Source organism: Pelecanus crispus, chromosome 3 (assembly GCF_030463565.1).
Source record: "Pelecanus crispus isolate bPelCri1 chromosome 3, bPelCri1.pri, whole genome shotgun sequence".
In the NCBI taxonomy this organism is placed as follows: Eukaryota; Metazoa; Chordata; class Aves; order Pelecaniformes; family Pelecanidae; genus Pelecanus; species Pelecanus crispus.
Genome location: NC_134645.1, coordinates 61582312 through 61726490, shown reverse-complemented (window position 1 = coordinate 61726490; position 144179 = coordinate 61582312). Strand labels below are relative to the sequence as shown.

General features: G+C 39.4%; 1 protein-coding gene across 5 annotated transcripts; it reads right to left on the bottom strand.

Annotated features, from left to right (window-relative positions):
• Positions 1-25254: 25254 nt before the first annotated feature.
• SCAF8 (SR-related CTD associated factor 8) lies at positions 25255-129438 on the bottom strand. Of its 5 annotated transcripts, none has more exons than XM_075706729.1 (21): positions 129393-129438; positions 105411-105494; positions 103880-103924; positions 99597-99758; positions 95789-95945; positions 93877-94007; positions 90226-90402; positions 82003-82082; positions 81457-81574; positions 78560-78691; positions 78293-78405; positions 77600-77793; positions 74959-75059; positions 73197-73310; positions 72364-72520; positions 71089-71219; positions 69321-69465; positions 68649-68729; positions 67819-68040; positions 65475-67188; positions 25255-25291 (listed from the first exon to the last, which is right to left on the bottom strand). In XM_075706729.1, the coding sequence occupies exons 1-20, from the start codon at positions 129420-129422 to the stop codon at positions 65489-65491; spliced, it is 4074 nt and encodes a 1357-aa protein (XP_075562844.1). In that variant the 5' UTR covers positions 129423-129438; the 3' UTR covers positions 25255-25291; positions 65475-65488. The 5 variants fall into 5 exon arrangements, 4 of the variants coding, with proteins under 4 accessions (XP_075562844.1, XP_075562843.1, XP_075562845.1 ...); XR_012830900.1 differs by having other exon boundaries at positions 25277-25291; positions 62491-67188; XM_075706728.1 differs by lacking the exon at positions 25255-25291 and having other exon boundaries at positions 62158-67188.
• Between the last annotated feature and the right edge of the window lie 14741 nt (positions 129439-144179).

The window sequence follows — 144179 nt, the reverse complement described above, 5'->3', positions numbered from 1 at the left end:
ACCTACATCTTATCTCTTGGCACTAACCCTCTTTGGTACTATTATATTATGAATTACACAATAACAATGAACCCATAGCAACGACAGCATAAAAACCAGTTCTGTTAACCACAAAGCACAAACGAGAAGGGTTTTTTTTTTAGCATTTTTAATTTGCTTTCAGTCTGGTTCCTAAGGAAACAAGACTTATGTGAACTGCTGTCTATCAGCCTGTCCATCAGTTTTCCTCGTCATCAGTCCTGCTACCTGCAGTACCTTTTGCACTTTAATCAGTTTCATACAAATGTAGAGAAAGAGATGTCAAAGCTGCCCACATTTAGTGTAAATCTGTTAAGGAGATGATAGAGAAGTGGCCACATTAATACTGCTAGTGATGGAAAGGCAGTCATCGCCATTTGGCTTGTTTGCTCTGAAGCAATTTAGGAGAAACAATTGGCCAATTAACACTAATGTAGGTGGCTGCTTACACAGCAATTTCTGCATGCCTTCTGAAAAAGCCACAAAACACACTGCTTTCTGCTCAGCTGCTGGGATAAGTAAAGATAGAAGACCTGTGAAGGAGCTGGAGGTAGTGGAGAATTGGCCTAAGGGAACTGTTAGCGATACAGGGAAGTGGAGGTGATGGGGACACAAAAAGGAGGTGCTCATACTGTTTTGGGAAGAGGGAATGAATGTAGGAAAATATGACACAAATTTATAGGGAGAATACAGCAGAGATCCAGAAAATAACCCATTAGGACAGATGATTGCTCTTCTCCAGCTGCTTCTGATTCATTCCCTTGCAGAATTCCAGCAAAATCCTCCTTGCTATGGACCACAGGCCCATCACTGTAGCTAGTAACTGCATTTGTTGAAAAAACCTGTCAAGATTTGACTGCATATTTCATTTTCCATCTTGTATGCGCTTTGGAAGCTCTTGAAAAGCACCAGCCTTAAATATTATATGTTGGCTTGAGTTCAAAACCCAGGAGCAGTTTAGGCCCCTCAGGGTTTTTGCTTTTTTTCCCTCTGCTCTCTCAGACTCACATAGTGAAAATAAACTATCTGTCACATGAGTGTATGTTACTCACTTCATTATAAAAGTTAGGCTTTCCTTCTGTTCAGTTCCCAAGAGGATTGTTAATAATTACATATACATATAAATATATAAATATTAAGATATATAAATACTAAGATATATATAAAAATATTAAGATATGTTGGGTGTTGGGTTTTTTTTTCAAGAACCCCCCTCCACGTGACTCTGAATGGTTTCAGGAGGAGCTAACTGGTTTGAACACATTTTCCACACATGAGCGAAGTTTGGTTTGACAGGGGGCAGCCTGAAGCAACGCCTAAAATGCCAAGTGTGTCAGTGCTGGCCTCCTCAAGGGTACAGTCTCTGAACTGAGACCAGCACAGGCTGGTGAGTTTTGTCTCCAGAAGACTCCAGCCACAGCCCCTGAGTATTTCTGGAGATAAAACACAAATGGTAGGAGATGCCAAGGAGTGGGAAACAAATACATGACACCCTTACCTATTTCTGCCTACTGAGAGCCTTTGCTTTTTCTCACTGGCGGGGGGACCACGTGTTTTCGATGCAGTTCTAAACACCACAGAGTCTAATTGTGCTTTCTGGGCATTCATTTTACAGGTGTGCATTACATCTGGGGGAACAGTCCCTGGAGATAGGCAGCCTTTTAATTCTGTATTAAGATAATCTAATGCTTTATGCACAGGACACAAGCAGCCTGGACCATATTGCATTATCAGATCCTTTTGCAAACATTGAACAGCCAGTTGTCACAACACCCTTGAAGCTACTAGGTGAATACAATCGACTTTCTTTACAAATGCAGTTACTGAGACTAAGTGATTGGGATTTTTCCAAGCCTCAAGAAGGTGTTGTGAAGTGTTATCTAAGCTCCAGACTACCTACAAGTAAAGACCTCCAAGATTTGTGTGCAATTTGTGATCACACAGCAGATTTCTGAGAAAGGGGTTTGGCACATCAGTAACAGGGAAGGTCCCTCCCAAATGTATAATTTAGCCCCCCATAAGTGGTATAAAAAAATTCATGCTAATATGTGATTGGACAGAGATGGAGCTAACTCAGAAATGGTGTGAGGAGAAACTGATTTCTATATTACTGACCTTGCAGGGGTTGAAATGAGTTCCTTCCTTTGTTTGAGCAATATACTGTATAGCCCACTAGAAGGATGTAGAAAAACTGACTTTAATGAAAATCTAATGAAAAATTTTTCTTTGCCTAGATAGGATTTTTTCTATTGCCCTGGTATGCACATGCTAGTTCAGTAACAGCATTATTCCTGGTCATTTCTTATTACTCACAGACGCTATGAGGGTACCAACAAGAAAAAAAATTATCTGTGGTTTTCCAACAAATTATTGCATCGTGGTAGAGAAATGTGTATATGTGATTGTGTGTGTATCAGATACCTTGCTCACTCTCTCGCTTTGTAAAACTGCATAGGGAGTGTCCAAAGTCTTCCCCCCACCTCATAATTCTGACATGAAATGGCTGCTGGAAGTTCAAAGTCTCCCTTGCCTACTGAGGATCCTCTGTGCCAACTTGCAATATTGCTGCCCTTCCCTCGGCTCAGTGCATGCTAAATATATGCTCTTTCTTCAGTACAAGGAAGTCGCATGCACAAATGCCTTTAGCACAAAAGGGTAGGGTGTAAGTATGTGAAATGCGTACATGTGAGGATGCAACTCCGCCTTTCAGAGCTTTGCTGAAGGTACTGATTTAATGCACTCTATGGTTATTCTGCAACAGCTTAATGGGCCGTACAAAAGAGTCCCACCTGCTAGGAAGCCTTCTTCACAATTGTTTTGCTATCCAATATCCCATATCCAAAATTAACTGGAAAATAAACAGTACTGTACACAGATAAGGCCCCTTTGACTAGCCAACTTCCCCTGCAATCAAAATATTTCCCTAGTTCTGTTTCCTTACAGTCTATCCCTTCTTCCTCTTTTCCATATGTTTTGTTGTCTCTCCTGAAATGTCATGACAGCAAACAGCCCATGAAAAGTCTTCTGAAAGCACTCAGAAAACTTCTCTTGCCATGATAATTAGGTTGAATTGGATGACTAACGATAGGAAGTTCTGCCTGGAGGAGTAGCACTGTAAAAGGGCTATATAGAAATGCCAGTGTAAGTGAAATGTGACTCACAGTCACACTTAGACTTTTCCTGCAAATGTGCCAACACAATGCCCTTTTTATACATTAGTGATGGTGAACTTAGCTGCTTAAGTACATGAAAAATCTAACTTAGAGCTAAAGCCACATACATACATCTTGTTAGGTTATGTGGCACCATAGTTAGGCTCACTATCTTTTCCAAAGGTCTGCTTCCCTGCCTCCAAGTAGACATCAAGATCTGCAGTGTACAGCAAAGATGTCCTAAAATCTACACTGGACGTGAAGTCTCAGGCCATGGAAAGAAGAACTGGGATTCGGGAGCTGTGCTCTGTGTCATGGCACAAGCTCTCTTTGGCTGTATCTATTTGGCTAAGTTGAATGCTGGCAGGGAACACTCAGCTACGATTGATTGCTGGGACTTGAGCTTCATTTTGTTAAACTGTTTGAGCCATGCCCAGCACAGTTTTGCCTCCCAAACTATCTCTGAGCACAGCTGGGCTATGCCATACTCCCTGTAGGCAGTTTGGGTGCAGCCATCCTGTTTTGGAGGGCAGGAGAGTTTAAGAATAGGGATATGGTTGGCTTCAGTCCAGAGAGTGGTCCTGGGCATTAATTTACTAGCATAGATGTAGCTTATGCCTCCCTGAATCAGTGAGCACACAGCAGATGAAGAGTAAAAAGGTGGTGAGATTCATGTTGCTTATCTACCTTACAGTGGATTTGGGAACATAATGTATTTAAGTGCTCTGAAATTTTCTATCTGGAACTAAATAGCAACTATTTGTCCTCAAATCTATTTCATATACATATATTATAGAATATAATATCCACTCCTAAGGAAAAGCCTTAAGGGGACTGACACATGCTGCTGCTTAACTAAAGTTTCTGAGAATGCTTATTTCCCTGATAAAAATCAAGCCATTTCCAAGCAGCCATGCCCAGTTACTCTCTTATCTTACATTTGGGTGAGTTCTATATTTTTTCTGCTGTGCAAGAACTGTGCACAACAAAGGCAACAGATAATTCATAAAATCAAAGGAAATCACACTAAGTTACACATACCATCAGTCTCCAGCTCCCAGCAAAGGAAAAAATGGGTTTTGGAAGCACTGAATAGTAACTGAAGTGAATTGTGCAGATCGCTGTTATCTAGGGAGATGGGAAGTGGAGAGGAAGGATGTTCTTGGGTCAGATGTTACGCTGCACCCAGGAAACTGCAGATAATAGTAGTGCTCCTGATGTTTGTAAGGGCTCTGCAGCCCTGAGATAGGGCCAGGACAAAGCAGAGAGAGGAAGGGAAAAAAAAATTGAGTGGAGTAAACAGATATTACAGGAGTAACCTGAAAGCACTCCAGTTTTTGTTCAGTGTATTTTTTTTAAACAGCTGAGATAAATTTAGTGATTTATATTTTGTCTTTGCTTCACATGGCATCTGCAATTCCCCACTTCTGCATGTGTTGCTCAGTTACTCCTGTTGTCAAACTGTCACAGAAGACTTTATGGGTGATCTGGGGCTCATTGTAGGTGTTGAAAGGCTTAGAGCTCACATGCATTTGTACTTAAAAATAATTCAGTTAAAAGCTGGAATATAAACACAGACTTTTTTTCCCAGAGAGAGGAAAAGGGAACATACATAATTTGTCTGATTTATTTGGATTCATGTATGGCTTCACTCCCTCCCCCCCCCCCCCCATTTCAATTTGATTTTATATCCAAATCAACCTGGATGGGGAGACAGCACACTGGAAGGAGATGAGCACAGCAACTACATAAGTCAGGCAGGCGGGAAATGGTCTGACCATTTCCTCCTCCTTTTTCAAGCTCACTGGCTGCATGGGGCCACCCTGGAGTAACTTAGGAAACCAGGACAAACTTCTGGACCAGCTTTGCGAATCCAGACATTCCTCATCCTCAGGTGCTTCTGAGGACCCTAATAAAAAAACAACTAGTAGTAGTTTGCAAGAGTCTTTGCTCTTACAAAGCACCACGGGGCATCTGCTTTGCATTCCCTTGCTTCCCCTCCTCCTCACTCTGAGCAGCTGTTTCTTTACAAGGAAACCACAGAACAGATACTGCGGAAACACGTTCTTCCAAACACTTTGTGAAATGCTTTTTTCCAAGACTGAGAGGTAAATGGATGGAGAGCTAAGAGGGGGACATAGCTCTAAATTGCCATCAGCTCAGTACAGTCATCAGTTCCTCTTGTAACCTGCACCACCCAAGGTGACGCCATAGAAGCCTGAAAGATTCAAACCAGGACCTGCTATAACACAACTACTGCACAAATACCATGACCACATCTTTCTGTTCCTTGTCGTAGAAATGACCTAGCTTCAAAGTGCGGTATGTGGCTCTACTTTTCGTTGAGGCTATACTTAGGAGCACTGCTCTTAATGCAGCAGGGCCTTGGAGCTTTATCTTCCATCCTCTGGAAGATGAAGGCCCTGCATCTTCATGCTGTCATGCTGGTTTTAGTCTGGTGGAGCTCATCAGTGCTCAGTGGAATTGCACCAGCGTAAAACTGGCATAATGGAGCAGAGAATCAGGCCTGCAGGCTGCAATTTGTTCTGACATAATAGGATAAAACTATTTGTCTTATATGTATTATCAAGTGACAGTGCTGATGAAATGTGTCAGAATAAAGCCCTGGAAAGTAAAGTCCTTTTTCTGTCCATTAATCAGGCACAGAATGGATGGAAAAGCAAAAGCTTCATCAGCAAGGCTACGTGCTGCTCTCCCAGTATGCCTGCCCCGAGACCCCGGTGTGCCCTCTCCCATGTGACAGGATAGTTTTGTTTCCTTGTCCATTTATTTCATGGCATCTCTGTGGAGATTGCCAGGGGGGACACCAGTCAATGTCAATGTCAGTTGTGATGCTATTTTCTTGTGCTTTGGAAACGTACCCGAGAAGTGGATCGGCACCCCTCACCCCACATAACAATTGGATAACCTACTTCCACTCCTTACTGACCTACTTATATGCACACTGATGACCTAGATATGAAAGGCCCCGTATCCCGCGTAGGTCTCCGGGTCCTACCACCATGAATGAGCTCAGGATGTTATGTGTATGCACATTTTACCAGCGTAAATTTGGTGCTACAGAACCACCCACTGGGAGAGAAAAAACACATTCAGAAGCATAGCAATCAAATGAAGGAAAACATTAACTTTGCCTCTTATATTTTTAGACAGGGATCATTTGCAGCAACAGAAAGGACTAGGATGTAAAGAGTGGTCATGGATCAGCAAATGGTAGAGAAGAGTCAAGAGGATGTAGGAGAGAAATTGCTATGATTCTGCAATTTAGTGGTGCACAGTCTTTATCAAATACTATCATGTAAAGCCTGAAGACCATTTGTTGTTATGGACAACCCAAGGTTTCTACACATGTAAATTATGAGGAGGAGTCTATATGGTGCAGTAACAGATCAGACGTACAACTATTTTAGCCCATAGTTATCTGAAACAATTATCTGTTTCTATTATATATTGGACTGATAAAAATTCTGCAGTTACTGACATCCCTGTTGTTGGGTGGGCTGCGTCCTCAGGAAGTGCAAATTAATGCTCCTCCATCAATCTGGATCACTGGGACAGTCTGGCTCTCGATATAGGATATGTAAGAAAATTGACATATTCACGGACACTGGCCTTGTAGTATTTGATGTGAGAATAATGATCAGTTTTATACTCATTTTATGAGCAGCAGATCCATATTGGGGTTCACAATATCAGAAGCGCATATGCAAACTGGGGTCTCCACACCTCCCAAAGTCTCATGGCAAGAGAGCAAATAGAGGCTGTAAACTTTACACAGACACATTTTAGACACCATAAGAAACAGATGTTCACCCTCACCTATCTGCTTTCCAGGCCCTTGTGGTCAAGGAACAGTTTTTGTAGCTGATGACACATAAGAAACTGGCAGTGCCAAAGCATCATATCCAGCTACCCCTGCTGGCCCAGATACAGTGGCCCAGACACCCATATCTGGGCTTGCTGGGGGAAACCTTTCACACTTGGCTAGCAAGGCTCAAGTGGCTAGCTTTGGTTTTGTGGTGAGACAACTTCACTACTCACCGGACTTCTCACATTGCACTCGCAATTTTGTTACTGCTCGTCTCCCTTGGTTTTGGAACCTATTTTAAATCCATGTTCTCAGTAACGTCGTTTAAAACAAGAGCTGGAAGCAAGCAAACTTCAAGCTGGCCAGAATGACCTCGGGTTCTTCTGGCATTGTCTGTTCTCATTGACTTCACTGGTGTGATGTTCATATGCTGTTCCTCTGCCTTGGCTATTTATATGTGCTGAATGGGAGCTAAAGAGATCCCCTCGGGTTGGCTGCCCTGGGATGTACGGAGTTATCTGTGCTCCTCACCATCCTTTTGGGTTGAAGGTGGAAGAAGGCAAAAATGAACACTGCCTTTTCTCTCCCCATAAGGCTCTAGAGCCCGACACAAAGCCAAATCCTATCTTTTCCCCCAAACAGTAACATTTGCTGTTGACAAAATTTTGCTCTGACTTGCTTTTCCTGAGAGTTGTACAGTTGTATTCTTTTGAAAAAATTTTAGAAGCAACCAGGTTTTTACAGCTTTTTAGCATGCCACATCACGAACGGTGAATGGGAGAGGAAGAGATGGGGGGAGGTGTTTGTCTACTTGCTGCACTATAAACCATCACCCTGAATATGCTGTGCAGTACTTTTTCCAATTTTACACTGCTCCGCCCTATTTTCTTTATCTGTATTTTTTATCTACAGTGATCCATTCACAGAATTTGAATGTGTAGCCAGGGGAAAATGAGTTTTTCAGAAACCATTTTTCCAAAGGCACTCATGTGTGCCTGTAATTTGATGTATGACTTTGTGAAAGCTATCACACGGGTATCCCACATGCTCCATCACTGATGGATCAGCATACTGGCATGATGACACAAGTACAATCTTTCATCATTGGCAGCACCTTTTGACTCTGCATTTTGAACCTTGACGGTTAAAAGCTCTGGTTTTCCATTAGTCTCTCACACACCCTTTGCCTGTGCTAGAACAGACTTAGAGGTATGATGAATGTCATGCACCAAAAGTCCAAAATTTTGCAAGATTCAGAGAGTGAGTAATGGCGTGGCTCTGCATCACATAGTGACACACTTCAGGATTACATGCAAGGGAAGTACTCCTGCTTCTATATCAGTCCACAGTAAGGACGTAAGATTTTCTGAAATACTTTTTCCTGAGCAGCAGTGAGTTGTTGTGACAACTGGTCAGCCTATGGTGAAAGGAAAGCCCAGTGAGGTTTCTTCTGCAAGATGGAAAGCTCATCACTATGATGTCCTGTCTGGACTTTAACTCTGGTCACCACGTGTCACTCTGCTATAGTTACTCAGATGTCTGGTGTGAAATGAGGTTGTGTCCTTTGACAAAAAGTTGACCTTCTCTTAACCAAGGTGATGCACAGCCTGGAGACATCCCACAAGTGCTCCATTGCAACAGCATTCCCTCTGACCTGCTACCTGGCAGTCCTGGTCACTGCAAAGAAATTAATGTTCATGGAAAAAGAAGTGTCGCCTGAGCACCTGGGGTGAATGGCCAGTGCGATAGGCAGACCTGCTGTGGGTGTCGTCAGCTCCGGCTCCTGGTCCACAGGGAGAGAAGCCTCCTGGGAGAGGCAAATGGTGTATTTTTAAATCAGAAACAGGACAGAATACTGTCAGAGCAGCCAGTTGCAGATATCAGACACCAGACTGCTTTCAGGAAAAAAAGAAACCCCTTGCCAGAAAGTCTGTAGGCCGATAGCTCAAATTTGCACGAGGCTTCTTGATATCAAATGCTATTGTGTCTTTCCAGCAGAACTGGCACAGCAGTAAGGGGTTTGCTTCATCTCAGACAGGCTTTGTCATCTCACCCAACCAACCACAATTTCTCCCCACTTTTCTTGACGCACGCTTCTGCCTTTTTTTGTCCATTTATTTCAAACAGTACAGTAGGTGGGGGCAGCTTAAGGGAAATGAAAACCACCAGTCAAGATGTCAGGTAAAGCCAGAGCAAGGATACATGAATAAATTTGCTTTCCCAAAGACCTTTGCAGCAAAATAAACAAGAAACAAAAATCTGCTGGAACTTTTTACCAGGGGTAAACAGATATTAGCATGGAGTAAACCTACCCCTATTCAATGTCTGCAGTATGCCAGGGCCTGCATCCAGACCACAGCTCCACAGCTGGCTCCCCAAGGACTAAGCGCTTAAGAGCTCCTTGAAAATGCAACACTGCCTGCACTGTTTCTAAATCAACACATCTTCCCCTTCAATTAGGTTCAGCAGGTTGACATTGCTGTTACAGAGCTTAATCCCAGCAGGACCTGCAGCCACCGTCAGCCTTCCCAGGCCTGCCGCAGGAGTCGGCAGCATTGCAAGGCACGGCACCGGGCGGCTGCCGGCAAAAGCCAAGCTAATGTCGAAATCCTGACGAGTGCAGAATAGCACGAATGTCACCTCTCTTGGGGAAACAGAATAATCCCAAATCGGTGTTTGATAATTGCACTGCCTTGTAGGTGAAAAATACTACAACACACCTGGCATTTATAACACTGCCTAGCAGCCAATTTATGACAGCTGCAGTTGCAACACCAGTTTCCAGATCTGTACTGTTCCTGGGAAAGGAAGGGCAATGTTCTAGTGCTGCTACATGCAACAACAATTATAATAGTGTGACAAATAAAATGTGAAAGGAATAGGTTTTTTGCAATGCTACCAAGGACACTTTAGTGCTAAGGCAGCGCTGTGGGCTGACGCAGGGTCTGTGTTCATAGCACACGTGTTTTCTGAAGAGGATGGGCTCAGTGTCTCCTTTGCTACATGCATTTGGCCTTTGTTCTTGTTTAAAGGCAGACAGATCCACAGTTTTTTACATGGCTCCAGTAATAATGGCTCGCAAATCCTTCTACTGATGGGTTAATCCTGACCACCTAAAGGGGTTATCATTGGCTGAGAAGGGACTTTTGCATGACATACATGCCAGAGAGCCCTTATTCCTTTCTTTTGGGTCTAAAGCCAGTGGTGGGATCATTGCAAATGCTTTCTGGTCCTGCTGTCCTGGGGCAGAGTGGTTGAAAGTTTCTTTTTCTTTTTCTGTTACGCCATTTCTCTGTTAGGTGCAGAATTAGGTACTGGAGTCACTGTCTGGCATCACTGCTGGAACTGCTTTAAATTCAGCACAGGACTGGGGTGACACTATATTTGACCTGAGAGAGAGTCAGAAGGTATTTTTGGTTCTCCTGGCTCCTTCATGCTGTGATGACTCTGCTCAGTACTAACAGCAGAAGAACGAGACAACGATCATGTTACCTATGTCAACTGAGATGGGCTTGGACCCAGAGCTCAAAATTAATTTCTGGTCCATTCTGCCCACATACCTCATTACAGTTGTCGTGGCTTAATCCGGCAGGCAGCTAAACGCTACAGGGCTGTTTGCTCTCTCCCTGCAGTGGGATGGGGGAGAGAATTGGAAAAAAGGTAAAACTTGTGGGTTGAGATAAAGGCAATTTAAGAGGACAGAAAAAGAAGGGAAAATAATGATAATGATAAAAGAATATACAAAACAAGTGGGACACAATCTAATTGCTCACCACCCGCTGACCGATGCCCAGCCAGTTCCTGAGCTGCATCTGCGCCCCCCCGGCCAGCTCCCCCCCAGGTTTTTTTGTTCAGCATGACATCATATGGTATGGAATAGCCCTTTGGCCAGTTGGGGTCAGCTGTTCTGGCTGTGCCCCCTCCCAGCTTCTTGTGCACCCCCAGCCTCCTCACTGGCAGGGCAGTGTGAGAAGCTGAAAAGTCCTTGACTTAGTGTAAGCACTGCTCAGCAACCACTAAAGCATCAGTGTGTTATCAACATTATTCTTATGCTAAATCCAAAACACAGCACTATGCCAACTACTAGGAAGAAAATTAACTCTATCCCAGCTGACACCAGGACACAATGCAGTGCCAAAGCAATGTGATGGGTGTTCAAACATCACAATAGTGCCTGTGCAAAACACAGCCAAAAGCAGGAAAGGAAAAGAAATGAGTCAAGAGGATATACACCAGAGAGCTGAAAAATATCTGTGTGTAAAAAAAGTCTTAAATGGTAGTGATAAACACTGATTCAAAGAATGACAAAATTCAATAGCAATGTGTTTCAGACTGCTACCAGTTGTAAATGAAAAGGTTCATGAAGTTTCAGTAAGTTTAACCTGAGTAATTCTTAGTATGAATTCTCACCACAGAAATCCACAATTAGGATGGATTGAAATGATTTAATACTAACGTTTGTGGTTGCATTAATTAAAAATGCAACTAATTATTTCATTTAAATGATTAAAAACTTCAGTTACGGTTTTATCTGAAATTAAAAAAAAAAAAAGTTCACCTCTTTTTCCAAAGAGTTTTTTATTACTTTTCATCCATTAGAAAGGAAAACCGGTAGGAATATAGATAATATGCTAACTGGGGAAAAATAAAGAAAAACCTTCATCAAGAAATATATTTCACTTATTTCCTGCAAACTGTTTGTTAAAGAGAATGACAAATATAAGGATGTTTCTCTACATTTTTTCTTGCTATTGCAAGCCCAGTTTGTCATTAGAAAATCCCTGTTAATTAAAAAGTTTCAAGAAGTTTGGTTCATGAGCATCCTTTTCAAATGGAGGGTAGAGCCAATACCAGAGGGTTCAGGCCCTCAGTCTCACAACACCAATGTTGAATAGCCAGAGAGCGCAACTCTTAATAAGAGATGCATCGCCTGCAGCATTTGTACGGGTTACTTAGTAACTACCTGTGAATAATGAAGGTATCCAGAGTGAATAAAGGTCACTTTGCAAATGCTATTAACAAAAGGAGGCTAAAATTTCTCGTGAACGTATTTGGGAGTGACAGGCTGGAGAAGGGAAGCTCCCGGCAAGCAACAAAAATTTGTGTTAATTAGATAGAGTGCAGGATTTGCAAATGAACTGAAATAAAATACAATGAAATAGTTAATGGTAGATGAGTGGGATGTTTAAACAAAGACCTACTGTAGGGGACATTTAAAATGCAGTTCTAAAACATACAGAGCATTAAGAAATTTTTTAGATCTATAAAACAGCAGCTTATTATGTACAGATGAAAGTTAATGAACCAGTATACTCTGAAGTGTCTTCTTTTCTAGATATGGCTCTGTAACTTCCATTAGCATCCACAGACTCTTAAATACACAAATGCATTAGTCATGCATCAAATCACACCATACATTTTGTTAAGTATCCAAAGACTGAAATGGCTCATATGATCAAAATTTCTTTTCCCACGTGAATCACATGCAATGCTTGACAAATCTCCACTGGAAAAGAAGGATGTTGTCTTTTGAGTAGCATCTTTTACAGCATCTAATGGCTTTAGGACCCTGTCTGTAAATTAGTCACACTGATTTCAAAACTGGGTTTTCAAAACTGTGTGAAAAAACACACCAAAATGTTAGAAAGCACTTGTCAGTGACAGAAATAAGGTCCAGCTCAGCATTGTCCAGCCCACATGTAGCCAACTTGCGCCACTAAACACGAGCACCTGATGTTACCAAATGGGGACAGTCATGTTTTGCAATCACATTGCAGAGCATTAATGAATCACAGCATTAATGAATCAGCTCTCAAAGTCTAGAATTAAAACTGTCCTCGCTCTTTTGCAAGGAGGCTGCTTTATCCGACATTTTCCCTTCAAAACCTCCCTTTGGTCTCCAGGCTGGGAATGAGTCATGTCACGACTCCTGAGGAGTTAAACAAATCGACGCATTCCGCTGTGATTCACTGACAGCGGTTTTGCCGTCTTCTGCATATGTTGTAACCCCAAGCAGCGACAATTATCAGAGGGTTTGTGTTTGGCTTTTGTAATTCCTAATTCTGGTTTCTTTTTTTATTTTTCCCCCCGGCTTCTCAATCTGTTTTTAATTAAATTCAGACTCAGGGAAATGTTGAACAGTATGAAAAAATTCACCGTCCACATACTATGTAAGAGCTGCCAGCCTTCAAGTGTGTCACTGTGTTTTAAAAAAGGCAACTGGCCTCACTATGTGCATACATCACGTTCTTTGAAGAGTTTTGTTTTTTCTGTGTAAACACAGCCTGTTAATGATGCATGTAACCCTTTCCTTCTGCCTGGAAGGGGGCTGCGGGAACCTTCTGGCGACACAAAGCCTTCAAGGTCCATGTGGGGCTCAGTAAAACACAGCCGTGCTGGGGCCACCAGCTTCAGACCAGCAGTGGGCCTGCAAAAGTAGATGTGGACCAGGTAAAAGGAAACCCCTACCCCTCCTGCATTGCCAGGCTGAGCGCGAGGGGTTTCACCCACATGAAGAGAACTTGCTCTGTGGCTGTATTCAATCTTCCTGGGCCTGGGGGAGACTACTGATACATTTTTCACAGCTGAAAATCCATTGAACCTGCCTTCACAGCTATCTGCTTGCAGCCGTCCCCCCTCTATGACACACAATAAAAGCCACAGAGCTGGCCTGGAGGGCACAGGGGCTGTGTTTTCAGTGATGAAAGAGGTGGCTTTTTTTACACTGAGCGCAATACATGTGTATACTGAAAGCTATCTTGCACAAGAGCCACAGAAAGCAACCAAAGAGTTCATACTGGTGAGTCCTCCCTGGAGCTGACCAACAGGCCCACAAATGAGGGTACCGAGAAAAGCTGTTTCTGGAGAGAGGGCAAGGCCAATTTAAATTCAAAATGCTTTAAATGTGGGGATCGGCTATAAAGATGGAGAAGCAGGAGCATGGCAGAAGAAGATGGTACAATAGGCTGGAAAGAGAAGGAAAAGTGTGTTGAAGAGGGCAGAGAGGAAGGAACACAAGATGGGCAAGGTCTTGCTCTTGCTAAGACGTGAAGGAGACCACTGTATTTCTCACTCCTCGGCCTGTCTCTGGCTGCCTGGTGTGGAAAGTGAGTGCTACAGCAGCTGAGGAATATAAAGCAAAGCAGACAGAACCACTGATTAAATGGAAGAAAAGACAAATCTGTCCAAGTGAATGAGTATTACTACCCTGGCTGCCACCTCTGTTCCAGCTAGGCATTTCTGCTAACTGTTTAACCTGGGCTTAGCTGCTTTGGCTTCAGCAGCTTGATGTTTCTGGGTCTTTCAGGTTTAATGCCAAAGGTAGAGGCTTTTTATCTGGGACGAGAAACACCCCACCTGATGGAGGAGGTCTCAGTATTTCCTTCTACTCTGGCTGAGTTGTAATAGATCTCCTTGTCTGCTTTTCTGTGTCTCTCTCATCTCCTGCTACGATAAATTGGATGGTCTGTTATTTCAATCCATCTTTGGATTGAATCTTGCCTGAAAACACAGACAGTTGTTAACCAGTATGCCAGGGACCTACATTCCTGTCTCTGCCTGACTGCAGCACTTTCTTTCACTGCTCACATTACAGCCTGCCCAGTTTGAATATTCACACTGACTTCTACCTCTCCAAGCATGAAGGTCCTCAGGCTGTCTGAAGATGAGATGCAGTTTCTCTTTTGGGCAAGTTGCTTTTCCCTTTTCCAGTGTGAGCAGCTGTGTACAGTAACTCCCCTCCCAGTTCCCCACCTCTGACTCTTCACACAGACAACAAGGAGACAATAAAAGTTCTTCACACACATCCATAGCCCTTGCTTCAGGGAACATCTTTGCTTAGTCTCAAAAACTACAGAAGTGTTTGTATGCTCTGCAACCACTGCATAATTTTGTGGCATCTCAGAGAGCTGATGGATTCACATCCCTTCTCAGTCTTCCTTTACAAACTGCCCCAAAGGTTATTTCAACTCTTCATTGGCCAGCTACATTTCAGTTTCTTGCCATATGAAGATCTGGTCAAAATAGGATCTTCTGTCAAGCTACATCGGCACAGCACGATGCCAAGTCAGTTCTGACCATGCTGCTCAGCGGCCACAGAAATGGTAGCAGCTGAGTTCATACACAACTCTGCTTGGGCTGAGCTGTCCTGCTAGAAAGCACCTTCGTTGCTGGGGTCCCACCAGCAAGCTCCCATGTTGGGCTTGGCTGCTGAAGTGGAGACTGATTGAAGCCTACTGACAGGCGCACCCTAGGCATGGCTATGGAAAGCTGGGGGCTAGTTTACCTGCTTTTTGGCTCGGCTTATGCATTGAGCCATTCCTCCATGGCCAGCCACGCAGGTTGGTTCAGCAGCAAGCGCTGTGAATGCCCCAGTGCCCAGACATAAAAGCTAATCTCTTAGTTAGCTGCTAATCCCGGGCTCAGCTTCAATGTGCAGAGACATGTGCGGGTGTTTGCTTTCCACTGGGCAGCCTGCAGCTGGGCTCAACTGCAGCTGAAGCCTGAGGAATGTAGAAAATTTCTGTAATAAAACTGATAATGGTCATTGCAGGAGAATATGTCATTTCCCATGGAAGTAATGATAGAATGGGCTGTAAAATATAGGGCCAGACTCAAAATGACATTTTTCTGTTTATTTCTTCGGCTTTTTTTTTTTTCCCCCCCCCTCCCTGTTGCTGTGTGAAAGGCTTCCTCAAATCACGGGGGAAAGTGGTGACCGGACCAGAGCATGAAAGTGGTAAACCTGCCTGTGTCCACCCCAGCCCTCAGACCTGCAAAAGTGGATAGACCCCGCCGCCCACCCCCCGATTGTATTTATTTCTTATTTATTGTATCTTTTATTTGAAGTAGTTTCGAGTAGGAAACCGTAGCTCTGCGAGGACAGCCAACTGACCGAGAACAACCGCTTCGGCCCCCAAGCCCCCCGGGCATCCCCCCCGCAGTTACCCGGCCCCGGCCCCGGGCGGCGGCGGGCTGGCCAAGGGCTCCCTCCCGTGGGAGCTGCGGGGAGAAGCTGCCGGCAGCCTCCGGAGTCCTTCCCCATCCCCCGGTGCCCCGCCGGTGCGTGGGGCCGCGGCCAGGGGCCGGAGGAGTGCAGGAGCCCTGCCGCTGATCTGGGGAAATGACCCGCTTGCAAGGGGCGCTGGACACCCCGGGCCACTCCTGCAAATACGGGAAAGTGAGCTAGGAAAAAATAAAGGGAAAGCAAACAAGTCCGAAGTCACTTTGATTCTGAAGGGATGAAAAGGTTTAACAGCGCACGGGGAAAAAAAAAAAAAGAAATGCGCTAGGTTTACATGGGCCAGAAGGAAAATGTACTTGGGCAAACAGCCCTTGCTTTTGAGTAAGAGCTCTTTTGAGAGGTGTTTTTATTCAAGTCTCCCAAGGAATGCAATCAGTTACTCTGTCTTGTCTAAACTTCGACTGAATATATAATTTCATTTAGCTAGTAATTGGCTCCCTTCGCCTTCATGCGGAGACCCAGGAATGCTGCCAAAGATCCTTCCCGTCTGGAGTCTGCAGTCTGCAGTGGCAACAACCCACCCCTCGGGTTCTGCTTCAGCCCTTTAACTCTTGGCAAGCCCATCAGGATCTGTCGCCTGCTCCTGGGCCCGGCCGGGGGACCTGCCACCCCGGCCCGTGGGCCGCAGAGGAAAGGGTGGCAAGTGCTGTAGCTGGGAGATGAAGGCACCCTCCACCACCCTGCCCCTGGCCAGGGGGACACAAGCTGCCCTGGAAAGACCTCGTGGATACAAAGCACCAAACGTGGCAGAGTACTGCTCTTAAACCCACCTAAGCAACAGTCCTCGCTGGTAAGAACATAAAGCTGCCACTGAAGAGCATACTCAGAGCATGTGTGATTCTTAAAAAGATGTTCTGAAAAAAATATGAAACGGGTCCTAACAACCTGGACTTCTTAAGAAGACAGACAAAAAGACTTAGGCTGACTGGAATTATATCTAACTGGGCATGTGGTAGCAAAGGGAATGGCAAAGAATCTGTATTTTTTACATAGTTTAATAATCTGAAAAGCCTAAGACTGAAGTTAAGCTTTATTACAAGGCCCTATTCATCTGCGCTTTAAAGTTATGTGGCCCACACTTCCCATCTGCAGCAGGTCGGTAGCTGTCAGCATCAGATTGCTTTGCTGTGCTGCTGGAGCTCTGACCTCAGATGTTCCACCTTGATTTACCCTGGAACACGGCAGCTGTTTTGCTAGGAGTGTGCATCAAAAGATCAAAGGTGGCCACACACTCACACTGGCTCTGCTGCGGCCAGTCGCCCTGAAAGGACGTACACAGCTTTGCCACAAGGCAGTGACCAAAATTTCCAGGATCAGCAACAGTCATTATAGTTTTAATGAAGCAAAACTGGTCGTTGACTTCAACTTCATTGCGTGACCATGACTCAGAGCATGGTTTTACCTTCCCTGTGCACAAATAGAAACACAGCGAGGATGGATGGGAGGAAGGACCTACAGGAGACCAAGCCAGGTAGACATGTCACTGACTTTGAAGTTGCCTTTCCAAACCTGAATGGCAGCATTTATCATTTGAAGTGCTACCACTGCTGAAGAGGGTTCATCTTCCAACTCATCTTCGTGTGTTTCTATTACTTTTCATTGTTCTTGACTAAAGACCAGGAACCTTAGGGACAAGAGAGCTCTTGTTTGGTCTTGAAGCCTAGTGTGCCCCTGGAACCTCTGGAAACTTACTTAAGATGGTAACTGAATTTTACTTTTGGGTTTTTGAAAGATTAGAAATACAATTATTTTAGAAAAATGCATTGTGCCATCCTGTATTTCTATGCTTGCTACTTCTTTTGGGTTCAGTTGTTGCTAGCCTTGAATATTTAGGACTAATCAGTTCCCATTGACTTAACTGGGGAAAGAACCTGCTATGGTACTGAACAGACTCACGTGACGTGGATATCTTCATCATCCAGGACACTCTTTTCTCCCTTGAATTTCTATATCTACACTGGATCACAGCAAGTTCAGTTACACAGGGGTGTCATCATGGTGTACGCAAGAGTTTCCGTATGTGGCGAAGAACTGTGATTTTCTGTGCAGCAGTTTGTGTCTCTGCTGTGCGCGGATATATATTTACCATCCTGAACCAAGCCTTGGCCCCATGGAAGTTTGTGCAAGTTTTGCCATGGACTTCAAGAGGCAATTGAATTACAGGAATTCTGTCTGTAATTCTTAGTGCAAATATATCCTACAAAACAGTGTAGGCACATACTCTGTACTATTACGGGAAGAGATAACAAAATGATTACATACAAGAAGGGCCCAGGACCTGGAAAGCACTTTGTTACAGAACTAATTTGCTATGTATAGGTTCTCCTATTGATTGCCTATGCCATGGCACATGATGCTTTCCAAGACTGCTTTGATTCATCACCTAATATATGTTGCTTACTGCTCCTGGAGCTCCTGAATTTATGCCTATGAATAAAGAGAAAAAAACCATCACTGTCTCTGGGTTGGAAAATCTTAAAAACAAACACAGAAAAGAACACTGACAGCACAAAAAATGGAGCCTCGTCACTGACTATATTTTATAAACTGTGACATTTGCGAAATCTAATGTTCTGGCCTGGAGATGTGATGGGATGGACTGCCCTTAACGATGAATCACTGCTCCAGTATTCCCAGCAGAAGTTGATTGAAAAACTGCCTGAGAAGTGGAGTTAGGATAGGAATGAATATCCTTCTCTTTGGAGATTACCTTAACAGCTAAGTAAATTCCATGCTCTTCTTATTGTAACAGTACTTGAAATCAGTTATGTGAAGTTAAGCTGCAATACTGAGTGAAGAAATGATGAAAATTTCAAAGCTATGCTAACAAGTCTTTCTCTTACTCTGTCACTGTGGTAAACACAGGGAGGCTGTGAGAATACCCATGGAAAAAGCACTGGCTGACGTCCTGAATACGCACTCTAAAAACAGAAAAAACCCAAGATGTTTTATTTCCTTTGAGTGTCATCCAGATACAAATGACAATAATCGTTCAGACTCTGCAGGGATGGTTTTACTTATGCGAGAGGCCGTTCCTGCTTCCCCTGCTGCACAGAGGAGCTCTTTCCCCAAACATAAACGACAGGTCCCATCTCTGCCAACTTATGGCTTGACTTCTTCAGAGAGCTTATTCCTCCAGGTCTGCAAGTGCTTCAGTTCTTACCCAAGCTAAAGAAAGCCAAGCTGCCTAGTGCCTCACATCAGCCCTGTAGCACCAAGCATGATTTTGTGCAGGTCAGGGCTTTCGTCAGAGAAACTTCAGGACAGCACTGATCTTAATATAGCTTAATATACCCACGGCTGGGGAGTGGGGGGACATGTGGCATCAGACAGGGTCTCCCGGCTGGAAACCATGAAGGTCTCTGCCTTAGCTTACCTGGACTCACTTTTCAATTCTGACTTTTATTTTGCAGTTCTTTTGTTAACAAAGAATAGTGACAAAACCAAAATAAACCAAACAGCAGATCCTATTCTGGGCCTTGTGAGCGTTATGATTAGAAATCCACCTCATAAAAACTACTATATATGAGGGCATTGGGAGGATAACTCCTGAAACTGTCCAGATCTGTATCGCACAGGACACTTCAGTGTCGCAGCAAAAGCAAGACTAAGAGAAATGTTTTATAGTACTTATGTGATAAGAATCTGATCTGGATCTCACATATATTTTAGGCTATTTTTCAAATCAAAACAAACAAGTAAATACTCTTCTGGTTTTGGCTAGCTTCTGGAATTTTACTAAAGATGATAGGTGACAGTTTTGAATATTTAGTTTCTAATTTTCCAGTTTAACTGGATTTAATAGGAAGCTTTGTGCCTCAATAAGGGTTAGGGGCTTTATTTTGTTCAGTCTGAACTCACATATTTGGGGTTTTAAGGAAAACATCATTGTTTGGCTAACTACCACAGGTACAACTGAGAGTGCTATTTTTCTGACATCCACTGATGTCAGCTTCCCACAGAGGTGGAGCATGAACTCTCTAGTGCGTACACACTAAGTGAATACTGGAGTAAATTGAGGGTGGTAGCTGTGAAGGTGTCTGGGATTAGATGAACAGAGAGCTTGGGGTCATTCTGATCTGGCTTCCGTTCAGTTCCCATTCATTGCCTGCTATCACTACGATGGCTGTGCTGTCCCCAGGTGTAACGACCAGCTAGGAAAAGCTTTCCCTCTTTGCTGAAGCTCATCTGCCATGAAATGTGCGTTGTGGGGCCATGGCTGGGCAGTGCCTTCTGCCTCGCAGCAGCTCTGGCTGCAGCTCCCTGTGGGATGGTCAGGCAGGGCATGGCTCCCGCGGCCAGCAGCAACTGCTGACTCCTCCTCCTAAATTCAGGGACATTTAATTCAGCTGTTTGAGTTAATACTGAATCCACCTGTTTCCTTGTAAGCTGGAAAGTGGCAACTTTTTTTTACACTGGTTTTTCTTTTCAAGTTGATCAAACCATTTTCTGCTTATTTTTAGTGGTAGTAATAAAAAGGTAGAAAGTCTTTTAAAGCTCTGTGCTGGCAATAGGGAGCCTTGGTGAAAAGCAGAACTGGTATGAACAGCACATTCTCCATTTTCAGTGCTGCTTTGCAATTGTCTGACTTCACCACTTCATTGTTTAAGTTTGTTTATGAGAGAGTGCCTGGCTACCTTTCCTCTTTTAACCTAAGTAATTGCACAGGAAGTTCTTCTTCTGGATGGGGTTTTACCAGTCAGGTTCGCTATTGGCCTTTATGAGCGCTCTGTTAATTCTGCCCATCGCTTCAACTTCCAGCTCTGCCCTGGGGTTTAAGAAAACAGTGACAACATCTGGGAAATAAACTCATAACTGACGGCGAGTATTTCATTAACTCTGCATCTCATATCCGACACCCGCAGCGGCTGCACATGACCACCTATGGAGGGCCTTGTGCAGAGCCCAGCGACACCCCACAGAAACTCTCCTTCTTTATAATGTAGCCAGGAGCGTGCTCTCTCCCTCTGACTTCATCAGCAAAGACTAACTTCAAGCCAGACATGACCTCAAGAGCATCCTTTGTCGTTAGGAGGGAAAGGTGCCAGCCAAGCCAGAGAAGGCGGCAGACTTGAAATTGGCCAGGAACCAATCCAACACAAAGTATGAAGATGACCCTTCACAGCGATTCCCAGGAGGCAGTTAAGGATAACATACGGAGTAATACAACCTAGTTGCAAGATGGAGAGGGGACAGGTACAGAGCTCCTGCAGAAGCTGAGGTGAAGTGAAGCTGCTGAGGGAGGGGCTCTCTTTGCATAGAAGGAAAACACAACAGGGAGTGAGAAAAATCATGCTAATAATTTTTTAAGATGTTGGCGTCCTTACAAGGTTATCATTAGTTTTGTTCATTGTTGATTGCAGTGCAGCAACTTCTTGTGAAATATCAGTGAAGATACTTAGCTCTCCAGTGACTTGGCTTACCTACTTATACATTAGAATAAAATGTATGCTGCCTGGAAACTTCTGTGAGACTCCCTTATTTAGTATTTGACAAGTGTTTGGAGATTTCTAGATGAAGGTTGCAACAGAGAATTTAAAAATACAGATAACTGCTTATGAAATATGGTCAGTTTCTCAAAAACCTGGGCTTTTTTGAGTAATAACTAACAAATAAATGTCCAATTGAAAGTCAACTGTTGGGGTTTCCCTTGTATGAATAGTATGAATCAACAGCAGCACGTACACACACACACAGTTCAAAAACAAGGGAATGTAACTGTAAGGAACCTAAGGCAAGCTGATATTTGTAAAAGCCCGTGCTATCACAGCAATGCAGACTGGCAGTAGGAACAGAACTGCAGTCAAAGGTAAGATTTGGTGTGGTCAGCCATAGCAGAGACATGCTTATACTTTGTCACTAAAATCCCAGCTGTGATCTGAAGACTCAACTGTTTCTTAGATGTCTAATACCCAAACAACGCTGGACAAAAGACCTGTCTCTAAACCTACTATTTATTTCAGGTCTGGGCCCTGAACAGATGTTCTTATTCTTGGAATGGATTGTTGTCTGCTAAGGAAATGACTTAAGATCATCTTATTTGAATGTGAACTACATATTCACATCTTACATTCAGTCAGCAAAACCAACACTCTTGCCTGCTAAGCCACACAGTCCACATTAAGTATTTGTTCTAATTGTGCAAATATTGAATTGCTCCAAGTCATCAAAGTCAGCTAATGCTGTTTGTAAAGGCAGGACTACCCCGATTCAGATGTTTAAAGTTGCCAGAAAATAATGACTTTTGAAACTTTCCTTTGAAGCTGACTGAAGAGACGGGTGCACTGCAGGTCTCTCCATATTCATGTCCCTTCACAAAGAAGGGCTTGTCCAGATGCCAAGGGAAAGCACGGGGAAGCTTCTCAAAGGGGGATTCATCCAAAGAACAAAAAGCTCCAACCTCTGCCCTTACCAGCGTGCCAGGAGGTTTGCCTGTTTTGTTGTGTTTTGTGTTTTAATCACTCCTTCAACAGATGGGCAACAGTCACACATCTCATCAGAAAAGTTCACCCAACAGGATGGTCAAGCTTCCAGCAGCCTCCGGTACAGCACAGACAAAAAGCTGTTCCTCTAAAACAGGCCCTGCTCTGGGGCAAGTACTTTTGACAATCAAATTCAAATGGTGCCATGGTCAAGCTCAAGCATCTCCAGTTCTGGTGGGTCCAGCTGGCCACGTACTGAGCATGTACCTTGTTAATAGCTGAAGGTCTTCTAGCACAGGAGCCTTCCACTGCCCTGGTATTGCTATGGCACACAGGTTTCACTTCTGTTTTTCTGAAAAAGTTTTGATCTCCAGAGTAATTTGAATGGCAAGAATGTATTCCTTTCGAGGCAATGTATTTTTCTTGTACCCCAACTACTGCCACTGACAGGTAATTTTAAAGGTGTTAATTTTTTTTCCTATGGATTTAATTCATTTCCAGTGCTTTATTTTCTTTGCAGTGTCACTGAATCAAGGAATACTTCTTAGCCATAAGAAAGCAATGTGCTTCAACAGAAAGGTAGTAAGATTAGTTAATTGACAGCTAGAGGGACCTGAAAGCACGGTTCCTCCACCAGTGCAAGCTGACCTAAAACTAACTGCTGATAAAAAGGTGTTTGTTCCCACCCTCTTCCTGGTGTCAGAGCTGGAACAAGAGCTAAACTTTTACACGGGGACGTTTTCAGTCGGACCAGGAAGCCTCATAGGTGCGCAGCTCTTAGAGGGAGGTAGTGGGAAGGTGTGAGCGGGGCAGAAAGGGAAGACAGGACTTCCCCCCGTGAGCAGGAGCACAGCCTTAGGTTAGCTTAAATTGATCAGGAAACTGCCCTGAATGCTGTTGTCTGACCCCATTCATGCTTAAATGCACTGGTATGGACTTCACAGCAGTGAGCACTCTGCCATCCGTATGCAACTACATAAGATGCAGGATAACGGTGACACCCGACTAAGAGGTTTCAAGGGTCAGGGATGCTCTGTTGACATGAACTCAGATGTTTGCTATAAGCTAACCGTAGTACCAGCGGGACAAAACCCTGCCCATAATGCAGCATGGCTAGGGTAGCCTTGCCAGGACCACATTAATTTTTGAAATGCAATGCGCAGTCTTTGCTCACACAAACTTAACTGCTACATGAAGAACATTTTTAGGGTTCAAAATGTTGTCTTTGAAGAAGAAAATAAGAAGGAGGAAGGAAGAAGAGTCTAATTGGCTTTTAAACTCTGATGTACATATGTTCAGCACAGTATATCACACATACAGCAAATCAAAGACAGCTTAGCTCAGCTTTTCTGCAGCTTTTTCCTCCCATACCTTTCCAGGATTACTAATTAATAGAGACCAGATGTCAAATACTTTAGTATGGCCTTAAATCTGGCATGCGAAGAGCCTAATCTTATTGCCCTGGGGCCTCGTGTGCAAATTGAATTTAAGCGTCACTATTGATTTGCTAACATTTTGTATCCCTCTGCCCTTTAACCTGTTGTAAATAACGATACAAAGGAGAACAAGGTCCAACCATACAAATACCTTCCTCTCTAACATTTTTTGCCAAATCTTCCTCTAAACAGTGATCAGGATTCCACTCAAAGACTTGTAGATACAACATGAAAGTAGAGAAAATGATGAGAAACAAAATTTTGAATTTAGATCTTTATTTTACAGGCCCAAAGCTGTGGTCACCATGCAGTTACACCGTAATGGGAATGATCTTACTGAAAGGATCTCACTAGACAAATGTAAAGAGACCACAGACTACAGCATTCCAAATAACTGGCACTTTAATTTTTCAAAGAGCAAAAATAAATAAAGGAATGGCAAGTATGTCCTTTTCACATATGGTGGGGCATATACATATTCCTTCTTTTCTATAGCTATTCAAGAGACAAAATTAGCAAATACTGCCTGAAAATGCAGACCTTTCATGTGAGGACTCAGCTAACGTAGCTGTTTCTCTCCCCTTGGTTATTAGATCAAACACACATTCGGATAGGTGCATATGACAAAAAAGAAATGCAATGTATTCTTTTGTATTTCGTTTCTACTTTGTGCCCTTTCCTCCTCCTTTCAGGACACTAACAGGAAGTAATTGGAGATATCTAGTCAAATACAAGCCCTGGAAGTTTTCCCTTCTAGTTTTTCATGATACTCTCATAATTTAAGGATTCATCACAAATCTAAAAAGGTTCAGGTGTCTCACAAGGAATTCATCATTTCTGGAATATAGATAGCCACAGTGAAGAGCTGCACATAGACTGCACACACAGTGTTATGTAAAAGTGGTTATCTTTAAAAAAAACAAAATATTTTTTAAAAGTTGTAGATCAAAACAAAGCATGTCTTACTCCCTACAGGATTTTCTTGCAACCTGTTCTTCAATTATTTGCACTAGGAGATGCTACAAATGGTATTAGTTACAATATACAGTCCACTGTCATCTTCTGGTCCAGCAGAAGAACCTGTCTCTCCAATGGACGCAAAACTGTTCATCTGAGCAGATCATCCTCAACAGCACAAATATGGTCTAGAAACTCATAGAGTTCATGGTTTTAATTTATAAAATTAAACCTGCCCCAGACAGGTAATACTGGTATGTAAGTTTGCCATCCCTGGGTTCTGTCAGAAACGGGGTACTGAGGTGCTCAGAGCCGTCTCAGTCTGCAGCGCTGGGATCCTTCTGGCACTTCAGACCCAAGATGCGATGTGATGCACGCTAGAACATGGGCGCACTTCTCACTTAACTCTGCAGAGCCCGGGACATGGTAAGCTGCCAGAACCTCCTTCATCTTGCCTGTTGACAAAAGGAACAATAACTAGTCATCACTGGTTGCTGGAGCGTAATTCCAATTTTTAAAAAGCCCTATCAATGAGACTTCTTTTTTTTACCAGGCAATAGCAAATGTTTCATAAATAACATATTTGGGATAAAGTTTACAGTCTCTCTGTTAGCCACAGGATGGTTATGAGGGAGAAAGGCATGGTTCCTAAGATATTATCCAGGATTAAACATACCATTATTTTAAAAATATTATTAATTTTCCCTTCCAGTGTCCAGTAGCTTAGCACTTCAAAATCGTCATTCAATTATTATCTCTGTAAAGTGTAATTTTTTATAGCAGATTTTCTGGCTAAATGTGCTGTATTGTCTCTCACACACAGTGTACACAAGATGCAGTGTAAACAATTTAGAGGATTAATAAACAATTAACGAGTAAGAATCCAACAGATTAATAAGTGGCTTATGTAAGTTTGGTGTAGAACTGTCTCTGACACATATTGGTCATGTCCATTATGTATTGATAACAACTATTAACCATAACAACTATAAATCCTTCATAAATGACTCCTTGAATAAGCTTCACAGAACCGAGGGTCAGAAAAGACCACTGGATTATCTACTCTGATCTCCTGCCAATTATAATTTTTCCAGATGGTCCTCTATGAAGTCCAAGCACTTTGGTTCTCAGAAAACCAAACTTTTAGTGTCACAGACTGAGAAAAGGAAAGACCAAGAATACACCTCCAATACATATTTGCTGCAAAATAGGTAGAAGGAGAGGCAGAGGTACCTCTGGAGGGTGATTCACCCACTCATTAGGTAATCTCTAAAAGGTGTCCATCTTTTTTCCATGGACTATAAGTAGACTAAAGACCAAACTTTCTTATGGCTAGAATTGAGTGCTTTGTATCCTACCACAGGTATCTCATTACATTCACCTATTTATTTCACAAAGACCATTCAAAAAGCCATCAGACCTGAGTAATTTTCGATCAATACTGACACGGGCAAAATTAGAGAAAGTATAATTGCTTCAATCTAATGTAAATACGGAAGTAATGCAATGAATTCCAGAACTAGTATTAAGGTTTTTGTTACATACGCTGAAATTTTGTGGAGAAATCCAAAGTACTTTTGCATGTATAATTATTATCCTTATCATTGTCACATAGATAGAAATCACTAAAGGAATAGGGCTAGCAGGTAATTTGACAGATCGCTTCACCCATCCCTGGCCTATGCCATGCCTGCTGATGTTTGTCTAACCTATTTTTAAACATTTGCAAGGCTGAAGTTTCCATGAATTCCCCTTAAACAACCTATTCCAGGGCTCTGCTTTTCCTTGCCACTTACATTTTTTTCCTGATGTTTATACTAAATCATCCTTGTTGAGATCTAAGCCTATTATTGCTTTCCTGTACCGACAGCATACATGGCAGCTAAATCCCTTCCTCTTTAGAGTCATCCATTGCTATACGAAGGCTGCTATCATGTCTTCCTTTCCTCCTCTCATCTCCAGACTAAACAATCCTTCAACCTTTCCCTGAAGGCCCAAGTGTTTTAGATCTTTGAGCCCAGTTTGCTCTCTTGTTGGATCCTACCTGAGCTGCAGCTCCTGCAAGTGGGCAAAGCTTTTCCACTGAGGCCTTATCAGTGCCGACTGGAGCAAAATAATTACATTTTCTGCTTTATTACTCCCCTTCCTATAGCCCACAATAGTGCTGGCCTGGTTTGCAGTAGCACAACATCACTGCACTGGTGCATGTTCAGCTTGGGATCATTATGACAGCGGGTCTTTTCTGCAGAACTGCTGCTTGGCCAGTCATTTCCCATCTGTATTTATGTGCAGCTGATTATGTTGAGCTATCTGTACAGCTCTGCATTTGCTCTAATTTAACTGCCAGGAAGCTGATATTTTCTAGGCTACTCTGCTACTTTATCAAGGTCATTTTCAATTGCCTTGCTTCCAACACACTTGTTCTGCTCTGTGAATTTATTAAGCGTGCTTTCTAACCTTTCATCCAAGCTGTCAGTGAGAATACTGAATAGTACCAGAACAAGGAACTTGCAGAACTGCACTTAATGGTGTATCACTCAGATCCACTCGCTGCATATGGTTTCCAAATCATTTATGCACTCACATAATAATTTATTCTAGCCCAGTTTCCCTAGCACACATGAGAATAATAACAACTGAAATATTTTCCCATACAGTCTTGTTCAAATAAAGCAGATAATACTAGTAAATATCTTTTAAAATGAAGTACTGTATACACTTTGAAAATGAAAGCATTATGGAGAAAAGATTTCAAGTGAGAATACAGTCTTGTTGACAACTGATTTTACATCTATATAGCTACTTTTATGAAGTATGTGCTCTACTGGAATATTGTTCAATTTAGGCTTAATGGAAGTCTTTCATAGCCTCTTAAAACTGAGTTTTGTTCAGTGGAAACCTCCACTGAGAAAGCAACAAAGACATACCACTACAATACTTCCTTTGGAAATAAATCAGTCGCACAGCTTCACAAAACTCCAAGCTGCAAAATTACTGTTCACTATTTATCTTGCATAAGTTCTTGATCAGAAACATACTGAACAAGGACTGCTAACATCAACAGGACTGGTCATACTGAGTCTTTCAAAGAAAGGATTACCATTTACATCAATCTGTACGGAGATACAAGCCAATTCCACAAATACAGGAGGCACAGATCACTCTTCTTACCTAACTTGGGTTATTTGGCAGACCTTTTCTACTTCTCACTCTATGATATATTCTGTTTATGCTGTCTGAACTACTTAGGAAAGTGAAATAACTTGCTTCCTGAGGTGGAGACAGAGCCCGCAGTTCCTTCCCAGTGATGTACAACGTTGTATTTTCACTTCTGAACTAGAAGAACTGGAGGCCAGCAGAAATTGAAATACAAACTGATAGTAAGTACAACACAAACTCAAACTTTAACGTACAAGAAATTTCATCTGATTTGATATTTAGGGATATATCCCATTGGATTTCCAGTGAAAAGAAGAGAGAGAGACTTTCCTCTGAAAAATACGTGGTTACAGAGAGACAGCAGCATAAAGAGTACACACAGATACTTCCTACTTTCTCCAGTGGAAAAGAAGGAAATAGGAGAAGGAAGGATGGGCAAGCCAGCCTGGCCCAGGCCTGCTCGTGACGTACAGCCTTGTTATGGGAAGTCAAAAATCCTGAGGCTGAGATAAACCAGATGTCTGCGCCTCTCTGAGAACACCTCTAGGGATTTTAAATTATAAAGATTTAAGAGACTTCACTGAGAATCGCAGACATCCAGATACCAAAATTACCTTTGTCTTTTTGTCAGACAGGTCTAGGATTTCCGACCTTTCGTGGGATCAAGACTTTTGCTAACAGTGAAAGGCAAAGACAGACAAACTGCTCAGTCAGAAACACAGCTGAGAGAAAACCCAGGCAGCAGCTTGCTCAGGAGCAGAAGAGCTGATACCCTGTTGACATGGAAAGATGTACGTGTCATGGCGGTTTCTCTCTTAAAAGATCATCATCGTTCTCTTAGCGATCCAGAAACAAAATCTGCTCAGCATGTCTGCTTTGCAGGCAAGACAAGGTGAACTGCTAAGGGGTGAACCCTGCTTGCTGTGCACCGGCACGATGACACAGTCATCTCCTGGCCCAGTAATGGGGATGAGGGGGACTGAACTGTCCCCCTCAGTGGTTGAACTGTCCCCTCTCTGTGTGGATATGCAGATCTTGCCTATGATATGGGAATGGGCTGCATGTGCTTTGAAGAGCCCTGAGCCCTAACACGTGGATAGGATACTGCTTCGTTCCTCCAAGACCACTGAAACCTGCATATGAGGTCCCCTGAGTGAGTTTCCCAACCCAGAAACATGGATCTGATGATACCCCTCTGGGGAAAAGGGAGGAAGAGGAGACGCATTGGCCTGTTGGCAGCGGGTGTGTCTGCCACCACCACGGGATGCGTCTCACAGGCCCAAGGGCAGGCCCGGCTGAGTGCAGCCAAAGCCTGCAATGCATCAGGCAAAGCTGGACATATGGCATCAGAGGTGCACCCCATCCATGGGCAAAAGAGACAAAGTGGATGGGTTGGTATTACTGTGACCTGAAACCAGCTAGGCTGGAAATAAAGACAATACCTCTGCAGTAATTCTACAGTGATCCAAAACCCTTGTATAATACTGCTGCATTTTTTTGAAATATCCAGTGCATTTTTTTCCTGAGTGACCGCTGCTTTTCCGGAGTAGCTGAAGTTACACACAGAGATGCAGTTCCACCGCACCCAAAATCTCTTCTTACACCCCAAATGTGTAGGGGAGCCGCTCCAGTCATGTGGAACAGGGTAGGGGGCCACTCACCTCACCTGGGCTGGGTACCCACAGATGGGACTCAGTTGTCTATGCTTAGGTGTCTACTGCCTTTTCAGATCCCTAAAGGTTTCCTGCCTCATTAGCATGGGAACCATCAGGACATCTTTAATGGGACTAGATACTACTGTTTAGGCAAGCAAACACATGATAAATGTCACGTACCCAGCCAGAGTTATCTAGAGCCAGTCAACGGTGGGAGGAGAATTTGTCCCACGCTCGCCTAAGTGTCTGACACAAGTGGCAGGAGCAGCCATGAGAGGTGTGTGGGTGTCCCAGCCCCACTATTTAGCGCTCGCTCTGTACTACAGAGAGGAAACTGTCAGCTTTGCAGCGTAAATGTTTTGCAAGGGTAAAGTTAAGTGAGATGAGTCCCACGCATTTTTTTCAAACGCAGAAATAGGAGTCTGCATATAAAACAGTGTAATGTTAGTGTGTTGACTGACAGAGGGAAAATTAGTAACATGCAGTGTAATTAAGGCTGAAGTTACCAAATAGAGATTAATAGCAAATGCAAGACTTTTCCCGACGTTAGCAAGCAGCATAACACCTACATAATTTAACTGACTTTAAATTTCAGTGAAAATTTATGGGTGGAGAGTAGACTACTGATAATGAAATACCTCAATCTGTTTGTTCCTTGAAGTCAAATATCTTAGCCTTTACAGTAAGGAAATGCTGACGATTGTATACACTCGAATTAAATTATGAAGCCCCTGTCCCTGATGTTAGAGAAGACTCTATCAAGGTAATGATAATATTTGGAACATCATACGATGTTCTATGTTTTGATGTCATATCTAAACAGGCAGCAGGAAATTTGAAAATTATTATGGTGTTTTATATGATTCAATCCGAGGGTTTTTTTTGGAAAAAATGAGTAGTGATGTTCAACATCTGAATTGCTGTATTATTTCTGTACCTGTATTACAAAAAGATTCTCATAGCTGACTTTTTTTAACATATTAACAGGCAAACATCAAGCAGAAGTATGAGAATATATCTAAGTCTTGATATCATAAGGGGAAGCTACAATGTGCTAAATTCAAATTACACTTAATTACAATGGATAACAAAATCTCTAAGCTTTTAAAGAATTTATTTAGATATGTATTTTAAAACTAACAAGAATCTGCCAGTTTAACAATCTCATGAAACAGTTTAAAATAGAAAATTCTCACCTAGACAGAAATAGTAGTATATACCATTCTTAAAAACAATTTAAAATCATTAGAAAGAATCCTATATAACACATTAAAAAAATCTGTTTAATTTTAAAAGTTTTTCTGCATTGGATGTGGTGGTGGATGTGATATCAATTAGAAACAAACAGAATGTAGTGGCATACTGCATTCTGTAGTTCATATCTGATTAGGACACCAAGTGATAATCCAGTTGCCAGTCCTCTAAAATACAGCCTGGGACCCAGTAACTTTTCACAGGAGTGGGTGAGCTCTGCGCTGGAGGGGTAATTTCACAGCCTTGCAGCAGTTTCCCTGGTGTATGACTGAAAATGCATGTATTGCACTGCACAAGCCAACATCTGTAGCCACCTCTGACCTCTTCACTTTCTTCCCCTCCTTTCAGGTAATCTATGCCTGGTTTTTTTCACTCCATGCATATCTTCCTTCAGCAAGAATTCTGTAATTCAAACTATATCCTCATTGTAGCTGTGCAAACTTCAGCCAAACTCAGTCCTTGGCTTTATTAAATCCAGTGTTGTCAACTCTGGAGAGTTTCTCGTGAGCTCCATGACGTGATGTTTTTCTGTAAAGCTTCTCCTTCTGAAGAGAGCTGATCATGTCACAGTGTGAGTTTTCATCTTTTAGTTTATTTTTCTATGCTCATAGATGCAAAGAAAAGGTGCAAAATGTGATTTTAAGTGCTGATAGGCTCAGAAGAGGCTGAGAAAAACAGAAGGCAAAATAAAAGGGATTGCCAGAGCCTTAATTTTAAGATTTCAAGATTTTAGAGCCAGTGTTATAATTTTTGAAGCCACAATTTTTGAATGTTTGACATTTGCAAATCAAGAAACATCTAAATCTGCTGTCTGCCAGCTTTGCTGGTTTGCAGGCTAAAGCAGTTATCCTGCTCTGCATTGCCATGAGGGAGACAAAGATTTATGTTCATTTTGGGCTATGTCCACACAGTTACATGGCTGAACCTTGACCACGAGCCAACTCTTGACATATGCGCTAGAACACTCCATCTACCTTCAAGCCAAACAGTGCTCATCAGAGTAGCTACAGTATGGCAGAGGGTGTGAGCTGGAAACTGCAAACCACGCTTCAAGGTGTTAACAAAGAGCGGCCTTAATCTCTCCTTGGCTGGGCTTGACTGCAGGAATGCTTCTGGTTTGCTTCAAGGCAAAAGCATATCCTTAAACATGGCGGGGCAGTTCGAGTGAACCCTTTTGCGCCGTGCTGAAGCAGTGAGGATGGGCTCACAGAGTCGGGCGGCTCCAAGAGCCGGTACGCATGGCGAGAGCAACCCCACCACACAGCCACACGTCCCTGGGAGAGCCGGGAGCTGCCAGCATGACTGCCCCCGTGCTGCATCAGTCCTGCGGGATGAGCCTTAAACTAACCTGGACCTCTTTGCCTTGCAGGAGCCGAGGCAGATTACGAGTGGCTGTGACTGATTTAGGGAGCTGCTTGCTGCCAGGGTCCAGGTGAACATAATTTGTCCCAAACTGCTGCTTTCTCCTGGCGTGAGGCAGCGGGAGCGGGCAGCGCTCACCGCCGGCACCTCTCTTGCCCAACAGGCAGGTCGGGTGCCACTGCCTCCCAGTTGTGGGGCTGTTGCATTCCCGTAACTGGTCACACTGGGACAAAGTAGAAAAAAAGTCATTGCACGATCACTGAGTATCAGCTGGAGTCACATAACAAATTGTCTGCCAGCAGCACAGAGCAGCTCCCTGTACAATCTCAAAGCAGTAACTGATGGTTGGGCTTCCAACAACGTGGAGGAAGCAAGCTGAAATCCAAATCAGCATCCCTACCCTGAAATGGACTTGAAGCTCTTACACCTCTCTAGGCATTTGTCAGGGCTGTTTCACACCGATGGCTTGTGGAGATCCTGAGACAACCAAAAAACCTAGATTTTCCTTCTCTCTCACAGCTGAAGCGTCTTCTTGCTTTTTTACTATTGCATCCCACCTCACTGAATACCTACAAGCATCTGGTTCCCAAAGGCAATCTCAGGAGCGTACAAAACTGTCCGTAGTCCTTTGCTATGTGGAGTAAGAGGGGTACAAAGTAGGGGAACAGGAGACAGAAAGGTCTCAGCGTGCAGGCTCCTCCTATTCCTTTCCATTAACTGGCCAAGCGCTACCCTAAAAGTTGGGTTTTTTTTTTCTAACATCTTTTTGCTTACTGTTCCAGAAGTTCATTGCTCTGATGGCTAGAATCTTCTTTTCTAATTCGCAGCTTACATTCATTCATGACCAATTTATATCCCCGAGGTTTGTGTCTACAATAAACAGATTTTTCAGGTGTGCACTACTTGAAGGCAGTTAGAGAGACCATGATGACAGTCTCTTTCCCAGGCTTCCTTTTACTAGGTTAGGTCAACATCTGTTAGCATCCTCTTGCCTCTTAGTTTTCCTATTCTTTCCCTAGCTTGCCTCTGAGTCTCCTCCAGTTTGATTTAATCTTTCTTGAAATGGGTGATGAGACTTACATATTTTATACTACAAAGGCCTTCTATAAAGGCACTGGTTACTTCCCTATCTCTGCTGGAGATACCTTGCTTGATATGTCCTAAGATAGCATTTTACCTTTTTTTTTTTTTCCACACAGCTGTATTACACCAATGGCTCAGAGACATCTCGCAATCAATAAACATAGTTTGTTTTTCCCTCATTTTACTGTCTCCAAAAAGTAATTGTAGAAACTGTGTTTATTTTTTTAAATGCCTGACTTTATATTTATACTATTAAATGTCATCCCAGTCTTTCAGCATCACCTTTGGATGAAAGGTACCCATCTGCAGTTATCCGCTAGGGTTTTACCAGTCTGCAGAATGAATGCGTTTGCTGTGTCTGCATGCTCCTCTGCTGCCTAAGATTTGTGTCTTCTCCCTGGCTTTAGCCACGCAGTGGAGACCATCAGCTTCCTTCCCACGTGCCCTCTGCAGTTCTACTCTGCAGGGAAAATACCATTTCCAATAGCTGCAGTGCAGGAACTGTCTCCCTGGTGAATTAGAAAAGTATGAATAGCCATGAAAGGTGAACCTTGCAACCTAGAGTTTCTCTTAAAGATCCTGAAAACTCCTTGAAAATATCAGTCTACATCTAAATGTATTTATTTCTATTTAGCTTTAATTAATGCCTTAAATAACTTCATTTTAGGTACAAGTTACCTGTCATTACTTGCGGCTTCTCTGTGACCTTAGATGCTATTGATCAGAAAGTCAATAATTCCAGTGCTGATTCTGTCTTGTCGGGCCTAGCACTAAAAATATTTTGGCACCTTTAACTCAAATTTATGAATTATGTAAACAGAATGCCTCTTACTCCCATACTCTCTGTATTGATGGTAGATCCATCCAGCATTTAACAAGCAGAAGATACTTTTCCTGTAGATCATTTTTTTTCGGATCATTAACTCCATTTTCTAGTCAGCTGTCTCTCTGCAAATTCTAAAAAAATTGATTGAATCTACATTGGTGTTATCGTGCATCCATTTCAGTTATTCCAATCAAATACCAGAACATATAAAAAATGTCTCAGATGATCAGTATGGGATGACAGAGCTTCAGGGCACAGACAAGGCTGTTGCACTTGTTGAAGACTATTGGTTGCTATTATGCCAGCTATGGTCTCTCAGCAACTTACTATTAAATCCACACTAGAGGTTTAACTGGATGAACTGTTCAATAGATTTTGTTTCTACATTCACTCATACTACATTTTAGACATTTTAGAATGCCTAAATCCAGCTCTTTAAAAAAAAAAAAATCTTTAATATCCTTCTTAATAAAAAACAACTGAAATAGTTCTGTATAAATAATTATGATAATTAGCAAAATACTTAAGTAAGCAGTATTATTCACACTACTGCAAGAACCAAAAGAAGTCTTAATGGAGAAGACAAGAGAATTTATTATTTTACTAGCTACTAAGCCCCCCTTTCTCTTCTAAAATACAGACCCAGGCACTCATCATGTTAACACAGAAGCATCTCCATCACCACTATTCTTCTCCATTAGGTCTGACAAAGACTTCGATCTGTTTTTAAACAATGGTAGCTGCATTTGCTTGATACCACTACTTTTAAAATGACCCCTTTTGCACATGCCCACTTCTAAAATCTTGTGAAGTTTCAAAGTTGTCAGGCATTCAACATTAGGTGCTTAAAAATCTTAAGCTGTTTGAAACATACTATTGTCAGTAGAAACAATTTTTTTCAGAAATGGGAAAATTAAAGTCAAAGTCAACTCTAGTTGCACAGAGACAATAATTTTTTTCTAAAAAAATTAGCTCACTAGAGCTAGTCTTTGCTCCTCAGCTCCATCACAGACCACCCCATCTACAGAAAGTTATCCATCAGCTCCAATCAGTGGATGAACACAGCCTGCTCTGGATACCAAGGGTCTCCCGAGAACAACATAGCCAAATTCATATCATTCCTGTTCACCAAAGGACTTAAACCAGAAATATTCTTGCTAATTACTATAATCTTTTCTTACTTCAGCATTTCTGAAGAGATCTGACATTATGCAATGCATGAAAATATATTAAGAAGTTGTTTGAGGAAGAGAAAGGTAAAGAAACTTCAGAGGATAGCTGATTTCCAATCAGATTAAGCTGTCAAGAATATTAAATTCAAAAATAACCTGAAGACCCTTATTTAACCTTAAAGACATATTCTGTTTCTTCTTTTGAACAACAAATCAGCAAAAGGAAAATTCCTTTATTGTAAGCAAAGCTTTTAGTAAATAGAACAAGGCAGTGCAATAGAAGGTGTACTAAAAAGAAGATGTACTAAAAAGAACAATCTCTCTCAATGCAAAAATAGCATTTAAAAAAAAACCCCAGAAGTCAAAAAAAGGTAATTAACTTATTAACTGTTAGGTCGTGCTCTTTGGCTCATACCACTGATAGAAAAATCTTGCTGTCAGTATTTCATTAGTAATTCTGCTATTATAAAATAAACCAGTATATATTTTTTCTCTAATTGTAGAACATGCTTCTGCAGTGATACAAATAGTTTGAAAAACATATGCAGTGCGGAGAACAAACACATGTGACCAGAAGTAAATATGTACAATATAATGGAGAAAATTGAGTGAGAAGGCTTAATAAATCCAAAGAAAACTTCATCACCATAGCTAGTTTAATGATTGAATTCCTACATATGTGAAGGATATAAGACTAGTGAAATATAATATTCACCTAAAATACATGCTTATTATATTTCTTGAACAGCTTCAGCCTAGGAAAATTGAGTCTGGTGCCTTTAAATACAACTTTTTTGGAGATTCCTAAGAATGTAGAGGACTTTCCAAAAATGTCATTTGTAAAGGGTTTTTTTGCAAGTACAGTGCTGCCAAATATTTTTACCACTAAAGAAATGCTATTTCAGCTGCATTTGAGCAGAGTAATAGTGGTAGCTAATGGCCTATTCAGTTAATCATAGTTATTCACTCCCTGGAAATGCCTCAGAAAATAATAAATGTTTTGTTTTCTTTGTGGACTCTTAAATTATGGGCATTATATAATACACATGATATATAACGTATCAGTACGAATACAAACTGAATCCAAAACCACTCCCCTAAAATAATTCTAATATTTGGAGCCTCCAAAGAAAGAAAAATGCTGCTGTTACCCACAGAGCTACTGAAATAGCACTGATAGCAGGGTAAGAAATGGCTATAAAGAAAGTTCTGGTTTAACTAAAATGCAGCTATTTGTCATCCATTTACAGAGGCCTGAAATAACTATTACAGAACATTTTTTAAACAAGGAAAACAAGGAACATTCAAATAGCTGAACCACATACATCCTTTCCTAAAGGAAAAAAAGGCTGCAGATGTAGGGGTGCACTTTGGCCCATAAGAGACAGATCAACCACAAAGTTTTCACTCTGAGACCAATACTCTCATTGGGTGTTCTACCCATATAGGATTTATCTTGTTCACCTCTTTTTTTACATTCATATAGGTTGCAGAAGTCCCTGTTAGACTTAGCTCTGTTTTCTTCTCTGCTCAGGGAAGATTATATTTATTATGCTGTGTGTTGACTACCTGTCGCAAGGGTAAGGTCGTAGCTGGTTATACCTCATCTCTTTCTGGTTGCCATTATACTGATGAGGCACAGTACCCCTCGTAGTTTCTTCAGGAAGTTTCTTCCAGACATATTTTAAAAAGCTGCAGAATATGCTTTAAAACAATGTTAGGCTTCTGAGGTCAGAGCAGGCTGTGGTTTTTAGTTGCAATTGCTTCGCAGAAAGATTACTAGCTCATAAAAATATTCCCCTGGCTACTTCAAGGAGTGAAGACAACCTCCGAAACAGCCTTCTGTTGGCTTCCTGGATGGAAGAACTCCTCCATGAAAGCACACAAAAACTCAAAAGGCTTTCAAAATTAGAATAGGGACAAAGTTTGGTATTAAATGCTTCTCTTATTTCTCCTGGAGAAAAAGATATTCAGTTATTTGCTGAAGATGTAATCTGGCAGGCCATAAAGTGGTAAAAGACATCGCACAGGTGGTGGTGTTCTAGCTTTAACTTTGCTTTTGTAGAAGAACTGTTAAGAATTTAGTGACAAAAAGAAAATAAAATTAAAGTGATTATAAACCAAGAGATTTCATGATTCCTCTGAAAGCAAGAGCAGAAAAATGCTGGGGGAGTGCAGGGAATGCAGCCGCAGCCAGCTTCAGGGACTCATCCAGGATGACCCCAGGCAAAGGCAATCCAAGGGGGGAAGAGTTCAGATGAGAGGACAAGTTTACAGAAGGGCAGCACTAAAGGCACAGCAGCAAATTAACCCAGTGTAGAGTGAGCAAGCAGTACACTATACCAGGAGATATTTAATTACCTTAAAGTCCCAAAGGGGTAATTTAAAAGGTATTGGTAAGTACACGCGGCTTAGCACGTTGGGAGAACTGCAAAGAATCCACCATGCAAAGACACAGGGACAAGCAAGAATATGAAATATAAGAAAAAAGCCTGCAAATGTGTTAGAAAAAGAAATGCAGCATATAACAACCTTGCTAGTTCAAAATAAGCTCTACCTGAGAGAATACTGCCACCGTCACCTGAAGCTCCACACAGCCTAATTTAGCATATGGGTGTTGCCTTTGGTGGCTGAAACGTCAGTCACCTTGGGTCGCTGCATTTCAGCACAGTGGCGAGCAGAGTTTGACTACGTCTACAACCTAACTGCTGCTTGCTCACCAGAGAAGTGGGCACAACCAAAGATCTTTCATCAGGTTTCTCAAAACAAGCTAGTTGTGATTCTGATGCCTCATGTATTTAAGAATCTGGTACTTCAGTGTTAAAAGAAGAGATTTGTAAAATCTGATGTGATATAAAACTGGGTAAGGTTGCAAACAGTTTACAAGATTGGATTAGAATTCACCATGACCCCAGCAATTTGGATAAATGTTCTGAAATTAACACATTAGGTCCACAAAGAGAAGGGCAAATTACCATAGAAAGATAATTCAAGTGCACAAGTATAGAAAGGAGACTTGCTAGGCAACCGTACTGCAAAAAGGATCTGCAGGGGAGTTATAGCAGTCTATAAGCAAATTATAAATCAGGGTGATACCCAGTTGCAGAAAAAGGCAGCCTGGTATATATCCGTAGTAATACTGTAAACAAATCAAGTAATTATTCCTCCCCTTCCAGCAGTGGCAAGGCCCTGACTGCATTACTGTGTCCAGCTCTGCCTACTGGGCTGTCGGAGGAAGGAGACAGTTGGAGGGAGTCCAGGTAAAAGCCACAAAAAATGATAACAGATGTAGAAGAAGCGAAGGTTGAAAGAATTAGATTGTTTAGTCTAGAAAAAGCAAAGACTCAGAGAAGACATGATAACATATTTAAAATATGTAAAAGTTTGTTATGAGAAGAGGCTGGTGACTAATTGTTCTCCATGTCCATCGTGCGTAAGACAAGACTTATTATGCAGTTGCGGAGAAAAGCTTTCCAACACAAGGACGATCAGCCCGGCAGCAGGTTCTCTATAGGTATTACAGGTAACGCTGTCACAGGAAGCGATGGGAGCAGTTGAGACAAGCACCTGTCAAGACAAGGAGAGGTATGCTTGACCCTCCCCGAAAGCAGGTGAACAGCCCAGGTGATCCTGCGTGAGATCCCGTATGGCCTTAGGCCTCATGCTCGGCCACAGAAACAAGGCACAGATCAAAGCTTTTCATCAAAGAGGCTAAATACCACGACGTGCACGACTGTCATTTGTCTTGAGATGCTTGCCAGGAAGGACGGGGCCTGCAAGACAAGCGATGCATCTCACAAACCCATTTAGCTAATTAATTCAATTGGCTGGAAGTAGCAGAGAGCACCTGCTCAGTCCCCGCTGCGTGCTCTTTTACTTGTTTAACATGCTCGTGTTCAGTCGTACCCTTATTTACTCCACCTTTGCTGCCAACAGCCTTTTTCACTGGTTTATAGGGACCGATACAAAGTAGGTACGCACCGCTGTGCGGTCGTCGGAGAAATGAGTTGAACAGGCAGAGAAATGGGCATGGCCGAGGCTGTAGCGATGTCCGGCAGGGACCAGGCTGGTCACGAAGGCGGTAGCCTAGAGAAGGCAAATGGCGTGCAGAGGAAAAGGGGTGACGTGCCAAGAGCTTGTGCCATGGAGATTCCCGCTACGGGGGCGCAGGCGTCGGCCACCGGTGCCGAATCTCTGCCGGGGCAGGCGAGCCGCTCTGCTGAGCGAGGCCAGCGCACTGCAGGGGCCGGCCAGCCCAGCCGCCAGCGGGGCTGTCCTTCACGGCCGGTTGGGAAAACAGGATCAGAAACGCCAGTACGACAGGGAGAGGGAAGGACAGCCTTCATCAGGGGAGTGCAGGGGGGGAGGCCCTCGAGTTCTGCCCCCTTTAGAAGAGTCTGAGGAGTAAAGATCAGGGGAAAAGGGCGTGAAAGGTCCTATCCCCTCACAGAGGGGCGAGCCCAAGCGTGCAGACCCTGGGAGAGGATTCACAACAGGTCCTCTTACTACTAATATTATTTATTTTGTTGTTGTTAAGAGGCGTAGAATTGAAGTTAACAGGGATTTTCCAAAATAAATCCGCATGTAAGCTGGTGAGCTGGGCTCATCGAATGAGAGAGGAAGAGGCTGCACGGCCAGAAAGTGCTGTTGGGGTACGTGTGCCGGGGGTACTGCAAGGTGCTGCCAGGCTCCTCCACGGGTCTTTCCCTGTGTTACAGTCACACACCCTGTGCCTGACTACAGCGCACCTGGTGTAAAGCGCCCTGCCTTGATCTGAAGCCTTCCCAGCGGAGCAAATCCATTTTCCAAAGTACAGCGTGCGCAATCAGAGTGCAGAGCGAAACATTTCCACTTTTGTTGTCAGTGTTTTAACCTTAAACAAAATTATCTATAAAAACAAACTACTCTCCATTAAAAAAAGAAAAAATAAAATGGAGAGTAATGCAAATATATCAAAAGTCTGCTCTTACGCTTGATCACTTGTAAAGACTGGGTAACGTACTGCATACGCTGAAACTTCCTCCTTGCATGACAATGCAGATTATAGCTCTTGCCCTGGGAAAATCAAATTCAAGGATAAATAGGATTAAACTATCAATTACTCAGTTGTTCCTTCTACTTTCCTGTCAAGCCTAACAGCTTTCTGAAAAAATTCCTCAGGTTAGAATAAAAAAGTAAGTTCATACTTCAACCATTTCTAATGATGATTTACATGATTTTCCTGGTACGATGTCAAAATTACTGTAATTACATTAGTTTTTACTTACAAATGTAGACAACTAAGGAGACCATACACTTTACAGAAATTCAGATTTGAATTTTTTAATGGTCCCTGCAGCGAAAAAAAACAATATAAAAGAAATAGTACAATACTGATACAGAAATGTTTGTAACGCAACATCCTGATTACCCTCTATTCCTTTTCAAATGTACTGAGGTAACATTAACATTTGATGGCCTAATGCCCTTTAAAATTCATTTAAATTTAACAGTTGTTTTCACCTCTAACCAGTTCTGGGGGGTGGACCTGTCATTCTAGAAATGACCAACAAAGCAACATACTCATAAGAATTATTTCCTCCTTTGATTCCTCAGTCACTCTAGAGCCTCTGCAGACCACATTTGCCTGGGTAGTGATGACTCATGAAGAAGAGTAATTCTGAAGGTGCATCCTCTATAAAATGATGTAGCTAAGTGGGACACCATCAATTTCCAGAAAATGACTGCTTTTCTTCATTTTGTAAGATTGCCCTATTGGGCACCTACTTTAGACCCTCCACTGAATGCCGGCACCAGCTATATGCTATGAATGTAGTAAATATTCCTCTTTCTGCTATGTGTCATGTCATCTTTAGATTGCTACGAGTTGAACAATTATTACAGACATTTATGGTGGCATAAACACTGAAGAAACTACACTAACTGGGGACGGAGGACACAGAAAAGAAACATGATCTTCCAAGGACAGAAAAGTTGCCTGTAACTTCCCAAATTACATGAAAGCATCCTTGTCTGTCTTAAACAGTTCAGTCAAAATCTCCCTGAAAGCATGCAGGATGTTAAATGAGAAGGCATCACAAAAATTCCCATTGCCAGTAGTGGCAGCAAGGCCCAAGTCTGTTCCTAGCACTTCTGTTATGAAACCTAACACACACATGCAAAAAAAAGTTCCTCAGCTAAAAGATCACACTCAAAACAGATAAGAGAAAGAATTGAAAAAAGGAAATACTGCCATCATCCCTTTATCATGAATAGAAAACCAAGGCACTGAGAGATGAAGCAATTCATTCGGTATCACAGTGAAAGCCTACAGTAAGCCACGTGAGATCCTAACTTTAGAGCACTCAATCCAGCTCCCATTAAACTATAATTCATCTAATGAATATTACTCCTAAAAATTAGCGATATATATAAGATAGGGTGTCAACACACATAGAAATGCCTGATTCCCCTGACTTTCCTGAAATCATATCATTGATGTGTTTAAATGAGAGCCCCAGATCCCTTTCAACAAGAAATAAAGCAGGGATGCTTCTCATCTGAGGCGGGAAGTGCATAGCATGGAAACAAGAGCATGTTAGTCAAAATACTCGGGCGATGAGATACAATGAAAAGGAGAAAACCAAAGATGCAATGAGGAATCAAGGTTTATGGAAGTTAATATTGTACTTTCCTCTGATCTCTGCAAAACAAGGAGAAGGAAGAAGGAATTTACAGAAAATCAGCAGGCACAATACTCTAACTATCACCATAAAATTGCGTATTTTGTGACTTTACTAGTTTATTTTACAAATATCTTAGCATGAGAATTTGAAAGGTAAACCAGCACATTTGTATAACCGGCCATGATTCAAAAAGAGTACAGCCTTTTTCAGCATTGTACTATTTCAAGTTAAAATCTTTGGACACGAAGTTAAGTACTGGCTTAAGTACCTTGAGAAATGAGGGGATGGTATATGTAAGAGCTGGGTGGTTCTTGAATAAAGGGAAACTTGAACATAAGAGACATTGTACTTTGTGGGAAGAGACAGGAAAATCCAACATGGAAGACTATGTAAGTGCATATTTATAAGCACACACAGAATGCTTAATCTGTGATAATCTAATCCTAGATAGTCTGATTTCAGCACAACTACCAGGTACTATCAAACATTTTGATTCAAAATCTGCTTTACTTCCCAGGTGCAATTCCATCGGGATTTACACCCACCTGCTGGGGAACAAAATCTGTGTCTTTGAAACCTTGTGCTTTTATATTGTGTACCACACTCAGGATGAGCAGATACCTGAAAGGAAGGGAACTGTGGACTTGCGTAACCTCTGAGACTGAAATTACTATTTTATCTTTAGTACTGAAGGCCAGATGGCCATGTCTTGTAATTGATTATTTTTCATACTTATACAATTACAAGCTAAAGAAACCTGATAAAGGTAGAAGCATTCGTTTCCTGTGCTGAAAAAAAGATTTTTCAAGAGCAAAGAATAAAATGGCATTTTCATCTCCTGCGAAGCAAAAATAATCTATTATGGCAGAGAAGTCCTTTTTTAATGTGACGACACATTGATTTTTGGAGGCAACTACAATGCAGCTTTATTTTGTATAGCAACTTCCATACAAATCATGTCTTTCTTTGAGTCTTCTTCTGTTTAAACAGTGCAGTATTCAATAATACAGTTTCAAAGTTCATATAAAATCAAAGCAGATAAGGAGACAAATTAAGGATGCGTAGCTATTTACATCTATATCCTGACTGTCCAATAGGGACTTAAAGGTGCTGTAAATTTTAGTCTGTTTAAAAGAGTCAAGCTAAATACCACACTGGACTAAAAGCAGTCAGACATCAGGAAGACCGTAATTAAAACTTCAAGCATCTTGGTGACAAGATATCTACTCAGACAATACCCAGGCTTATGGACACTCATTTGTAGGTATTAAAATATGGTTTAATACACATAAATAAAACATCACTAAAATCTGTCTCAGTTAAAAATCTTGCAGCCTGGAAAATATACTTGCTTTATGAAAACCTAATTAAAAGCCAAGGAAGGTATCATATCTCACAGTGCTAATGAAAAATCTGCCTTCTGCTTCTATCAAAAATGTGAAGTGCTGCTGAAAGCAGATGGGAAGAAGGAGAATCTCAAGGAATGATTTGTGAAAGATAACGCTCAGAGTATTTCAAAGTATTAAACTCCTTTATGTGAGATATTTTGAAATTTGCCAAAGGTAACTCCATCAGGTAAGAGCTTGCTGGTGGGAGGGTAGTTTCTGTATAACATTTTCCTAACTTTTAATATGAAACTTAGGGAAATCAACCCAGTTTCATGAAATGTCATTTTTTAAAAAAAATTTGAATAGCATTGCACATTCTAGCATAGCAAAAATTGTTTCATTAGAAAAACAGACCAAAACAAAAGTCTCACAAGCTCATCTACCTTGAACCACAATGTCAGGAAAACAGAAACCTGGGAAAGAGAAACATGAACTGAACAAAAGGACAAACTAGTGGTCTGTTTTAGCTTTTTAGACTTTAAAACTTGTCACTGCTTTATCAGTCATGCTTACACCAAGTAAGCAAATGACCAAGTTTACATTAGTATTGGTTTTAAACTCATCTTTCATTTTTTGCAAGTGTTGTTTACATTATTTTCTGTTTCTCCATATTTGCCTTATTTATCCCTTTTTCATGGAGGTACTGCTGCAACTATGCACTCACATGTGCTTAAATTTAAGCACATAAGAAATTCCAGTTATTGTAATCAGACTAGTCACGCTTTATGTCCTTTGCTGCATTAGTATCTAGATTGTTAAATTTCATATTAATCATAAAAAGGTGTGGTTCAAACAAATAGCACAGTCAATGGGGGAAGCAGTTCAATCCACTTTTCAAAGTATTAATGAGAAATCAAAGGCATTTATTATTGTAACAGTTAAAGTACTGCTGACTGTCTAAATGAGCACTCTCACAGCTGATCATGTCTCCAACGGACATATTCCAACAGATAATTTTTATGCTATCTCTTTTTGCCAGGGTTGCCCTTCAACCTCTTCAAACGTGGTTTGATCCTGAAAACTGTCAAGGATGAAATAATAGTGTACAAAAGAAGGCAGGAGAGCTTTAAATTACATACCATATTTAAGTAATGTTTAATTATTGCTTTCAGATGGTCACTATTGAAACCTTAGATGCACAAAGCAACTGCAATCAATAGCTACCAAAACAACATCCATCCCATCCGCCATCAGCTTACACATAAGATAAAAAGAAAAAACATGCTATCTGCTCTGTAATAGTAGCATAATTTGAACCAGCAGGAGCTGGTCTTAAGTTTGCTGAAATTCATTTGCCTGACCCCTGACAAGGAATGGTTTAATGATTTTCAAACCATCATTACTAGAGGAGAATCTAATCTAACCATAAATAATTTGTTTTGGCTAAATTCTACCACAAGGTTATTTTCCTATCTACCTGTTTATATTCTTGGGTAGTATATTTTTTTCCTATTATTAAAACTAACTTTATACTCTCTTGAAATGAGTATGGAGAGGTACTGATCGTGAGGCAGAGGCAACAGCTTGGACTCAGCTCCCCGGCCGGTTTGAGGGATGCCTTCCTCACCCTCTCATGGGGCCGGCTGAGCAGGATGAGCGTCTCCTCCCAACAACAGAGCTGGCAGCCCCGTGCATCACAGGAAATTACCGAGTGCTTCATTTGACATCAAGCAGGAATTTGGGAAACAGGCGAGACAAACATCTCGCCAGTCTGGGAACAATTTCTATCATAACTAAGCCTTGCTCTCCATAGTTATCTCTGAGTTAATGTAAGTTTGTGTCCCTAGTTGTGTCGGCATTGAATATTTAAGATATGCTTTCGAGTAACAAATTTTTGTTAGGGATATAGAACATGCCTGGAGCAATGATGGGGAACCACGATGCCCTGATAACCACAAAAACCCCAGTAATGCAGGCCCTTTTCTGTGTCAGTTCCTTTCATACTTTCACGTGCAAGCTCAAATTTGCAGAATAACAGTGTAAAATACGAACTTTTTATAGAAGACGTACATAGTTCCCACTCTCAAAATCTCAACCCTTTTCTAAGGCAGTAAAAAGTTCACCATGTTGGAGATTGAAAATTGGATATAACAATAAGTAATTTTGTTGACTCCTTCCAAACGATACTATGATTTCTCCTGGGTCTCTCAGATTTTTATAAGTGTCTTAAAAGAAAGATAGGAGGGCTGTAAAATAAAATGAGAAGCAGCAGTTTTTTCAAGGTTTGTCAAGTTGCCAGGAGAGCTGTTTCTCAGCAGGACAAGTTTGAGATTGTGCGTTTCAAAAAATCTTTTGGGAAACATCACCTTGCTGGGGCTTTGTTACAGGCATGCCCACTGCTGGATGAGCAACTGTAGGGTGGGTGGCTCATAACCTAATGACATGAGCATGTGAAAAAGAAGTATTTTCTTGATACTTGAAGTATCTTTAAGAAAGCTGACCTTTGGAAACCGATACTATTCACTGAGAAGTACACCCTCCCCTGCAAAACCCTGGGGAAAGCTTGCACTTTGCTCTGACAGGAATGAGAACTTTCTGCACCCACATTTACTTGCCCAGCAAAGAGGTGGACAGACGACTTCCTCGTTCCTTCCCACCCCACCGCCCTGGCAAGCTGGGCTTTCCCAGGGCAGCCCACATATCAAACGCGGCTGGCGGAGCTGCACAGCTGCCGTATGCACAGCACAGGCACATGGAGAAGTAAAGCAGGCACCGGGCTGCAGGTCCTTGCCTGGTGCCGTGGCCTGACATGGGGGCCAGGGAACCTCAGGTCTAGCATTTACAGTGGCAGTGCAAAACATGGAAAAGTACAATTACCTTTGGAAAGACTGTTTAAGTAGAAATTATTTTTTGTTTTTAAGTTATTTAAATCAGAAAAAAGAGTATTTTGATAATTTATTTAATCTTGTTTTCCATTTGTATTTTTTGTGGTTTTTTTTTTTCCCCCTGTAGCTAGGTTTACTCTATATAACCACCTAAACATACTGATTTGGAATGAAATAGAACCATTATACTTTTTGCTGAGAGAATATAGTATATCAACATAAATTTTTTTTAGCAATAATATAGTTTAATACATATTCACATCGTGATTTCTTATATCTAAGACAATGATAAATGTTATGTATCTTCTTTTCAAGCTTATAATTTTTAGTCATCTTCAATTCTCTCCTTTTGAATCTATGTACACTCATTACTTCTAAACAGTATTTGAAGACCTAATCAAATTTTCATTTGCTGTGTAGTCACCTATGCAATGAAGTTTGTCTTTTGCTTTACACAGGCAACACAGTTTTCTTTGGTACATCCATAAGTATTCCTACATCTGCCACGTAAACAAAGCAACTGTACAAGGCCCATCCATCTCCTTACTCCCCTGACTCCACTGTGGAGAGCGGCCTCTTTGCTTTTGCGTTATACATGTTGCTGCTGTGCTTCTCCACCCAAGCTGTCTTTGAAGCCATCTCACTTGCCACCTCTCCAGTTACTATTCACTGAACATTCAAATGCTGCTTCTCTTCTGTCTCAACAGGAGCTGGATAGCCTGATCTAGAAAATCTGGAGGCTAGGAGGCTTTTCCTTCTCTCTGCTACAAGAGGCTGCCCAGAGAGCTGGTGGAGTCACCATACCTGGAAGTGTTCAAAAAACGGATAGATGTGGCACCCCGGGACATTGTTTAGCCTAGTCTACCCTTGACTGGTTTAGTGTGGACTTGGTAGTGTAGGTTAATGGTTGGACTGGATGATCTTAAAGGTCTTTTCCAACCTAAACGATTCTAAGAGGAGTGCAAGAAGCAGAGCTCTTGACAGGAGGAAGGGACCATGCAAGATTTTACTGTACTAATATGCCCTCAGTAACATGGTGGCCAGATGGTAAAGGAGTAGAAGAATCCAAGACAGACAAGCGACAATATGAGGTTATGAATGACACAGTGCTACCCTTGGCTCCACACACAGGGAGACCTCTCCAGATGTACGTGCTAGACCTACTGCACTACCCTGATGAAGGTAATTCAAGCAGCAACCAAATAGCATAACCTCTACCGGACCAAATCTGGGTATTGCTGCATAGAAAGTACTCTTTGCACCTCCTTCACACAAACAAGAGGAAAAGGACTTACAGAAGTTTCTTTCTTTGCTGATATAAATAAGAGACCAAAATGCCTCTTTCCTACTGTTTGGGACAGATTAGGATTTCTGTTAATAGACTCAATGAAAAAAACCCTACTAGCTTGGTTTTTTTAAGCAACAGTTTAAAAAAACACCGTATTGAATCTGTACTTGACAAGACTTCATGCCCATGTAAAAACTGGAAGTGTATTTATCCTCTAAAAGCCCAAAGAGGTGTAAAACCAGATTCTCCTTTACTTGCTTTAATTCACAGCAAAGAATGTAATTTAATCCACACTCTGTAGCTGCAGAGAATACTACAATCACATTGTTCTTGATTGAACACAGTGAGAAGATAATTCACTGTAGTATGGGGGGGGAAAAAAACAGAAAGAATTAGAACTTCAGAGAAGAACCGCGGAAGATCTTAATAGAGAGATGAGTAAGAAATTAGTCACTCATAATGAAGGTTATCACATGAAAATCTCTAGTTTTCTGGCATTTCCTTTCACATTTCAACATTGTAAGAGTAAACCCATGGATTGCTCTTGATGCACCAAGTATAAAGCACTGTGAGAAAACTGAAATACAAAATCCAGCTAGCATTCCAATGTATTAAAAGTAACACTGGAATAAGGAAACCAATACAACACTCTCATGAAGGCAAACCTCAACAGGCCCAGACTGTACTCCAACTAATTTTATTACAAATGAGATTAAGATTTTAGTAAAGCAAAGCAGACCTCAAATCACTTGCTCCTTTAGATGCAAACCTCCTTTCATCACCCCTCCTCCCAACCATTGCAAGCCAGTAAAAATGAGACTAACGATTAAGTCAGTACAAATAACGTCACACTTCAAAACTACTGTACTAGCAACTAGACGTTGCATTTCCCTGCAGAACCCATGTTGTTGTGTAAGAACGGCCCCCAGAGTCACAGACATCACAGGCTTTAGCTACCTCACCAGCATCTGAGCAATCTTTGAAGCAGAAACAGTGTTTATGTGGAAAAGAAAGAACTGCCAGCATTATATACATAATGAGCTGCCTAAGTCATTGGTTTCTAGCTTGTGCATCCCAGACACCAATGGACTATGGTTTAGAGTGAGGAAAGAAGTACCTAAGGAAAGCAAACCCCACGACAAGTAGGCTGAAATTTGCTGTTTGACATTAAAGTGACTGATTAACTTTAAAACATTTTGAGGGATCTCAGCATGCTGAAACAGCTTCAAAGCTTGAGTCTACACCAGTTATCTAAATCAATGTTCTCTAGGGCTGGTTTGACATTTTCCTACCTCTACAAGGACAAACAGCTGGGGAGTGAGAGGAAGAGCATAGGATGATGTCTGTAAATCCTCAAGAAAAGGTTTTTTGGGCAACTGCAGTTCTGGGTTTCTGCTTTCACTAAGACCGTAAATCCACAAGAAAAGGTTTTTAGGGCAACTGCAGTTTTGGGTTTCTGTTTTCACCTAAGAGCTACAAAAATTAGACTCAATTGGAACGATGAAAGGTTTTTCTTACAAGCAATAATACAAAGAAATCTTTTTTAAAAGCTTTGAAATCCAAAGTAAGAGATTTAATTACAGTGTAACTCAGCTAGAAATGAACTTGGCCTGCTAGAAATACACAAAAATCAAGTTGTATTTCATACAACGATCTTGATTCCAACAAGATGTTGGAAAAACAAGATGTTTTTGGAAAAAAGTTATAAATAGGAGAAATTACAAAACAGAAACATGTTGACAGGAAATTGAGCTAGCGAGTGTATTTCAGTGATTTATGGCAGGCTAATTCACAGAATTAGGCACTTATCTAACAACCAAGCATTAGAAACTCAGATAGCCAGACATAAGGGTAAAATTAAACAGGATAAAAATGCTTCACTGTGGGACCAAAAAATCCTTCAAAGTGGTATTATGCAACTGTATCATACTGGTGATAAATGGATATTAATGTTTACATTGTGAAACTAGACTACAGATTGTTTTTTCCCTCCTCTCCTTAAGATAATCTTACAGAAATTAAATTAGGGCTGCCCAGGTGCCACAGCTGTACGGTCCTACACGTTAAACTTATGAAGACTCCTTTTATGTCTTCAAAAATAGTACCTGTGACATATTTTACATTAAGCTACTGAAACTATATATAAAATGTGCTCATGTTTTCAATATACTCAAAGTATTGAATATGTTACTATTAAATACTAATACATATTACTAATACATATTCTTTGCATCAGGAATAGTGTGGCCAGCAGGAGCAGGGATGTGATTGTCTCCCTGTACTCGGCGCTAGTGAGGCCGCACCTGGAATACTGTGTCCAATTTTGGGCCCCTCAGTACAAGAAAGACATTGAGGTGCTGGAGTGTGTCCAGAGAAGGGCAATGAAGCTGGTGAAGGGTCTGGAGCACAGGCCTTATGAGGAGCGGCTGGGGGAACTGGGATTGTTTAGCCTGGAGAAGAGGAGGCTGAGGGGAGACCTTATTGCTCTCTACAACTACCTGAAAGGAGGTTGTAGTGAGGTGGGTGCTGGTCTCTTCTCCCAAGTAGCTAGCAATAGGAGAAGAGGAAATGGGCTCAAGCTGCACTGCGCCAGGGGAGGTTTAGATTGAATATTAGGAAAAATTTCTTCACAGAAAGGGTAGTCAAGCATTGGAACAGGCTGCCCAGAGAGGTGGTGGAGTCACCATCCCTGGAAGCATTCAAAAAACGGGTAGACGTGGCACTTTGGGACATGGTTTAGTGGGCATGGTGGTGTTGGACTGACAGTTGGACTGATGATCTTAGAGGTCCTTTCCAACCTTAATGATTCCTAGTTTTACTTTCATTAAAAAATAATCCAGCCCCAAGCCAGGAAACATGAAATTAATCGTTACTCTACCCTCAGTTGGTTTAGTGGTGGACTTGGTAATGTTAGCTTAATGGTTGGACTTGATGATCTTAAAGGTCTTTTCCAGCCTAAACAATTCTATGATTCTAAATATAGTTATAAATAATTTCCATGTTGTATGATATATTCACCATCGCAATACATTAATTTTTAAAACAGAGTACATAAAGGCAACGATTTCATTAAGAAATCTTTCAGATGAGTATAGTAAAATAAATATTACCCATTTTGAGCAAATTTATAAGTGACTAAAGCCAAAGGACTGTCTTATTCATTAGGCTTCATCATATAAATGACCAAGCACTATGCAAAAAAAATTTTAAAGCATTCATAGTATTTCTCACAGGACTGATGTTAGAGACTGGTTTATAGCTGAAAATGGAAGATTACAGGTACTTTCCCATTTCTGAACTGTTGAATTGCTAGGATATGCAGATGGACATCAAAACCGAGAAATAGGACTACACAGACAAGCGCTCCAACAACTCTTGAGGAATGGCGAGACACCCACAGCCCTGCCAGGAGGCAGGAGGTGGCTGCCAGGGGAAGGGGAATCCCTGTCGGAGAGACAGGATTTGAAGGCGGGATAGCCGTTACTGAGGGCTGTCAATCTCCTACAGGCCTGTGGAAGCGTTCAAAAAACGGGCAGACGTGGTACGTTGGGACATGGTTTAGTGGGCATGGTGGTGTTGGGCTGATGATTGGACTGATGATCTTAGAGATCCTTTCCAATCTTAATGATTCCTGGTTTTTACTTTCATTATAAATAATCCAGCCACCAAGCCAGGAAACATGAAATTGCTACTCTACCCTTAACTGGTTTAGTGGTGGACTTGGTAATGTTAGGTTAATGGTTGGACTGGATGATCTTAAAGGTCTTTTCCAACCTAAACAATTCTATGATTCTATGATTCCTCTGGAGTAGTACTTGATTCCCTGTCAGCACACCGACTTCCTACACAGCTTATGATAAAACAACACGAGCAGTCTAAAAATTATGGAAGTACCTATCTGCTGAAACGTATCACTCACCAGAGTCACATTATCCAGAAATATCAAACATATTTACAACATTCCTAGTCTGGAAACAAGTTTTATCAATATTTTACTGGGTTAGAACACTCCTATAATCATGTCCAGAGAAGGATGAGATATATTAATCTAAATACATGCAAGCTCATGAACGTTACTCTACAGAGAAATTTGATCTCATTGAGGGTCTATGTAAATATAGGGGAATAATATACAAAAGGTAATAGGATCAAAATAATCCTTCTAAAAGCCGTGACAAAACTACGAAGCACCTCAAATCCTAACCCCCAGCACTAGAATAGATGGTTTTAGGTAAAAGCTCTTTACCCAGTTCTCTCCAGAGGTGTACTTGGCTGGTCCCCTTCCAGACATGATACATTACATGGTTAAAAAAAAGTACTCAACATAATAAAACTTACTAAATGGTAGTTAAATAGAGCATTTCTACATGCACAAAACCCAAAATCAAAACTAAAGATAACAAAAAGCCGATTCCCTCAGCTACATTTCTTAACTGAGCTCTCCTGACCATGTTTCTCTGATGAATAAAATAAAGAGTGCCTCAGGACCAAACAGAGCAGAAGCACTCTGACAAAAAGGAGCCCAAGACTTGTAAAAGGAAACAAACTTTTAAAAGCTAGATCTAAGTCCTTGAACTATTTTGTAATGGGCCAGATAAGATAGAAACTGGGAGTTATTAGGCAATGCTAGCTGGTGGGAGTGGGGAGGGAGGGTGGCAGCTGTGAGCAGAGCCTCCGTGCTAACGCAGGTTAGTGTCCAGAGTAGCTTTGTTATGGTCAGTCAAAAAAGCAGAGAAATATCTAACCATCCACCTTCATAGACCTTTCCAACAAAATCTCACGGTGATAAACAACTAAGATTCACCAACATTTTTTAAAGGAGACTTTGATCTATGAAAATGTTGACTGTGTAATCCCTGTTAAATATATCAGGTGTTTAAAGGCCAGGTATGTAGGAACTTGTACATTACCCTGAGGCTGGCAAACAACAGAGGGGAAAAATTACCCGCAGTTAGCATGTACACACACGAATCGTGTGGAAAACAGCGCACTGAAGCGCAACAGTGAATTATTTTGAGAATCGTATTCAAGTCATATGGTACCTCACATGAACAGGGCTTAAGAGGGCAGCTATCTGGCTTCCATGTATCAACACCACAGGGGACTGTGAAGAAACAGCTACGACAAAGTATGTTCTGTGCACCCTCTGCTGGTTTCACAGCAGGAAACAACCATGGCTCAGGAAATAAATGTAATAAAGTAGAAGCAAAATCCGGGGAAGAAAAGCCATCTTAACTGCAAGCAATAGTGAAAAGAGATACTAAAATTACTTTAAAAAACTAGAAGAAATAAATATTCACAAGCCCTTTTTATTTTGAAATTAGAAAAAGAAAATTAATTATCGGGTAGCATCCCTTACTCAAAGATACTCATTATGGGTTGCAAATTACTGGCCCTATGTTGCTACTGTAGCTTCTTAGTAATTGCTAAAGTCTACTTGCGTTTTTCAGAAAGACTTTAAAATAAGCATTTGGTTAGATTTCTGTATTCTGTTCTTTTTCAAGAGAACAAACAGATTAATCTTAAAGATCTTGGCAAAGAAACTGAAGTAAGTGATTAATTTTTTTTTTTTTTTTTTAAAAGTAAGCCAGATATTTTCCTACCACCTATTTCAGCTGTTTTTCATTACGGTTTCTGTCAAACGAAGACAGACACCCTATTCTCATTAACGTAGGGTTCAGCATTTCTTGTTTTCAGAATAACTTTTTTCCCTTTAACATAGCTTTTACAAACATCATGGCTTACAATGATCATTTCTCCTTAGTTTACAAGATTCCTCTTGACCGTTCACAGGGTTACGCATGAACCTCCATGGTCTGTACAGCTGACATAACCCAAACTCTTGCATGTTTGAAATTACCAAAACCTAAAGCAAAACAAAATGCCGAAGTATAACAGTGTTAACCCTGAACAGCAGCCAGCTAGTTAGGCACCAATTCTACATTATAACCAAGTGAAAACACACATAAACCCCAGTGACTTCACTTAATGTCCCTCACAAATCCTTTAATTTCACAATTCTTCAAAACCACAGCACTCTCCCTTTGGTCACTGCTGACACTTCTAAAAACTATTTGATCAGTACTAAAACACTAAAGAGAGGAATATCAAATCTCAAGTTCGTTGCGTCACTACAAAATCAGCAAGTGCTTAGAAAACATTTTAGAAAATGCAACATTTTTTGCATCTTTGTGAAAGGAGCTTCTATACCATTTAATTTTAATTTTCACAAAACCAGGATCTCTTGAAAGAAAAATCCCATGATACTCTGTCACATGACAGCTTGCTACTGCCTATGCATTTGATTACGAACGTGTTCATCATTTTAGAGTGCAGAATAAAATATTACATCGTTAACCATGGGTAAGATGATTGAGCTTCAAAGATCTCTCCTGTTCCTGCACACAACTCACTCTTCAGTCCTGCTAGAACAGATTTCCTAGTTCCTGTGCTATTCTGCTGTTGCTTGGCTGCTCATTTTTGCATCCTCCTCTCACTCCTTTATGTTGTGATATACTCAAACAGAAATAAATGCAGAAAACATCATTTTTGAGAAGAAAGTTAATAAACTACTAATAATTTTTTTCAAGGACCACACTGTACAGGGATACAGGATACAAAGAATAAAGGATAAAAGGTAAAAGAATAAAAAGAAACAAATTCAAATTTCTTATACTACAGTCTGTCCAGCCAGAACATACATGTTTGTTTATAGAAATACTGTGATCCAGGAAAGATTTAACCACCACCTGAAAACGACAAATTTAATGGCACTGGTGTATAGGATCCTCACCATATCAGTTACCTCTGTGAGCAGGGGATATACAACTCCTCTCACCACTATTGCATTCAACTAGCTTGATTTTATACAGGGGAGAATTACATAGTGAAAGAGCAATAGTGTTTTGCTTTTAAAGAGACAGAAGAAGGTGCATGTGGAAGGGAGCGTTTGCCTCATGTCACAGACAAGACCTAGCAATACTCAGTATCTGCAAACTTCACAGGTAATGGTAAGGTTTAGAGCTTTGCTTGGTTATTTCAAGTGTTCGGAACAAGTATGTCAGAACCGGCCACACTTCACAAAGGGGATACCCAGCTGCTGGCCTCGTAATTCATATAAGGTCCCTGAGCCCCAATACAGATGATAGTTAACTAGGGGAGCGACTCATCCAGCTGCCATTGTTGTCTTCTATACTCATGGGCTTGCTGCACAGAGGGGTTCAAACACTGGATAAGGTGTCCTGGCAAAGCAGGATCACTCTTCTCACATGCTCCTTCCCCTGCACATACCCTGAGGAGCTGCTCTTCACAGAAGTTGCAGGTATCTTTTGGGGATATGCTGGACCCTCCCTCTTAAGAAGGCAAGAAAGTAGGCTGCAGTGGCTGGTGGACACCACTGCTTTATGCATGTGGGGAAAGCATAAAGGAAGAGCAAGAGTATATGGAAACTGTTCCTTCAAAACCCATCAAAACTTCACCTTCTGACTGAAGACACTGGAAACCATGCCCTAAGAATCAGCTTTGAAATGCTCACTGCAATGAGCTTTTGCGAAAGAAAGAAATGAGAGTGAAAATACAAATTTGGGAAGTGTTTTGTCACTCCAGTAGAGATTTTGTGCCAAAAGAAAACATGCCAAGTTTCCTATCTCAAATGCTTTAGAAATGGAGAACAATGGCATCAGAAGGATTCAGAAGGCCACTGGAGACCTAAGAACATCTCAGTTAGGAACACTGATGATGATGGGATGTAGCACTTTTGTGCCAGCTATTACCAAGCACAGTCAATACTACACGAGGAATGGGAAAGCAAATGCAAGTGAATGGTGTATTTGAGGTATCCACCTACTGCCAGTATTTCAGAAGGCCAGAACCCCGAAGAGTTTCAGAATTTAACTCAGCCTTTTCCCAGAAAGTGAGACCTAGAAGTGGGAATCACATGTCTATATTAGCTTCAGATACAATTATGTTTCAGAACAATCCAAACAAGTACCTACAGTGGTCTAATCATCTCTCATCTTTCTTGCACGTAGCAGGGTTCCTTTCCAGCAGAGCACCTGGTTCACAAATCTGACTTGCCAGCAATGATTAAACTTGAAAAACATACTAGTTAGCTTGAAACACTTCTCCTATTTATAAATATTAACCATGTGACAAAAGTTCAGTATAAAAAGACTATTCTGCTGCCTGCTCTAGCAATACTGTTATTGTGGCTCAGGCAGAAAAGAAAACCTTGGTTCCGAGGTGAGTGGGAGCCTCGTGTCTATATGGCTCAAGACTAGCCCACCCTCAAGGTGTCTGCCTGTGCCTGAGATGAAAAGCTGTGGTAGGTGTTTTTTCCAGCCAAGTGCCAGAATAATTAAGGCTTTGCCTGTCACAGTCCACCAGAGCACCATGTTCTATAGTATAAAGCTGGGAACTTTATACTCTCACATAACAAAATCAATCACCAACAAGCCCAAACCTTTCCTATGTATGCAGCAATATTTTGTTTCATTTTACCTAAAAAAGTAAGATCCTAACCACCAAATGGTGTAAAGATCTGCTGTAACCAACCCAATGTTTCTTAGCAAGCTACATTTAGAACCCTAACTTAATATTTAGATTTTTAAACATTCACCTAATTTTCAGAGATGCTGTGCACTTAAATCTATACATGAACACAGCCATGTCCAACTCTGACTCTTTTGACACAGCAAGAGTGGAAGACAAAACAAAGATGCACCAGCTGCAGGAACACCATGAGTGTAACATGCACAGCAAGAGGAAGAGTTCATACTGTAGTTTGTGTTTCCTTTCTTCTGGTGTAAATACTGTGGCTAAGCTTTCCAGAAGCTTCTATAAAATGGATATATACACATACATCAATAGTTCAACAATAACGAATTCTAATGTATTGTGTATCTTGCAGTATGCAGCTCAAGTCAATGCTAGACAATTACTGTAAGACAAGATGTATAATTTCAAAGCCGTATTACAAGATGCTTAGTAGGTCCCAGTTTTGAAAAAACTTAATGAGACAAAAGAACAACATTTGGGAAATTTCTTGGGAAGGACCTCTAAGAAAATTCAATTTTCAAATAGACGGCTTTCAAAAAGCAGATGGTAAAACAAACCACAAATTAAAACCTTTCCAGTTCTCTAGCAGACTTTCCTTGGGTCTTATTTTCTTACCCATAAAATGCTAGAAATGTATAGAAAATTGCTTTCACATATTTGTTCACACATTTTGGATTTATGTTTGCTTGCTTTTCTGTATCAAGATGAGAGACATTTACAACAAATCAATTCTCAAAGCTGGATAAAGTGAAATTCTTCAGAATTTTCAGATCATTTGCTGGTTACATTTCTTCACTGTGAATGACTAAAATATCTGGTGACAAGGTAAGGAATGGAGAAGGGAAATGCAAGACCTTGGCATTCACTACAGTGTGCAAGCGTTGCATGGGACAGCTCCTGAGGTCGCTCTAACTTGTCGGTGACTTTTCAAGTTGCATATCAGAGACAGCATAAACTGCTAGGTGGTGTGAAAAATGCCATTTTAGTTATGTTCTTGAACGTGCTGTAACCAGACTATCATGACAAAGATATGTAATTTTGGATAAAAATTTTATTTCTTTTTTTACATGTCATCCATTCTTATTTCTATTCTAGTTAATACAGAAAGGTAAGAACTTTTCATTGGAGAAGGAAATTTATTGAGAGTTAGGCAGCACATTCTAAAATGAAATAAGAAAACTTTATTAACCTAGTGCATTCATTTTTCTTTAAATCATTTGAAGAAAAAAATGCTATTTAAATAAAACACAACCTTTCAAAAAAGCAGTAAACAGACAGGGAAAAGAAAGCTAGAGGACATAACGGATTCTAAACAAAGAACAGTGACCGTGTATTACAGGGCTGCTCTACGTGCTGCAGTGAAAAGATCTACTTAGAAAGTATGATCATTTTGGGAAAGCCAGAAGGTAAGGCCAATGCATTTAACTAGCTTTAATCTGCTTGCTTTCCTTCACTCCATGAATTTCCTAGCACAGGACTAGACAAGTCTAGCGCTTGCAATTTTTTTCAGCCATTTTGTACAATCTATTCCACCATACTCTCAGAATCTCGGAACAATCGTTATTAAGGCTGCCTGCTCATAAGTACTTACACAGGGGAACAGGATTTGAAAGAAAAATACATCCCCTAGAAGGCTTTGGGCTTAAAAGCAGTAAAAAAGTCAATGAAACTAGAACCAGATAATCTTCTGCTACCTACTTTTCTAAAGGCTGCTTCTTCTGAAGAAGAAACTGAGACACACAAGACAAAGCATTTGAAATTCTGGATCCAATGAAGCCAATAGCAATGTCCCACTGGTAAAAGAGTTATGCCCTATATCACATATGGTTTAGTACTAAGACTGAAGCAGCATTATTTTAAAGTCTCTAGAAAGAACATGAAATGTAATGTAATAGTTTTCATCAAGAAAATTGTATTTTCTACAGATAGCAGATAGCCAATAATACTGTAGCTAGGACTTTCCAAAGCAGGACACTATTGTGAAATGCACACTTTTAACTACCGAGATTCTCAAAATTAATCAGTAATTATCTCTGTACTAAGTAGACATTCCTCAACAGTCATCTTTCAGACTGGTGGTTCACACAATTCAGTAATCTCCTCTTTTGATCTCTGATGGTTTTGCCCCAAACAACATCACTCGCAACTTCTCACTAGCTCTGTGTCTGTTCTCACTGTATTACATATGGTGTATTACATATTAGACAAAATACACATGCATTAATCAGCAGATCCTCTAATCAGCGTTCACAGTGGAACCCCGAACGAGGTCAGTATTTGGACTAGGAGAGAACACAAACAAGGAACAAAAAAAAATCTTGGATTTTACACTGACACCTCAGTTCAGCACATTCCTTGCAAGTGAGATAGTTCTTTATCCTGCTTTTACCTGGGTTTTGCAGTATCGACTACTTAAAAATATCCAAACAGGTATTATTAACATTTGTATCAAGTTATTTCTCCAAGAACCTTGTAATCTTACAAATATTTACACCTTCCTGGGTTTTGTGGGTTTTTTTTTTTTTAGTTTTGTTGGGGTTGGTTTGTTTGTTTTTAATTAAGGTATGAGCAACATTAAGAAAAACGCTCAGAACTACTTAAAATCTTTGGCTTGCTTGTTAATTAGTAAATATTTAATCAGAATGTGTGCATTGACTTCTATTGAATCTAAAAAAAAGAAAGGTTTATTCATGCTTTTTAACTGAGTTTTCACCTTATTTCAAATTAGGCTAACAAGCTATTGCCTCTGAAACAACATTATCTATCCAGTGGTTTACATATAGATCCGATCTGTACAACAGTTTTGGTGTCTGCTGGAATTTCATGCCACTTTCCTGTTCTCCATAGTGGTTCTGATCCTGCAACGAGGATTGCAGGTGCGAAGCATGTATAAAGTGTACACACAGAAACTGCAGACAGTATGCACACAAAACTTGAAGACTACATTTCAATATTTTGTATAACTGATGTATTTATCCTAATGTATTTATCCTAATGTATTTGTATAACTAATGTATTTATCCTATAAAACCCTGAAGATCAAGGGTTTATATTCTAATAAAAATAATGGGTTCCTCACTCATTTTATCAATTCATAGAACTACAGCCCATCAAGTTCATATTTTTAATACGGTGAATTTTTTAATCAACATGGAATTTGAGAAGATGCCATTATTTTGCTTCTAATAAATAACAAAAGTCCAAATTAACCAGCAAGCACTTTAATTTGTTTTCGGTATTTTACTTTTAATCACAGATAGCTTGAACAATAAGGTTCTCAATAGTGAGTTGCCTATATTGGTAGTCATACTGTACAAGAAATCCACGAGTTTCAGAAGAAAGACTTATGATTGTCCTAGACTTAAATAACTCAATTATGCAACTGAATTACATAGTTCAAAGGTATTTCTGATTTGTGGCAAGAGGAATTCTGTGATGGCACCACTTGACAAAATAGTGTATTGCAAGCACGTGAAAATAAATGAAAAATGAACTGGACAGACTAGTATAAGTTTCAGTGAACATTAAAGTTGAGTGTCCATTTATTATTTATGTATTTACACTACTGAAATGACAAAAATTTTCTTGACGAAAATCACAGAACCCAAAATTACATTTAAAATTCTACAGACAAGAATTTATTGATATTGTCCACATTTTTGTCTAAAGTTTGAAATATATGCTCCTTTTCAGAAGTAAAAACTTAAGGCACACTTAAAACTGCATTTTGCTGCATTGCTGAATGAGCTCCGATTACTTCAGAAACAGCGTAAGTCTGAAGTAATTTTTACCCTTGGTCAACTAAAGTGACAATGACAGAGCTTCCTTTGACTAGATGAAGGCAGATAGATTTTTCGAAAGGACTTAAAACACTAAGATTATTTCTACTTAATTCCTGCTGTTATCAAGAAAAAGCTAAATTTCTTATTTTCCCAGATGCAATTATAATATGATCTCTCCTTTAGTGTGGAAGTGACATTCAGATCCAAAGTCCTAGCATCTATGGCGTATGTGAATCCTACCAATCTACATCTGAATTAACAATTCTATATCCATTTAATACTCTTCACCTATTAAGGACTTTTGCACTGGCTTGCACACAATTATAATGCTCCAGTATACAGATCAATATGGATGCGAAGTTTACCCTAGTTTTAGAAACACATCAAATCATCTACCTTAAAGAATCTCTCAGGTTTTCTGCATGTCAACAGAAAGCTTGATACATGCTAATGTGAACACATATCCATTATAACACAGATATGCACATAGAAAATCATTCAAGAGGAATATTGCATCATTAAAGCATTAAATCAGGAAGGAAACTATGTTCAACTAACCCACCTACAGGATAAAATACTCTCTGACCAGATTTATTTTTTTTTTAAAGCACAATAGTCCTTTGTCTGAGGGCATTAGTATGATCTAATTTGATAGGAAGAAGAGAAAATTTAAAATTAGCATTAGTGTTAAGATTAGTATTTAGAATTAAGTTTAAAAGAAAAATGACCAAGTACAGAGTAAGATTAGTAAACCAGAGAAACCACTAATATCACTGTTACTATGCAAGTGCTGAAACGTGCATTTTAAACTTCTTAAAAAGAGAAAATACATTCATCTTCTACTGCACAACATATCTTAACCTCCTGATTTTTAAGAGTGCAAAGACCACTAGTCCTTCCCCTCCTCTAATCTTTGGTAGCAGAGCATCTAAAAGATACTAAGAGTACGATATTCAATGAGATACCCTTTTTCATCAACTTTGTGCAAGATAGAAAGGAATACAAGAATTACGGCAAATGCAATTTTACAGTTTACCAACTTCAACAAAAACCCTATTAACAGACTTTCATACCATCCCATCACTGACAAGAAACGCTTTTCGGACCCTATACACCTTTGCTGGAAGTTATTACTCTTAAAGAGATGCCACGAATTTTATTTTTAGTAGTTCTACTTGACTTTTCTTGCCTATGAGATATCATGTACGTACATTAATAAAATTTAAAATGTTTGAGTACCCAAAGAACTTGTACAGACTACGTGGAGTGAATAACATCACTCAGATGACCCTTCAAGGAGAGACATAAGACTAGTTAAAATTATGAAAGTCTTGCAATATGGTATTTTCTTTGCCAGTGCAAAGTTTCTGCTGATGCGAATGAATACAGTAAAGCAACATGGCAGAAAGATGCTTTTGCCATTCTTGTTCAAATAAACAGCTTCCAATTAAAAAAAGAATATCCTGCCTTTATGCCTTTTAAATCAATCATCTACACAAGTAGATGGTCTCACAGTACACGCTTACTTGTGAAAGCTCAGCACTTGAAAGGAAAATGCGACTAATGTAAAACTCAAAGAATCAGCAATAGCTGTCAACAGGGAAAGAAAGGTCCTTTCATTACCTGAATTAAAAATAACAAAAAATTCTGCTAGTTACTCTTGATGACTCCTGATACTCTGAATAGGTTTCAAAATTGTATCGGTTCAGCTCCCAGTATCAAGAGACAAAAAAGGTTACCCTTATCATTATGTTATTTTTAAATACATTACTGAAAATATAAAGAATGAAATTTGGGATCCATTTTTACCAGTTTCAAATCAAATGACCCAACAATTTGAGTTAGAGGAACATTAATCAAGAAAATGAGTACTTTAAGTGTTGACCAGCATAACGTATCCTTGCATGTGTTCAAAACTGCCGACATTGTATTTTGAGAGAATTCTGCAATAAATTGGCTTATTTTATAAATACCTTCTATAGACAGTTTTTTTGATAATTTTCCAACTGTGCTTAAGTAATGCTTGTGTGTGCCACGCTACAGGCTTGATTACAGTATTCCTGTCTTGCCTTATTCAGGCTAAGAGTACCTTAACTTCATAAATAAAGCCATTTAAATCACTGAAATGGCTTGAAGAATGGTATAGCACTCTACTGAAGCAAAGGAATCTAACAATCTATTCCCTTGAGTTTGTAATAACAATGTGAAGCACTACATATAAAAATGAAAGTGTACCAATATTTCACAGAAAAAGGCTTCAGCAAAGAAATCATGTCCTTATAGCAAATGAAGGCTATGTTTCATCTTTGTAATCTTTATGGACGTAGCATTCTGCTCAAATACAGTACAGTGAAAGATCAGAATCACAGGCTGTTTAAAAAGGTAATAAATACATCAAAGAACTTACTAATGCATAAGGTTTTCAAGTAAATGTGCATGCCTAAATATACTGTGTTGCCTGCAAAGCTACCTGAAATATTTTTCAATAGGTCTGTTACTTATATAAATAGTAGGTCAGCTTCTTCAGTTGCTAGAATCGACACCTTTCATCACTCTAGCAAGCTTTAAACAGGCATAAGCCAGAACGGCTGCCCAAATGCCTGGCCTCCATTTTCTTTCTGTCCCATTCTCACTCTTACCCTTTGCATCAGCAAAAATTACATCACTACCATGAACCACATCAACGAACTGGTCTGGATCTCAGGACAGCTCCTTTCAGTCCATGTGTTGTCTTATGATGGCTTAATCTACAGTGACAAAGGGAAGTCTTCACTCAAACTCTAATAAAAGATTTAAAAATTCCTACTGGCAAGATAAAGAAACCATACTGTTTTAAAAATATTAAGTCCCTTCTGAATACAGCTATTTTGGTAATATTTGTCTGCATGCTACATTAATAAAATAAGAAATGGAACAGTTCTAGCTGTAAACATGATGCAACTGAAGACTGTACAACAAACTTTTATTCTATAAAAAAGCAAAATAGTTGTTAGAAATTGATGGTATAACACATATGTACAGTAGCCAATTTATTAATGCTTGAAAGATATTAACAAAGATGAAAAAATCATTAAATGATACATTGTTTTATACCACTACCAACCAAATTGTTTAATATCTCTCACCTGGTAATTTACCTAAACCATCATACTATGAGCAATTTAGCATACTGCCAGTCCCAGTTTAGAAAAACAGATTAACTTTCAGTTTTAAAGAGGCATTTAACAAAATGTTTGAAAAGTAAAGCTACTGCCAATATGTGTTTGATTTTGAGTATTTATGTGGTCTATGAATGAAGCCTTTTCAAACTGCACGTTAAAATGAAATAAAGAAAACCCCTTAAGTTCATAAAGTATCTTTAGAGCTATTTTGTGCGTTTGGACTTTCACACAACCATATCCGCCTGACCAGAATACTACTAGTAGGTGGTGCAGCAGTCAAATTCTTTGAGCCAGAGTCTGCCCATGAAGGTACTTTCACCTTAAGCATTGTTCATCTCAACTCCTGAGATACGTTCTGGTAATAAACACATCAGCAAGGTCTATTACGAAGCAATAGTTATTTAATGCATACCTCACTACATCCTAATGACTACTACTTGCACAGTAGATAAAGAATCATTCATTCAAGTCCACTCTTTCAAAGGGCTACCTTCATTAAGCTGACAGTTTGTTTACTATCCGGAATAAAAGTCCCTGTAAAGGAAAAACTGAACCATGACACAGCGTGAAAAAATACCCCACCTCCCAGAGGGAGAGGGCAACACACACATGCGTAACTTGCTTCTACATTCAAAGGCATGCTTATGCTTTACATTCACGTGACATTCTCATACTTTCACCCCTTTGGGGGAAGCAGAAGGGGAATTAGAACTTGCATGTTAACGCTTTAATGTTAAAGATCAAAATTCTAGTCTGAGCTAAAAATGTTTCTTCTACTGAAGGGGCATTCATGTAACATAATCTACTCTTGGATCCTATTATGCAAGAGAAAAACAACTTTCTCAAAACTGAGTGAAAGGATGCTTTCAGATATAGAATTTTAACAAAAGTTATGTTGAAAAAAGTTGGTGAAATGCACTTGAGTGGAACAAATTGAAAATCTGACATTACCCTATAGCCAAATCTTTCACCACCAATTTAAAGGATACAACAAGCAGCAAAGTAGGGGAAACAGGAGAGAATAGCACTACTAATTTACCTAAGCAGCCAATTCATCTCAACAATTTAACAAGACGTTCTACTTCAATATTAAGCCATCAAAACACAAAGCCCCCCTTATTTCTGTTAAAAACATGTAGGGTTTTTTAGACCAACAACAGCTTTTTACTTTTCGTGCAACATGTCTGGACTTTGAGTCACTAGAACCAAATAACCACGAAGTACTTGAACACTACCACTATCTATCCAGAATACCAAATATATTACAAAATAAGACAATGCAAATATTTGCTTAAGTTTTGGCTTCATGCATATCTGCATTTTAAAAAGCTAAAATCCTACTGTATATTCTTACAGTATATCATGTTCCACCTTCTAAAAGTAGTAAGAACATCGTAACAATGAGCATGAGAAGGTAAATATAAGCTTGACAGTATTGCAGTGAAATAAGTTTTGTTATCTTACTACCTAAAGAAGGTGAAAGGCAAATTTTTACAACCTAGTTTCATTTCAATTTTATTGAACTGTCTACAATATTCTGTGAGTACGTGCACATACACAGGCACGCACAGAAAAAGTGGTATCTACAAACAGTTTACACAAATATTTACATACATATGTTATTTACATAAACTAATATGACTGCATGATTTTTGATGTAAAAACCATATGCTTCTTGCACATATAACTGTTGCATTGGTCTTACAAAAGTAATATAAACCTTTTGCAACAACTAGCTAAGCACATATCATAGCTGATTCCAAGTTTTTAGAGCTTGCAGGTTTTTAAAAAAATACAATACCTAGAACACTGTTATCAAACAAATATGCTTTATTGGCATCTAAAAACAAAATGCACCCAACATTAAAATGTACTTTTTCATTTTTTTTAAACCCACTGCAGTACGAGGAACAAATCACAAACACTTACTTTAGAGAAAACAGAGACTATAGTGTAGATTTTACAAAATCACTTTTAATCTCTGTGTTATGCTCCTTAAATAACATGGGCCATTTCTTTTTCTGCCGAATTGTAGGAACATAAAATATCACAGCTTTGTCTATACTTTAAAATTCTGCAGCAGCCTAAAAACACGGACAAGATACACCAGCACCTGTTTTCAAGTATAACAATTTCGATAGCCAACCTAAGGGTAGTATCTAAAAAATTCCATTTTCTTCCATAGGAAGTCTTTGTTTGACAAGCTGTTATTTTATCTTTGTGAAATTAAAAGCAAGTGGGGGCAAGTTTATGCTTTACCAGAGAAATAAAAAAAATGTTTACCTACCATGTTCAAATTAAGAACAGTGTTCTATACAAGTCAGTTGTACAGTTATTTAAGTGAAAGATGAACATGAACATCAGATTAACTTAATTCTGGCAGACAAAAGTGAACTGCTACGGTCCAGTCAGCCATTTATCTATTACAGAGAGATGACAACTTTACAAAAGGTATCTTTTACCTACTGAGTGATGATTATGTCCCCTCAGTTTCTGTGCTTTCTACCACTGGTTCACTTTCTATATCAGCTTCTGTGTCACTCTTCTCTTTGTTTATCTCGACGGAAGATGTCAGTTTTTCATAAAGTTCTGGATCGTCCTGCACCTGTGCAGTTGGTGGCTGACTTTCTGTCTCTGTATTTTCACCATTTACCTGGGGCATATTATCGGCTTTGCGCTGGGAAGTGGCCCCATCAAAATATTCAAACACCCGTGGATGTGGAGGGGGGATCCAGTTGTTTGACATTCTGTCTCTTCCAAACCTGTTCCCATTAATTTCTCTGCAAAAATTAAAATCTCTGTCATCCCTATCCCTCTGTCTTTCCCAGGGTCTTCTGCGGTCATCAAAATCTCTGTGAGCATCTTGTTCAAATCCTCTATTCCAATTGGGACCACTTCTACTGTCAAACCTATAGTTTACATGCCGAAACCTCTCTCTGTCTTCATGGAAGCCTTTAGGGCCACCATAAATAGGGAAGGCATGGTGCTCTCTTTCATCATAATCTCCTCTCTGTCCCCAGTGCTTGTCTGAATTGAAACCAAAATGCTCTCGTCGACCAAGGTTATCTATACCTGGTCTTCCAAAATTTTCTCTCATGTCTACATGTGGTCTTGCAAAGTGTTCTCTTCCATCTACTGGAGGCCTTCCCATGCCCTCTCTGGGATCAACCGGTGGTCGTCCAACAGAATCTCTGACATCCACTGGAGATGGTCTGTTAAGATTATCTCGGTTTTCTACTGGAGGAAAGCGATAATCTCTGTCTCCTTCCTGCTGAATGTTATCGCCTCCAAGTGGCAGTCTTTTCTCTGGATTAGAAATGCTATCGATATTTTGTCTTCCTGGTGTTCCAAAAGGTCTTTCTGGTTGGTTAAAAATATCTCCTGGAGGAAAAGGACCTCGAGGTGGTGGGTGAAGAGATGGATCAAGGATTGCTGGAGGAGGAATACTACGCTGCGGTGGCATTCCTGGCTGCATTAATGGAAACCTTGGTCCAGGCGAATGGGGTATTAGGCCTGGACGGATATCTATGAGAGGCATTCCTGGCATCCTTTGACCACTAATATTTAAATGAGGCATATTTTGAACCCCAGCTGGATGCTGCATTGCCAGAAGTCCCGAACTACTTGAAATATTTGGTGGTGGCACTCCCATAAGTCCAGAACTACTTGAAACATTGGGTGGTGGCATTATGAGAAGCCCAGAGTTGTTTGAGACACTTGGTGGCTGTACTCCTGCCAGAACTCCTGAGCTGCTTGAGACATTGGGTGGCTGCATTCCTGTCAGAAGGCCAGGGCTGCTTGAGACAGTGGGTGGATGCACTCCAGCTAGAAGCCCTGAGCTACTGGAGACGTTTGGTGGTTGCACTCCAGCCATAAGTCCAGAGCTACTTGAGACGCTGGTTGGCTGAACTCCGCCAGCAAGAGAAGAGCTACTGGAGACAGTAGGTAGCTGCACTCCTCCTGCAAGACCAGAACTGCTTGAAACAGTTGGTGGTTGCACTCCTCCTGCAAGTCCAGAGCTGCTTGAAACACTGGGTGGCTGTACTCCCCCTGCAAGTCCAGAGCTACTTGAGACACTGGGTGGCTGCCCTTCTCCAGTAAGCCCAGAACCACTTGAAACGCTGGGTGGCTGCACTCCTCCAACAAGTCCAGAGCTACTCGAGACATCACTTTGCACTAAAATGCAGCAACAAGAACAACAGTTAACAGAAAAAGCCAGTGTAACACAGTATGCAAAACAAAATGCAGCTTAATCCGTATTCAGGTAATGCATTCAGTGATGATGCTCCTGACAAGGTCTGTCTCAATTTCTATAATGAACATTTATCATTTTAATCATATTGGTGATAAACAGACATTATGCCACAGAAATGAACATCTCTACATAGTAAAGAACACACAGCAGCTTAAAATTGACAAACCCCACAGACATCACCCAGTTTACGCAAGGGAAGTATTAAAATCTTTGATGTAATTCTATAAATGTTATACTCTCCTGCTCCTTTCCATTGCCACTTGTGTAGTAAGAATGCACTTTTAAGAAGTTTTCTAAAAGGCTCCCAGTCTCAGCTTTACTCGTCAAGTCTACGAAGAAAACATCCCTGAGCATAAGCTGCTAGAAATCAATGATCAAATGATGACAGATATGGTTCCCACCACTCCTCCAACTTAAACTGAAAATGATATCCAGCCTGAAACTTCCTACTCTGTAGTTATTAGCGTAATGGACTACAATCTGCAAGAAAAACCTCAGAAGTATGATATTTCCTGTATGCGATCATATCGGACAATAAAGACATTTCTTACCAGATCTATTGTTTTCACTGGAAGAAATCTGAAGGTCTGTAAGATGTGATCCCTTTTCATCTGATTCTGGTTTGCTGATTGGCAGAGGATTAAAAACGCTTCCAGCAGATAACGTTGGAGTAGCTAGATTGCTAGTAACTGTGCCAACTGGTAGAACAAGACTAGTAAAAGGAACATCCTTCATCGTCTCTTGTGCAATTGGTAATGGAGGTTGCACTAAAGCTGTAGAGAAATAACAGAAGTGTATCACAGTAATCATATATTCAAGCCTTCAAGATTACTTTGGCAGAGGTGAGGCTGATAAATCAAAACAAGTGAAATTAATTACCCTAAGTGTTACACATTTTGGTAATAATTTCTTACCCTAAATAAGCACAGTAATATTTCATTTTTTTGTAGAGATCATGAACTGCAAGCAACCTAAGCAGTCAGTGCTCTTCAACAGATATTTTTAAACTTTAAATGAATACAGTTAAAAGGCTAAGCAAAAATAAATTATTATCAATTATTCAGTGACTAACACCAAATAGCTCAAGTAAAAGATACATCTGTTACAGACAGGTTCAAATATTGAACTATGCATACAAATAATAAATGATTAATTTGCCGTAATTTTTTTTCCAGTAACTCCATGGTTAGTATCATTTTTCAGTCAACCTGAAAAGCTCTGTAAATCTTTTTCTCAATACCTGCTTAAACCAGCTAAACAATAACTTCTGTGTTGCTGTTTTCCATTACACAGGATTAACTTGCTTTTGGTTAAACAACAAGCAGTATATCAAACAATTAAGTTTTTCATAACAAACAACTATTAGAAGAATCAAACTTACATGTTGGGACAACTGGTGGGACAACAGGTGGCGGGACGACAGGTGGTGGGACGACAGGTGGAACTGGGGGAGGCATATAACCTATATGGAAAAAAAAGACAAATTATTACAAGGGAAGCAAATAAAGTTTTGCAGTAAAACCTTGCCTACATTAGTCATCCTGAAAAGCTCTATCACTGAAGACTAGCAAACAACAAATGTATGGGAAGAGGCAATGGTGGTTATTGTTTTCAAAAACAACTCCATCTTAACTATAGATGATCTGCATGTGCATCTTTAAAAGTGATTTCTGTCAGCAATATCCAAAGAAGAAAATTAAGAGTTTCAAAATTTTCCAAAGAAAGGAGATTAATCTTAAGGATTTTTAAATTTTCATTTTTGCCAAAATTCAAAAAAAATTCTGCTGTAATTTCCAGTCTCGACAGAAGACTTTTACATTGACTATTACATTCACTATTACATTTACTATTATACTATTACTTTTACACTGGTAAAAGTAATATCAAGCTAGACATAAGAAATTCCATACTAGATTAAAATTAAAGATTCAAAGGTCAAGTGGCTCAAACAGTAACCAGTAGCTGATGGAAAACTATAGAAAGCATGATGTATGTAGAAGCACACAAACTGACTGTACTTATTACATACTCAAATTCATTTCTACTAACTGACCTGGAGGTGGCTGTGAAGGGTTGAAACTCGCTCGCAAGAAGGGTGGAGGAGGAATTGCGCTATAACCAGGAGGAGGGACAGACATTGTGACAGGAAACGCAGGTGGAACCAAGCTAACAGCAGGCACAGCTGGAGCTACTGGAATCTTTTTTCATGGAAAGAAAAAACAAGCAACTTCAATACTTAACAATATTCAATGACATTGAAAAGGGATAAACTGATTCGACTGCAATTCATGTTAAGCACTAAATGTGCCAAAGTCTTTGTATATACTCTGAACACCCTGAAGAATTAGATTGCATTCTTGAAATGGTACCTACACTACAGGTAAACAAGGACACTGGAAGAATCCCATGCTATCTTTTCTTTATTCTAAGAAGAACAGAAAAATATGTGGTTAAACACTACACTTTTTGAAGAATAAAAATTTACCTTTGGGAGAGAGGTGTATGCAGAAAGGGAAAGAGAGAAAAGAAAGGAAAATGTAGATAGTGTGGCAATTTGAGAGCACTTAGAAAACAGTGATTCTATACTCATTAGAAAAATTTACATATTTTAGAACAGTACTGGAAAGTCAAGTTTAGTGTATGTAATTATAAGGCTAAGACTCCTGATGAAATCCTGATAATTACTTAGTATTTCTCAAACTTCTGTTTGAGCTACATGTTTGATACAGTGCAGCATAATTACAAGTAATTAGCAGCAGAATAAAAGCTATAGATATGTATATTTAAATATATACAGATCACAGTGTACACTAGGACACAGTTGAAATAAGAAGACTGAAGACAATTTTTGTGAAAAGAAGCTCAAAATTCAATGCAAATAAATGCAAATATGTTAACTTTCATAGTAATTTTATTTCAGCTCAAGTATTGGAGATGTCTATACACGTTAGAAAAAAAACCAGTAATAATATGAATACAAAAAATTTTGTATTAAGCAACTGCTTCTCATTTCACAATTTCAAATGGTCATTATAAAAAGGATTTAAAGAGTTTGACAAAAAGCATTTGCATTTATACTTGATAAACATGTGTAGTGTAGTATAGTCAAGAAAAATTACACTGTATTCTTTGAGTCTTCCACAATATCTTGTGACTGACTGGATGTTAATAAAAATTCTCTGGTTTAGCAGAAGGAAAAAAATACAGCAGAGAATCAAAGACTGTCATGAATTACTGCATATAGAGTGCAACAGCACGCTACTTGAATAATCAGATCTTTTAAAGATGAGACTGTCCCTATGAAATCCTGCCCAAAATTATTGAGAAAATAATTAAACTTACATTCAAAGCTGATATGAGGAAAAGCACATAGGTTGAGAAGAAACAAGCACAAGTGAAAAAAGCATTATTGCATTACTTAGCTTACAGAAAGATGCTTTGCTCTATTAGCAAAATACTTTCTGTAAGCTCATTTTAATTTCTCCTTAAAAAAACTTATGTGCCAGTAGGTTGGGGGTTTTTTTGTTGTTGTTGTTTTTTGGGTTTTTTTGTTTCCCCCCCAACTGCTCTTTCTTCAACATTTAAGCCTTCATTTGAGACTGTACACAAGTTTAGGATATGTTGTGCATGAAACTAAAGATTTTGCTCAACCACAGCAACTGATTCTACTCTAAAATATTTCACAGATAAACACACATGGATGCAGGACTTAAGTATTTTTGATTTTAGTACTTTAACTCAGCATTAAAGTTTTAACTGTATTGAATAAAAACTTTGCCCTCCAGTTCCGGGGGTTTTTGCAAACTCAGACCAATACAAACCTGCAGCATGGTGACTGGCTGCGTGTAAGCTTCTGTCTGCGTTGTAATAACTGTACTCTTATCAACTGCAGCACTCTGCGTAGTTGGAATATTTTCTTTAGCAGCTTCTGAGCTTCTGGCTGTTTCCCATTCTTTAAAAAAAGGTATTAATGTGTTATTTTTGTTTAAATACTAAAAATATTAAAATATTAAATTTTAATCTAGTATCTATATAGAGTCATTACAAATAACCCTGAAACTTATTATGAAAAGAAGCAAGAGCAATTATTTATTATTACATATTTTAAAGAATCACCTGCAACACTCTGTTTAATTATGCCTGTATACAAACTGATTTTTCAAAACTTGCTAAGTTCTTTCACCAATCATTCTGTTTAGAATTTGTAATAGAGTATGCTCCAGTTTTCTAAAACCTGCTGCTGTCAACATATCTGTGTTATCAGCTGGCTACTGTACAATGACAGAGAATCCTCATGTTAAACAAACCTCACCCCAACCCCCATTTCTTCCTTCTGCCACTTCCTCAAAAAGTTTTCTATTTCAAGTATAACACAGTTAATGTATTTTGGTAATGTTTCATGTTTTAATTCTTCTGTCATTTATATTCAATTTTTACTCAAAGCAAGATTGCATTTTGACCTGAAAAATTATTGTTGCTCTTATAAAACAGTCTTAATCTACTGCTTACTCCAGTACAGTCCAGTCATTTGGTGCTAGATCTGTTTCAAGAAAACACAGTACTTGTCAACCTTTTACATATCTAACAAACCACTCGATTACTGGGTTTCAGGGTAAGGTCTAACATTAGTTGCTTTCCTGTCTTTTCGACTTTATGGAGAAATACCTTAAGGCTCAGCTAAGCTGTGCCTATTTGGACAAGTTCCAACCCCAACTTAAATCTTACACCTGAATATAAGACTCTTCACAATCACAAGCAGATCATAATTTCTACACAAAATAATATTTTATATACTTGGAAATGAGTACACAGAAAATTTGTAACTGTTTTAAAAAATGCTAACCTTTATTAACTTGCTTAAATTAATTCTCCTTTGTCACTAACTGCTCATTGTCATGATAATCAATTACTCATCTACAAAGACAATCTAGATTTCATGATTACCGTGCCATTTATACTGTAAACAGGTAGCTAGTAAAATTTATGTAAATTGAAAAAGAGTATATATTACCTAAACCAATAAACTTTCTGAGGATTTGCAATTACAAAAATAAAACACATTTTCTTCCTAGGATAATCATTGTTAATGTCCGTACCTGTATTTACTGTCTCCTGGTCAATCATGCCACCTTCAGCAAAGCCCTCCAAATCATCCAATTTTACTTTCTCCCAAGGAATATATGAAACTCCCAGATCCACATCCCAGAATTGCTTGTATTCCGTTTTCACACCTTTATTCAAAGCCCAAGCAATCTGAAAATAAAACCCAACCAGAGAATCTGGTTAAATTGTATTAACCAGTGAACAGAATATTTCAGATAATTTCCTTCATGTTTCTGTCACTGCAGATCAATCTTCAGTATCTATTCATTAAAGTTTTAACAAGTTTTCAATTTTGAATTAACCTGTAGGAAGTTTACTTGGCCTCTGCAACAACAGGTATGTGGAAGATTAATTACATCAAAAAGCTTAAATTTGTCCTACATTAATTCTAACATATATATAAGGAAATTAAAAGTACAGTATTTCAAGGACTCATCCTAAAGCATCAAAGAAAGTAGAAAAAACCCCAGCATTTAATCATATACTTAACTCTAGAAGAATACTATCAAATGTAATATTAAAGTGATCCATGCGGTCAAGTACAGGACTTAGGTTGTTTACAGTCTCATACTCTTATCATTAGCATGTATATAAAATGTTCTCCAAGTATTTCCTAAGTATCAAGTCATAATTTAATTTTACTAGCTTCCATATCGCCTGTTAAAAAGCTCCATTTTACACAGAGAGAAAAATATTTACACCTTACTGCTTCATTCTTCTTCTCCATATTGTATGTTTGAATGAACAGCTGCTAAATGACAAACTGTCGTATTAAAACTGTACTGTATTTGAAATGGACAGCATCCTTAGACTAAAATCAACTTACCTTAATAATTTTAGACCCAATTTTATAGGACCCAGAACTAAGTTTCTGAAGTGCACGATATGCATCTTGTCTATGAACCATACATACATAAGCACAACCTCTTGGGGGAATCATCTATGGAAAAAAAGCAATGGTCTTAAAACGTAGGAAAACCAGTACTTCATATTAGGTAACTACACTAAGTGAATACTAATACAAAAAAGGGAAAGGCTTACACTGTAAAAAATTGTTACCTTAATCAGCAATATTAACAATTTTGAGCATCAGCAAAACTTAAAGAGTGATACTGGCAGGTTACTTCAGTTATAACATTTTCAAGAAGCAGCAGCAAGCTGAAGAATGGGGGCTAAAAATAACATGAAAGTTTCGAACAACATGGAGCAGGCAAGAACTGGGACCTATATTATGACAACGTCACAAGAGCAGAGGTTGCTACCTCTTATTAAGCTCCAAATTCACCATGAGCTGAGCAACAACCTTTCACAGACGTTCAAGCTAGTGATTAAAAGTATCTTGCATTTTTGAAGTGTAGAGTCCTCATTCCTGTAGCGTGATTTCCACTAGCTTTAATGTTTTATTTAGGAAAGAAAAGTATGGTGTGGCAGGTAATCTTTGAAAGTTTGCAAAGCATGTATGACAACTGCTTATTTTAGTTTTAGTCAAAAGTTATAAAATATAGGTGTGCTTTTATGTTGTTTAGAAGGACACAGTAACATAATGAACAAAAATATTTAAGATGACAGATTTTAATGCAGTTGTTACAAAAATATGTTTAAGATATACAACAATGTTATCCTAGGTACTTAAAGCTTTATAGAATGCGTAGGATGAACTATTTACAATATGGTTTGCCTCTGAAGTATAACAGGCACCGGGACATTATGGTTGTTACATTACTTTCCTTTGAACTTTCTTAATTGCTAGTCCCTGCAAATCAAAATGAGGCTTAAATGTCAGGCTATGGGGTTTTTTTGACTTATGAAGCTTTTTAAAAGATTCTGTAATGCCACAAAAACTGTTCCTTATTAATTATGTATCTGAATATATTAACGTGATAGGAAAAATCGTAAAAATATTATCTGAAATGAATGAAACTGCACGAGAAGCACTTTAAAACTTCTAGAGACAAAAATTCAAATTTCTCTCATGAAGGTACATTATTTTGGGAGAAAAATACTTTCTCTTGAAGCTGAATTATAGGCAACACTGAAGTATAACTCTAAACATCTACATCTAAATGACTAAATCATGAGAAACTATGAGATATCATGAGAAATTGTAAGCACCTTTTTAGTTGTCACATTTTAGACTAAACGCTTGTTTACAGTACAATTTATTTTCTTCTAAATGTTTTATCCACGTTGATTCCACTTAAGGAACCCTCTGTATGGAACTTAACCAAGAAACTGATGTTTATCCACACTGCTGTGTCCATTAGTCCAAGGAAAAATGATACCAGCCCCGTGCCACAACACAAAAAGAGAAAAGACGTAACTTTTTATTTGTTAAGACGTTGTTTTAAAAAATTGTGTAAATTGTTAGTGCTTGGGAAAAGCCATTTTACCATCAAGTATACTGTCTTTAGTGCTTCAAAAGACAGTACATGGAAACCAACAAGCAAGTATCATAGCCACAGTTTTTAAAACATGATAAAAAGTCTCCTAAATACAAGCTTAAGCTGCTAAAAGGAATTCAGAGGCATAAGCATGTTTAAGTTGTTAGTCTGTAATCCCTGAAAATGCATGATGACATGCTTACTTACATTAATAGACTCTATTTGTCCAAATTCTTCAAACAAGTTAGTTAAATCTTGCTGTGTAGCCTTCTTGTCTACTTGACCTACCCAAAGAGTAGTACTGCAAACTGTCAAGAGACACATTCACATCAATCAAAATACTAGAATGTTAGCTTATAAAATACTCCATAGCATGGATATAAAAGGCTTTACAATTGCACAGAAATCACTGATCAAAAAGCAAGAATAGTAAATCTCTTACTATACAGAGATTAAGTACATGAACAAAAATGTTAAAAGGTTAAAAGACACCAAACACTCAGTACGAGTGTTCATTCTTGTTTCATTTTCTTTTAAACAAAACAGTTGTTTTAAAAGAAATGAAAAAAAAAAAATCTGTGGATTATTAGCTAAAGTAAACTGCAGGAGAAATTACTAATAATTTCTATTCCATGTTCCATAAAAACCATGCCTGTAGGATTTGAAGTCAGTTTTAACAAAGTAAGATTAAGTTTTAACCGGCTAGAAGTGTATTACAGGAGGAACTTAACTGCAGTATTATGCACTGCATTTTCAACTGGAACAAATGGAAACTATACTTTTACTTTACTTTGGGGAACACTCCAGAAAGACAAACTTGGCCGAAGCCCAGCACTGAACTGAAGATTTCCATAATAATTCTGATTCTTGTCGATTCCACCACAAGCCCAGATCCCCACAATTTGTCTCCCAAATGCCTACCCCTGTCCCCCTCACCAAATATAAACACTCACTGACATGTGAGCTTGAACTTCCTTCTCCCGTATGTACATAGTTCCAATTCTTTTTGTCTTCCAAATATTACCCAATCTATGTGTGCAAGTCTTGACAAACTTATAGCAGTTATTTCCACTTAACACAGGGTAGTCTAAATCAGCAAGATATTAGGCCAATACTGGTAGTTTTCCTCAAGTATCTTACTACCTTGAGTAATCCACCCAGGATCTTAAAGGGTCTAAGGCAGAACAAAACCAGACAACCTGGATCTCTTGGGCTGGCCCCATCCTGAACCAAGGAAACATTCTTTCTTCGTCATCATCTTGATACTTCCCACGTCCTTCCTGTATCAATCTTGGTGCATGAAACTGGAAACCAGTGTTGTGCATTCCTCTGTCAACTAACATTTTCAAGTGACAGCAGCACTCAGTAGTACTGACAATGACTAGCTTTAAGATTTCTCTTGGACAAAACTTGTTCCTCACATACTTGTCAATGGCCCTTTTGTTTCTCATGGTGTTAAGCTCTATGAAACTATTCTTCAGACCTCAGCAAGCGGTAACAGTGACTGTCACTGAACAAATTTCATGAAGTAAAACGCTTATCAGGTGAATTGCCTATTTATTTATTTATTTCCCCCTGCAAAGTTTCCACGCTTCGCTTAGCCTTCTTAACGTCTCGTCTCCATGAGCCGGGTCACTTCACAGGACCTCAATTGCTGCTGCTGTTCATCCGTTTACTTAACATCCCTGCCTCCCAGTTCCCATCCATTCTGATTATAGCTCCCTGCTTTGTGGACTGCTGGGAGAAACCTACACCATAAAACTGATTTGCCTCTTTTCACGTGAAAAGTCAGAGAAGAAAAAATACACATCTAAACTGTAGTAATGTCCTGAGTTCAAAGGCACCTTGGAATGATGTAAAATAATAAAGTGAAGAGAACAGAACACTCTTTCCTTTGCAAAAATGAATTTTGAAGTGCTTAACTTGTCAGATACATGATATAGTTTTAAAACACAAAACAAATGCAAAACTACATCAGAGGCTGCATATAAACTATCTAAAGAAAGTTAAATTCGGGAACACAAGATCATTAAAAAAATAAATTAAGTACAATTATGCATCCCAAGAATCCAGAGTCCTGCTAACAACAGCAATGGGATATACTGATACAGTCGCAAATGACTGCACCCAATTTCACTGTTTCTAGCGCTCATCCCAAAATACATTCCCGTTGATTTAAGCAACTGTGTGGAGAAAGTTCTTCTCCCTGCTACCTTCCTTATTTTTAGTATGTAAATTCTCTGTAGAAACAACAGCAGTGCACAGCAGCACTCTGCAGAAGCAGAAATCTGGTTGGCTTTTGTATACTTTCCTAAGATACGACCATTATGGTCTGTCTTATGATAGCAAATTACTCATTTCACATTTTCACCTGCTTCGGCTCTATGTCCCTGTGAAAAGCTATTTAAAAAGCACTCTAAAAGTTTAACAAAACTGGCCTCTATTTAAGATATTCAAAGTGTCCAAAGTGTGTACCACATACTTAAATGTCTTATCAGCATACCAATTTTCAGATCAAGCGCTCATCGTCTTCAAATGCCCCACAGAAGACAGCATTAAAAAGAAAGCAGATTGTAACTTAGGGACAGCCCTTGCTAGTCTCTGTTCAGAAGTAAAATCGTTGGTGCAACAGTATGAGTAAAATCATCAGTACAACAGTATGATACTTGCTTTCCTCCAAGATGAAATGATGTACCTGTCTAAGTTGTAAGAAACGTCAGAAATAAAACTTACAAAAAGATTATGGTTAAACTACTCAAGCTAAATCTTGTTCTTTCAATGAAAGACAAACCAAGCCTTTCTTCCCGTTAATATTACATTATTGAAACAGTAAGCAGCTGCCACTTACCACTTAGTGTTTTTGACCGTATAGGAGGCAATCCCTTTTTCTGACGTTCTTTTTCCCTTTCCCTAGCCCTTCTTTCACTGGAATATGACCGAGATGACTTTCTCTTCCTTTCTCTTGATCTTGAGCGTGAACGTTTTCTGTGCTTACGCTTACGAGAACCAGACCGTGATCTAGACCTTCGTTTTCTTGGTGACCTACAAAATACTTAATTTCAGTATGCTGACTTAAAAAAATAAAATACTCTAATTCAGTCTTCTTTTAACTACAAACTTGAAGTGTGATATCTAACATTTCTGTTATATTCACTCAAACTGCTTCAGGAAATAAACTTAATGCCATTAGTGTGAGGAATAGAACATACACCTTGCACTTAAAAGAAAACAGAACACATTCAAAGTGTTCCATTACAGTATCTACTTTTCTGCCATAGAAAATCTGACTAGCTGCTAGTGTTAGGTATTTCTGTTACCTGAATGGGTCTTAAAAAATTTAAAATAGACCACAGAGATGCAAAATGAACCGTCATACAGAAAGGCTGCGCCTAACACACAAATATTAAACGAACACTTTTTTTTTCATTGCCAAAAACTGCTCATGACAATTTTGGAAAATGCAGAATTGAGAATGATAATCACAAATTGCAAGTTTGTTTCAGAAAACCTTCATTTACTTAATACAAGTTAATTATGAAACCTTGAACGAGATCTTGAACGGGTTCTTGATCTTGAACGAACAGCTGATTTCTTTTCTTCTTGTTCAAAAATCTCCTCTTCAGCAACATCCTGTCCTTCATCTATATCCATGTCCTGAGGTCAGACATAACAGACATTCAGTAACATTTAATAAACGTACTCACAATATATACGACTATGAAAGCATACGTCCATATTACCCATTTTGAAATTATCTTAGTATGTGTTTTCCTTTCAAGTTCTGTAATCAAATTTAAAATTGTTTTACCTGTTGTTGAATATCCATTGAATCATCTACATTTGTTTCCACTTCTAAAAACTGCTGCTGACTACTCCCTTGTGATGGTGAGGCAGAGTGCTCTGAACCAAAATTTCCTTCTTGAGTCTCCTCAGGGCTTGCCTAAATAACAAATAATAATGTATCATAAAAAGCCTCATAATTCAAAATGCTTACTGTGTCAAAATGTAATACACCATGAAACAACTGTTCAAATATCTCTGAAAAACTATTTATCAAGTTTCTCTTATTTTCCCTCTTCCTATTGATGTGAAAGCTAAACTAGATGTCACTCCATTCCATTCCTTTTTTTGTATCATTCTTAAATACCAAACTTTGAAATAATTAATATTCCTGTCTATTAAAAAATTACTATCTATTTGCTGAATCAAAAAAAACAAAGTACACTATTTGTTGCTTAATTTGGCTGGCTTGAAAACAAAAACTCACAGGACAAACAATAGCAATGGCAGCCATATGTACCGTGACACTGAAAGATACCCATTGGTCACCCATGCACACACATTAATAAATGATATTTTATTATTAATACAATGAAAATATTTTCAATACCAATTGAACTGGTTAAAAAATTTACATTTAACTCCAAAGTTTCTTACAGTGTGTGCTTTAAGACAAGTAATTACTACAAGATAAGGGAGGGTGTTGTGTCATTTATGTCAGCATGTCAATTATGAGAGCTAACAAAACAAGCAGTTCTGAAAAAACACCAAAATTAAAAAATGCAAAATACTAAATGCATTGTTGACTTGCTAGAGAAAAAAAACCATAATGGCCTGTACATTGGATTGTACAGATTTGGAATAAATATCTGTAAGATATGAAAGAAATTCAAGCAATACTGGAAATGCAATGAAAATACTCAGAAATGCTCTCAGGACAATTTTGAAAAGTCATTTTAAACATATAATCCAATATTACAGGTAAACATTTCAGTGATTCTCATTATATTTTCACTTTAATTAAACAAATGCTAGACATTCTATCTGCCAGTGGTAGAAAGTTAGCAGAATGACATGTAGTAACAAGTTTTTTTTGTTTTATCTTCGTATTTTTAAACAGCTTATAATGACAGTTTGCAGAAAAATAAAAAAATTCTACTATAATTCAGTTAACGTATTTTTCTTCTAACATTATGTTTCATCTCATTTTCCTTTTATTTAATTATTCTTCAACAATCTGTTTCTTGATATCAATTCCTACATTTCTTGTTGCTCCTTCTGTCTCATATTCTATCCTCTCCTACTCTCCCTCTGCTCCTAATCAGATGCTTAATAATTTTGTGTTTTATCTTTCCTTCTCTTTCCTTTAATTTTTATCACTGATGCTTAAACATGAAAATAAAGAAAATCTTCCTCATAACACGCTGCAGTCATTACAGAGTAGTTCCAGCAGTAGTTTGTATCTTTTAGCTGCTATAGAGGTGAAAATAAAACTTCCTCTCCATACTGACTAGACAAGAAGCTCAGCAGACCTGAAGGAAAACAGCTTCTGGGGGAGCACTTGGAATAGAATATGAAATAATAGGGGGTGAGTCATATGAACTTTCTACCCATAAATGTACTGTAACTTGATTTCACAGATTAAAATTAAGTTAACTCTAATTCTGCTTATTTTACAATAAGGTAGGCATTCAGCATTTTTATTTTCAAATTAGATAGTTACTTTTAGATATGTCACATCAAAAGCTCCTAAAACAGATGCACTCTTCAAAGTTATATTCCTTTACAACATTTTTTAGTGTTCAAAGCCAGAAATTACTAAGATAACATCAAAAACTATTTAGTCTGTAGCTATGTTGTACAAACTTTCTCTGTTACTGCACTTAAATGAGAAATGAAAATAAAACATAGTAAAATAAAGAAGTAGAATAAGCAAATAGTATCTAGTAAAATTAAATTACTGTTTTTCTAAACAACTAAAAACTCAAATTCAAAAATTCAAAACTCAAATTATGTTCTTGATTGAAAGCTGAGCGACTGCATCTTTGCAGAGGCTAAACTAAAATCCCCAACAGATGTTTGTTAAGTTTGTGGACCCTTAGACTTTCTTTCAATCTAAGTTTTCTATTTTACTGTGAAACTAGATCCAAATACTTTACAAAAAGTCTACTCTATACCTGGTCAGTATCAAGACAGAATAAACCTTGGTGGTTTTTTTTTTTTTTCCTAATAGGATCAGGAACTGGGATCAGGAGGGGAAAAGAGCGGCTAAATACTGAGGACTAACCTCAGAAGAAATAAGCCAATTTTCTTCAATATAGAGAGGGCCCAATTCACATAGTTAAGAAGGAATCTTGGGCTGTCTTTCGCACCAGTTCTTAATCAATCATTTCTCAGAAAATACATGATTCTATTCTTTAGTTCAGATTCTTCAACAGAATGAGACATTTATTAGCCAAGACTTAAAGCTTGGTAGGGGAAATGAAAGTTACCCACAATCTGTGTTCTGTCCTCTTGATGGTTCTGCAGCAGCAGCTTGCACGCTGCCCTCCCTTCACAGACTGGAGCATAATCACTTCAGTGCTCACCTTCTTCTTTCTGACAGCAGGGAAAATGCTTTTTTCCCCCCATATAAAGAGCTGAACAACCAAAGCACAGTCACTCAGCTAAAGGGCACTCTTTCCTAAGAGAAGCAAAATGTACAGCCCACAGATTTGGATGTTTTTTTTTTTTCCTGCTTTAAGCACTTTCTTCCACTTATTCCACTTACTCTGCAAGCTTCTGTTAGATGATCGGCTAGTTACAAAGACTTTCATTATAAGAGAAGTGTCAGTAACAAGACCATTTTTTGTCCTGAAGCAGAGTACGAATTTTTTATCAGTGGAGAAAGTAATTGTTACGACAACCACAAGATGGAGTTCTTACCTTTTGAGGCTGCTGTTGCTCCAGAAGCTGTTGTCTGAGATGTTCTAGATTTTGTTGCTGTAGCTGTTCAGCTAGTTGGTGAAAAAGTGAGTTGTTCACAGATTCTGCTACTAAAGGCCTAAAATGAAATAATTTAAATAAAAAAAAAAACCCAACAGTTTTTCCTCTTGGTTTAAACAGCTAGTAAACACATCTCCACAACTGAGTCTCAAATGTAACTAAAAACCTAAAATAATGAAGACAACGTAGCTAGTTCCACCTTCTGTTATCATCAGTATCACATTAACGCTATGAATATAACTAACAAAGCAAAGAACGCGCTAACTTTAAGATGAAGTCAACAAAACTTCTGGCACACAAACTTATCTTAAGTATTTTTAAAATGTGTATGTTTCATTAATTTACCAAACTGTCTTTTCTCTTCCTACTGTTTTAGTATACTTATGCTCTGAAAGAAAAAACATTTTCCTTACTATTTAATCCTAATGTTCAACTAGTGTCAGGCAAATTTTAGCATTTTCCATAAGAAACATAGCTTGATCTTACAGTTGGGAAGTGGGAGTTTCCTTTTTAGGTTCTTCATTTTGTTCAGATTCTTCCCCAAAGTCAAACCTGTCCATCAGCTTCTAGGAGAAAGTAAAATAAGCATTACTGAGTACTCCTTATACATCTCTTTATATATATATACTTTTCAAAAGAAAAATGCTCTTATTTCTCTAACTTAAAAAAAAAAAGTTTGGCAAATAACCTGAATAGAAAATTAAATGTCATACTGCTATTGCTACCAAACTCCTGAATGCAGCACATACCAAATTTTGTCCATGGCTTTCTTGAGCTCTGGCTGCTGTTACAAGTATAACCATATGGTTTTTCCATAGTAAGTAACAGCTAGTTTAGAGGAAGGCTTAAATAAAGATTAATTTTTACGTAATGGTACCTTCAGTTAGAAGAAATCACTATGAAGAGGCCAACTATTTGATCCTTTGGCAATCAGCAAACTGCTCTGCTCATATCAAGACAAGACCTACAGCTTGATTACTTCACAAAGAATTACTGTATTTTCACACATACGTGTCATTTAGACAACCTGAATTCCTTCAAATAAACTGCTCCTTGAAAACAACTTCTTACACAGTCTGCCAAAAATCAAAGCAAGCAGTTATCATGTAACAGGAATAAGCCTCCAGGGGGATAAAAAGAAAGGTATCCAACAGGGAAAAAGAAAAACTTGGGATAAACTTCCTGGTTTATCTGTAAAGATGTCTACACTGTTGTTCTGCTGAACAAAAAAAGTCTGGTTTGTTTATTATTTTTTAAACAGTCCAGCAGCATTTTATTTTCTTGAAGACAAAACTAAAAAACAAGCATGAAGACAGACAACAAACGTTATTTGTCACTGAGGTTGCCTTTCTTCAGTAACTATGCATTGATAGAGCAGTGCTATCAAACCCATGTCTTTGCATCTTTACACCTTGGAAGTTTTCTGAAAAGCAGAGTTAACGCTGTACTACAAACCGCTGTAACTTCTTCTCAAATCCTGGTCTCAGAAGAAAAAACCAAGAGGATGAGAACATAGAGCAGTCATTTTGAAATACCAAGGCAAACACATCTCCAGTAACAAGCCATGATGATTACAGTAGCCCATTTTCTTTCTCAGGATGCTCTATTTACTCTCAGTTACTGGAGTCCAGCAAGAAGAACAAAGCATAAGCTAACTAAGAGACTGATCAATCAAGAATTTAGAACTATCTTCCCAATGAAATAATCTAATATATATGAAAGCAGGACTGAATATATCTCTGAGAAAACACAGCAGAAACATAGACCATCAGGCTTACGTGAGATGGTATGCTAAAATCCAGAATAATGTTCACCATGTATATCTAATCCATTTAAAGCAAGGCGGCTGCCTTCTTTTTATTTTTTTTTCATATTGTTAGAATATTTTCAGGTAAAGCATTCGCAAAATGCTGCTGCTCTAAAAAAATACACATTTTAGAAAAACAACCAGTCTCATCTTTAAAATATTATTAATCATCACATATCTTCCAACATGACAAAGTAGAAAGGAAGGTAACAGAATATGTACTATTTAATCATCTCAGAAAAGGAACAAATGGAAAGCAGTCAACAATTTATGATATGCAAAAAAATCATTTAGTTAAACCAGGACCAGAGCAAACCAAAGAACTTCCAGCCAAGACAGGCGAATGTGCAGCATGGTTTTTGTTTAAATTTGTTTTAAATAACATAGTAGATATTAAAGGAAAAAATCTGAACTGAAATATCTTGATTTTTCAATAAATTGCAACAGAATACTCTCAACAATAAAGCAATAGAAATTAAACCAACTTAAATATTAGGGTACCTAGGTTAACCCACCACACACATGCATGTAAAAGTACAGCACTGTCCATGAATGCTACACTTGTTACTTTAATTACCTAAGAAGAGAATAAGCTCAGAAAAAGCAGTGGGAATGATTAAAGACATGAAAAAAGCTTTTTATTCCAAAAGGAATAAAATTCTTCTTACAGATCAGGATAGTCTCTTTAGAAAGTAAAATATAAGGAATAAGACATATGTATAGGACATGTTGATCAAAAAATCTTTATCATAACACAAAGATATGGTCATGTAGCAATAGTACAAAACACACATTTGATGTTGACAAAAGAAAGGGATTTTTCATGTAATGCATATTAATTTGTGCAACTCATTACCACAAGACACTATGGAGACTGAAGAGCTTGAAAACAAAGTATTGGAAGAACTGCTGAATTTATTAAAAATAGGGCTTTTTAAAAAAAGATGGATACTTAGGTATTCATTCGAAATATTTTCCTGCACTATTTATATTTGTTACCAAATTCACCATCATTATATCATGGAATGAGAACTAAGCTTCACAGTTTTCTTTGGATCACAATGCTCACTGATTATCTATCATAAAAGCTGTCTTTTTTTATGTCTGCCAACTCAGAACATTTGCCTTTTGGACACTGCCTTCAATCACATAAGTAATTCTACATCCACATCATGGCCCCATCCTCCATTCTCTGAACTCCATCACAAGCCTGTTCAGTTTCTCCTACAGAACCTATTCAATATTTCTAATTATTGTTTTCAGGAATTGCTAGATTCTCTAATTTTGCTGCTGCAGCTTTTTTAAGATGTTCAGGATTGGTCACTGTACCTCAGGTAAGAATACTTCATCGATATCCACTAGATGACACTATCTCTTCTGACCTGTTCTTCATAAATCACAGGACAGTCCAGGTTGAAAGAGACCTCAGTAGGTCTCAGTCCAACTTTCTGCTCAAAGCAAGCTCAGCTGTGAGCTCAGGTCAGGTTACTCAGGGCTTTATCCAGTTGAGTCTTGGAAACGTCTTAGTTTCCAACAACTGAGACTGCACAATCTTTCCAAGCAACCTATTCCAGTGCTTGACTGTCCTCATGGGAAAAAAGGTTTTCCTTATACCCACTCAAAACCCTTTTGTTTCAATTTCTGTCTGTGGTCTATAATCCTGCCACTACGCCGTGCTGTGAAGAGCCTCACTTCATCTTGCTGACCTTCCCATAGGTGCCGGGGGGTGGGAGGGGGGTGGTGGTGCTGTTCGGTCTCCCCCAAAGCTGCCTCTGCCCCAGGCTGAACCAGCTGCAGTACTCCAGCCCTGACCATTTTGGTGGTCCTCCACTAAACTGACTCCAGTTTGCCAATGTCTTTCCTGCGTGGGGCGGGAGCAGCAAAACTGGATGTGATGCTCTAGATGCAGTCTAGAGCAGATGGGATGTCTAGATAGGATGATCATTTCCATCAATCACCTGGCTATACTCCTGTTCACACAGCCCCAGATGTTGTTGACCCTCTTCACTGCCAGGGCACACTGCCAGCGTATGCTCTGTTGTTACAAGTACACTTGTTACAAGTTGTTTTCTTATAAAGACTAGAACCCCAGAGATTAAGCAACTGCATGTCTGGCACTCAAACAAAGGCTGTTAACAGTCTAATGTTGCTGTTCATTGTACTGTTCTGACACCTTGGGTTTTGATACTTATATCTCTAAGAGTATCATCACCTGCAACTGAGGCATTTTGTGTTAAATATAAAACTATTGCAAGCTCTCTGAAATGCATACAAAAACTCTAGAACTTCAGGTCATCCTGGAAGATCACTAACAAATATCTAGATATGTTGTCAGGAAGCAAAGCATTCCCAAAACTTTTCCTCTTAAAAAAATCTGGTTTATAGTTTTTATTTTATTTGGGCATCCTATTTGGACTTCATTACTAGTTACTTTGAAGCAGCTCCAGTCTGGCCCCATTGACTGAGCGCTCATTAGTAGCTGCAGCATATCTTTTGCTTTAGCTTAATCCAAATGAATCTACTTTATGCATTCAAGATTGTTTACATGTACAACACATCCTTTCACATTGCAGAGCAATCAAATGTTTCACCTCAAAAGCATGCTCCTGATTCAAATTAAAACACTGATGTAGATGCTTCCTAAGAAAGAGGAAGTTAGGCAAAAAATGCCAGGAGGCCTGCATGGATGAACAGGGAGCTCCTGGACAAACTCAAACACAAAAAGGAAGCCTACAGAGGGTGGAAGCAAGGACAGATAGCCTGGGACAAATACAGAGAAATTGTCCAAGCAGCCATGGATCAGGTTAGGAAAGCTAAAGCCCTGATAGAATTAAATCTGTCCAGGGACATGAAGGGCAACAAGAAAAGCTTCTATAGGTACATCAGTGATAAAAGGAAGACTAGGAAAATGAGGGCCTTCTCCAGGAGGAAACAGGAGGCATGGTTACCCACGATATGGAGAAGGCTGAGGTACTCAATGACTTTTTTGCCTCAGTCTTTGCCAGCAAGTGCTCAAGCCACACTGCCCAAGTTGCAGAAGGCAAAGGCAGGGACTGGGAAAATGAAGAACTGCCCACTGTAGGAGAAGATCAGGTTCAAACCATCTAAGGAACCTGAAGGTGCACAAGTCCGTGGGACCTGATGAGATGCATCCATGGGTCCTGATGAGATGCATCCATGGGTCCTGATGAGATGCATCCATGGGTCCTGAGGGAACTGGCAGAAGAAGTTGCTAAGCCACTATCCATCATATATGAGAAGTCATGGCAGTCTGGTGAAGTTCCCACTGACTTGAAAAGGAGAAACATTAAGTCCCATTTTTAAAAACAGAAAAAAGGAAGACCTGGGGAACTACAGGCCAGTCAGTCTCACCTCTGTGCCTGGCAAGATCATGGAGCAGATCCTCCTGGAAACAATGCTAAGGCACATAGAAAATAAGACATGATTGGTGACAGCCAGCGTGGCTTTGCTAAAGGCAAACTGTGCCTGACAAATGTGGTGGCCTTCTACAATGGGGTTACAGTGTTGGTTGATAAGGGAAGAGCAAGTGACGTCATCTATCTGGACTTGTGCAATGCATTTGACATCGTCCTGCACAACATCCTTGTCTTTAAATTGGAGACACATGGATTTGATGGATGAACCACTTCGATGATAAGGAATTAGCTGGATGGTCACACTCAAAGAGTGAACGGCTCAATGTCCAAGTGGAGACCAGTGACGACTGGTGTTCCTCAGGCATCCATATTGGGACCAGCGCTGTTTAACATCTTTGTTGGCAACACAGACAGTGGGATTGAGTGCACCCTCCACAAGTTTGCTAAGGACACCAAGCTGTGCGGTGTGGTTGACAAGGGACGCCATGCAGAGGGACCTTGATAGGCTTGAGAAATGGGCCCGTGCAAACCTCATGAAGTTCAACAAGGCCAAGTGCAAGGTCCTGCACATGGGTCAGGGCAATCCCAAGCACAAATACAGGCCGGGCAGAGAATGGATTGAGAGCAGCCCCGAGTATAAGGACTTGGGGTTGCTGGTTGATGAGAAGATCAACATGACCTGGCAATGTGTGCTTGCAGCCCAGAAAACCAACCGTACCGTGGGCTGCATCAAAAGAAGTGTGGCCAGCAGGTCAAAGGAGGTGATTCTCCCCCTCTGCTCTGCTCTTGTGAGACTCCGACTTGAATACTGTGTTCAGCTCTGGGGTCCCCAACATAAGGACATAGACCTGTTGGAGTGGGTCCAGAGGAGGGCCATGAAGATGATCAGAGGGCTGGAGTACCTCTCCTATGAAGACAGGCTGAGAGAGTTAGGGTTGTTCAGCCTGGAGAAGAGAAGGCTACAGGGAGACCTTACAGCAGCCTTCCAGTACCTGAAGGGCCCCCTGCAAGAAAGCTGGAGAGGGACTTTTTACAAGGGCATGTAGTGATAGGACAATGGTTAATGGCTTTAAACTGAAAGAAGCTAGATTTAGATGACATATAAGGAAGAAATTCTTCACTATGAGGGTGGTGAGGCACTGGAACAGCTTGCCCAGAGAAGCTGCAGATGCCCCATCCTTGGAACTGTTCAAGGCCTTTGAGCAACCTGGTCTAGTGGAAGGTGTCCCTGCCCATGGCAGGGGGGTTGGAACTAGATGGTCTTTAAGGTCCCTTCCACACCAAACCATTCCATGATTCTATGCTTCCTATAAAAGTAAATATTGCCTTTTTAACACTTCATTAAGGTTGCCATGTCTAGTAAACAAATTATACAATTAATTATACAATAAAATGGAAGTAAAGAGTCTAATAAATAGAATTACATCATTATGACTCATGGTCTTCAGCTATTGAGAAGTGGTATTTGGGTGGTAGGTGATATTGGTGCTGAGAAACCATTAAAAAAAGCAAGGAAAATTATTATCTCCAAAACTTATCATGCAAAAATAAGATTGCCCATTAATACATATATATTAATATGTACTCTTCTATAATGCCTAGATTCAGAAATCCTCAAACCCTGGAAAAAGGAGAAAATCAGTATGGTACCACCAATGTTATATTTTAAAAAAAAAAGAAAAAGGAAATTCTAAAACTATATGCTACTTCGGCAAAACAGCCTAAAATAACCCTTGCACAAAAGCCTCAATAGACTAACAAGATATACATTATCAGTCCATTCATAGAGATGCTGTAGAACACTGAACAAGGAATTTGACATGTATTATAATCTAACACTACTTGTATAATGCAGAACTGAGGTACAGATCACATACTATAAACACAACTCTTCCACAGCTTACAAGAGTAAATCAACACTATATACCTACTGAAAGCTTGTAAATTATCAGACTGCCACAGGAATTCCTTCCACAACACTTACCTTCAAGGTCCCAGAAATCACAATCATGTACATTCACTCTGCTGACAGCTTTCATGACAAGACTCCTGCATACTATTACTGACATAAACTCATTAAAGAGCATCAGGCTGAACTCAAGGTACATAAACATCTCAACAGAGTGCCAATTCCTTCAATTTGCTGCAGTGAAGTTGTCCAACATTCAAGACAGCCACACCTATGAGTACACCTATCCATATAAATTCTAGAATTAAAGTCTGCGGAATAAACCACAATACAGTGCCATATTAATTACTTGTTGTATCTAAATATTAAGGCAATCCCTATTAACTGATGCATTCATTCCCTGTGATTATACCCTACTTGTGTTGAAGGTTACAGCTGTGATACAGCATGAGTACAGGCCATTTTTTTTTTCCTGAATTATTTTTACAGCTGCATTACTTTCATTAGTAATAACAACTCTCTATTATTTCAGAGATTTGAGTTTAGCTGAACAAATTCTAGAAATATAAGATAAATTGTCCTAAAACTTTGAACTCGGCACTTGTCAAGTTCTGAGCAGCCAACTGCCTGAAAAAGAGATTATCCGGGTTAGGAAAAGAAAGGTTTTTGCTTCTCTGAGTTCCTTATTCTTTATTCACTCCAGGACAATCCTACAGAGATTACCTACTCACAAGCTGTTCTTCCAAAGATAATGGATTAAGATTTATTTATTTATTTATCTTTGAGTAAAAGTTCCTCCTTTTTTATTCCACTGATATTATACTATTATTACTGTAATTACCAGCATGGTTATTGCTACCTGGCATTCAACTACATTAGTCATCTTAAATTCCTGCATTCTGTATTTATTTAATTTTTTTAAGATAAGCACATATGTGGCAACACACACAGTTTCTTTACCTACAGGGGTTTGTTTTGTTTTGTTTTGTTTTTTTTACATTTTGACATACTTTAAGAAGTATCACATGACTAGTTTTAACTACAGTCATAAACTTATTTCTTCACTTTTTATCGCTTCGTGGCTAGTATTACAATTTTTCTTAGCATTATAATTATAGAATTATAATGTAAGAAAATTGCAAGTCCAATCACATTTTAATCTTCTAGGAAAACAGCATACATAAATTTCTGCATGTTTCCCTTTCATTACCTTGTAAGAAATCATTTCCTACCTCAGATCATGAACACAGGAAGGGGAAATACAAGACACGCTCAGTTCTCACCGATGTGTTACAAAGGGTGAAGAAAAACATATAACAATGGCTTAACCTTGCTAAATCAAATCCATCTTCCTACTCAATGACCCTTACAGGTCCCTTCCAACTTGAGATATTCTATGAAATGCCATTTAGCCCTAAACTCATATACACCCAGTATTTTCTTTTATACTACTGTCTCGACACTTTTTTTAAATTTTCAAGATAGAGCACTTTATAGCATATTCATGTGGTTTTAAAATCTCTGAAGTCAAAAGGTAAAATCCAAAAGAAGAGTCTTTCACTTACATATATTTTAACAATAAATATTTCTTCAAACTTCTATTATTCTACTTCTACCTTATTAAAAGAGACACTCTGTTCCAGTGGATTAAGTGTGTTAGCAGCAGCAGCTGCAGCTGTAAGTTGGGCTGTGAGGGCCTGTAACTGAACAACAAGACCAGCATCCAGGGCTTGAAGTAGCGAAGGCTGAGGTTTCTGCTGCTGTATCTGCAGCGTCTGTATCAACTGCTGAAGCTAAAAGAGAAAAGATAACAAAATCATTAAATAAGAATTTTTTTTTAAAAAGCAAAAACCAAAAAACAAACTAGTCTTTTCCCCTTCCAATTAGGAAAAAAAACCCTCAGGAATGCAGTATCATCTAACCTATGGCTATTATTTCATCTTAATTTGTTTTCATTTACAGCAAATTTTGTTCCCACTTACTGGCTAATTTGTTTTCTGTGGCTGATAAGACATGCAGATGCTTCTTCCTCCTAACTTGCTCTGACAGGTTGCATGATGACCAGTCACCACTCAGGATTTCCTGCTTTCTAGGGTTGCCCCTCTTCTGTTTCTCCAGTTTGATTCCTTCTGACCTGAAAAAAATCTGTTAGCCTACTCCAGCTTCCTAAGGGCCCACCTATATTAGGAAAATCTGTATGCTGTAACAACATTCGTGTAGAGAAAATAACTGCACTGTTGCAAGTTCCACTTTAAGCTGATGCAACATGTCTATATGAACAGCTTGCACTAGTGTCTCTAGATTAGTCACAAGGAACATCTCATGCTGAGACTCGGGTCTGCACTGATAGAATGCAATTCCCTTGCTATGTTAACAAAAAATAAAAAGCAAATTAACCAGGAACTGGGAATATAATTTGACTTCCTGGAATGGCACAGACTCTGGGCTCTGTATAGCACTACCTTAGGATAAAAATTGCCTAGATGCAACATTTAACCAGAAGCAGCAGCTCTGGGGCAACAAAGAGACGTACAGTAACAACAAAGTATGTTACAGCAAAAACAAAGTATGGGTAATGCCAAAAGACAGACGTTAAAAAATACTATTTAAAAATAGTGTTGGGTGTTTCAAATATTATTTTAAAATAGTTTTGGGGGGTAGTGTGGTGGTTGGGGTGGTTTGTTTGTTTGTTTAAACAACTCCACTCACAACCCAGGAGAGTTCTAGGATTATACTGGAATAAGTACTAAATATTATCAGAGAAGAAACTTTCAAAAGTGTAGTGAATGGACCTAAGACATTTCATCAAAGTGTATCAGGATACCCTAATAGTCTCTTCCTTCAAATCTAGAGGAAGAAAATAAAGAAAAATAGAATATCTTTCATAATTTTTTTAGAACAAATGTGCAATCCAATTGCTGGTGTTATCTTGATTTCCTTATTCCAATTTCCTATTTGTATGCAATTTTTTAAAAGGAGCTGTCCCAATAAGGAAATAAAGGGCTTTTTCACGTGCAGATCTATTCATCTGTTGAATAGAGATGCTCCCATAAAATTGTACAGGTTTGCCTTAACACAAAAGGAAAAAATACTATCCTTATGGAAAGAAGCCCTCTTAAAGTACCATGGAATTAGAGGAAGCAGTCCTCTGACTTTCCATAAGGCAAAGCCGTGGAGCCTTACTTTTGCGTATTTCTGGAAAACAGGTTGAGCAAATCCAGGTAGCTCAAACTATGCTGACATGAGTCCCTGATTATCTTCATGTTCATATTCCACCTCCTCGTAGGGTTCATCACTGAACTCTTAGAGGGTTCAATCCCTCCCTTCTTACTAGGACTCACTAGAAACTCTGCATAAGCTGATTATGTTGATCATCTTTTCCACAATGCATCAAAAATGTATGATCATTTTTCAAGATTGTTTTAGAGTTACCTTCTGATAATGTGAAACAACCCTTCCTGTTCTTTAAAAACAGTTATACAGACTCCTTATACAGCACAGCCTCTGAAAATGCTTCAGCTATTGCTCTAGCTCACCAAGAGCTTTCACTGGTTACTGCAACAGGCAAAACTGAAGAGCTCCCCCCTCCCTACTTGGCTGATCCACAAAAGATGAGCAAATATGGCTGGTCCATCTTGTGTGCTGCTCTGAGTAGGAAGGAATCAAACTGAAGAAACAGAGATGGAAGCCCCAGAGTGGGAAAATCCTGGGTGGTCACCATTCTACCTGTTTTCACATTCTTTTTGGTCACATCTTTCTTATTCTGCCCTCTCCTGTGTCTAGGCTTTCAATTTACCTACATGCATTCTCACTCGTAAAACACAATCTTAAGATGAAATCAAGGACTTTGGAGCTTGGGGGTGGGGGGTGGGAGTGGCTTGGAGAACAGGAAGAAAAGAGATGGACAGGATGGAAGCAAATGTTACAGTTCATCTACCAATCCTAGAGATCTGCATGTACATATTTATTGTGTACCCAGTCTCCAGTCTGTCTCCACATTTCTGCTTAAAAGCATCTTTTCCCTCTCCCCAAATCCACTCTCTTCCTCATTTTACCATTTTGAGCTAAATACCCAAATGTTACTACTTTGTGATCTGCTCTTTGAAACTCTAATTCCTTTCTCATCATCATAATCTTTTTCTTTTGCTTTGTCCTTTTTTTTAACTTTTTTTTAAAGAATACTCTCTATGTAATAAACTTTAAAATTACCTTAATGACTTTCCATGTATTTCCCATTCTCACTTCACATCCCTTCCTTAAGAGCCATTCCACTATCCTTCCTCCGCATTTCACAAAGTATCCCACAAAGTCATTTTGCTCTCCTTTTCAATGACCCATCAATTTCTTTCAGTGTAATCAGATGAAAATACTCCCTTTGCTTGACTTATGAACAATTACAGACGACTCTGCCTAGCTGAACACCATAAAACAATCTCACTAAGTAAAGCTGTTATTGTCAGCATCAGTGCTTTGTAACAGCTCACTGGTAACTGCTTCTCATTTGTATGCATGGGATTTTTGTTTAGTACCCCAGCAGGTAAAGCATCCTATTCCTCAGTCCAAATAAAAATCATAATGCCAAAGCTATGCTGGTGCCAGAGTTTTAGCATAAACTGAAAAATTATGATCTACATTTTTACAGAAAACTGATTGTGTGCACTCAACTTCGGTGGCTGCAGATTAAGAGGACAAGGAGTTCAATACATGCTGCACATATCAAGCCACTTTTTTGGAGTTGAGCATTTAGAAACTGAGGAACACAGTCACTTCTAAGACCTTATTTTTGAATGCTGCAAAATAAAAACTATATTTAGCTGATGGAAAGATAAAGAAAAAGAATCAACACACAATGCACTTCTAGAATGAGTACACTCCCATTATATAATTCTGTACAATGTTTAGCTTCTTGGGGCATCCAGCAGAGAAATACGCTTAAACTGGCATTCTATTTTTTACCTATATCCATGAAATCTTAATGCTGCTCTTGACTTAGTAATCTGCAGTACTATATAGAAAAGTATGTATTACACACCATCTTATCTGAAATCACATTCTGCAATACTTTTAAGGAACAAACGGGGTTGGTTACAAAAGGTTAACAGGAAGTTTTAGTTTACCTGGAACTTATTTGTGGCGAACAACCTCATGGGATAGCTAAGATGGATACCAGACACAAAACTAAGAGATACTCATGAAAGTAGTATTCCTTAAGTGTACCTTACAAAGTATCAAACAGAGTATAGTGTAACTGTCTCCAAAATATTTACCTGTTGGCCTTGAGGACTCTGTAAAATCTGTGCAACAGCAGCAAGGGTATCTGTATTAGCAATCTGGGATACCCAAGGATCAGGTAAACTCTGCACCACATTGGCTGGAGTAACTGGAGTCACAGGTGTTCCTAAAAAACAGAAAATCCAATATGCCAAAATGTTAACATGCAGACTTAGAAATACTGTTAGAGAAGGAAAAAAACCACCCAAACCCGCCATAAAAAGAAATTATAAGCCAGACGTGAACATTCCTGTTTATTTTCTACAGCAAAGATTTCTAGATTGCAAGAAATCAAATTATAAAGATACTATAATCTTCCTAGGACATCAAAACCAGTTATTAAATATTGAGAAAGCACTGTATTAACATCAATTTAGGCTATTTTTCTGACACACACATAGAGCGCACCAAAATAACACAGGCTCACATCAACATTCCTCAAGTAGCAGGATTACTTTGTGTAAGTAAAGTGTAGTTTCAAGTTTACTAAGCGTAGTTCACAGCTCCTTCCGCTATTGACCTATTGGAGCTACTAACAAAAACACTGACAAATGCAAAATAAATAGTTTTCACATAGTAATCCAAAACATTTAGTGGAAACAATATATACCAAGTGATAATTGTTAGAAGTCTACTCAGAAACATCTGCTAGTCCAGAACTTACTGGACTTGCACTTTATCCCCAGGAGGAGCCTTAAGGATTCTACTACAAATTCCAACCTGCAGCAGCTGGATTCATGAGGATTGCCCATTTTATCATTTTTTTCAATAGGAACATTGAGACTAAATCAGCAATCTGATAACTAGTTTCATGACATAATCCAGAAGAATCCTCCAACCCTGAAAATACTCAAAAGCAGAGATACGCTGAACACTAGATGTAAATGACTAGATTACTGTTTTAAAAGACAATTTGCACCAGAATTCAAAAAAGCATTAAGGCTATGATTTCAACAATTTAAAGTAATCAAACTAATTAAAATAAAAAATACTGAGCTAGAAGATGCAGTAAATCAAATCCGAGAGCTAGAACTTTTACATGTTTACAGACACCAATGAAAAATAAGGTGGATTTGTCCACCTCACTGCTTTTCAGCATGGGATCAGCAAAAGGTGGGTGACAAAAGCAGGTCCATATGTGCCAAAAAAAAATTTCTGTATGTAAAATTTCCCATACATCCCAATCTTGAATGAAAAGATCTCCACAAAATGGAGAAAGTTTAAAAGCCAGTTCCCTGCCATCTACCTACGAAAGGAAGATGCTTTAGAGCACAGAATGATCACATCTGCATGTATAATAATGTTAGTGTTTTGTTAACTTTGGACACACTCCATGAGCAGTTTCTTTGCCCACATGATTCTCCAGCATGATTTCTGGCCCACATACTTCAGATATGAGAGAGAGGGAAGTATGTCACTGGCTGCAGCTTATATTGTCAGTATGTTTTTTCCCCTCAAAATCATTGCCTGTTGGCCAGCAAAAGTAAAGGACCACTGTCTGACATGATCCAGTAAGCTCAATCCTATGGACAGCAAAAAGATACTGATGTATCATTTCTCTCAATTGTGGCACCACTAATTAACAAAGATTGCACTAAGTGCTGTGTTGGGTTTTTAACTGTCAGTGATCCACTGTTTTGACTGCCAAGTGTAAAAGTAGGTCTTATTGCACTGTTACTCAATCTAAATACATTCATAAAATACAGTTGGGAAGTACACACAACAGGCTGCCTCTTGTTTTTGGTATTTCGCTGATCTGGACACTGGCTACGATATATTTCTTTCTAGCATTCATTTGATTTGTCTAAAGAAAACCAGTGAGATTTTTCAGCATGTTCATAGCCAACATACCAAAGCTGACACAAAACATTTTGATTCAAAGTATGATTTCAACCTATTTTTGTTTACCTGGTGTATTGTTGCTCATAGCAGCTGTAGTGCTGGGCAAGACAGGGGTCACAACTGGAGGAGGAATTCCTGCTGCCATATCCAAGAGAGGCTGAATAATTTCACTCTTGAACACATTGTTCTTCTGCCATAAATTTAGCACTCGAACAATTTTACTCTAAAATGAAGAAAGGATAACAAAAGACCCAAGTCATGCTTATCTTTCTTGTTATTTTCAATTATGGAATTCTTAACAAGCAATGTCAATCTGTCTAGATTGAAGCACCTTTAGGTTTACAAACAGTCAGAAGCATAAGAACAGTTATACTGGGTCACACCAAAGATGTCTAACCTATGAACCTGAGGCTGACCTATCTAAGATGCCTAGGCAACAGTGAAGAGACACTATGCACATAGCGACAGTTGTCTTTTAACAGCAAATGAAATATAATAAAACAAAACAAATGTATCTGACACTTTATACCTTTACTCTTGGAAAATGGTATGAAAGGAAAACTATTTTAAGGAAACATTTTAAAGCATTACTAATAATTAAAGCAAGGAATTATTAGTCTCCTAAACTTTTATAGTCAACATATATGAATGCAATTCTGATCTATGAACCAAAATTACTTAGGTCAACTGAAAAATGGGCATATACTAATAAGACTGCTAAAAACTTTTATTAAGAAAGTAGCTCAATGTTTTGCAAGCTGTTTTGATGAAGTGAGGAATTTCAACTGGAACACAATTCCCTGCCTATTAAAGTTACATAGTAATACTAAAAATGTGGATCACAGGGAAGGAAAAAATCAAAATTAAGACTTCATACAATTCCATCACATGTAACTATTGTTCAGCATTTCTATTCCACTGTTTTAATCTGTTCCCAAATCTTTTTTTTTCTAAGCTTCACTACCCAGAGGCAAGATTTTGCTTGATCTTGAAAAGTTGGATAGTAATGTATGTGATGGAAAAAGACACCTTGCGTATTTTGGGGCAGGAGGAAGTTAGTTGTATTATAAAGAACGAAAGTTCTTCATAAGATCTTGTGTTTGCTGTCACAAAGATGCATTAATTGCATTAATTATTTAAATTCTATAAAATATGAACATAAAGTACTTAACCACACAATGTTTAAACCAAAGAAAAAAAAAAAAAGTCTGTCTGCCCAGAATTCCAAGAGGATACTTAAATTTAATAGAGAGGAGTGCTGAATTTTCACTGCATGGAAGATGTAATTTAGTGTGCCTTTGAAGAAATCTCTGAAGGCTTCCATTCAGCACTACAGTACGCGAGCCTTTCTTCTTTGAAAGTTTGTTTTGTAAGGCAGTCCCTGACAAGTCCATCAGAGGCTCTAACTTGCCTCTCCTGCCCAGAACATGAATTTAACTGTTTCTGCACCTCAGTATCTATCTCCCCCTTGCACTTTGCTGAGCCTGACGAAGGAATCAGTGGGGTTTTTTTTGCTACTTTAAATGAAATGCTGCTATACTTCTGCTTGATTTTTAAAAAAACAACCAAACAAACAAACTGTTGTGTTTCGCTGTTATGCCTTTTAATCAGATTCAACATAAAAATGCTAGAAAACAGGTATATAACCTTGGTATCTTTGATAGCACAATTTTTTGCTGGTCAGATATATGGTAGCTACTTTCACAGCACAAAGACTTTCCTGTAATACTGAATCCACAAGCAACATAACAGCAAGACTCGAGACTGCAAAATACATTTTCCCTGAGGTGGAAAAATATCCTAGAAATGAACTTGATAGGAGCTTTACAGATCATAAACAGACTATGTTTTCCTATCCCTCTTCACATCTGTGCTGGTTTTGGCTGGGATAGAGTTAATTTTCTTCACAGTAGCTGGTATGGGGCTATGTTTTGGACTTGTGCTGAAAACACTGCTGATAACACAGGGATGTTTTAGTTATTGCTGAGCAGCTCTTACACAGAGCCAAGGCCTTTTCTGCTTCTCATCCCACCCCACCAGCAAGCAGGCTGAGGGTGCACAAGAAGTTGGGAAGGGACACAGCCGGGACAGCTGACCCCAGCTGACCAAAGGGATATCCCACACCATATGATGCCATGCTCAGCATATAAAGCTGGGGGAAGAGGAAGGAAGGGGGGACATTTGGTGTCATGGAGTGTGTCTTCCCAAGTAACTGTAACGCGTGATGGAGCCCTGCTTTCCTGCAGATGCCTGAACACCTGCCTGCCGATGGGAAGTAGTGAATGAATTCCTTGTTTTGCTTTGCCTATTCAACTGTCTTTATCTCAGCCCATGAGTTTTCTCACTTTTACTCTTCCGATTCTCTCCCCCATCCCACTGGGGGCGGGGAGTGAGACAGCGGCTGTGTGGTGCTTAGTTGCTGGATGAGGTTAAACCACGACAACATCAAACACCTCTAATGTGACACATTAATTGCCATGCACTGAAATATCACAGAAGAAGTGGCACTATTTCTTACCCTATAATAAATTTACCATCTTTTTTTAAAGCCAGACACAAACTGAGTACTTGCGCCCATCTTTGTGCCAGCTCTCCTTCTTCAACAAGTCAGACTATTTCTGTGTTAACACATTTCCCAAAGTAGTAAGCCAAATGATTATACAAAACAAAGTAATACTGCTTAAGGAATACACCTAAGTGAAGAAAAATGTAAGTTAACTATCATGCCTAAATGTATGTAACACACTGTGAAGCAGTGCAAGTTGATCATGCAGATAACCTAAAACCAGACTGGAAAAATGTCATTTCACTTAACCTGTTCAGCAGCACCTCAGAACTCCACTGCAGAAGAGGAGACAGACATCCATAGCAGCGTTTTTCAACCACTTAATTTGCAGATCCTGACATATTTTCTTGCAAAGGTCCTAACTCCTCTAAAAAGGCAAGAACCCCAAGACAAATGCAGGAGACACACCATGGCTGAACTTGCCTTAATCACCTTCCATGGATGCCTTGGGTTTGCAGATCTTTGGTTGAAAAATACAGCTCTAGGACTCTTCAAAGAATAACCTGTCTTTCTCTTCCTGCAGTGTCCTGCCTCACTCACTACTTGACTTAATGACTCTATTACACAAATTTATGTGAAGATAAAGCCCGTAGCATTTCACATCTTTTCGTAATTTTTCAATTCAATAAATAAGAAACTCTAGCTATTGTAAGATCAATGACAAGTATGAAGGAAATTAAACTGCCTGCACCCTCTGCTATTTCCAGCCAACCTACTATAAAGATAATTTGGTAGTGATCTTGACAGCTGTGGTCCAAGTGAACAGCTGAACTACTGGGTCAAACTGTTCAAGTTAGGCCTTATTCAGCTGTTGGCTGATTCAGTATCAAAGGAAAAGTAACTTTAAGATACTTTGCTGTTCTTCTATTGCTCCTTCAGTCCAAAACACACTAGTTTACACTGCAGTTACTGCTACCAAGAAAGATTGTTTATTCCTTGACACTATACGAAACTTGCTTGTTCATTTTCTCACTGAAGAGGGGAAGAAGACAATAAAAGACTAAAAGACCGACTGCAACTCCCTGTCCTACCAAATGCCCGCTTAGGTTTTTTTCCCATCAAAATATTTTAACTCAAATCCACCAGTCTTCCCAAAAACCTTTGTGAAATTCTAATTAATCTAATTGGGCATGTCTTCCCCTATCCCTACACTCAGACAAGCAAAATTAAAATACATACATATAAATGTGTAAGTCTATAATTAGATCCACTCTAGCAAGCAGAAAGTGAGATCAAAATCTTTATTCTTCATAGATAACATACTAAAGATTGTTTTAATTAGAAAAAAAACTATAATAAGTGGTTTACCTTATCATCCCCAGGACAACGGTACAAGTTCTGGAAAGTGCTGATGATGTTATTGCTGAATCTTGGAGCAAATACATCCTTTTCTTGCCCAAACTGATGCCGGGACTGTCTTACAATGGAGTCAATGACATACAGACCAGGTACCTTATATTCTGGTTTGCACTACAAAGAATAATAATTTAAAATGTGCATATGTGAAAAATACCAAAAACCATTAATGGCAGAGGAAATACGAACAGTCCTCTCTAATTTTTAAATGGGTCAAAGTATTACCAAACTGTTCTCTATTTAACAAACTCTCCTGAAAAACTAAACTCTCTCAAAAATAGCTAACCTTTAATGTTCAAATTATCACATATAGATGTATTCTGCAAACATGTAAATGGTTTAAAGTCAATTTACTACCACTAAAAAAAAGCTTTTTAGAATATAGCTATTAAAAATTAGCACATGAACCACGTATCTTTTTTAAATGCACACACCTATTTTAAGAGAACAGCATAAAGCATGACCAAATTCTTAATACTACATTAGGAGTAGCTGTAAATATAATTCAAAATCTGTCTGTCCTCCTTTATGATCAAAGTCAATATTAAAGTTAATAATTGTTTACTTTATTTTACATTGTTGTAAGTAGTGTGTGGTACATCCTGCTCCCACCAGAACAAGAACATATTTATGTGGATGTCTGTTTGGTTGAGAATATACCAGTGACAGTTATTTTAAAACTATGGAAAGCTTGCATAATTTACAAACAGCAATGTATTTATAAAGCATGTCTGCTAACTACAATACTCATCGCTTAGATAGTTTTACTTAACAATTAAAGGTAAATTTTTTGCCTTTTAATTACAAAGTAATTGCACCAGACTAGTGCAACAGTTTTAAGATGGAATGGAAAGTGGTAAAAAAATGAATTAATCACTGGAATATACTATCACATGGATACACTTTATGAATATGGTTGTACACACTTATCACACAAGGTACTACGGAAAATATGGGAAAGTACACCCATTCCCTCTCTGGTCCAGACAGTCTATGTACTATATATATACTATGTAACACACTAAATTCATCATCTCTAATACAGTGCCAAACAAACTCTTCAGACTACTAATTTTATCATAGCCTAGATACAAATTTCCTGTTTTGAGAAGTGCTGATTTGCTAACATTTCCAACCTTGATAAAGCATTTATTTAGGCTCTAAACATGGTCCAGTGTTTTCAAGTATGGCATTCTTCATTTTTAAAAACATGTGGCATCCTTTTAAGAATAAATGGGCATTATTAAAATTATGAAATTAAGATCTAATTGCACATAATGCACTGTCTTCAGAGAATCATTTCAATGTATTGTAGCTACTCAAATTTTAGCTAAGTTACTACCAAAAATAAGAATATTCTGCATACAGAACAGACAGGTATATGACTTTTCATAATACTGAAATTAATAAAAAATGCAGATATTTAATAAGAAAACTCAGCAAATATGCTAGGTGGAGTATTTAAAACCATAGCACACAGAGAAAGCAAGAAAATTAATATAATAATACAGATGACAAAAAAGGAAAAGACAATTAAAATACAAATAAAAAATTAAATAAAGAAGAACGACTGCTGGGGCAGTGAGCCTGCATATCCCTAATCTGAGATGAGGTAAGTTTTTACACAACAAATGTTCACACTTATTTTCCTAGTGAGTCTAAGCGATAATTTGATTACTCAAAGAAATTATTCATATCTTGCTCTCACAGTGGAATATCCTTACATATATGGGATGCAGTCATTTGACTCCTGAAGTGATATTTTGCCAGAGAATAAAAGTCAACCAAAATGACAGTGGACCAGTCAGTTAAGTGTCACAAAACAAAGAATGTCACAGACAATTATTTCACCTGACATTTCAGTAACCTTGTGAGATTAATTTTGAAGAAAGAAAATACTGGAATAGGAAAGAATCAACAGTAAACTAATTGAGATGGCACTGACATCACTCTGGACAAGTCTATGGCAGATTTTAATAGAAGATTCAGTAGTTTTGAGCTTTAACTTGAAGTGATTGCTTCCAGAAAAATAATCCAATTATCTTCCAAACATACAACTTAAGTCTGTAAATATCAAATGGCTAGAAAAGAGCTTTCATCTGCTTATCTCTGATTCTACTAAAATAAGAACTTACTATTTGATGTTGTTAATAATTTGCATGTTTCACCAAATCATTCACAAAATACTGAAAAAAACCGATTAAGCCACCAAAGGGAAACACCTAATCCAGAGTGATTATTAACAAGGTTATCAATAACAACATACATCTGCCTTCTCTAGCCAGCAATGACCAGTGCAGAACTCCCTTATCAAGTAGTATTAGACACCAAACACAAATGTGCGAAGATAACCCGTACTCTTAGTAGCCTGTGGAAGGGTCACAACCAAACAGTCCAATTCCTGAGAAACTACCACTCTTCCATTCAGAGGATAAATCTTCCCTCATGCCTCTGAATACAGAATTGCCAATCACAGCCCCTGCAACTAAAATGCAGTATTTGGAACTCGGGCAATTCAGGATTAATTTCGGGACATGAAACTGCAAAGTGCTACTGATCAGAGATGGGTAAGATTTATACCTGCTCTCATCCTCCTACGTCCACTTGTAGTATTAAACAGGGATGAGAGGATATTGATCCCTTTTCTTAGAGGTGGAAAGAAGTCAGAGGTGATGCCCCAAAACACAACTACTTGACAAAACACTAGCAGTTATGGCAGAGTATACTACTAATCTTTACTAGTGCCACAAAACATACATATGACACCTTCTCCACATAGGACTGATGTTCTAGTACCTAAATGATTAATTTATGAACTGTTCCGAGACAGTTAAAAACACCAAGCTGAAGCTGAACCCTGTTTACACTGTCCAACCACTGCCAAAAGGCACTGCAGCATACACTGGGCACCAAGGAATAAAAGGAAATGAGGAAGACAGGTTACTGACACAGAGCAATCTAGACTGCTTCGTAAAATGTGCAACAGAACAAAAATTACATCCAACATTGCAACATTAACAGACTAACTTCTCTAGTTTGTTTGTCAAAATAAAAAGGCAATTTGATCATAATTTACTCCTATTTACAAAAGGAGAAGAAATTCAGTATCAAAATGATCAACTGAACAATCAAATAGCCTAGAGAAGAGGAGGCTGAGGGGAGACTTTATTGCTCTCTACAACTACCTGAAAGGAGGTTGTAGTGAGGTGGGTGTTGGTCTCTTCTCCCATGTGGTTAGCAATAGGACGAGAGGAAATGGGCTCAAGCTGCGCCAGGGGAGGTTTAGGTTGGAAATTAGGAAAAATTTCTTCATGGAAAGGGCGGTCAAGCATTGGAACAGGCTGCCCAGAGAGGTGGTGGAGTCCCCATCCCTGGAAGTATTCAAAAAACGGGTAGATGTGGCACTTCGGGACATGGTTTAGTCTAGTCTACCCTTGACTGGTTTAGTGTGGACTTGGTAGTGTAGGTTAATGGTTGGACTGGATGATCTTAAAGGTCTTTTCCAACCTAAACGATTCTATTCTATTCTATTCTAAATACAATGCAGACAAGGAGGAAAGACTCACAAATTGGAATCCATGCATTTCCAACTGGGGATGAAATGCAGTTTTACCCAAGAATAATTAACTGTTGCAAGAAAACAAAATGCAATAAAATTCTGTGTTATTTGGAATCTTTAAATTAATACTGCATCTTCCAAAAAAGTAATTCCAGTCTAGTCATATAAATATTTTTTGTTTTAAATTACTATCAGGAACCGCCGACTGAAAGGCTCTATCTCATGCTACACAAAAGTTGAGGCTGAATGGTTCTCTTCCCTTCAGCTTTAGAATCTATGGGAAAACCTGGCAGAAAAGCAAAAGCAACTGTCACCCACCAAACCACTGTCAATTCTTTTGCTGTAAGCTGTTCACATGGGCTACACTGACAGCCCCTTTTAACACTAAATAAATACATACAGAGAAGTAGTCCTAAGACAGCAACCACAGTCATTCAGATCAAAGTATACCGTAACTACAAAATGGGACAAAGTATTTGTCTTTCTGCATCATGGGTTATGATCAGCTACTGATTACTAGCAGAAACTGAACGTGACTAAAAACTGAAATAAACTAACGTGTGATAAAACTATTAATCCATATGTATACCTAGAACCCGATGGTCTTCAATACTCTGTAATCCAAAATGAGGAAATTTTTCTCAGTGCTAACACAAAATACCCATGACTGACTTACCTTTTGAATGAATTTCTCAACACTCTGTACAACGTGCTTGTAGAACTGGAAAATGAAATAACATTTCAGTAAAGGAGAAAATCTGAAGATGCATATACTTGTTCAAGTCATGCAATATTGACAGTAAAAGCAGAATTAGAAACTTTGGTTGATTAACCAGCAATCCAGTAGCCACAGCTAAGTATGCTGTCTTCCTTAGAACATTTAACAGCATATAAAAAAGCTAATCTCACCTTTTCTTGCCTTCTGAAGGTTTTTTATACCGGATTTTTTTCAATAACGTGCTTATTTAGTGAAGGCTAAGAGAATAATATAATTGTTCCTTCAAAAACACATGGTTATTTCATTGCACACGACTGAATATGTTAGCCTAAGGTTACTAAGCATAGCACTTCTTTATATTTCATTTATTTTCCAAGTGTTCACTTTAATAACCTGAAAACATGAGTATAGGAAGACCTTATAACATCTACTGAATACTTTTTCTTTAAAATTAGCCTGTTGGGTTTTTTTTTTTTAAATCTCAGATTATCATCACAATGGCTCTACATCATCTCAATAACTGCTCTACACAATTAAATGTCATCATTGAAATTGTAAGACTGGAAGCAGGATTTCCGAGTTAAATACATGATAAAACATTTTGGTAACATTTAATTGTTTAATTTATAGAACCATTTACTAACATTTACTACTTGTTTATGTTCAATACAAGTTTTTAGCATTTTCATTATACTGCAACACAGACTCTAATTTACACAGGCTTCTCGTATTTAAGCAAGCCAGTGAATTTCACTCTTCTGTCATCAAATTGCTCTCTCTCCAAATTACAGAACATCCCAACATGGATTTCATTATCTGAAAATGTATCTGCGTTCTCAGCAGAGGAACACAGATAGGAAGAGCATAAGTTCATGGGTTTTTAGCTTTTATCCTATCTTCTTTTTTACCTCTCCAGCTTTCACTGAGTTTCCACTTGTTTTAATGCTTAACACTAATGGCATACTTCTTTCCTTCATAATCTTTCAGACTTTTTTCTGCTGCTCCATTGCTGTTTGGCAGGCAACACCAAAAATAAAATCTATGAACAACACCCTTGTATGCTAGAAATTTATAAAAATGAAATAAAACTTCAACAATTGTACTGATCCAAAAGCACATGTCTTATATTTTTTGGGGGGTGAGGGGGGGAGAATTGTAGTTTTGTATTTATTCATCTGTTCTCAGGCAAAGTCAGGGCTTGCTTTTTAAACTGAGGAAAAAAAACCTGTCTTTCAGATCTGACTGAAGAGTCAAGTTGGTATAATTCTTTCTCACATATGACAACCAGCAAATGAAAGTCACACAACAAATAAAGCCTTCTGTTGCACTCCTGAAAATCCCATCACTATCACATTTGATCATAACTTGGCAACTGTACACAGAATAAGGGAGGTAGAAATTTCTGCAGCAAGTTCTTTTAAGCTATTCAGTTATTTTGACACAGATGAGAGATGGAATGGAAGTCAAAAGAAGTTAGCCAATGTCTTACCTTTATAGCCTTGATTGCTGCCTTGGTGATCTGTGTCATTTTAGCTTTAGAAATGGGTGGCTTATAATCATTTAGCGAGTACAACTGCCAAAAAAAAAAGTTATCATCAGAAATATATTCTGCAGTTTTAAGCAGTATAAAATTACATTATTTTTCCACAAGAAAATGCCACTTTTAATTTTCATTGGATTTTAAGTATATATTACACCAGAAAATGCATTCCCATTTCAGAAAAAATAAAAAGGCCCAATGAGATATAATGTAAGATCCAAAATGCTTAAAAGATAACAGGTTTTTCATTGCAATGGTTACCATATACCTAGTTTTATAGCACTAAATACAGCAGACATCTGCAGGTGAAGTTACAAAGGAAATACATACAGTATGTAAATACGGTAGTTCTCTTTAAGTTTTTCTTTCTAGGGCAAAAAATTTAATATACTTGACTACCTTTATGGAAGCATAATAAATGCTTAACGAAATACTTACTACATTCATCATCATATGCCTGCTGAATCAAATATTTTTATTTTCCATGAAACAAAAAAAATCCAGCTCAGTGAGAAAGAGCATGTAGCAATTTTGCCACTTAAAACATCAGATTTGGAAAAAGTATAGACTTCCTCCATTCACTGCATTAACTCAGAGAAACAATATATGAGAAGTATTACAAATGCTTAAGCAAAAATCCAGCTGGGTTCTCAATTTTAACACGGCTTTGTAACTTCATTAATATCTAACCACCAAAACAGCCACGGTACACGAGTAGAATCATAGAATAGTTTGGCTTGGAAGGGACCTTTAAAGGTCATCTAGTCCAACCCCCCTGCAATGAGCAGGGATATCTTCAACTACATCAGGTTGCTCAGAGCCCCATCCAACCTGACCTTGAATGTTTCCAGGGACATCTCTGCGCATCTACCACCTCTCTGGGCAACCTGTTCCAGTGTTTCACCACCCTCATTGTAAAAAATGTCTTCCTTGTATCTAGTCTCAATCTACCCTCTTTTAGTTTAAAACCATTACCCCTTGTCCTACTGCAACAGGCCTTGCTAAAGATTGTCCCCATCCTTCCTACAGGCCCCCTTTAAGTACTGGAAGGCCGCAATCTGGTCTCCTCACAACCTTCTCTTCTCCAGGCTGAACAACCACGGAGTTTTGCAACAATTTTCTCCCAGGATGCAGTAATAACTCTATTAATACTTTTTACTTGTACATACTTCTCCTAGCAGAAGCAATCCAGCATGACATATATCCATCAGAAGTTTGCTACATAGTGAGAACCATACATTAACCAACTTCACAGGTATGACTGATAAGTGGTAATTGGAAACAACTCCTTCCACACTGAGTCAGGACTCCATCATTCAAGGCTATTTACTTGCTGTGAAAACCTCTGATTATTCACAATATATGGCTTTGAAAAAAATGCTGCTCTTTTCTCTTTCAACCCTAGGTGTTAACAAAGGACTGTCTGGTATTTGCTGCTTTCATACATAAAAAGACCAGCTACAAAATGCCAAACCAGTTTTAAGTATATTCTTGACTTACATTGTATTTTTGTTTACAACACACATGTTTAGAAGCACATTAGCTCAAAAATAGAGCCCTGATAATCGGAATGACCATTCATAGACAATTTTTTCTTTCATTCCTGAAGACAGGAAGAATTGGAGTTTTTCCATAAAATGGTCGTTGAAACAAAGCCAAAAGACCCCTCCCCTCCTACACGCCCTGAGCAATGCAATATACTGAACTAGATTAATAAAGATATTACCAGTATCTTTAACTTCCTAAGATTTATTCAACTTTTAGCAAACTGCTAGCTCAGAAAAAATAATTCAGAATTGTTTACATTCAACAAAGTAAAATGCAACAGTAAACAGGATCACACAGTAGAAAGGATTAGACAATCTTAAATATAGGTCATGCTCCCCAAGTTGCTTATAACAACTTATCGCTCTGAAGCTAACATGCAGATATTCTTCAGTCATATTTGAGTTTCCAAGAGACAAGGATTTCTTCTTCCTGCAAACATGAGATGCTTTTTTCTATCCTTTCCTGTCAAAACCAGTTTTAACTAAAACTTTGCATAGCTGTCAAAAGACAAACTGGAAAAAAAAAAAAAAAAATCAGTTTGTCCAAGCATAAGTATCAGAGTCTGCTCAGCTTGAAAGGGTTTCCATTAAAACAGTGAAATTATAAACAGTTCACAGCTAGACATCCACTTTTAAAACAACTGTTACTACTTCTCACTAATGCTAATTGCATATTCTGAATTACTTACATGCTTCTTTTACAACAAAAAGCAATACACTTCTAGAATTCAAATATATAAACACTCTTCACCACCACGAGGGAAAGGGAAAAAAGAGGCAGAAAAATCAAGAGCCTCCAATCAGTTTCTTCTCTGTTTTATACTCATAGTTCAGTGCTCAACTTTGAGTTACTCACAGGTGATTGACCAGACTGTGGGTCACTCATCCTGGCTACTGGCTTGGCTGGATGATGTGCAACTACAGCTAAACTACTTCTGGGCCACTACAGTGCCAGAAACATTTTGCTTACATTCAGGCAGTGCCTTAGCCTTAGCAGAGTCAGTTTGGTTATTCCTGGTCAGCAATCTCAAAGCCCAAAATACTAGTAAAAGCAATTCACAGGTATGTGAGTAAATGTGAAATCAGCCTAGATTCAAGAAGCCACCTTGCCAATCTGAAACCAGTCCAGAAGAGATAGGAACAGTAGCTCCTTCACCTATGACATACACAGCTATGAGGAGGCAGAACTGCTGACTCACGTAGATATGCTAGAACCACACCCGACCAGTCCATCAGCTCTGAAATGATCACGAAAAAAAAAGGGGATGGGGCAGTTCAAAGTATCAAGAAAGCTACACCACAGTGCTGGGAAACATGGAAGAGTTGCAAACAACTGATCCTGAAGCACCAGCTGTGTGCAGTCAGGTATCTTAGTACCACACATCTGGAATATGCCAAAAACCAACAGGATAATATGGGTTGTTGCTAGCATCCCATTACTTTATTCCAGGTAGCAGAGAGCCAAATTTAGCATTAAATGTAAGGACAGAAAATCCAAGCTAGAAAAAGAAAAAACGAACCAAAAGAAACAGCAAAATTAAGAACATACTTCTGTAGAGATAGGCTTTTTGAACAACGGATTGTTCCAGGTTTTAACAGTCATTTAAAGGAAAACACAAATCCCAAATTTAGTACCTGGAAGAAGCCAAGGAAAAAAACATGTTTCTGAATTATTTTTTCCTTAATTATCTTTAAGCAGCTTTTAATTTCCTATAAATACATTTTGTTTTGAAAAGTACATTCACTTGGAAAACTGGTGATTTACGTCTGTCAGTGCATGGCAGAAGTCCGAATCAGCAGCATTTGTACATGGGACAAGGTGAGGGCTCAGTGTCAAGTACCTACTTGCAATTTTGCAACATTTAATGCAACATTTGCTTTTTGCTTTTGAAAAAATTAAGTTTTGCTTACAAAACTAAGAAATGTCACATTTCTTAAAACTTCTTAACTCAATCTTTTTTTTAGTATTAAACTAGAACTTAACTACATAAAACATAGACATCCCCAGTATAGTTTAATCCAAATGAAAGAGGGCCAACTTTCCTGTTGGCCCCCCCCACTTTTCTGAATACAGATATCCTAACATGCACATCTTCCTGAATACCTACTGACAGCACACGTGTTCTTCGCTCTATCTTCAGCAAATTCATACATTACACATTTATTAATAGTCAGCCAGGAATCTCTCTCTACTTAAAATCATAAAATGCCTTGGGCCCAAAGGGACCTTTAAAGATCACCTAGTTCCAATGCCCCTGTCATGGGCAAGGACATCTTTCACCAGATGAGGTTGCTTAAAGCCCCATCCAACCTGACCTTGAACACTTCCAGGGAGGGGGCATCCACAGTTTCTCTGGGCAACCTGTTCCAGTGTCTCACCACCCTCATTGTAAAGAATTTCTTCCTTACACCTAACGTAAACCTACACCCTTTTAGTTTAGAACTGTTACCCCTTGTCCTATCGCAACAGGCCCTGGTAAAAAGTCTCCATCTTTCTTATAAGCCCCTTTTAAGTACTGAAAGGCCGCAATAAGGTCTCCCTGAAGCCTTCTCTTCTCCAGGCTGAACAACCCCAACTCTCTCAGCCTTTCTTCATAGGAGACACACTCCAGCCCTCTGGTCATTTTTCTGGCTCTCCTCTGGACCGGGTCCAAGAAGTCCATGTCTTTCTTGTGCTGGGGACCCCAGAACTGGATGCGGTATCCAGGTGGGGTCTCACAAGAGCAGAATACAGGGGAAGAATCACCTCCCTCGACCTGCTGGCCACGCTTCTTTTTATGCAGCCCACGATACGAGTGGATTTCTGGGCTGCAAGCACGCATTGCCGGCTCATGTCTGATTTTTCATCTACCAACATGCCCAAGTCCTTCTCCTCAGGGCTGCTCTCAATCCATTCATACCTCAGCCTGTACTGATGCTGGTGATTGCCCTGACCCAGGTGCAGGAGCACCTCACACTCAGCCTCGTTGAACTTCATGCAGTTCATGTGGACCCTCTCCTCAAGCTTGTCAAGGTCCCTCTGGATGGCACCCCTTCCCTCAAGCATATGAACTGCACCTCTCAGCTTGGTGCCATCTGCAAACTTGTTGAGGGCACACTCTATCCCACTGTCTGTGTCAATAAAGATATTAAACAGTATTGGTCCCAGTATGGACCCCTACAGGACACCAGTTGTTACTGATCTCCATTTGGGCATTGAGCCATCGACAGCAACTCTTTGGATGCTGCCATCCAGCCAACTCCTTATCCATTGAATAGTCCATCCACCAAACCCATTTTCTCTACTGCTAAGCAAGACTTGGTTGCCTCTCTAGTAATTAAAACTTTGGTTTTTCATCTAGCATAGATGATTTTTAAGACAGTAGCTGTTTAAAGAAATCGGATATTCTTCAAATCTAGTTAAAGCAAAATAACTGCAATTTATTCAGCATTATAAAATATGAAAGAGTTAAAAATATGTATTATTTTTGTTTTTAAAACTTGTGCTTATATTCTGGCTCATTTTTTCCTGTATGCCCCTTTGCACAAATGCTTAGCCAAAACAATTTGCTATAATTATTTCCTGATCATGCTTTTGTAAAGCATTCATGCTCACTGGCAGAAGATAACTGCTTGCCCTCACATAAAAGAAGCCTTTAAACAAACTAGGAAAAAAATTGCAACATGGGTAAATAATAAAGTCAGGGAAACTATCTGAAGTAAAATGATGTATTTCAGAAAATCAGAAGTGGTATCCAAAAGGGGAGGGGGAAAAGAAAATTGACCATAAGCTCTAACAGGTAATGTACATGTAAAAAATACAGCAATCAAGTTTGAGAAACAAACAGGAAAAAGCATAACAATAAGCCCTTTTCAGAAGAGAGAAGGAATAGCAGATCTATTAGAGTGCTCCTCCAGGGCCAGAACACAATCAGCACATAAAGAAGGACTCATAGAAGATAAAGCCCTACAGAAAAAGAACCCTCCCCTTCTCTTTTCAGATCTACACACTGAGGAAAAAAACTGTGGAGACTTCTCATACCAAAATCCTCCTCAAATGTGTTTATAAGAAGGTAAAGAACAAGCTCACAGTGTGAAAAATAATGAAGTGCTAGAACAGAACTCAAGAATTAAAGACCTACGAGCTGTGATTCGTGAATTCTCACTTGAAACAGTCTCAATCTTGTAGCTCTAAAAGACAGGAAAAGCGACATGAATTTCTGATCAGGGTTCAAGGGGAGAAGTAGGAAACAACAGATCAGTTAGGTTCAATGTTTGTACCAGAAAAATTTGTATAAATTACTCAAAAGCAAAGAATTAGTGGGCACACAGACAATTGCATGCAGTTATTGTAAAGAATAGCCGCATCTCACTTTATTGTCCTTCTCTGAAAGACTCAGTGAGCACACCAAGAAATCACTGCTATAGTCCACCTGGACTACCAAAAGACATTTACCAAAGATATCTCACAAAGGGCTCCAAAGAAACTAAGCTCTCCTAAACAGGCCCCTGCATGACAAACAACCTGACCAATTACTCCTTAAAGATAGCCAGGAAATAATTTGAATGAACAGTCATTTTGTTTATAGTAGAGAGAAGTCCAGATAGAGTCCCACTTATGCTAGGGACTGACTATGCCTGTGCCATCACATATATCCTGGATAGGACAAAGACAGGCTATCAAAAACTGCAGCAGAACATCAGTGACACTAACGAGTAATAAAAAGGCAGACAAATTAAGCATGAGTACACATGAAGTAGTGGACACTGGCTTTGAAGCTGACTATTGCCATTCAGGAACGGGATCTGCTGATACATGAGACATTTCTCGACCCAACAGTAAACCAGAAAAATCTCAGCAGTAAATGCAGCAAACAGACTTCTAGAACCACAACTGTACTAACCTACGGGGCACTCTCAACCTCTCAGTACTTCTGGAATTTCTGCCCTTCCCTCTAATCTCCAAGGCTGGCATGAAATCATTAGGGATAACAAAAACTATGGAGAAGCTTTTAAGTGGAGAACAAAGGTGGCTAGGACTCTTCAGCCTGCAAACAAGATTACCAAGGGGATGGCAGATGTCACTACAATCTGAGTAGTGGAGATCAACTGGGAAGGATGGGACTGGAGGAGCGCACCAAATGAGATGAGCTGGGAGCAAGTGAGAGCCAGGCTGGCGGATGTGGCTCCAGATTGCCCGACATGTTTTTTCTCACCCTGGGAGAGCAGCTCCGGTGTGTCTCAGAGGGACCTGACTCACTCCTGAACTGTTGTCACCAACTTGCTAAGTCTGTGCCCAGATACCATAATGGAACACACCCACTCTTTTAAATAACTGTATAAAATACAGTTAGCTATCTGTATGCTAGTCTAAAACACAGCTCTCAGTTTAAAAGAACTGATTCAAACAAAGTTTGAGCCTTATAACATCAGGCAGCTACATTTTTTCTACAACAGAAATACAGTTCATTTAAGAGGGTCGGAAGTGAAATGCTGTAATCTTCAAGTGACAAGCAAAACCGGGAGAAGTTTCAGAGGTTTTGAAGGGCACTAGTCACATTTACAATACAAGCTGGAAGAAGAAAGCAACGGAGCAGACACACAAACCATTATGCAAACTTGAAAAAAACATGCTTTACAGCTGAGCTACCATGATTCTGTGAATTATGAAGACAATCTGCCTAATTCCATTCACTAGCCATTTACTTGCTTTTCTGGATAAACATCAGCTCATATGAAACACCTGCCCAAAAACTCATCGGTATGTCTTTAAGTATCTGATCATTGTTGATAGATATCTGACCACCAACGAAACATGTTTTCTCTAGTTATTTTTGTAAGTTCACAGTTGGAAGGACTTGCATAGTGAAAGTATTTGCATCATTTCTTATGTGAAAAAACAGTAAGTACAGAAACTTGCTGTTGAAATCTGAAGCACTGCTGTAGCGAGCACCACAGTTCAGAGTCTCTTTTTAAAATGTACTCTAAGAGAATAAAAATTTCTCTCCAAACACTGCACATCTATCAGCAGTTGATGATATACATATATATATAAAAATCCAATTCAAAACCCACCTCATATACAGTTGGATCAATTTATTTTTCCCATTCATTTAGTAACTGATTTTGCACCAGCAACTAAAAAGAATATGCTAATCTAAACAAAACAAATATTAATCTCCCAGCTATCTTAATATCTAAGGGGGAGAAACAGTCTCCTGATACTTGCCCAAAGAGCACTGCTGCAAAGAGCTGTGTATTCACCCAGGAGTCATTCTGACATAAAGGCTCTCCTGAGCAAAGTCACCACAACACAAATAGAACATTTGGGAGAATGCTGCTTCAGTAAGACCAACTGACTTGAATAAATGAGAGGTTAAACCCTGATAAAAAACCTATACAAATCCATTATAAAATTATACAAAGCTTTGTTTTGTACTGTCCATTCTTAACTATGGCACATCACTCAGAAAACAAAAGGTGAGACATTCCCTCTCTAAAGGTAGATGGCATTATCACACAAAATTAACTGAGTGCCAGAAAGAAACTGCATGTCTGATACTAAAGAAAACAGAACCAATGAATTCCAAAGAACGCAAATGTTAAGAAGGAACAAAGACTAAACTTCTACAGAATTTGATGTGGGGGGCGGGGAGGGAAGTCTAACACAATCAGAGACAAGTCACGAGGAGTCTGACTGTACTGGTAAGAGAAACCATTTCCAAACTGTTGGCTCAGTTTTTGAAAAAACCAAGTGTTAAATAATCAAGTTAGAAAGAACATTAAAGGTAGGCTTTCCATATGACCTTTTGGGAGTAATTTTATTTTCCTCTGTGAGAGAAAGCATAGCAAAAGTAAAGAGAATACTTTCAAGTTACTGTAAAAAGTGCCAGTGATTTTTCAACTCAGCACACTTAATAGTAGTACACATTTGATTGCACTGTCAATGAAAATTTAATGTTCTATCAGTTTATTCTAGAAAGCTGTGGCAAGACTCTGAACTGCCTATCTCAAGTATTCTATATGACTGAACATGCTCAGCTCCAAACACATTGCAAACAATACCGGAAACTGCAAAATACAAATGAACATTAATCTTCCCCACCCATTTATAGCTAAAGAAAACACCAGATCAATTTGCTGTGAATTTCTGTCTGAGGAAGTTGTTTTACTGCTTTGCTGTATGGTGATTCCATCCAGCCATGCCCTACACAAATCACCATTTTGATAATTAGGTGGGGGACAATCAATAAACCTTTGATAGAAGTATGCATGTTTGATTGAACACTGAATATAAATCACAGGAAATCCTGAAAGGGAAGGCTTGAATCTGAATGGCACTTCAGGGAAAAAGTGAGTCCACAAAGATACATTTATCACCAAATCCTAATGTCTCAATGAAAGCAATTCCCAGGGTAATGATCTTGCAAAGTAAGAATCAGATGCCAACCAAATGGCCATGTAATCATCTACCACCTTGAGACAGATAGCACTGAAAATCTTCAAAATGTTCAAAGTTTTACAGATGGGTTTTTGTTCTGGTTTTATAAGACTATCTCTAAATCTGTTTTGTTACTGTCTGAATTGTAAAAATAAATTTTGCTCTAAGTTCTTATCCTAACACAACTGTACAGAAATGTAACAGAGACACACAGAGTGTCAAACCTGCATCACATCTCCAAAACTATCAGTAATTCTTCCCCATATCTCTTTAGTAGGGTGGAACTGTTAACCAATTCACCTTGAAATCACACCTCAAAAAATTTCCCTATCCAACTGTGTTTCGCTCCTCCAACTCTCTGGCCTTGTATCAAACCAAAACATTCAGTAGCATGACTTACTGCCATAGGAAGGTGAAAAAACCCAGTGTGGTAGCTTATATTGTTAACCAAATCTATTGCTTAACAGGAACATTAAGTTCGAAAATTCTCAGTGGAGGACTTGAGACACAGAGACTCAGGTACTCTTGTGGGATCCTGACTCATGCCCATTCCATGGTGAGAGGAAGACCCTCTCACCATATAAATATCAAATACGCCAGGTTCCTTTTCCAGTTCCTCCAGAATCTCGTGAAATTGCATATACACTCCCTTTTTTATTTGCCCTCCAAATCTCCTCAAATTGCATATATACTCCCTTTTATATTTGCCCTTTACATCCAAAGCCTCACCAAGTCTTGGGATGTTCTTGTCAAACTTCACCCAGCCCTAGTCAGCTTGGCCATTTCAAGTGCCAGGAAAAGCAGGAAGATTTGACAGCAGAGACCTCGCAACTGTTTCAAGCTTCCTGTCTCATCATGCCTCTGGGCTGAGCATCACCAAGGAGCACCCGCTCCTACTTGGACCCCACCAAGAAGTGATGGTTGCTATCGGGACTGCCTTTCTCTGGTCCCTCTCTGGTTCCCTCTTTTTAAATTGTTTTTATTCTTAACACCTTTCTACCTTCTCGTAATAATTTATTTTTACCTCCTCTTTTTTTCTCTTCTTTTTTTTCCTCCTTACCTCTCCTCCTTTTCTTTCAGCTAGGGCATGGTAGAAAATGTGTTATTTACTATGCATACCACTAGGTCAGAGAAAACTAATAGAAACAGCATTCAATACTTGATGTTTACATAAGGTAATATACAGTTGCCCTTTTAGTGATACCTTCTCTACATATTAGCCACCAGCAACACACAGCTCAGTGACTCCTGATCAGCACCAACTGATCTTTTTCATAAAATCTCTGAATTCCCTCCACACAGGGAATTAAAGTTTGTTTATTTTTAATACATGTAAATCTTTAGCGTGCCCAACATCTTTTGGCAAAGGCACATAGTTTAATCAAAACCTGTGCAAAGAAACGCCTTTTTCTTGATTTGAACCCCTGCTCATCAGTGACACTGGGTTTACCTAGCTTCTACAGACCACTATCTCATCACTTTCCAGTCATCTTTGTTCTAGACCAAAAAGAGTATTAATATTTAGTAATTTCTCATACAGACCTGTTCCATTCCTTTGACTGTCCTTTCTGTCCTTCTCTGTACATGCAGTTCTGCCAGCATGGCCCTGTGAGGTGCTAACTAGACTGCACATGGCATAAGATAAAGATGTAATGGCAGTAATGTAATGTAATGTGATCTCTATTTCTTTCCTGTTTTCCAGGATTCTGATTGCTATTTTGACTACTGAACTTTGAACAGGCATTTTGATTTCAGTTGCAAGTTCTGTATTAATTACCAAATGATATAATTTCAGTGCCCATCACTGAGTACATGAAACAAGGGTTGCCTTTTTCATACTATCTCCCCAGCCTGCATTACCACATTTCACTTGATGAAATTGCAGAGTGCCATCTAACAGTCAGTAAAGCAATGTCCTTCCGCAATCCTTCATGGCTAGCCCTTCAGTATGAACATCCTGAATAACTTAATACTGTCAACAAACTTTTTTGCCTCATTATTCTACCCGCTTCCCACAGCTCTTATGAATACATTGAAATGCAAGGATTCCCAGCACAAACCCACGTTAAGATTCCACTACGAAAAAAGACAATTTATTTCTATACATTAACTTGTCCCCCATCTCCCCTTTTAGCGGTCATCTGTCAATGTAAGGATGCATTCTCCATGGCAATTCAAGTTCTTTTCAAACTTTTGAGGATGGATCTTCTCAACTACTTTTTTGGAAATCCAAGTAACATCACCCAGTTCTTCCCTGTCCATGTGCTTGCTAATTCTCTCAAAAGAACTCTCATACATACATGACATGTTACTTACTTTCATAAAAGTCACACCAATTCTTCCTCATTTTATGATATTCACCTGTGTATTGTTTCAAACAAATTTAAATTCTGCTACTTCTAATCACTTACAATTGAGATATCTTTTATGTTCTTACGTTCATTTTAGAAAAAAAAAAAGCCATAAGACTCAGGTTTTAGTATCATATCCTAAAACAAGTATTTTTTCCATACCACCCTCTCCACTGCAGTCAACCAATTATGTGGAAATAGATGGGAAATTGTCCTCACTGGGATTTTCCATGCATTTGTTGGACAATAGAAAAAGGCTCATTTCCTCAAGCATCTCCTTCAGAAGTAACAGGTTTCAAATGCAACAAGTTACACAGATTTACTACATAAATGTACATTTAAGTGTCATATCCAAGAAAGGACTGGGCTGGCAAATAAAGCCAATTATAGTCACAATTTTGTGACACAACAATGTCATGATTTGTGCAGCAAAAATCAATGGTGTTGAGAGCTAAGAAACTACGTAAAAGGCAATATCCCAGTGTACATAAAAGTTAGGCTTAACAGCATTATTTATACTCTCTTTCCCCAACATAATTTTAAATAAACTACGTCCTATTTCCAAACTTTGGGGAAAAAAACATGGGCTTGCTCAAAGATTTAACAAGCTATATAAATTACACGTTGGGAACAGGGGAAAGGCAAAAGGTCAGGCTGATGCTATAGATAAAGCATTGAATTTTTTATCTGTATTTTTTCTTTAATTTTGTTAAGAAAAGTAGTCTTCAGGAAAAGGATTACTGAAAGTCTGAGAGATCATCAGCATATTTCAAATTTTGATTGTTCAGTAATGCAAACAGTATTTTCATCATTACAACTGTAATTCGAAAAGTGCTTAAAAAGTTAATTCTATTGTAAATATCTGTAAAAAGTTAATTGTATTGTAAACAGCTCTAATTTACAAGGCAATATAGTACACAACGTTAAGCTATGGTCTAAAGTTTCTCAAGTGAAGATGAGGCAGCATGGACACGAACCACATCCTCTGTGGATGGTCAGCTGCTTACAGAGCAAGTTATTGCATCTCCGTGGAAGGCAATAGCATACTACACTTCTACAAAGTCCCGTGCTTAATTCCAAGATCTTTCACCACTCTTATTCAACAGGCAAGCAAGCCAGACAGCCATTTTCCTACCAAAATTCTGAGTAAAAATCAGAACAAAGTATTAACTTTATTAATACAGCTTCATAAGTAATATATCCTTTTTCATACCTCTGGCCACATCTTACAAAGGCAAGAGAAGAGTGGCTAGGAAATAATTTTTCATATAAGACTAATTTTGCCACTACAAGGCTTGAAAGCTATGAACACCCCTGGTCTCCTATGATCCAAAGGAAGAGATATTCAGATAGATGAATATCTGTTACACTGTTACAGCAACTAAGGGAATAAACATTTTGATACTGATACTGTAGGACTCAGACCAATCTCTAAGTATGAGATTATGACCAGAAGCGGTGTCAGGGATATCAATCACACATATCTCTACTGAAACATTTTTACAGTTTTCTCTGGCTGCTAGCAGAACACAACACTAACCAGATATTGTATATAACAATAAATGTCTGCAATTTCCATGTGCAAAAGACAAAATAAATACTCAGAAGTCAAGCCTAACACATATTACCTTAACAAATTAGGTTAATTTCTTTCACATTTCAATAGCATTAAAATAAATCAAATCCAATTGTATATACAGAAATAGTCACTGAATTGCTTACCAAATATTTATATCACCACACTGCAAACAACAAGAGTATTGTCAGTCATTGCTTTAAAAAAAGGATAGAATCAACAAATTTCTATTATGTTGCATTTTACACACTCTCCTGAAATTTAATCTCTAGGAAAAGTTACTTAAATTACACGAGCCCATCTCTCAGTGAACAGGATTCTTCCTTGATGCTGACTAGGGCCTACCAGTGAGAACTGTTAGTTAAACCCAATCAGCACCTTGTTGCTCCCTGCACTGCACAGAAATGTTAAAATATACACCAAAGATGTGTATGTAGGATGACCAGAATGGCAGATGCTCAATTCTGCATAAAGTATTTCAGTTTGGAGGGAAAAAATTGGAAAGTTCTTTTCTTCCAGTAGCCAATCAAGACAATACGAGTTGCCAAAATCCAACATTAAAAAAAAAGCACAGGAGAGGGTTGCAACTCAACAGCAGCTATCTTAATAAACTGTTTTCAAACACTTAAAGTGCATGACACGTGGTTTAAATTAACAAACATAAAATAACAGTCAATATGCTTGATATTCCAGTGTGTGTCTTCCTTTTACTGTTGCACTTAATTGATTTATAAAATATTTAAAAGCAACCGAGAACACTCATTAAAAGCTTACTCTCTACACGTCAGTTGTATTGTACACCACTCTTCACGTATGTTTATGTTTAAAGAGGACATCTGAATATTCATCCTAACTAAGTGTATAAGCAATTAAGTGAAATAAGATGCAAAGGTAATATGGTAGTCCCTCCAGCCCATCACAGTTCAGAGCATGAAGAAGTCGGGTGTTATCATCACTGCCTTTGCTCAGTCCTTCTCCTACCCCTTTCATTTTGAGGCAACACAATTATGACACTCAAATTTACTGAACCTGAACAATTTGAGATGGAATGACAAAATTCCATTTTAGTTTTCACATATTTGAGCCAAAAGGTGTATTACAGCCTGTTTACAATTTGCTCTAAACCCTCTTCATTACTACTTTCAAAGAAAGCTTCTAAGTTCTGTTGGTACAGCCTGGTCTGTACAAACAGACTATAAACATAAAACTGGAATTTAAAGAAACCACCTGGATTCAGCTCTAGTCTCCTGAATTGCATGCAACTAAGAAACAGATGTTTAGTTCAGAATAGCCCCTAGAACATACTTAATTTGCTCCTAGTCCTTTACAAGAGGTAACATACAACTCCCCTTTTTTCCTTCATAATAACTTACGATGTTTACTGCACGGGAACAAAAAGCTTAGGAAAAAACTAAATGGACCACATAAAATAGCTAGGCAAGATTGAGCACTTTACCAAAGCCCAAACTCCCAACAGCAGAAAGGAAAGACTGATCAAAAAGTCCAGATGACCTTTGAAAGAATATCACATAAAGGAGGAATGTAACAGGGGTATTTCACTTTCTGCAATTATTCTCATTGCTCCTGCCGTATGGCTAATTTCCATCATTAACAATTTATCATGATTTTATAGCTAATTCTAGATCACCAACAGGAAAATCCATCAGCTTCAGGCAAAACATCAGTCTCTGCAGATTTCCAGAGGTGAGCTTGTGGGCTGCCCACCCTGGAGAACTGTCCTTTGTTCTTGTTGCAACGCACTGGTTTGGTAAAGTGTGGCACAGCATGGAGTTAAATGCCTTAGAGAGGTCTAAATACAATCACACCTCTACAATTCTGAGATATGAAATATAGGGACATATTCTAAATGTTATGAAAATCAAAGACTCAACACATTTTCTCTGCCAACTGTTTTTAGGGCTCACAGCAAAAGCTGTCCTGTCTTATTGATTTCAAAATGTTTTCTCTTTAGATATGGTTTCAAATCCCCTGCATTCACAATGAAACTTCATGATTTAATTTTTTTTTAAAATCATGGTTTATAGTGTGTTGGATTTCTCCAATCAATGTATTTGTTATACACATGTTTCTCCTCTCCTGTTAAGTGTTCCGCTTCACATTTCTTAAAATTAAGAAAGCAGTGGCTACTACTGCATATCTGGTACCCAGGCTATTAAGATCAACATGTTATCTGAAGCTGTAACTTAGAGCAGTTTCAGAGAATAACCTATTCCTTTTCATGTGAACCAGCCTTGTTTTGTTAATATGCGTAGGAGATTCGGTATTCTGAAAAACTTCAGTCTGATCAGGTCTTCCCATAGGCTTCCAACAACCCAGTTAATGTACTATAACCTCTTTGGAATTAACTTCTGGAAAATCCAAAGACATTTGTAAGTACAATTATTTCTCTTTACTTAAAACTGCAATCACATCAATATCAAAATGTTAGAATTATATTTTTATCTATTGTACTAATTTCTAAATTATCTGTCAAGAGAGCTCCATAAAGTCATGCCATGGGGCCAAGATTTCTAAACCAGCAGTTTTATAGTGAGCAGCATTCAATTTGCAGTGTTTTGTACTTCTTTAAAGAAAAAAAACGAGCTATAGAATAATAGGGATGGAAAGCAAAGGATGCATGTAATTAATTCTACTTCAGTTTTTGAAAGTAACTAATAAATACTAAAACCAGAAAATCAAAAAAAATCAAGGAAACCCTTATCGCTCAACTCCAAAGGAATATTTGGAAACATTGAACCCTAGGCCAAACAACACAAGAAGATGGATCTTCTGAAATATCTTTCCCCAAAATGCATGCTATTTCAATTATAAATTCCAATTCAAACATGTAAGACAGCTGTTCACTGCCTTGCATAAAACACCTTGTGCAGCTGTCATCAGTATTTATAGAAGAATATTTACTCCAATCTTTCTAAACTAATTTTATAGACAGAACTTCACAATAAACAAGCTCAAGGCTACCAAAACAGGTGCCTTCAATCTCTCAGTTGTTGCTACGCTACACTCTCTTACTGCTCAGCCACCATCCACCCAAACCACCATTCCTTGCTACTACTGCCTCCTGGATCTCAGCTCCGCCCCGCCGCTTTTAAACATCTTCTTCTGTGCCCTTATTGTGACTGGGAACCAGAGCACTCTCTGCCAACCCTCAAAAACCATCAACAGCAAACACACTAACAAAGGTGCCAAGCCTTACTTCCCACATATGTATTTTATTATATTAAACACATGCATTGTATTCCTGAATGTCAAAGCACCAGAAAAATGCCCATCAGCTACCTGCTTCTGTAATGACAAAGCTAGGAGAAAAGACAGCAATCCAGTATTACTCATTTGGAACATTAAAAAAAAAAAAAATTCTCTTACAATCAAAAACTGTACCCAGTAAAACCAGGTAAGCTCTGTAGGCAAACTCTTGAAAAAAGTGGAAAGAAAACAATAAATTGTTGTATATCCATAGTTGCCATTTTTGTACGAATGGTAGCTCACTTGCCAAAAGCATTACAGCACAAAGAGAAGGCTATTACAAGAAATACACATTTACGGGGCGGACAAATCTGACAGAGGGTCATGGTGGCAATGCACTCATTTCCTCTTACTTCCTCCAAATTTTAACAATTCCTTTTAAAATTCTATTTTAAAAAAATGTCATCTTTGGTCAGTACAACTGGCAAGGACAGGTGAAGACAAGAACTAGTACAGCAGTACCTGAAGATCCTCTTTTTCTCTTAAAGAAGACATACCCTACAGTGTAGAAGCAGCTGCTGAATAAGGTTAAGGTTACCCAGCTGACTGCTGCTGCTGTCAGTGCTCCCAGAGAAATACTGCAGAAAAGTAGCTCCAAAGAAGTGAAGAAATGGAAGGAAACAAATGCACATGCAATTCATGAACAGTTCTGATACAGGAACAAGGACTAATACTGTTTATTTAGTTCAAAGCCAAGCTGGCTGAACTCTGGATACACACGTGAACAGACAGTTACGTACCACTGTCCCAGGCCTCACAATGGAGTTACACCAGTGGTTGCTGAGGCCAGGAACACGGGATCTAACCAAGGCTGAATCAGCCACTCGGGATAAATTTCTTGGTACCTGTCTGAAGACAGAATGATGGACCAATTTTACAGACAAGAAAAAAAGTGGGCCTTTTCCTAAGTGAAAAAAATCCTCATGAAAGTAATCAAGTGTCTAGACTGTATTTTAAGACCTGCTTCAGCAAATACTTTTGTTCTGGATTTTTTTTTTCTTTAAAAAAGCCACTTGGATTACTAGATGCCACTTTCACAACTGCCACGGGAAAACAGACTGCTGATGGCAAACTCAAATAAGACTTGTTAAGATAATTTCAAGTAGTCTGCCAAAGACTGTAGCCCCAGGCATGGTCTTAGCAAGTAGGTGAAAATCAAAGGATCTGAAGTCATGAGAGTTCAGAAGTGCATGTTTTAAACTACAAAATGATTCACTGCCCTCTAAATGAGTTGCAAGCAGGATCGATACTTCTAACTATGCAGTTACAACTCAATAGTGTTAGCAGAATCCAGAGATCTACATTACCCTCCCAGGTTCATAGGGATCTAATCTAGACCACAGTTTAAGAAGAAATCTGAACTGCATGTATCGAACGCAGAAAAATAATCAATGTCAATCCTATACCACTTCATGAAAGAAATGAGGTCCTTGAGAGAGAGATGCACAAGAAACCCCCTAACATTTTGGGCCTTTAACACAGCCTTGCATGATCACATCTTTACACGGCCAGAAGTCAAGATTCTGTGGCTGGCAAAAGTCTAAGGTCAGATCAGTCTTTGAAAATGTGATATTAAAACTGTAAATATTTATTCAGCACACATGGAGCCATTTAATCAGGTGAACATCAATTTAATATTTACTGTATCTTGAAGAGAAAAGGGCTTGCTTTCCCTATGCCCTTTTAACAACAAACAAATAGTTGAAAGCCAGCAAAGTTCAACTCTTGCTGGCAACAGAGTGAAATATTTACATTTCACTGATACTGGTCTCCATGTTCCTGACAGCAAAAGGGAAATTAACAAATTCTTACATATTTTGCTGTATCTTAAGGGAATTCATAGTTTGTAAAGATTCAGTGTTTTTTCTCTGAGGACCACTATGGGATTATAAAGCAAAATAAAACTGAAGACCTTTATCACATCCACCCCAGAAGTTAAGAACGAAAAACAGAGACAACTTTTCAGATGTACATGTGTCCACATGCACCCTCAAATAATCACAGAGTTAACTTTTTCTTCTGAAAAATAAGAACAGAGGTAAACTAAAACCTTTCATCTCAATTTGCTACAGCAAAATTTATGAGTATCAGACCATAAATGCGGTAGCAGATAAACAAAAAAGAAAGCTTTAAAGGTATCATAGTTGCAGAATCCTTTAAAACAGCAGAGGATGTGAAAGAAGGTTGCACTTTTTTTTATGACTTGCAAAATAGTAGTGAGAGAGAAGAGGAAACAGATACAAGTTTTCCCATTTTCTCAGCAGCTAGGAAAAAAGCTCTGCAGATGTTTCAGGTGCTTCAGCCAACGTGAAACGTGCAGCAGAATCTAATAAAAATATCTTGCCAGGAAGTAGCTTACATGCCCTTTCACCGTTCCTCATGTAACTGCTAGTATCACTACTTGCACTAATCAAAGCCCTGGCTCCTCATTGCAAAAAGCATCCTTTTTTCCCCTCTCCCCAGCTATTCAGGATCAATCTCTATTTAGCATCTTCATGAGGCATACCATTTAGCTTTTTTTAGCACCAACTGGCATTCTTTCGTGAAAAAGCTGCCTCAGTGACTTAGAATATGCCATTTAAATAAAGTAGCCTAAAAGAGAATATTTACTTTACACTTCTGTACTTTTGTGCACCTATACTCCAATGCTCAGTAATTAAAATGTGGGTTATTTCCAAAGGTCACATTTCTGAAATTGTGGTCGACTGAACTGTTCCTCCCTGCCACTTAAAACATACCTTCTAAAGAAACATCAAGATAAAGGTGACCAACAGACAATGAAGTGCAAATAGAGTATACAGACAACAGCATTGCCAGCAAGTGTTCAGTGACTGTTATGTCCCTACCACCAACAAATTTCAGAAGAACCAGTTAACCCAAAAGTAGCAATGATCGCTTTATGTATCGCTTCTTATCATCTTACATGGCTCTCACAACCATTCTGCACACCAAAAGCTCACTGTGACTCCGCTTTATGATGAACTATGTGAGGAGGACAACAATTTTCATTGTTACTAGTAGCTGAACCCCAGCCTAGCAATGCTGTAGAAGTTTTAATTGTGACTCTCACACCTTAGAAGACATTTAGATTAACAAGAGAAAAGGCATAGGAACCCCCATCACTCTTCCAGCAAATCATAATCACGACCTTAATCTTTCAGCACTTTATGTGCATCCTCATCTTGAAACACTTTAAAATGGAGCATATTCCACATCTCCATGATGACACCGAGTTGTCCATTCAATTCCCTTGTATATTAAAAGATCAGCACCCAATCGTACAGAGAAGAGGAATTAAACTTTTTATACAAAACATACTCAAATGAACACAGCATTTCTCAAAGGAATCGGGAGACACATGAGTTTCTCATTCCTGGGCTTCAAGGGAGAAGCTTTGCCTTATTCTTTTCTCTCTTTTTTTAAAAATACGATTGTCCTTTTCACAATTGCCTCTCCAGTATCATAATATATTGTGTTGCCTGACAAATACAAAAACTGTAATTTTTCCACCACACTTCAGCTCAAATTTGTAGCACTGGATGCTAACAACTATTGTTTGCTAGATTCAACAATGTAAATTCTACAACTAGGCATGTTTTCGGATTTTTTTAAGCTATCAAACTGCCCTAAGCAGGTTTTACCATTGCTAACCTTCTAAATGGCTGTAGTTCAAAACTGCAGGTGCCAGTCTCAGCAACTTATAAAGTACAAGTAATTTTCAATGATTTGACCAAAGTGTGCACAGCTTATGCATGAGATATTTTTGTTTTGTTTTTAAATAAAGAGCATGCAAAAGAACCCAGTAAGGGCAGCACCATAGACAGCAAGACTTAACAAAGTTCATACATGAAGAGAGGTGTGCCTGTATGTGACTAAAGATATTGAGAAACTTGAAATGAATAAAATGCTATGTTTAATTCAACTAGACCAGTGAATTACTATTGCAGTTTTTAAAGAAATAAACATCTAACATGAATTTGCCCTTTAAAACTTAAATAAATGTCCTTTCAAGATTCCTGTTATTCAATACTTAAAGATGCAGTTCACATGGCTAAACAAAGTATTACTTCAAATATCCAGTTTATGTTGTATTTAAAACTAGCAACCTCCATATCCCCTAAAATAAATTCTAGTCCTATGACTATTTACACGTCTGTAAAACTAATTAAATTTATTCTACAGATTCATATTGAAATCAGTTAAAAAAGAATTAAATGTGTTTCAGAATTAAAGCACCCATTGTTTTCCTTTCACACTTGTCTGCATATATTTTTCACATCATAAAGTGAAAAATAATTTGGAATTATAAAGCTTGCCACTGCAAAAAGGACAAGTATTGCATTGCAAGAAAACTCTGGGGAGTATAGCACCCAAAACCAGCTTCAGGTACAATACCTGAAACCAATGTGAGAATGGCTAGATTTGAAGCTGACAGCAAGACTTTACTATATAACAAATACTGAGTTTTAATTATGTAAGCCTGCAATTAAAACATTACCACCTGAGTGCTGGAACTGTGATGCTACACGTGCTTCCCTCTAGTCCATTTCAATTCCTTTTTAACAAAATACATTTTATAGACCATATAAAGAATTTGAAACATTTCAGTCATTTTCTTCTGTCAAGACCTGTTCTTCACTTTGATGTTGTGCTTTTCACAAAAAACTCAGGGCCTGAGCTGAGACCTGGAGGAAAATGATTCTGCAATGGTTAGCCTTCATGATGTCAACTGTAGCAAATGATAAACTGTGTGGTATAAAACATTGCCAATTACCTGAACGGTATACTACGCCAGTTGTATAATATTGTATTTTTCAGTTGCCAAGCAGTTTTAATCAAATAGTAAAGCATCAACCATTACATGAAAACCATTACATGAGCATGTTTTATTTAGGAGTGTGATCATTTCTCATCTTTAAATTTGTCTTTCCCAAGACTTTAAATCTTAGGGCTGATTTTATATATACTATTAGGTACAGCGCTGACAATGCCGCATATCATTGCCAGACATGGAACAGCTTTCTGCAATACCCAGCATTATTTCCAGTAGTCAGAGTTCAAATAAACTTCAGATATTTCTTTCTAATCAAATTAATGACAAGCCTATGTTAATCACATCAATTCTGACTGTCATATAGAATAGCTATAATACAGGATATTGCTCAGCTCACACATGCATTTGGAGTCAGCTGTACTAGCTAGATGGAGAGCTGCCTTTATTTTAGTTTCATTGCAGAATCCAAACACAACTCCTTCCTTTAAAAAACAAATAAACAAAAAGAAAAAAGCCCAACCCCAGAAGTACCCAACCTGCAGACTTAAGTGTTTACATGTATTTAGAATGTTCTTTCTAATATGTCATCTGGATTTCACTGGTAAGTTACATTAACTGTTGCAGAATTATTAACTAAATGCAAACTGTACAAGAGAAAGTATGGTAAAAATTTTTCTACAATTTAGTCTATCCCATCTGCTGCTAAATTTAATTTACATCTGTTTTAAGCCAAAAATCTCTAGAACATAACTCTGACATAATTTCTGGAGCATAACATGACCTTAAAACATAATGTAAACAAAGAAAAGGATTTTTAGACGTGAAATACAAATATTTTGTAAGTTAATCAAAAGCATTTAGGTACAGCGCAAACTACAATCTAGGTATTCATACACTTCAGCTACTTCAAATATTTATTAATCATTTCACAGCTCTAAAATGCACAATGTGTATAGGTCAGTTAGACCAGAGGCAATGATGGAAAGTTAAGTTAAAGTGAAGTTCTGCATTGGGTACAGAGGTGTTAAGAGTGGCTAGCAACAACACTCGGGATTCCCTAAACATAGCAAACGTAGATTTACTTCCAGGCTCAGAGACTTAGTCATAGCATCTTTAAAACCTTCCTATCAGTGTAGCCCAGTATTCAAATACAGAGACACCGGTTAAAACAAAACTGAGAGAGTCATAAAAACAAGTCTATTCATAGATGCTGTCTATTTATATCATAGGAGATAAGTTGGTTAAAATGTCATTGCCTGATCTTCTGCATTTTCTTTTCCGACAACCCAAAGTTTATTGTTTTTCAAGCATTTAGAAGATTTAAGGCATATTCTAAAGCTCTCCTCTTCAATACAGTTCTCGCCTTAAGTCTTCAGTTAATCATTTTAACAGTACTTATACCTGAGTGCTCAGCAAGTCAGCCAGAAGTTGTTTTTCCAATATGAAAGTGAAGACTTTTGCTCCCACCAGCAGATATATAGGAGAAAAAGGTTCTAATCTACTTATGTTCTTCTGTTCTTGTGACTAGCCTCTTCCTTTTCCCCACTTAACAATACAGCACATAGCCAGTCAAAAAATAAAATAGGGGGAAAGGGAGTTTCTAGTATTTTTTTTTTCTAGTGGCCACAGTGTGATTTCTTCCACTTAAGAATTCAAATTGCGTAAAAGTGCAACACCTAGCATTGCACATCAGTTATGGCTGTTAAACTGCTCCTGAGTTATTAGAAAGCACCTGCCCATTTTAAAAACCTATCTTATCGTGGCTTGTAGAAACAACATAGTTGGCACACTGTTCCACTACAAATCAAACTAACATTTTAAAAACCCAAACCAGCACTGTATTACTTAAAATCATTAACATGGTACTACATCCCCACTGAGGGTAGGGAGAGGGCAACACTGAGATCCAATAGGTGAGCAGTCTGTAGAAGTATATATTGTAACCAGAACTGATACTTTCTACGGTTAATATACGTAAATAACTAGGGTTTTTAAGACGTATTTTTTTTAAGACTTTTAAGACTTTTTTTTTTTTTAAGACTTTCCTCTAAAGAAAATACGTATTTATTTCCCTTGCTGTCACATTAACTTCAAAATACAAATGATACAAACTCTAGCAACGAAAAGGAACAAAGCGGAGTTGCTGCAAGAACTATCTTGCAATAAAATAAACATTAACTACCGGCACAAAGGAGAATGCAGATGCCATATCAATACCTGAGCCTGCGAGCGTGTGTTTGTGGGTGCCGTAGCCCGCTGCCAGCACAGTGCTTTGGTGCAGTACCTGAGCTCTGTGCAGCACGCAGGGAATGTCTGCTTCCATCCTGACCACAGCGAGTACACTATTCTCAAGCACGGAGACAAGCCTCCGGGCCTTTGTATTCCCATCCCCAGATTTAAAAAATACCACCACGAGGTGTTAAAGTGCGCACTGGCGGGGTGCGGGCGCGCAGTTAGGCAGCGAAGAGGACGCGGGTGGCAGAAGAGGTGCGGGACGCGGGGAAGAGCGCAGACCCCGCGCCTGGCGAGCCCGGGGACTCCCCCGCCGCCCCGCGCAGCCCCCTCCGGCCGCTGCGTGAAGTTGGCCGGGCATCACCGCACGCCAGGCGCAGGGAAGAGGCCTCCTCCACCCCGGCCTCCTCCCGCTGCCTCCTCTCCCCTCAGCCCGCCGCCAGATCCATTCTTCTCCGTTCGGTCTCCCCCAGCCTCACGGCGGAAGGGGGGGGCGGGGCTCCATTACCCTCTCCCCCCCCCACCCCCCGCTTCCCAGGGACGGCGACAACGGCCCGCTCCCGCCCGACACGGGGGGAAGCCCGCGGGCCCCGGGGCTGCCTGCGGGAGCGCTTCCCCCCCCCGCCGCGCCGAGCCCCCCCCGGTTCCCGCCCCCTCCCCGCGGCGAGGCGCGCGCAGCGGGAGGGGGCAGGGAAGGCGCCGGGCCCCGGGGCCCCGCCCGCTCGCCGACCCCGAGGGGAAGGAGCGGGGAGGGGGTTACACACCTCGCTGTTAAAGGCTTTCACGGCCTCCATGTCGCGGCGGAGGCGGGAGCCGGGCGGCTTCTCTCCGCTGATGGCGGCCGGGCCGGGCCGCGGCCGGGAGGGGGGCTAGTCTCGGTCTGTGTGTGCGTGTGCGCCTCGCTCAGGGGCCGCCGGGCCTCCTGCCCATGGCGGGTGGCGCAGGGGGCGGGCGCGGAGGGACGCGGGCCCCGCTCGTTTCCGTCTCCTCCCGGCAGCGCTCGGCCTCCTCGCCCCGCTTCCCGCCCGGCGGCGCCGACGTCCCCTCCCCCGCTCGGCCGCGCCGGCAGGAGATGGAGGAACAACGCGCGGCGGCTGCGGCGCGGGCGCCAATATGGCGGACACACGGGGGCTCCTCGCAGCGCAGCTCCGAGAGGAGCCGAGAGCGGCGCAGGCGGCTACAGCGCCGCCTGCCGGGCAGCGCCCGCCCGCCGGGCCGCGCCGCGCCACAGAGGCGCTGCCGGGATGGCGGCCCGGCCCGCCCGCCTTCCTCCCTCCCCCTCCTCCTCCTCCTCCGCGCCCGCCCCGGCCCAGCGCCCCCGGGCCGGCGTAAGGCGAAGGGTTGCGGGAACGAGGTGTTAAAACGCCGCGGTGTTTCGTCGCCGCGGCGCAGATCCAGGAGTTGTGGGGACACGGTTCTGGCCACTTCCCGCTGAAGGCCGGATGGCCGGCGGCCGTTTGTCCCCTCACACCTGGCCCGCAGAGCCTCACCTCCCAGCAAGGCCCGCCCGGGAAACCAGGAGCAGCGTGCAGGACTGAAGGAAAACAACAGGGAAAAAGAATCGGCGGGAGAGAGAAAGGCAAAAAAATCGTAATAAAAATCACAAGCAATTAGCAAAGAATATTATTTATCAAGAGGAAAGAAGAAAACCACCGACAGTAATGCAAACCAATCACAAGTCCCAGTGCACTTACTACATGAGTATTATAACTTGACAATCTGACACCAAAAAGGCTCCGAAACCAGCACCAGGCGTTAAGGCATTACTGTTTCATTACCCAGGGCATATCGACAGGTTAAGTTGCTGACAGGGCGCGCTTCCCCTGCGAAGAGCCGTGCTACCCGCGTCCCCTGCCGCCATGCCAGCCCCGCAGAGCGCCTGCCTCTCCCTGAAGCACAAACAACTCAGCTGAGAAATGCCAGCAGCAGCGGCTGTATCGGACAGGAGGACTTGCTTCCAGGGCATAGATTTTTGTTCCCTCAAACACAAAGGCTCCACGTGACTCACCTTCATCAGGGAGAGCCTCAAGGAGCTCAGAAGCATTGAGGACAAAACCTTAGATTTGTCTTTAGCTGCCGTTTTTCCAGAGCTCGGTCGTCATCTTTGTACTCTACCAACACAGCAGAGCTATGACAGTGTGAATTAGGCTCCGATCTGGATTGCGTTTCATTATTTTCCAGCCAAGACTCCAGGCCATGCTGCAGATGGACGGTACCCTCCTGCCTTCACAAGCGCCCCTCAGACCTGAGCAACGAGGGCTTTTCATAGACAGTGAATGCTCCTGATACAGCCCAGAGCCAGGGACTGTCAAACTGAGGCGTGCTTTACTTGACAAACAAGGTGACTTATAAATTAAGCCCAGCATTTGAGGCAGACCTGGAATCCTACAGTTCCATTCTTACAGAAACACGAGAGAGATTATGAAGTCTTGTTACAAACAGAATTTGTAGCTTCCCCCCCCCCCCCCCCAAAAAAAAAAAAAACAGGCTGTCTTAGAGAAAAAGCCCATTTCTAGCAATCACTGTTGTTGCAGTATCAGGCCACCAAGAGGGTCAGGAGGCCAGAGAAAATGCCCTGTTAGGAGAGGATGAGAGGACTGGGTCTGTTCAAACTGAAAAAAAGATGGCCATGGGGTAGGGAGGGCACCCAGTAGCAGCTAATACCTGCAAAGTATAATGGCTAAATAAGGCTCCTTAACATTTTTGATCGTTCTGAAACAACTGAATAAGACACTTTAACAGAGGTACACAGCAGGAGGTCAAGAGGCAAGGGTCTTTAATTAAAGCAGGGGAGGTTCTGACACAACTGAAGGAAAGCCTTTTCCATCATGAAGATGGCCAAGCAGTGTAGCAGGTTAACCAGAGAAGCTGTACAGTCTCCATCCCTTTCCAAGGTCCCATGGGATAAAGACCTTAGTAACCCACTCAGAGCTCACAGCTGACCCTGCTTCGAGACTGAGCTTGTACTAGAGAGCTCTTGAGGTCCCTTCCAAGCTGAGTAACATTGTTACTGCATGAACTGCATAGCTCAGTGCAACCTCCTGGCAATCTACTGCCCAAACCAGTCCCCCTTGACAGATGATTTAAGAGAAGCACACTATGCTTACCAGGAAGGTCAAGGCCTCTGTTCCTCTTTTGTTCTTTCCTCTCCTGTGGGAATTAAGAGCAAATAAAATGTGAAGAGACAACTCTGTTCAAATTATTGTGGAGGCTTTACATGGGATTCCTTGTATTACAAGAGTTACTGTTAAAACTGTTGGTTTTGTACTCCTTTGGAAAACTTACTGAAATACTATAGTTAGAAACAATCTTCCAGGATCTGGTAGGTGAAATTGAAGCAGGTCTAGTTTTCCTTATTAAAATGGATGGAATACCACACTGCACAAGAAAAAGCTTTGCAAAAACTATTTTGAAATTGGCCTCAAAGTGACCATAAAACTCCCACGCAGTTGCTTTTCCAGAATATTTATTCCAGAAGCGTAAGTTATTCCAGTGAAGGAATGGGAAGAGTGAATAAAGGAGAAACCAGAGAAGGAGGGGTAGGATTTACACTTAGAGATATATGCACAAAGCCTTGACCTCAAAAGCACAGAGCCTGAATTTGAAACTAAGTGGTTCCCCTCCCCCCATATTTATCCTGTTTGCTGTAGGTCTGTAATAAACATTTAAACAAATGTATTTACCACCTAAAGAGTTTAGGTAACAAAGCCTTTTAACAACCCTATTTAATTCCAGCAGTAGAAAAAAAAAAGCAGAGGAGTACAGTACATCCCTGATCTCATAAGGAGCTAGCTATCATCCAAGAATAAGAAATAGACTACAGAATAAATGCTGTAATACATCTCTGATAACTAAATGTTCTACATTAAGCAAGCATGCAAATGAAGTAATGTCAAAACAGTATTAGCACAGAAACACTGGCTCATTCTGGGGCAAGGCCACCTTGTCTAATTCAATGACTTGCACTATTACTCATAACATACCAAAGCTAGGAGATTTCTCATTGTGTTGTGGAGCAGAATGAGCGACAGCTTGCTGCGCAACATAAGCTTTCTGTGGCTCCAATGCTCTGCACAACTGCCGAAACTCATACCAGAAATTTCAATTTTGCAAATAAGATCTCACTTGCTTTCCAACATGTCAATGAATTATATGTGGGATTTGCAATGATAAGACACACTTCCTGTGTGGATGTGAACACCTAGCTTTGCAATTGTGGGAGGAAAGCAAGACTGAATAGGTCTTTAATCTGCTATTTAGTGCATTTTTTCCATAAGAGAAGGTAAAATAGGTATGCTTACCTTTTTCCTACTTCTGACAAGTCCAAATACAGACTCAACAGATCAAACAAGTGTCATACTGGCAAATGCCCTTAAGCAATCCTCCATCCAAGTGAGCAATTCCCTGTTGTTTCCTCTCAGCAGAAAAAAGAAATCCCACATGCAAGCATTAATTTTGAAACCACATGCAGGTGTCAGGAGGGAGAGCTGGTGTTCCAGCTCTCTCTCCAGTAGGCACAGAGAGCAGAGGAAAGTAGATCTGTTATTAGCCACTCGTAGCTTCAGGTAAGAGGATATCACTAAGTTTTCTTCGCAATAACTCTCTCCACACTTTTTTTGAATGCACAGCTGCAAGTCATCCTCCATGCACACTGCCAGTCTCTACTTAATTTTTCAGTGCCTTTTCAAAGAGCTACTTACATTTTTGACTGAACTTTAGCATATTTCTCTCCTCTGTCCCTCACTAACTCTACCTTATCTTCCTCTCTCATTTGCATTTTCAGTTGCTATTCCTCCTTCGCTATAACCATTATAAAAGCTCTTAATTTGTAACTAAAAGGATAGAAATAAATTTTTGATTGAGCTTTTCCTGAATTTGTTACAGACATATCTTCACATATGGAGCTCTTTTTTTCATGAATGTCAGAGTTTGTAAGAGAAATTTTGAATCATTGTATTTGTAACCACATGTTGGTCATGATAGCCTGATAATTGGGAACACCAGTTTACTACACAGATCCTTCTGATCAAACTTGACTTGCTCCGAATATCTTGCGCTTGTTATATCATAGCTTGCACGATGGTGTCAGACTCTCTCGGCACACCACCACAGAAATCACCTGAAGACTACTTTATTGGAAAAACACATTCAAAGGCAATTGAAGCTTTAATTTACAGGCCAGCTTCTGCTCTCAGATGCACACTCTGTAAATCTGTGTTGATTTCAAAGGGAACTGCTTTTATCAGGAAAGCAGAAGAAAGAGACTTAGAAATTACCTTCAAGTAACATTTCTCAGACTTGCTCATACGAGGTTTGGATAACCTGATGCAAGTGTGCTGGCAATGCAGGTCACACCTACTGTGGCATTTCCAACATTGCTAAAATAAGGTCTGACAGGAAGCATTTCCTAATGCTTTCTTATTCTGTACAGGGTTCGAGTCTTGAGGTTTGAACTTTGTGCCATCCTGTTTCTGATTATAGTGTACAGTTACAAGGTAGAGTGATCATTGTTTCCTATAGCTGCATAGTCACCATTTAGTTCTGCTCCTAACAGGACAGTTCTTTCAAAATAAAGGTCAGACAATGGTTTTGCAGCAGCAATTATAGCATGCTTATCTCATTTTAATGTAACAGCAGAACTAGAAGCATAAAACATCCTTATGATCCCAGCTTGCAAATACTGTAAAAGACATAACAAATGTTTTATAGCCAGTTCCAACTACAAGCATATCCATTTTTTGCTTGAGGGTAGCTCAAACTAAAACAAAATTATAATTTTTCTTTTCCCTAGATCTATATAAAAAAATACATGTACTGAAATCTTCTTGAAAAATTCAATTCCAATACTAAAACATAAAACTTTCAAAAATATACTTGTGTTTCAAGGAAAATTCAAGGAGGATTCACTGGTAAATTTCAGACATTGCAAACAGCAAAAGACTGCTTATTTGGGGTGATGTTGTTTGTAGAGCAACAAGCAAACATAGGGTCAAAAAGCTTGAAGAAAGAACATTAGAGATGGACTGAAAATACTTTTAAATTTATTTTAAAAAAAGTGTTTACCACCTGGCTCATGTTTCTTTTGACATACAGGCTGGCAGCAAGGAAAACAGACCTTGACCAGTAATTTGGATCACTCCTTCACATTATGTTACTTTATCCTTACATACCAAATCTCCAACTTGCAACAATAAGGCTTCAAAACCAGAGTTCTTTCGCCCAGTCTGCTAAGACAATCTCATTACAGAGCATAACAAAAATGAGCACAATACACTAAGAGTCATTTCCATCATTTCTCTCTTTACTGTCTCAGGCAAATAATGTAGGGAAAATAAATTTTGGTTCAAGCTTTTTTTTTTTTTTTTTTTTTTTTTGCTTCAAGCTTAAATGAGACCTAGACTATCACATTCATTATCTTAAAAAGAATCTACATAGGCATGAAATGATGATCTAAGCCAGTGCTCAAGGACCCTTTTTCTATCAAAAGTAAGAATGCGAAATATAACAATAAACAGAATAAAATCAGTAGGCAGGTCTCCTAGGCATAGGTCTTGTCCAGTTCCATATATACCAGTGGCAAAGTTTTTCTGCAGTGGTTGGTCCAGAGTCACCACATGCATCTTTATTCTGATAGCTACCAAAGTCACAATCTGTAGAAGACCGGAAATGAAGGAACAGGCAGGGTTTATTTGATACTGATTAAACCTGACTGACTGCAACGCCTAATCAACTACTGACAAAAAACGTTTGAGGAAGAAAGTCCCCAGAGATTAAATGTGTCTTCTTATCACAGTGACAGTTTTCTCATCATGTTCAGCTGTTAAGCCTGATTTCTCCAGTTTCAGAACTTCTTTTCTGGCAAGTTATGACCTCATTACAGTCATATCAATTGCACTTTTTTTGTCTAAAAAATGGAATTCTTATCTCTTCCATTACCTTTCACTAAACGTTAATTCCAGTTAGCTAAGTAAATGATTTCCTTTCACTTACTTCCTCTGTTAGATAGATCTTGGACAGTGAGGCTCAGCTCATTAGCAATTCACACAGCAGTAGGAGAGACACCAGAAGTCCATGGTGGCACAGACTATACAGAGAATCTGTTTTCTTTCCAAAAACATGTTTGTGCTTTACAAAAGAACGGGTTAGTCTGAATGGAAGCCTTGCACTAGAGAAGTTAAATAGAAACAAGCAGAACAGAGATGATTACATGTACACATGCAAGGTGATGGCCAGCACAAAAGTCCAAGGAATTTTAAATTCTTGATCTGAGGACAATAAGGAAAATCCTGGAAAAAAAAAAATCACTGGCTGCTTACAACTTCTCCAGAAGAAACTTACATAGCTATGCTTTGCTTATCTTTTTATATTCTCATTCTAACATGTTTACTGAAAACACATACTAGAATGACAATATTTGCTATTTACACTATTAACTATGTTTTCAAATAGTCTGTGTTCCTGGCATGGCAGCTACCTTTTTGTGTCAACACTCTAGATTTCTCTCCAGATGCCCTAATAAAAATTACTTTATTCAATTAAAACATATATGGTTGGGATAAAACAAAAAAAATGGGACCCCTTGAGTGTAATGCTCAATTTCTGTATGAGGAAACAATCATCCTTCTTGAATATTATTAGACAACACTATCAGTGTGCTTCAAGCAAGGCATGAGCACATGCTTACCAGTTTTTGCCATTAGTTAGGCCATCTGTAAGACCAGTAGATCAGAACTAAACTGAAGGAATGTTGGCAAATCCCTTTTTTCCTCCTCCAAGAATAAGACTTACCTATCAAAGCTCACAAAGACAACACAAACATTTAATAAAGAAAATTGCACAGCAGATATTTAAAAAAAAAAAAATTACATGGTATGCAGGACAACCAGTTATCCTCCCCTTTTGAAAGTGTAGGCAGAAGACAGTCAGGAGAATCTGATGTAGCAAGAGAAGATGCTGTGGCACACATGGAACTTGGTGGAAAGAAATACAGACACCTCCAGTGTGTGCAGAATCCTTTGTCCACTAAAGTCAAGTGGTTAATAATGTCTAGAAATACCTCTTAATCCTTCACCTATCCAAAAGATTCAAAAGTCCACAGACACACCCTCCTTACACATCTTTGTTATCTCTTGGCCAATAACTAGCACAAGACAGTAACTAACAAAAATAATTTGTAAACTCCATCCAGGGAGGGAAATGCTTCCCACTTGAGTAGGGTTACTTCTAACACTGAACTTGATGCTTATTTGACTCTCATTAACTACATATATAAATATATATATATATGTATGTGTCAATATAGTTATAGCTCTTCATTATGAAGGATAATGAGAAACTGGGCAAACTACAAGTACTGTGTGGCTCTGCAAAACACCACCTAAACTGTAGCACGGGCAGTGCTCCATCAGAGCTACTGAACTCAGCTGGGTTTTGCTGAGACACAGGCAGTTACACAGGAGGGCCAGCACTGCACTTCCCAAACTCCTGCAGCCACCAGGGGGAAATTACCTCCTCTCATGCATCCAAACTACTCAACTTCCCAGATGCAGATCCCTGAGTTCAGAATTCAGCTCCGGAGGATGACAGACTTGGGAGCTGGCTGGCTCAGGTCCAGCAGGGCTTAGCAGTAAAATTCCCAGGTGTCTTTAAATGCATCAAGCACAAAAGCAAGAAGATGCCCTCTAGATCTGAGTGGTCACCAAAACAGTCCAGTTAAACCGGCATGATACTTTAGCTCATTTCCTTCTCTGGCTCACTTGAAGCTCTGATCTCAGACTAGGGAAGAGGCTGTTACCAGAAAACAGATGTAAAGTATTCTGTGAAGTTCAGGGAAGTTTTTATTCTTTAGTTTTAAAGCCAAAATACAAATACAGGAGCAACCTTTTTTGTTGTCGATACATTGAAACAGGTACAAAGTTGCATTTCCCCATGGTAATCTATCTATCATTTGGAGGAAAAAACCCTCCACTATAGTTTAATACATAACTCATTTTGAAAATAACTCACTTTAAGAAACAAAAAAAACAACCAAACAAAAAACCCTGTGCAATTGCTACAATTTCCCAGTCTAAGGCTGTGCTTGCCCAAACACAAACCCTACAGAAACCACCCTTCTGGTTAACCCTGGCAACCGCCCTCTTGTGAGCATTAAACCCAGGACTGCATAAAATAATATTGGGAACAGTACATTGTCTGCTGGTACCAGAACTAGTGGGGATCGGATACTTTGCTGGGGATAGAGAGCAAAAGTTCATACTGCCTCTGTAGGAACACTGATATCTACTGCACAGTATAGTCTGAACCACTCTGCCTGCTTTAGCATTGATACAGGACAACCTGTAATCCACTTAGCCTTTTTAAGTAAATACCTTTTGCTAACAAGGTATGCTTTGCCGTGTTTGATATCCCTAAGTATGCTCTACCTTCAACTCTCAGGCATTTATAGCCTTAATGCAAGATAATAAGAGGTATATGGCCTATATAGCCTTTCAATTCCATATAAAACTACAGATGCACAGGTGAAAAACATTATTGCTACAAGAATGTAAACACCGAGAGACTTTATATTCACTTACAAGACTTGTTCTTAGTGTAATTAAGTAATTGTGGTTTTTCTCGCTAAGTAATAACAGGTAGATCTTATGTTGGCCAGAACTTACAGAATAAGGTATTCAAAAGCTTTCTGTCAGCTTTTTTCAGACTTTGTAGCTGTAAGATCTGGACTGTTGACTCTCAAAGGTTTTTGAAAAGCAACACAGCAGAAATCATCTTGTCACGCTTGATGTATTTTATGGTGGTCGCTCTCTTCAAGGGCAAGACTTAAGTAACTAGCAAGGGTATACTCTTCATGTCTTAACCGAAAGATTATTTTGCCTAGGTAATAGTACTACTAGAAGAATGTGAACATTCATGAACATTTTGTATCATCAAATCTGTTCTTGATGCAAATGCATTAGTTGAAGAATTGCTGTCACTAAGCAGTGATGGAGCTAGCCCAAATCACTCAGAAGCTGCTAAAAATGATACATTCAGCAGCACAGTAGGACACAGCAGAGGCAAGGTTTGGATATGCTCATGGAGCTTTTCAGTTTAACAGCAAATCGATGTTACAATAATGCTTTAAAGACACACCTCCCCAAATTCCCCCCAGAACAATACGTAAAAAGGAAAAATAAAGCTTATCTCTCCAGACCAGAGCCCAGCCACCGGTGGAATGAACTGTTGTGAGCCAGGTGATCCTTCTCACTCTTATGCTTACTTTGCAAAATTCACAAAGCAAGATTATATCGTTTAAAAACTCTTACACCACCAGACATGTGATATGTGCCCTACTGGCAAAAAACTGCGTTCACTCATGATCAAATTCGTCATTTCAGCTTCACATGCATCTATTCAGGTATAATTAAACTGACAAGAGGCTAACCTACAACCTGCAAAAATACCAATCTCTTGAATGTCTGATCTAAGGCCACTTTGGTGATGGTACAGAGGTAAGTGAAATGCAAAAAGTTGACAAACGGCATAAATAACTAAAAAAGAAAAACATATTAATAACTTTTGTCCAAGTTTAAAAGTTTTCAAATGTAATCTTGCCTTGCTTTTGCTGTATTAAAATCCATCTACAGAGAAGTACTGAGATTTATTCTTATGTCCTTCAGATAAGAGATACCGAGAGAGTTACTTCTGAGAAAATCTTTCCTGAGCCTTGGTTTTCCTAGCATGCTGACAATGTTTACTAAATGCATTACAACAGCACGCCCAAAGGAAAATTTGCACCTGCAGTTGCCACCTCACAGGTTAAATGGCTTACAAAACCCTACACCGTTGCCTCCTGACTTCTTGGGCCACAGCCCGTAGTCTCTTCTCAATTTTGTGTCATGCTTCTTTATAATTGAATTTTTTTTCCCCAAAAGCCTCGTGAAGGAGATACAGGTCTGTGCAGCTCGATCAAGATGTTACGAGCTATTAGTAAGCCAGCACGGCAGATAACTCGACCTGCACCTGGCCTTGGACACCCAGCTGCAAACCGAGAGCCCAGTAACTCTGATGGCAGTTTTAAAAGTGGAAAAGCTGCTGGTAAAAGGCATTATTGCGTTTTAGCGCTGGGCTTAGCCTGCATTTAGAGCCCTGCAGACTTTTTTTTTTTTTTTTTTTTTTTTCGGGAGACTAGAAGTCCGGCCCGGCTCTCCGTGGAGGCAGCCCCACAGCCCCGAGAGCAAGCCTGGCGCTTGGCGCCCCCGAAAGCAGCAGACACCGGCCCGTGCGGTCGCTCACCGAGCCGGTGCTCGCAGCGGGCTGCCTAACCCCGGCCCTTTCCCCTCGGAGACACAGCGTTTTTCCACGCCTTCCTCAGAGCGGAGTATCCCCCGCTCCGGCCCTCGGGGTGCCAGCTTCGCTTCGCGCCTGCGAGCCCCGGGAGGAATTGGGGAAGGCTGGGGGGGCGGAGGGGGGGGTGGGCGGTGCCTCGGCCCCCGCCCGGCCCCGCCGCTCCCGGGCCCGCTCCGGCGCGGCGCGATGGCGCCACCTGGCGGCCGCGCAGGGGAGCAGGCGCGGCGCGGCCCCCGGGAGCGCGGCTTTTCCCTGCGGAAGCGGCGTCTCGCCCTTCCCCCGCCGCCCCGCGCCTTCACGCTTCTCTTTTCTGGAGGAAAATGCAGTTCCCTGCCCCTGCTGCTCCTTCTCTTCCCGCCCAAATAAACCCCAGATAAATACCTCTCCCCATACCACGTCAGGAGCCAGCAGCCCCCCGCCATGCTCGCCCGAAGTACTCCGCAGTAAAACCCGGGGAGGCTGCACCTGCCTGCTCGTCCGCAGGTCTTGACCGTCCTTCGCTTTTGACTCTCCCCAAACCCACTTTAATGCAGCTGAAAAGAGGTTGTTCAACATTAACAGGCTAGCTAAGCATCTTCATTTTTCAAAAAGCCCTCCTACCCCTCCCTTTGATTTCCCACAGATGGCAGTGACTTAAAAGAGAAAAAAAGCACTGTTCTTCTAAGCATCTACTAGACTAACAAAGTATTGACTTTAATTGTATACTGCTCTGCTAATTGTATATGCCGTATCAAAACACAAGCCAGATTATTAGCAAGAGATTTGCACTCCAGCTACAGGTTTTACTTATTCAGTGTAGGTATTCCAACTCAGCTGAAGTCTACGTGCGTTTGCTTTGGTTTAATAACAAGATTACACCTGGTGTGCTTTGCACACTGAGGACCAGAACTCATGAACTCAGCTTCTGTCCATCAGTCACTGTGTGCATACAGAGCTCTGCCGAAATAAATGCAAGTAGTGAACCACTTCTGCTAGAGATATCCTGCATTATCTCCTCCTAGTCATTTATGGAGAAATGTATAAGTAGATACAAAATGGGAACCTAACAGTCCATTAGTGCCTTTATAAACCCATTCTCTTTCTTATTTGTAATGCTTTGGTTTCCTCCTCTAACTTTCCTCACATTCTGAGCTCTCTGGTTCAGTCACAGGCTACCTAAGGACTAGGATAATGACTGCTTCTCACTCAGCTTACAGAGACAGGACTCCAGTCTTAATTTTGGCCTCTCAAAGCTCCTAATTGTTACCACTGGTGATTTTTCAGGCTTCTTTATACAACTCTGAACCCCTTGATTTAGCATCAGGTAGGGCTGAACCTGTAATATAATGTAACCAGGCTGAGGCTATACATGGATAAATTGCATTATAACCAAAGGCATAGGGTCTGTCAGCTGTAACACCTGTATTTGCTTAATAAGTTCTGACAATCCTGTAATTAAAGCACTAATTCTAATAAAGGTAACCCAGCCACTAGTCATTTCTGCCTGATGGTATCTCATGGCAGTGTGGCAAATGATGACCTGAGTACAAGAAAAAAGAAAAACCCAAGTTCTGTGTATGTTAAAAACCCAAGTTTTAGTTGGTGCTAGAAAACTAGCAACAGTAATAAAAATAACAAAAGGAGAATCATTAATAACAAATGCTATGGTAGGCAACCATAAAAAAAGAAACAAGCTTATGCTACTGTCCAAAAATACTCCCAAAATAATTAAATTCACACTTGCATATTTATCAACTAGTAAAAAGGTAATATACAGCAATCAAATCTAGTAGGCATGCTGTATTACCTGTAAGTGATAATTACGATTAAGCTGATTTCTGAATCTTTAGTTGAATAAACTTCTGAAAGAGAAAAGGAAGTACATCGTGTCTCTAACTCAACACGCTTGCCTTATTCCAGACAAAGAAAAAAAAAAATCAAAGAAAGAGCATTTAATACAAAATTTGGTCCTAATAAGTCAGTACAGTAATTCTTCTCAAATCTAACATCAAATTGCCTGCTTGAGCTCATGGACCTGAGCAACCCTCTGAAGTTTTACATAAAGGAACAAAGTGGCATCCAATTATAGGATCGGACTCTGCATGACTGTAACTGATGTTGACAATTCCCCAGGACTTCTCTTCAAATCTATTTGACAAAAGACTGGTTGGACTTGGAACACAAGGAATCAGTCACGGGCAAAGCTAAATTTCATGCTTCTGTTGCTAGCAAGACTAAAACAAGCAATGACTGTTCCTCTAATAAGGAAGGTACAATAAATGCTATTGTACACAGTTTCTTTATCACAAGTTAGATGTAGGCCTTAAAATTTTGGCAAGTTGCCAGCGCAATCCTTCACACAGAGTTTACCTATCAAGAAATTAGGACTAAGTTTTCATCTGCTGTGACTTATTTCATATCGTTCTTTCCGTAATACGTGAACTAGATGTGGACTTTCAGATTTGAGGGAGACCGGGAGACGAGTGGAAAGAAGAAACTGCTACAGCAGAACAACTTCAGAAAGCAGGTCAATACTAATTAGACTATACTTAAAAACAAACAAAACCTATACAAAATCATAGTATTTGGATCACTAATTCTGCATCATTTCCCTCCAAAGACCACTTCTATGTAAACTTCACTGCACCAAATAAGGGAATAAAGATGGCTTGCATTCATTTTACAATTTAGCATGGCTAAATTGCACAATCTTTTGAAAGAGTCCAGCACATTTATTTTAAGCATCATTACTAGCTATACAGTTCCTCTCCCAAAACCACAGTGTAACACCTTACATTTCCAGGCTAGCAAAAGCCCTAATTGCACTTCAAACTATACTGTTAATGCTAGGTTTTTATTTGGTTTTGAGGAGAAATACAACATCAGCTTTTCCATGCAGGTACATATGATAATTACACAGGGAAAGAAAAGATATGGATTTAATCTATTCATATGCAAGGAACATAATGAAGAGTTCTTCCTCCTGAGCAAGAAGCCTGACTTAAAATTGAGGTATACAGTAAATATTGCTTTTAAAAAAAAGCATTGTTTTAACAAAAGCCTTAATTGAAACCTACACCTAAGATGTTAAGAACATGCTACAGGATGATCATTGTGTTCCTGCTAGGTATTTATCCTTTTTCCTATTCTTTTCTCTAGCAGTTCCCTAAAAAAGCTGAGCACTTACCCTAAAGAAAAGTCTCTCCTAGAATAGGTAAGAAAAATAATACTCAATACTAGCAGATGAACACCACTCTACAAGGAGTGGTATGTATCCTGTCACAAAGCATTTCCCTCTGCCACAAACACAGCAGTATTTACCACGAAGTATGGGAAACCAGGGGAGGGTGCTTTGGTTGATCCAGAACAGAGGAACTGTAGTGCCCTGGTTCTAGAGACGTAAACACCAGAAAAATTGCAACATAGCCACATAATCATAAAGACAGCTTACATTAAAAAGTAATGTGGAAAAACTCTCCCAGAACTATTTTTCTATTCAAATGCTTTGGTTTTGATAAATGTAGTAAGGGCCTTATTTTTTTTTCCTGTCCTTTTGAGTACAGTCTCACATACAGCTTTCCCCTCACAGTCTATCACAGCAGTACAATAGCTTCCTCAGTAGAAGGCAGAATAAAGAAGTGAATCACAGCTTCCCTATCCACAAGAAACAAAAGGGGATCTTGCACTCTACCTGAACTCCCATGAGAAAAAATCCTTTCTTTTTTCACTCTGCCTAATTTATGTACACAGCAGCATCTATGGAAGACAAAAGTTTGTGTCCTGCTATTTCTCAGAAGAGAACTAAAAAAACCACCTGGGTCACCACCTTGACACCCAGAGCAGATTAAGCACTTTCCTCACCTCAGACACACAGATTACTAACAGCACCTGCTTCACTGAAAGCCCCCAAGATACTTTAGTCATTTCAGGGATGTTCATCAACCACCTCATTGACTCATGAGCATGGGTAGACTTAACCCAGCAGGAACAATTCCACCCTGATTATTTGTCCCAGCCTTAGGGAAAGTACTACTGAGCCACAAATAAGCATCTTCTGGCCTAACACAGTTTGTACACTGCATATTAAGTGCTGGGTGACCTTAGTATGGCAGGCTGTAAGCTACATCTCCTGGAGACTGGCTTTATGCAAAGTTCAGCTTTCCCTCCTGTGGGGTAGCAACCACTGGGAAAGGGCAAAGAGCAGAATTAGGTTGTTTTTGGATTTCAGTGCCACTTGTATTCTT

Excerpts from the sequence above, each read along its gene's own strand:
- SCAF8 (XM_075706729.1), bottom strand. The coding sequence starts at position 129,422 with ATGGAGGCCGTGAAAGCCTTTAACAGCGAG. Across the intron at positions 78,406-78,559 it reads CAATGGATATTCAACAACAG|GACATGGATATAGATGAAGG; the intron begins GTAAAACAATTT and ends GTCTGACCTCAG. Across the intron at positions 77,794-78,292 it reads CGTTCAAGATCTCGTTCAAG|GTCACCAAGAAAACGAAGGT; the intron begins GTTTCATAATTA and ends AGTATTTTGTAG.